Source organism: Pseudorasbora parva, chromosome 1, assembly GCF_024679245.1.
Source record: "Pseudorasbora parva isolate DD20220531a chromosome 1, ASM2467924v1, whole genome shotgun sequence".
Classification (NCBI taxonomy): Eukaryota; Metazoa; Chordata; class Actinopteri; order Cypriniformes; family Gobionidae; genus Pseudorasbora; species Pseudorasbora parva.
Window position 1 is genome coordinate 27,228,658 of NC_090172.1, and position 144,179 is coordinate 27,372,836.

The window sequence follows — 144,179 nt, forward strand, 5'->3', positions numbered from 1 at the left end:
AATTCACCTTTATTTAACATGGTGGCAATGCCTGATACACAGTGAAGTACTGTTTCACTCTGAGGCAGAAAACAAAAGCACAGGAAATATCATCAGCAACAGTTGAAAGCTCAGAGATTTACTGCAGAAAAAATACTAAATGCAATCAAATATTAGTGTCACGCTCTGGTTTAGAGGCTGATGCTGAATGTACTAATGTGCTCTGATGAGGACAGTGATGATGGTATAGTCTACTCATCTGCTCAAACTGAATCCTTAAAAGCTTCAAAAGGTAAAAAAATAGACTTTATTTTATTCTTCTGCAATTGTTAGGCCTACTCTAATACCAGGGAAGTTTCATACTATCGCAACAAGAGATTTGTACTAATATGTGTAATAAATAAACTAGTAGTAAAGCACTACACTGTAAAAAGAAAAAACAGGTCTCCAATTTGAATTGAAAAGTGAAAAGTCACTGATCACGTCTACATTTTTCAGTTGGCTGAATTTAATTTCTGAGTTAAATTGCATCAATTCAACGAATTTCAATTCGGCCAACTGAAAAATTTAAACGTGTCACTTAAAATTTTTCAATTAGAGACTTTTTTTTTTTTTTTTTTTTACAGTGTACTTGTAAAGAATATTATTTTTAAAAAATCACAATGACTCTTAATCTTAAATATGCCTAAACAACTTCATTTTTAAACAACTTCAACAACTACATTTTTATCACTCCCTTTAGATACAAATGTTATTGCATGAATTACATAAATTATCTGCTTAAACTCCAGGGCCATTTTTGGGGATTTCCGCCTGGATTTGGCCTACCCAAATTGAAAATCTTCCCATACACACATACAGTGGTATAAGTTCAAAAATTTGGTGTAATTTTACAGGAAACCCTTTGAAGTTACATAAAACACTGCTAAAAGTGATAAACATGTAAGTATATTTTGTGTAAGTATATTTTGTCTAAGCTGTAATAACCCCCCAAAAACGTAGGCGCTTTTTGAGTTTTATTTTTTATAAATTCATTTTTGAAAGTGTGTAACTCAGGCCCTTTGTGCTCTAGGAACCTGCAGACAGTTTGGGCTGTTTCTACTAAATTCCCAGAAAATTGTGGAAAAAATAAGTTTGTCTGTGTCATGTTTTATGCAAGATTTATTCAAATGTATCTAAAGGGATGACCCCCCCTTGTCCTCCTCGATATCTACTGCGGTTATTGTGGTAGGTATTGTTTACAGAGTACTTTAGGATTATTAAACTATAGTATTGTGTCTGCATTGTTCACTCAGCTGCATATCTCTGTTGCTATGGCTGCCTGCCTCTATAAAGTAATGTGAGCATTGTTACTTGCAATTTGACTGCTCTGAGACACACCTCTCAGAATCAAAATCTCACTGAAATATAGATGACAGGTTTTCCCTCAAGAATTCACTGTGCCTTTTATATTACACACCCCCAATAGCTTATTTGCTAATACACTTTTAAAATAAATAAAAACATGAATCGCAAGAACACAAATAATTTCAGACTTTTAATTTAAACACATGCTCACTTGTCTCACAGCTTTAATCATCAGTGCTCTAGCTTGTGTTTTACTTCAGTGATGGCGAGGGATAAAAGATGTCACTCTTGTAATTATGGGGACATAGCTGGTTGATTCAAGGCTTTGAATCGATGGGGCCTGAATCAATCTGCAAATGAGCATGTGTGCAAAACAAGCAAAGCCTGTGGAAGGGACCTGGGATGATCGATGTCTCTAGAGACGCAGCTCAGCGAGAGCTGAATACTCAGATTTTCCACTGCTAGGCATAGACGAAGCGTAGCTGAAAAAGCATCGTGATTACCCCCTTAATGTATCCCGGCACCATTGCCCACTCAACCAGATTCCTTTCTTTCAGCCAACCAGGAGATGACCACACCTGACCTTCATTACAAACAGAAAAAAATATCTCATATCCTGCTGTATATTCATTACCTACCTTGTGACATGTGTGTCCCATTTCAAAACTTTTCAGTGTGGCTCAGTCTTAAATCTACATAACAACATGGTAGACCAATGACATTTCTCCAAATGTCTAAGCAAACAGTTGTTCGGGGAGCTCCCAGCATGCATTGAATTAATTATTTGGTTACTGTTAATATTGTTTTGCTGTTCGCTGACTTAATTTATACTGTTGTTGTCACTGTTAGTTATTTGTGATGTGTTGATGTTGAGCTCATCTTTTTACTTAATGATGTTTTTGGTTGCCACAGTGATTGATGTATGTGTGTTAAGTTCAGCTCATGTGCTCATCTAAAGAAACGATTGAAAATTATGTCTTTGCTTTGCAAGATTTTCTCTTAAGAGTTAAAAAAAATAAGTTCACTTCATATTAAGAGTCATTTAAAGGTGTCATGGACTGGCTTTTTTTAATGCTGTTGTCTGAGGTAAATTTATGATGTTTGTGTGGTTTTTGCAGTCAGAAACATCATAATTAATAGGCTATTTTCTACACTGGTTTTGAGGCTCTCTGATCACTGGGTTTTGATGGGCTTGATGCACTGGAGACTTGGAAGTAAACGCCCACAGCTAAGATTGGGTAAAATATATAATGCTATAATGCTTCAGCTCCCCTGTCAGCACCAAGCGACAACCTTCCCCTAGTTTCTGTTGAAGCCAATACGGAAGTAACTTAAACTGCAATTCACTGACTGGCCACTAGGCTCAGAATCAGAATCTCATGGAGCCCCATGTTAAAATTCCCAACTTTACAGCAAAAAAAAAAAAAAAACAATCAAAAAGAAACTTATTTACAGCCTGGTACAAATTGTGGTTTGGGCCTATATGGCTAATTTTGCCCTTCGTGACAACTGTGAGGGGTTTAATTTTTTTATAACTCATTCTTTTACATTATTTATAGTCTTTAAGTTCTGCATAATTAAGGACATGGTTACTTTGAGTGACAGATGGATAGCCATTTATCTGCTGTCTGTTAGTCATTGCGTCACATAAGCTCCGCCCACATCCCGACTATTTGCCCATTTTCTGTTATCCGGGCGTGACGCGGATAACAATAGCACATGACTATTAACATATTCAAAATTAATTCAAAACCCATAACCACAATTACATATTACTTAATCAATTGGTTAATAGTCATGTGCCTCAACAAGTAAAGTCTTAACATAATGATACCTTTATAAATCATTAGCTAATGATGAATTAAAGCAGACAACTGGAAGTTGAAATGCATGGCTTTGACCCCTTATGGTAGTTAACACATTAATTTACATTATTAGTTAATATAATATGTTATTAAGGAATTAATACATTTTGACACATTGAACTAATAACAATTTAATTATTACTTAATCTATTAATCATGTAGAATCTTCATTAGTTGCTGATGCAGTAATTATTAATAAATGAGTTACTTCACCATTAGTAATACATTAACTCATGATAATCTGTGCATTAATTAAGCATGAATTAATGCATATTAGTGCACCCCTATTGTAAAGTGATACCGGATATTCTTATATTACCCTTACCTTTTATATATATAAAAAACCCAGGGGAAAGTTGATTTCTCAATTCATGTCCCTTTTAAAAACATGCATTAAAATGATATTTAGGCTGAACAAGACAAACTCAAATTATTAATTGGTTAAATAATTACTTATATTACTATAGGGACGACCATGTATTATATTGTATGCTAAAACCTTGCTACATATACTGTGCTAGAATAACTGGGACATTCATATTATTTCTCTTTTTTGGTTTGACTGCTTCTATTGTTCTCCTCATTTTAAGACCCTTTAGATAAAAGCACCTGCTAAATGATTAAATGTAAAATTCATATTTAGAGTGGGCGCACATGAAGAGTTAGGTAACAATGTCACAGACACGACCTGGTGTTCTGTAGTGTGTTATTTTTTATGTTTAATCGTTATGACTGAAGAGTAACATCACCGTCTGAAATATAACTTATTGCCAGTTGCGTGTTACTTGGCTTCTTTTATTTTCATGCTTTTGATTATTAATGAATGTAAATATAACATATTTTTAGTTCAACAAGTATAGAATCAGTCGACAATCAGATATTAATGTGAATGAAAATATGACTTATTATTTTGTTGTAACTGGATTAATGTTATTTGACTAAAAAGTGGAATTAAAAGTTAAAAGAAATCAAGCCAACATAATATATATATCTTCAGTTACTCTTCAGTCATAACGATTGAACATAAAAAATAACACACACTACAGGACACTGGGCCGTGTCTGTGACATTGTTACCTCACTCTTCATATGCGCCCACTCTAAATCCTCTGTAATCAGCCAGAGAATGTTATGTGCTTGAAATCAATAAGAGCAACTTATGTTCAGAGTACCTGCATACACATGTAGTCAATTTAGGTGGGTTTGGCTCACTGCACTCCTGCTCACCACTAACAGATTCCCCTGATTCATTTGCAGCCTTTTGATAAACAGATTTGGTTGTCTTATCCAGGTGTAACGGTCACTTATAAGCATTTACAGTTATTTGAGGTAGAATGCGAACTGCGCATGTGCATACAGTGCGCGCGTCTGTGAGGGAATGCAAACAGTGGAGGCGAGGAGATAACCGCTCTATCGACTTTTCCCTTTTATTTTCCTTTTTCTATTTGTGACCTAAGTTGAATGTTTATATCAGGGGTCCCCAATTTCGGTCCTGGAGGGCCACTGTCCTACAGAGTTTAGCTCCAACCCCAATCAAACACACCTGAAACAGCAAATCAATGTCTTTATAGGACATAGGCATAGACATAATATACGTAGACGCCTCATGACGTGCGGGAGCATGATCCACTGTCGCGGCCATATCGTTTGGGTCTCTCCACTCAACGCTAGCATTCAGAGTCAATCAGAGTCAACGGAGAGCGAGCAATTATGCCCGTATTTTGTGCAGCTTACGGTTGCAATAACGCAATATTGATACCAGATCCAGGGCCGGTACAAACTCAAATGCCGCTCTAGGCAGAGCACGATCGTGCCGCCCCACTCACAATTAGGTATCCTTAAGATGCATGTACATACAAATTAATATTTTCTTTATCTATAAAATTAAACTAAAATAAAAACGTGCAAGCATGTTTTCAGATTTTATTTTTCATTCTGCAACGTGAAAAAAGTACACAGTTCTCTACAGCTGCAATTTCTGTTTTATAATAGACAGTGTACAGAATAAAACTAAACATATGCACGCAACTTTTTAGCTCATTGGAGGTTTAGATTTTTTCTTGACTGATACACACAAACAGACATTCACATAATAGCCTACATTTCAGAAGCGTGCGCGTCGGGCTTTCGCAGCGGCAAACGCTTTGATTGCGTCCTCGAGTTTAACTTTTTCTACAAGTTCGTGCTCAATTGCAATTGTTGCTAGTCCATTGAGTCTGTCTTTTGTCATTGTACGTCGGACTCGGAGATCATTTTTAATCAGTTTAAGCTTTGAGAAACTGCGTTCTCCAGAGCTCAGTGACGGGGAGAGTGAGAAGCACTCTCAATGCTATAAAAACATTTGGAAAAATCAACACAATCTCATGGTCATGCGTATAAATAGATACGCACTTTTTGCGTATAATACGCCATAACCCTAATAATACGGTTCGTATGTATAATACGCCATAAAGTGCGTATCATATGCACGCGAAAAACCGCGTACCATATGCACCACAAGATTGCAAACTCGAGAGCGCATTATTGTAGCGCGAAAGTACCTTAATATAGTGCGCGAGCGCAAATCTCTCTGCTCGCGCGCGGAATATAATGCGCGAGCGCAAATCTCTCTCTGCTCGCACGCGGAATGTAATGTGCAAGCGCGAATCTCCAGTTCTCCCTGAAGAACTCTGCGTGCGCTCTCAGATACGCTGCTCTTGTTAGAATTTTTTGTCTGGGCTCACTCAGAGAATATGCCTGCACTTAAAACGTGTCCAGTGCAATCGCGAATTCAGATTCCAAAAGGCAAAAATAATTAAAATCTGAACAAAATGCCCCCTAATAGATATAATATAAGCATATATAATGTAATAATAGATAAGGGGGCAAAATGCCCCAGTAAAATTATGCTATATCTAACTGCATCAAACACAAATGCAACAGAATAAAACTAATTAAAAATACTGACTACTAAATTAATGAAATCCATTTTATTGGGAAAATGTTACTGCAATTTGTGAATTAAGTTACTTTCACCGCAAAAGTTGGCATACATTTCTAAATAATCCACGGGCAGTGGCAGAACTAGACTTTTATACATGGGGTGGCCAAGGCTGCTTTAGGGGGTCCAGAGACCATGAATATCATGTGTTATACTTATTTGTTTTCATTGTTTTGACCAATGTAACCTTAAATATGTAACAATAAATAAGCACCCACAACTGTAGATATCAGTGAAATTTCACAATTCTCAGCCTAATAATATAAATGTAAAACATTATTGAATACAAGTGAACAGTTGAAGCTGCAGGACACAGTGATTCAGGTACAGAAATTAAATAATCAAACATAATAACATTGCATAATCGTTTTAAGTGCAGGCATATTCTCTGAGTGAGCCCAGACCCAGACAAAAATTTCTAACAAGAGCAGCGTATCTGAGGGAGAGCGCACGCAGAGTTCTCGCGCGCGAGCAGAGAGATTTGCGCTCTCGACATTTGACAGGGAAATAACGCCATACTTTTCCAGTCTTAAGCAATCCTGAAGAACTATTGTAGGCTGTTCTCCTATTTCTCTGAGAGATGCGATGTCATATAAAAATCCAAATAAGCGCCCATGGTCTCGAAGCAGCGGAAAGCGCTCTTCCACGGAACGGATGGCACAGTCGAGCGTATTTTGCACGCATATACTAATCGATGCTGCTCTAAGTGAGGTGGGGGCGCGATCGGGCGGGAATTTTTATTCTAAATTTAAAGTTAATTTAAATTCATACTAATGGAGTGGGAAAAAATGTTGTTGATATAAGTGCGATAATTGTAACCTACCTAATGTAAAACTAACAAATACATTTATAAAAAAAATTCTCTCTCTCGCTTTCGCTCTCTCGCCTTCTCTCTCTCTTGCCGCCCTGGCTGAGCTGCCGCCCTAGGCGGCTGCCTAGTTCGCCTATAGGCACGCGCCGGCCCTGGGTACATTATATATGGGAGCTTGTATGTATATGTGTTACAGAAGGTGAGTGTGTGAGTGTGTGCGTGTTTGTGAGTGAGTGTGTGAGAGAGAAATAAATTCAAGTGAAAAATCAAACTTGTTTCTTTATTAAAATATAAAATTAATTCATTTATACATTTATCAATATGCCATTGTGTGTGTATGTGTGTGTGTGAGAGAGAGATAGAGAGAGATAGAGAGAGAGAGAGAGAGAGAGAGAGAGAGAAATAAATTCAAATGAACAATCAAACTTGTTTCCTTATTAAAATATAAAATTCATTAATTTATACATTTATCAATATGTCATAGTCTACCATATGTCTTAGTTAAAGCTCGTAATACAAAGTCTTTCTACATGAAAGCAGAATTTTTCAATTTGTGACAGCATCCTGTATCATAACTAAGTCTCTGCAGTTTGTAACAAACCAAACCGTGTGAAAATCACATAAAAACTCAGGGAGTTATGATCATTGTAGTTGAGAATACATATTCCTCAATAGAAATGAATGCGGGGGGCGGCGCATTGGGGACATCCAAGATGGCGCCGCGCTCATACGTCCGCTCCAATAGGCAGCGTCAGTCTATAAGGCGTATACGTATATCTATGATAGTAAGGCCTTGATTAGCTGTTTCAGGTGTGTTTGATTGGGGTTGGAGCTAAACTCTGCAGGACAGTGGCCCTTCAGGACCGAGATTGGGGACCCTTGGTTTATATGTACACTCTAAAAAATGCTGGGTTAAAAACAACCAAAGTTGGGTTGAAAATGCACCGACCCAACAATTGAGTTGTTTTAACCCAGTGGTTGAGTTGTTTTAACCCAGTGGTTCGGTTAAATGTTGCTTAAGACAACCCAATTGCTGGGTAAGAACAACTCAACCATTGGGTTAAAACAACCCAATTGTTGGGTCGGTGCATTTTCAACCCAACTTGGGTTGTTTTTAACCCAGCATTTTTTAGAGTGTATCATTTTTCTCTCACTCATCCTTATGTATGCGGACGAGTGTTGTTGGTCTATAAGTCATTTTATTAAACTCGGGGAAAATACGCCAGCTCTCACCTCACGTGCATCATTTCCTCGAGCTCTACACATTTGTTTTTCTTGGCAACAACATTTCAACTCTGCGTTACAAAGTGGCGCCCGAACAGTTTGGATCTACCAGCGTTGTCTCATTCTCCCCTGCCGGTTGCGGATTATCAACAGACGTGTTCATGGTTCGATGGGTTTTCCAGGCAGGACAACTTATCTAACCGCGGTGAGCATGTGGAATTCAGTTGATGGACGTGCGATCGCCTTTCGCAGGTTTTCTACTAATCTTTAAAGACTCGTACAAGATCGACTGGAGCTGCAAGTATTAAAGGGTTAGTTCACCCAAAATTTTTATTTATGTCACTAATGATTCACCCTAATTTTGTTCCACACCCGTGAAACCTCCGTTCATCTTCAGAAAACAGTTTAAGATATTTTATATTTAGTCCGAGAGCGTATGAGGAAGGAAGAGACTGTGCAACTGGTTATGCCAGTCATGCTTTGCACAAATCGGAACGCCCTTACTCTACCCCCAAGAAGGAGTGCCTAGCAGTAATTTGGCCGCTTGTGTATTTCAGACCATACATTAAGGGACTGCACGTCACAGTTTTTTCTGACCACAGCAGTCTGAAGTGGTTGATGTCTAGACCAAACCCCACTGGAAGGTTAGCTCGGTGGTCACTTCATTTACAGAATTTTGATTTCGAAATTATCCATAAACCTTGAGTGTCCAACACTGCCCTACAAAGCAAAAAGGCAGTAACTACGCAGAGTGCAGAACTGAGAAAAATGACTTTAAAGTTATCCTGTCATCCAGCCTAAGTAGTTGTAGGTAGATTATTGGACATGTGGCTTTTTTGTTACTTTATATTAGTTTTATTTTTGTACATATCAATCCTCATTTTTAATTTGGTATTTTACCCCTATTTTGCAGTTACTGTATTCTTGCTTTGTATTACTTACCAAAAACGTGGCACCATGCCAAGGAAAAAGGCAGTAACTACAGATTCTCCAAGAACTATTTTGCCACAACTTGGGCTCTGGGTGTGTTAGATATATTACTGTATTTTACTGTATTTGAAATAATTGGAACCATTTGTTTTTCTGAACATGGATATACCAAACCCAAATTAATTTGACCATTTTAGGTCAATATTTTCCACCCGGAAGCTGTTCTGGTGCTGAAACGGCTGCTTAAAGTCTCACATTGCTAAGCTGTATCAAGGCCCAAATGGGGACAATTTATTTTGAATAGGACCACATTATTATGTGTGAGTATTAGATTAATGTGTCTCTGGGGGTGTTTCTCAATCTGTAATGTAGTATCTGCTATACCTACAAATCACATTCATGTTAAAGCATTGCAAAACAACTTTTCTTTGGAGCAATATAGGCAAGTTAAACTCCAATTCAACAGAGCAAAACAAAATCATGTTGCCTAAGTGTTTCTAACGCTTTTTGTACTCTTATGATGATAACTAAGATAAACAAGTTGATGATTTTATATGGTGCAGTATCTGTTTCAGTAGGTTTATAAACATAAAGTACTGAATGATATGAATACATGGGACAGATATTTCAAATTAGTAAACATACATTTAATAATAGATTGTGTGTGTGTATATATATATATAAATAAATAAATAAATAAATAAATAAATAAATAAATAAATGAATGAATGAATGAATGAATAAATAAATAAATAATGATGATAATAATAATACAAATAATTGATGAACACCACATTTCATATGGTTATTACTCCTCATCCTCCAAAACATTGCTCACAGGCAGGGAATACCAGAACACCCTCCTGTTTGGTGGCATGAGGTGACAAAGATTACAGAGGATGTCTCTCTTCTTGACCTCCTCAACCCCTCTATTCTGTGGTCGCAAAAGAGTGGGCACCTTCAGCGAGAATTTCTTCATGAGGAAGTCCAATTCCATAAATTCATTCTCCGTATGGGACAGCTTGTAAAAGAGGCTCTTGGAGCCACGCCGCACCTGTATCTCCGCCATCTCCCCAAGCTTTGGTGCTTGCGCTTTCTTGACCTTGACGGTGGAGTGGCCATCCCTCCAATCTAGCACATTGGCATTCTCCAATTTGATAACATCCACCTTCCTGGAGTTGGAGCTTGCCACAACACTCACAAAGTCCTCAAAGTCGTAGACCACACCACCTGGACGGCTCCTCATTTGCTGCTCGACACCATGGTGGAAACTGTCTGCGCTCATGAACGTGTGTCCCCTCTCAAAAAACTTTAGTGTGATGTCCTCCTGTGAAATGGTGTCACTGTTCACAAGAGTGACAAGTGAGGATAGAAGGCACCAGTTCTTATTCTGTGCACTGCAGTTGTCCACCCAGAATATGGTGTGGCGTACATCCCGCTCCTTCTCCAATGCAGTTGTATATGCTGATGTAATTTCCGCGGCACTTCGCCCAGCCATTCCCTCGTGCCACAATACAGAGATGGTGTTTTTTTTGTTTGTTTTTTTCCCCACTGAGGCAAATGTTTCGTGGTATGCCACGATGCGACGAGTAAATACTGCTGACTTGACTCCTGGCATCCGTGGCAGCATTATCACCTTCTGGAGGTCCACACTCCGAACTGATGTCATGTCCGGCCAGTCCCTCTCTGCATCTGCCTGGTAGCTTTGGCGGCTCTCTAGGGCAGACTGCTTATGTTTGTTCCACCTTAGGCACTCTGGGCAATCTGAGCTTTCAGTCTCCCCTGTGTGGCAGTTCACATGTTCTGCATGTTCCAAACAGTCCTCACATTGCTCCTCCCCAAGTTTGGCAAAGCTGATTTTTTTGTCTTTTACCATCTTCCTGTATGCTTCATAGGAGCAGGCGTTTCCTTTATCCAGGTAGTCTGAATGCATCATCTTAATTGTGATGTCACTTGGCAGGTACCGTCGATTTGGGGCATGCTCCCGTCTGTAATGGCTCACACAAGGATGGAAGGACTCAATGTGGTCATCAAGGGTCTTCACGTCTATCTTGTTGACTGCAGCCTGCCTTCCTCTCTGGTCCTTGGATGGAACCAGTGGCCTGGTGTTCGACTTCCCCATCATGGAAATAACGAGACTGTCATTTTTAGGGTGGTAGCCCAATGATGACAGGAAAAACATTTTGCAGACCTGTCTTGGCTCTCCTTTCTGGTTTTGCAGGCGGTAGATAAATGAGCGGCCACGGCGACTTTCTGGGCCGGTTGTTATTCTTTTGGTTGGCATTGGGGTAACTGAGTAAAACATCCATGATCGTCTTTCTGTGTAGGTCATCTCCCAGTACTGACTCCATATCTCCCTCCGTCTTTCCTCTGAAATATGGTCTGTACACCTTCTTCGACATTTGGCACCACATGGCTCTCTCATTGGTGGTCGACGTGATTCAACATCAGGCTGTGGCCCTGGCTGTGGCTCTGGCTGGGGCTCTGGCTGGGGCTCTGGCTGGGGCTCTTGCACTTGTTCTCCTGGGTCTCCAAGTTCCACTTCAGTCTGTGCCATCGTAGGGGTTGGGACATAATCTAGGTCTGTAATGTCATCATATAAGCTGTCCACGCTGGTGGTATCCAGGAAAGTGTCCAGGATGGTCCACTCCATTGTTTCAGCGGGGGGCAGGACTTGCTGCCTCTTTGATGGAATACCTACATGTGTATCTTAAATGAAAAAGAGAGAAAATTAGTGGCATGAATGTAAATCCACATCTGTCTGTGTCTGTCTGTCTGTCTGTGTAGGCTACTGCAACAAATTATTATTATTATTATTATTAGTATTATTAGTATTTATTATTAATTATTATTATATGGACCTACAGGACAACATCTTCACTCTGATCAACATATGTAGGCTATATATCGATGTCTGTATATCATAATATTTAATTGTACAGGGAATAATTTTAATAAAGTTTAATTAATTAATAAATGCCTAAATAATGACTAACACAATAATAAATTAATAATTTTTAACCCTTAATGAAAATGAAGAAAGAAAAGCCAACATACAAAAAACGCAGCCTGGCTTTATAAGTTACATTAGGTTGTAAGTTGTATTATCCTACAATAATAGGATAAAACAGAAGCTTGCAGTAATGCAGAGGGAAACATTTTCATAGGTTAATATAATTAAGGGGAATCCAAATTAAATATATAATTTTATATTTAGAAGAACAAACCGTGCAATAAATAAATGCTTAGGAACAGGAACCAATGTGTTGAGCCTGAGCGCTAAGGGGGGTCGTAAATAACTGCCGACTCGCTCTGCAGAAGTTTGTTTTTGTTGAAAGCATGATGCTTACAGTAAAGAGAAAGGTGTCAGTTTTGCTCACAACTCACTAATTTCTTTAAACAGCGGACATAGTCTTTAAACAGCGGACATAGTCTTCAAACAGCGGACGCGAAGAGAGTGCGTTTTAAGTTGAACAGACACCTGTTGCCGTTTCTCTGTCTGTTCGTTAGTAAGATAATTCGAAAAGTACTGTACGGATTTGGATGACATTTTCGGACAACATGGGTATTAGGACAAGGAACAGATGACTACATTTTGGTGGTGATCCGGAACACGGGACATTTGGAATTTGTAATGCTACATTGACCGCGGTTATTATGCTCTCCGAGTGCTTTTCTAGTTATTGAATATTTTTCCACCGCTGATTGGATTATAACTTTGTGTCATGAACAACAAAATGATGACATGGCATCGGCGATGATGTGAAGTTACAGAGGATAAAGTTACAGCTAGGAGCAGGGAGGATCAGGGGGAGGTAAGCAAAGCTATTTGAAACATCGCCTGTTAATTAGCATAATGCTTTCTGAATGGACCTCTGAGAGGAAGTCCCGCCCTGGCGGCTGACAGGTGTTTATATTGTGATAGCCTAGCCTCTAAATGTTTAATCTGTCACTGTTACTTACCATTCTCCGGGTATTTTCTTTTCAACGCCAGTTCGACCATCTTCTTTCCCCTGCTTTGTGCCATCTCAAACAAAATTTGTGGGAAGTTAGAAGGGTGAAATCGCAAATGTTAAAACCGTCTCGTGAGGATGCCGCTAAATCAGCTGTGTGTGTTCACCATGGAAACAGTAACTGCGCTGCGTAGCAACACGGTTATTTTTTGTTGGGTAAAACAAAACAAGAATACAGTAATGGATGTTACTGTACTCATGCTTTGTTTCACTAGGCCTTTTTGCAGTTACTGTACAAACGACTACCATTTTTCACCAAAACGACACACATTTGAGATAATATTTTTTGTCACATAACAAAGGATGCCTTGAATGTCATGAAAATGATAATAACTCATTTTTGACCAAAAATGCAGTTACTGCCTTTTTGTTTTGTAGGGCAGAACAGTGTTCCCGACAGTTTATCCAGGAACCCCTTACCCTCTTGTTGTCAGCCGCTTTACATTCTTGCTGATTGTGCTGTTCTTGGGAGTCTGGACCTGCGTTCCTTGCCGTCTGTGTTGTTTACAGACCGGGATTATTTGAGAAGTTTACAGCTGAACGAGCTGGACATTGGAAAGCTGGTCAGGGTGTTGAAGGATGGTGAGAGTGTGTCTCTGGACGAAGATCCTCTGTATGTTGTTCTTGATGGTCGTCTGTATCACAAAGATCCAAAATCATCTTTATACCTTGCACCCTTTGAAACAGTTTAAGCTGAACACTCCTCAGACTATCAGGAGGTCTCTTTTGGAGTATTTTCATGATCATCCTACTGCAGGTCACTTGGGTGTGACTAAAACGGTGGCAAGGCTTAAACAGAGTTTTTCTGGCCTAACATGCTGTCAGAGGTGAAGAAGTATGGGTTCATGTGCCATCTGCCAGTTCACTAAGCCTTCCCAGAAAAAACCTGGTGGTTTCATGGTTCCAATCCGCCCTCAATATCCCTGGGAGTATATAGGGGTGGACTTGGTTGGCCCTTTGCCCTGGACGCCAAGTGGTAATGCGTATATCCTTGTGTTCGTCGATTACGTCTCGAAGTGGATCGAAGTTTGTGCTGTGAGGGAAGCTACAGCTCATGTTGCTGCTAGGAAGCTGCTCAGTGTTTTTTCCCGGCAGGGTTCCCCAAAGTACTTGATATCAGACACACAGTTTCTGCTTTGGGTACTGAGCACAGGTTTACAACAGCTTACCATCCTCAGACCAATGCCACTGAGCGAGTGAATCGAACACTGAAAACGGCCATCAAAGCGTATGTTGGGACCAAGCATACTTCTTGGGATCGGTTTCTTCCTCACATTTGTTTTGCCTTAGGGACAGTTTAACACGAGAGTACTGGACTAAGTCCGTCAATGGTGTTGTATGGCCGAGAACTGGACATGCCCCCGGATTTGATTTCTCAACCTGATTTTCTGGGAGAGGACGATCCAGATGTGACTTCTTTGGATGCCCTGAAGCATTCGCTCCAGGAGGCTTCTGATCATGTTAGGTCTTTTCTGGAAGCAAGTCACTCTAAGAAAAAGCTTTCTCCGTTAATGATCTGGAGCAGGTTAAGACTCATCCACGTTCGGATGCCTCAACAAACTTTGCTGCCAAACTTGCACCCTTATACAGGTCCTTATTTGGTCACAAGAAAGTTGTCTGATGTAAATTATAGACTTACTGACTTGGCTACAGGGAAGGATGCTGGGATTTTTCATATGGTAAACATGAAAACTTTCCGCATGGAGGATTCTGGTAATATGTCAGAGGTTGTGCTTGGGAAGCCGCCTTCGGAAGTTCCAGAGGACACTACATTGTTGGGTGACAGGGGCTCCTGTCATGACGGGCCAGGTGTGTCATCATGTGAATTTCCTATTAACGATGTTGGCGATCTCTTGGAGTCTGATGTGAGAGTTTCTCTATCTGATTTATTTGATGATGTCAGTGAAGAGGGAGTAAGCGAGTGTGTTGATCCTGCCATTTCCTGTGATTTGACTGACGGTGGTGTTGATTGTGTCATCTAAACGTATAATCTACGACCTAGACTTGCCCCCAGGGTTACCTTGGGTTAGGCAAACAATAGATGGACCAATCCATTTCACACAGACCTGTTAGACTTAAAGTGAGCAGGCAATTGTGGTGTGTATTTTATTTCTACACCACTCCCTTACGAAACAAAAATATATTGCAGTATATTGGAAAATATCATGCAATACATTAGGCAATATATTCACATATATGGGATTTAATATTTATATTTTTCAAAATATATTGAAAGCGGCAATCATTTGTATATTTTGCAATATATTACATGAATATATAATATATTTTATGATACCATAAAATATATACCATCAATGTATTATTCCATATATTTACAATATATTAAAATATATTTCAAGTAATATATTTGTAAATATATTTTCCTTTCGTAAGGGCTGTAATACAAGGACACCATACCATATTGTTAATTCTTGTTCAGTTTTAGTTCGGTGTTTCTAGGTTATTTGAAGTTATGTTTTGTTCTTGTTAACATAATATAAGAAGTTATCCTGTATAATGTATTTTTCCATGGGTTTATGAAGTGCCTATATGTTTTTTTCCTCTCTCTGCTTGTGACCTTTTCTTTTTGTGTCCTTGGTCAAAAGGGTTTCAGTGAGTTAAACAGTCATATGTAAGGGATAATGTAAGGGATAATGTATCGCAGAATAATCCCCTTCAGAGTGATGCAAGATCCTGATCACTCTGTCGGGGTTTATTCTGCGATAACAACCGGCTGGGTGTACATTATCCCGCTTATTACATGGCTACTAGTCTCAAATAAATTAAAGACACAAAATATTGTCTTGAGATTAAATATTTTATTAGCTCTTACGCAAAGCTTCCGCAAAGAAAAACAGTTCCAACTGCTTTAAGCCTTTATCTATTAATGCTAAATGTTGAACATGAATGCTGAAAGGGTTAGTTCATCCAAAAATGAAACCAAGCCTATGATTTACTCACCCTCAAGTCATTCTAGGTGTATATAACATTCTTCTTTCAGACAAATACAATCAGAGTTATATTTAAAAAGTCCAGGCTAACGTTAATCCAAGCAGTAGTTGTAACGTTAGCTGTTTTTGAAGTCCATAAAGAAATGTAGCTGTCCGCCAAATAACGTGCTCCACACGGCTCCGATGGGTTAATAGAGCCTTCTGATTCGAATCAATGCGTTTGTGTAAGAAAAATATCCATATTTAAAACTTTATAAAGGAACCCCGCCTTGAAGTCTTCCATTGTAGCCATGGCTGTTTAAGTATTTAACAGCCACAAGATGGCGCTAGCGTTAAGCATAGAAGTAGTACCGGTCAAGATAACTCGTATTACCCGGATGAGCGGTTGTTATCTGGAAATAACATACCGCTGGAATGCGAATCATACTTGGCCAATCAGAATCAAGTATTTCACAGAGCCGTGTAATAAATGTCAGTAATTCTCATAATTTAACCTTACTTTTCTGTGAGGTTGTATTTACAACTATTCATGTATGAAGTTGTTTATTTACTTATCTTACAGTGTTGTTGGCTGAGGACAGCCCATTTTTCCAGGGGGGGCTTTGTAACGGTCACTTATAAGCATTTACAGTAATTTGAGGTAGAATGCGAACTGTGCATGTGCATAGAGTGCGCGCGTCTGTGAGGGAATGCAAACAGTGGAGAGGAGATAACCACTCTATCGACTTTGTACACTTTTCCTTTTTATTTTCCTTTTTCTATTTGTGACCCTAGTTGAATGTTTATATGTATCATTTTTCTCTCACTCATCCTCATGTATGCGGATGAGTGTTGTTGGTCTATAAGTCATTTTATTAAACTCTGGGAAAATACGCCAGCTCTCACCTCACGTGCATCATTTCCTCGAGCTCTACACATTTGTTTTTCTGGGCAACAACATTTCAACTCTGCGTTACAAAGGATATTCAGGTCATTAGCCACATTCCACTCTCTTGGATTCATTCAACACTGCAATTTTCCCTTAGAAAGAGAGAGAGAGAGAATTAGCTGTCCATCTTGATAGAATGTGCTCAGTAGGAGCTACGCACAAAGACAGAAAAGTATGCTTTATCCCTGATTGCCTACAATAAAATAATTAAAAAAAAATTTCATCTGGAACATCTGGAATAGATGTTTGTCTCAAATAGAAGAACAAATATGAAAAGTATAATAGGGCTGAGTAACGTTACTGATGTGACATTTCACAATTTGATTTGATTCACAAGCTATGAATAATATATGATTCCAGAAAGAAAGGATAATCTACCGCCATATTTTTGAACTCTTGGTTGATACTTTGCTTACTTGAGGTATGCATGCTGTTTCCAAAAAACGCATCTGGGATTCACCATGGAAAACATAGATTTCCAAAACAAGAAAAAGCGCGCCATTCTACTTCCTCTTCTTCTTTTGTTTAATGTCAATTTACATAACTCACTTAGTGCACATCGCCACCTATTTGTGGTTGTGCAATCTTTTTTTTTTTTTTTACATCTCTTTGTGTAATAAGCAATCTTAATTCACTGAGAATTAGGATTATACTGTTTGTTTGATGCTAATTTGTTGACGCAGCCATTTACGTGGATAATAACCGGTAACTTTATTAAACTATACAGAGGAAAAACGCACACACATTCTCTGTGGAACCGGAACTCACTTTATTTTGCATATATACATTTATGTAAAGCAGGTCACATTCACGTGAGACATGAACTTTATGAGGACATATCTATTACAAACGTTAACATAATTAATTGCATGCAGATCCATGTGTGAGGTGACGATAAAATAAGTTAATTTGATTAACATTTGAACAGCACATTATTACAGTACTTTGTTTATATATATATATATATATATATATATATATATATATATATATATATATATATATATATATATATAGTATATTATAATTGTAACTATGTAACAAATTTAGTAATATTAATTTAACTATATTAATTATATATATTAATTATATACACACTTCTGAATACCTAAGTAAACTAAACCTGGAACAGAAGCTGCTCCAGAGCAGGTTATGTTCAGAGTGAGTTGCCATGGTTACTTACATAACCTGAAAGTTACCTTCATTTTTGGAACCGAAAGTTGAGGTTATCCGATTATTTACTCTTAAACATACCCGGTATGTAACATATTCTGCTTTCTGGAATATGTTTCCAGATCTGCTTTCAAGATCTCCACTTGAGGAACAGCACAGCTCAGGCATAACATACTTTTTTCATAGTGTTTTACCCAGTCAAATACATCCAGATTCCAATAAAAATGGGGTATATTTGCTTAAACTGTATTATGAGTTTATTACATTATATATTTAATGATCTGGTGTCCATTTTTAAAGGATATCAAATAAGTCATACCAAACTAACTGTCATATTGTATTCTTTGGGAAACAAAAAGGTTTACAGGAATGCAGGCCTGAATGCAAATAAACATTTATGATTAAGTGGAACTAAAACAACATTATGATAAATTACAATATGTATAAATAGAGAAAAAAAGAGAACCATTTGATTGGAACAAATAATTAATTCAGTCTTGCACCTCTATATAACAAACTTGATATATCAATCTGTTAACTGAACAATATGAATATTCTTTCAAAGCATCAGTTGTATCTATATAGCTTTGCCAGTGATGGTCTAAAGCAGTTTTGAAAGAAGGATGCATCAGATTTGATAACGTTTTCATCGCACTGAATATGCTCATACAGTATATGACTGATGAAACCTGCTCTACAAGAGGCATTCCCTCAGAGATGAACTGCAGCAGCATATGGAGGAATGATGAAACCAGTCACTGAGGGGGTTTGAATCGCCCAGCTCAGTTCAGACCAGCCCTGTAGCTTCTAGCAGGCAAGGGTAGCTTGCGAATTACAGGGCCTTTGAGAATAATGTTCATTTAAATGGATGGGCAGGCAGTAGCTGTACAAATGGATGGCAGTAAAACATGGCTACATGGATTCCCTCAAATGACATTTGATATAGCGTTTTTCTTTTTTTGAGTCTCGACTCTGGCACAACACACTTGTTATCATATTCTACTGACACTCAAGCTGTTAAATGCAGACTTACTAAAAATGGCTAAATACAAACATGTTTGAAGTTGCAGAGGGTGCTTCCACAATAATTCTTAAAAATACTAAAAGGCCAGAGACAACACTGCCATCTCCTGGCTATATTACCAGACTGCTGAACATAATGCTATTATATATATATATATATATATATATATATATATATATATATATATATATATATATATATATATATATATATATATATATATATATATATATATATATATATTCAAACTTTTGTGGTCAGCAAGAATTTTAAAATAAATACTTCTAGTAAGGACGCATTAAATTATGAGAATAAGGACAATTATAAGGTTAAAAACTATATATATTTCAAATAAATGTTGTTCTTTTGAACATTCAATCCTGAAATGTGACAAAGCGACAGAAAAGTTTTTGTTTTGTAAAAAGTTTCAGCATCAAAATGAATTGTTTCTTGAGCAGGATATCAGACTATTAGAATGATTTTTGAAGTTTAATGTGACACTCAAGACTGGAGTCATAATCCTCAAAATTCAGCTTTGCCATTACTGATATGTATTACATTTTAAAATATATTAAAATAGAAAATTGTTATTTTAAATAGTAATAATTTTAACAATATTGTTCAACTGTACTTCTGATCAAATAAATGAAGGCTGGATTAAGAATAAAAAAAAAAAAAAAAAAGAATCTTACCACAAACATTAAATGGCAGTGTAAATTATTATTATCTACATTTTTTTCAGGAATTAAAAAAACAAACACCTGTTTTAACTATGTATATATAACTAGCATATCAATGTATATTATAAAACAAACAGCAGCCAAATTGGCCAATAAATGCTAATTATGACATTATGATGCCATTGTTGCTAAGCACCAAAATATCCAAACAAAAAGAATGACACTCATTAGCTTCAGAATGTTAGCCATTCTAATTTGCATTTTTCCATTTCATTCAGTTTACAGGACATGTCATTTAACTAAATGATTGAATATCATTTATTTCTGAAAGTCATTCAGTTTCATCATTTTGAAAATGTTTCATCTTAAATGGAAAATGCTGAACTGCAGTTTTTCAGTGCAATAAGGATTTGTCATTTCAAAATAAATGATGGTAACTGCAGTCAATTGTGCACACTAAATTGTGTCAAACAAAGCCTTTTTCTTCAGTTGGAAGTGCAGCAGGGTCCAGGCCACATTGTTTCATCTGAACAGCTATGTCAAACAAGTAATCGTAACATTCACACCTGAAACATAATACAGATTTAAAAGATAAATACATATTGTTTTCATACACAGCGTATAGCCATGAGGTGTGCATTTGATTTCGTAGCTCACATTGTCTTTGTCTTCTCCCAGGTCTCTCCCCAGACGTAGACACCGTGTCTGCGGACGAGAACTGCGCAGGAGTCGGGGTACATGTCCATGGCTCGGGCCATGCACTCTTTCAAGTCTTTCTCCTCTGGGGTGTTCTCAATAATTGGAACAACTAGAGTTTCGTCATACCTGGGGCCAAAACACATACAAACAGTAAAGTAAAAGCAGGATTTCAACATCACAACTGTTCTTTTTTGAGATGAAGTATTATTTGACAAGAAAACATCACATATTGCTAATGTAAAAATGGCATGAGTGGGATCACTGACAGGTGAAGCATCTTTGCCAGATACAACCTGTAGTTTGTGCCGGAGTTTCCTTTTCGAATCCCCTTGATCATCTCTTGATGCGTGATGCGGAATTCCTTGCCAGGAAACATGAGAGTTGCCATGACAGCAGACTTGGAGTGTGTATGGATAACTGCCTGAGCTCCTGTGAAAGAAAATAACAATGTATTGCAAATACAGTACAGAACTGTAACAAAACACTGTGTGAGGTAGTGCACATACCTCTCATAGTGTAGGCGTTCATGAAGAGGGGTGTGCATTGACTTTTCTTCAGCTTCTTCTCTGTAGGTGGACAACTAATGTCCTTCTCATCAGTGTCACACACAAACAAGTCCTCTGGCTACAAACAGGAGTGGAATGATAGTTTCTAGGCGTTATTTGATTATACACATCAAGATTCTAGTAATGTGTGGTACATATGACTCATGAACGGAAATTAAAAAAAAGGCTTACTTGTATTCTCTCCTTCTGAACACCTGAGGGAGCTATATAAATGTGCTCACTGGAAGAAAAAAATATTATACACTGTGCAATGAATTACATATATATTTAAAGGGTTAGTTGACCTAAAAATGAACATTCTGTCATTAAATAATTTATTACTTTTCAGTCATTATTTACCCTCATGTTGTTCGACACAAGTAAACCTTTGTTAAACTTCGGAACACAAAGGAAGATATTTTTGTTGAAATCTGATTGCTTAGAAAGGCCTCCATTGTCACCAATGTCATTTCCTCTCTGAAGACCGATAAAAGGCACTAAATATATCGTTACAAATCCTCGAAATCTCACTACAGTGGTTCTACAGCGTTTTTTGTGCGCAAACATTTTTTTTCTTCTAAATAACGACTTTATTCATCAAGTTTTTGTCTTCCGTTCTGGCCGACGTGAACTCACGAAGCACCAAGATACATGCATGAGAATATTGCGTTGAGCCCTTCATTTTGTCGCTTTGATAAGGCACTTTTACGTACACGTATTCATTTCTCACGATTAGGGCATCCAGGAAATGCACACTTTAGCCCCATTTTGAGCAATACGGCAAGACCTAAAGCACAATAAATGTAGAATTAGACAGCTAAGATACAACGCATCTTCCTCTGCAGGTAAACAAAGTTCCTCGCTTCTGGGACATATTCTCACACGTGTTGTGGTGCTTCTTGAGTTTATGTCAGAGGCCCATACGGAAGAAAAGAACTTGTCAATAAAGTTGTTATTTTGTTTGGGTTTTTTCGCACAAAAACTATTCTCGTCACTTCATAAAATTATTGTAGAACCACTGCAGTGAGAGGGACTTTGTAACAACGTCTTTAGTGCCTATTATAGGTCTTGAGAGAGGAAATGACATAGCAACCAATGGAGGACTTTCTGAGCCATCAGATTTCCACAAAAATATCTTCATTTGTGTTCCAAAGATGAGCGGAGGTGTTATGGGTGTCAGATGACATGAGGGTCAGTAATTAATAACTTTAATGTATTTAATGATTTTTGGGTGAACTAACCCTTTAATTACATTGGTACGTTAATCAATTCCAAAACATTACAGTGATACAACAAACACTGAATGATGGATGGAAAGAATGAAATACTTTATTTATATATATATATATATATATATATATATATATATATATATATATATATATATATATATATATATATATTAGTTATCTAAAAATAGTTATGATCTATTATGATTATTTTGTAAATGGATTGTTGTAAACTAGCAGTTGTTTAACGTTTCATTTGTGTGAATTTGCTAGCTAGTTACCAATTGCAAAAAGCTCCAAGCAATCTACTTCCACTCAAATATTAGTGTTAACTATTAGCTAAAATTTGCTTTTTTATTTAATGAATCTGTTCATCACTTGATTTGTTTGAGTTGTCATCAGGTTGTGGCTATGGTGTCTGTATAGCCAATTAAATGCTCATACAGACCTAAAGTTTATATGTACATAAAGTTTTCTGAGTCATATCAGGTTAACAAATTGTCTGACGGTCAGTAAAATACCCAGTATACCTAGTCAGTAATGCATATAAAGCTCATACTGTACAAATATACTCTGTAATATACGCATAGGAAGTCACATGCTTCTGTAAGTCATGTTTTTGATAGCCTATAAAAAACAATAAACTTACAATAATAAAGATAATTATAAGTTAGCCTACATAAATTATATACCAACTGTAAAGCACTATCTACGTATTGGGTGCACTCTTCTTGTCTGTTGACTAGTGTCACTTTAATAGCTTTTATGATGAAGGTTTACACTAAGAAAAGAAAATTTGGCATGCTGCAAGATATTTTAAAATACATACTCCTCCCTCTCTCTCTCTATCTCTCTCTCTCTCAATGCCATTGGCTGTGTAGTGTGCTTTTCACATATTTTAGAGACTATAAGATCATCAATTATTATGTCTTGTTGCTTATAGCATGTGAAGGGGAAATATGGTTTATGCCCATGTATGCCTATAACTTTAAGAAACGTTTTGAGTGATGATAATTCTTGTAGCCCAGTCAAACTAAAATTAGTAATGTTGGCAGCAGTTACAGTTTAGTTCGGAAGAACAATGACGAAATGTGTAGAGAAATGGTCAAAAGTAGAAAGTAGACCATGTAGTTTATATAAAAACAGTAAATTTTAATATAGAAATATTTAAAAAATCACATTCCTCACACAATTCCTTGAGCTATAAGCTACAAGTTGTATAGGGATTATATATTATACAAGACATAATTTATGCTCTTTAAAACTTTAATATTTTGTTATACACGTATACAAAAGAAAATTACTAACACGGGAAAACATGAGAAAAAAAGATGGCTCATGCTTTTGTACAAAAAAAAAAAAACATACTGAAAACACCCCAAAATTATGAAACGCTGCCTTTTTGATGACCCGTGTCAAATGTTTATTGGTCGTTATAAAAAAGTAAAAACCTTGCTCTTTTTTATATAACCACATGAACATATAAGGAGCCCATTTCTAAGATTTTTATTTTATTTTTATCAAATACATTCCTATTCTTTATCGTGAAAACATTTTTTTACGTCACTGACCCAAAAACTATATTGCAGAACGCAGTGGATTACTAACCCATGCCGAAGGCTTATTCCTCCCCCGGTTCCTGTCACCCAGCCCAATTTATAGAAGAGTCTGCAGAGCTCTGGGATGAGCACACAAGGATGTTCTTGATCCTTAAACAATAATAATGTCGTCACGTTAAGAAATAACATTATAAGACACAAACAATATCAGCTAACTTACTGTACCAAAACAAGCAAAGAACATGAAGTTATACCCATCTCTTCCCGTTGCACTCCGCGTGTGCAGAGTTCAGTTTAGATGACATTCTTACTGCACTGAAAGAATACTGTATAATAATTCTGAACGAAGGTTAAGATGTTATGAGAACATTTATGTTAGTTACGAAGCGCAAAAGTACCCAAACTGACAGCGTGATCATACTCTTACGCAAGAGCGGAAAACGGAAGTGCAATCTTTATAAGATAAAAGACTTCCATACAGAATTTTGGCAAATGTCTAAAAACACAGATATTGTAATAGTTATTTTATCGGAAAATCTGAAATCATATATAATTATTAAACACAGTTATTCAAATACCACCATGTGAAATTAAAGTAAGTTTTTTTTTGTTTGAGTGGCATGAAAATGTTTTTTTATTTTCTTCTTTTTTTGGGTGGCTGGCTATTTTGTGTGTCTAATAAATATAAATCACTTTCAAAAAGTTGAAGCATTAATTTGCTTTTCAAAGCTCGGATGCTAACATTGTTGGATGACATTTTCTAGGTAGCATATAAGCTGTAATTTCTGTGTAACATGAGTGTAAATATGTAGATACAACTATCTTTGTGAGGACCAGTTTGAGTTTTAAACCAATGGAGTGAGGAATAAAGTTGCTGGAACACAGATTAATACAATAACATACAAACATTTACAAGGAAAGCTCTTTAAATAAAAACATTTTCTTTAAATATTTCTTCATAATATTTAAGGAATCTTATGGTTTTCTTATTCTTTATGTGATAAAGAGATTTGAGAAGTAAGTTTAATTCAATTTCAAAGTGGGTGAAGGATGGTATACTGTTTGCAAATTTATGCTTATGAATGAAGAATTGTCCATATAAAATAAAAAAATTAACAACATGCTCCAGGGGTCTATTAATTATATTGTTATAATAAAAAAGTATGTCTTTTAAGTTGAAAGAGTGTGTAACATTGGGTGATTTTACATGCACATTCTTAAGCCGAGTATGCATAAGCCGACAATGAACATGGTCAAATGCAGTAACCCGTTTTCTTTAATCGGAGTAATGTCATAAACGGCGTAAGCATAAACCGGTCGCAACAGGTAGTTTTTTGCCTCACCTTGATTTCGCGCTGCATGTAAAACACATTAACCTGCTTTCTGTCGGCTGAAGTGCGCATGTGCGATAGATAGGTGACAAAAAACGCAATCTTAGAGCAGATTTAAATGCATCCAGACAGAGCGAGCTAGCGTTTGCATGAAATAAGGACATATATCACAAATGCAGACTCGTTTAAGACCCAGAAATTTGTAAAGAGGTGTTCTCTTTTCTCATGCAGCAGAAGTAGCCTAGAAGAGGTTCAGTCAAAATGCTGCATAACTGCATAACCGTGCATTCACACCGCCGCCGGCGAGAGAGTCAAAATTCGCTCTTGCCGTTCTGCCAACGACGCTGTAGAAAGCTTCGTGGACGCGCTGCCGCTATGACGTAGATCAAATGATTTTTCTTTTTTTAAACTGTATTTAAAGAGGCCGCAAATCAAACAAGCATGTTGATTGATAGATTGTTCACAAGTAGGGACAAAATTAACCTCATGAAATCGTTTAAATGTGAAAGTAAGAATGAATTGCATACCTGATGAACAACGAGCATTCTAGCGCCTATAAAATAGTGTTGCGCGACTTCTTAACAAATTACACATCACTATGAATGATCTCGTCATAAATGATCGGGAAACCCACACAGCAATGATCAACTTTCATATTTAAATGATCATATTTTGCTTGGGAACTAATGTGGTCGGAACCAAAGTTTACAGGCCTGCGTTCTTTGGATTTCTCTCAAGCGGAGCACTTCTACATTCTGACTGGTTGCCGCCGAACCGCGTCATAGCTCATTACTAGGGCTGTCCTCGACTAAGGATTTAGACATTCGAATCAGAATTGTCGAATTTCTCTATGGTTGACCGATAGTCGAATCATCTTTTGTGTGTGTGAATGGGTTGGGAGGGGCACAACACTTGTCAGCAGAAGGGTAAAACTAGTTTATTTTCCTTTACACACTGCACACAGCAAACACTTTTAATGAAGCGACTAAAACTGTCTGCCAACTGACAATGGCTTTCTTATTTAGGTTTAAATAGCCTAAAAGGTAATGTGGTGGATAAACATTAATAAACCGTTTTCTTATAACATGTTAAAGCCGTGATCAAAATACAGAACATCACACAAATATATAAAACCTAAAAAAAATACCTGCCTAGAGAGGAAAAGACACTTTGAGTGCGTTTACATGCACGTTCTTAAGTCGCTTGTGCCTAAAGGGGGTGAAGGACGCGAAGCTCAGCCCCACGCCTCAGAATCTCACACTGCCACCTGACGCGCACATTATATACACGCAAGCTCAATTTTGAATAGACTGACAGATGAGCTCCACGAAAGCGCTCTGTGGTGCGGCAGGATTTTAAACAACTTCCTGAGTGGCCGCGGACAGGCGCTGAATGCTGCCGCCGGTGTGTGTACACTCATTGAACGTGTTCTAATTTTAAAAGCGCGATGCGAAGCTCAGCGGCCTTAAAGGGGTCGCACACCGATGCTCAGCTCAGCTCAGCTCAGCGCCGTGACACATCTTTAAAATATTGAGCACCCCCATATTGCCAAAATGGTATGATCCTCGTTTCATAACATCCACGAAGATTCGACTGTGAGATCGGTGGTCGAATCAGGCTCCGCATATCGATGCATCGAATCTTCGACTTTTCGGGGTCACCCTTACTCATTACCATAAAGTTGAGCTGATTTCAACTCTCCTCGATGCCCAAATCGTCCAAGACGCGCCGCGCCGCGCCGCGCCGCTCTCGCCGGAGCTCGCCGCCCGGCTCCCATTGAAAATGAATGACTTCCGGCCACCTTGCTGCTCTCGCCGCCAGCGGTGTGAACGCACAGTAAGGGATAATATGAGCCGTAAATCTCCCGCTGACACGATGCACGCTTTATTTAACATCACAACTGACGTAACATTTGAAAAACTCAGAGTCAGATATAGGCCTACGGAAATTATTATTTTTGACGGCACTACAAGGAAATAACCCGGTTTATAAATAGTCATGTAAACGCGGTTTACTTGCATTGTCCGTTTACTGGTTTGCATGTAAACGGGGAAAACTGGTTCCCTTATCGAGTCGCTTCCTCGACATTACGTATGGGGAAAACCCTTTTCCTCCAAATGCTGAAGTCAGATTGAATCAATCTATTGCTTTGCTATTGCCAATGGCGTCCTGGCAATCGCCTTATTTGCTGGCCCAGCCACTATATAAGCGATGTCAGGCGCCAAAAAAACCTCAGAATCTTTCTTCTTCACCTGGAGCCTGGTTTCGTCGTTGATTTATGCTACGAGAGTGGACCACGCAGATTGCGAATCCCCTCTCGCGTTCCGGTGGATTACTGAAAAGTCTCTTTGCCGCGAGTGTGGCAGGCCCGTCGACTTTCCGGACGCACACGAGGATTGTGTGCTGTGTCTGGGCCTAGCCCATGCTGAGGTGGCATTGGAAGGATCAGATTGCCGAGCCTGTGAGGAATTGCCAATCAGGATCCTTCGTGCGTGGCTAGCCGTCGTTCGCGCCGACGACCCGCTGCCTCCTGCATCTCCTCAGCCCGCCGCCGTCAAGCCGCGGGATGGCAGATCGCAGGTAACCCCTTCAAGGGGCTCTGCGGGGGGTTTGACATCGGCCACACACCCACGTTGCCCTCACGTGCCAGAACCCCCACTCACCTATGTTAAGGATAGTTCCCGCCCTCCGGCCGAAGCGCAGGAAATGGTCTCATTCGGATACGGAGAGGACGACGCCATGACCACGAGCCGCCTCACTGCCTTCTAAGCCATGCCGAGCCACAGCTCACATCGCTGAAAAGGCATATGTTTCAGCAGGACACGCAGCATCTGCCCTCCACACGATGGCAATCCTGCAGGTCTTTCAAACGCGACTCCTGCGGTCCCTGGACGAGGAAGGCCCGGACCCAGAGTCAGTCTGTAAACTGCGTATAGCAGCGGACCTCGGATTGGCCGCTTCTAAGAAGGTGGCCCAGGGAATCGGCCGCAACATGGGCAGCCTCGTTGTCCTGCTTCGACATCTGTGGCTGACACTTACTGAGATGCGGGACGCGGAGAAGAAGCAACTCCTTGACACGCCGGTAAGCCTGCAGGGCCTCTTTGGTGTCGCGGTGGAGGCGTTTTCAGAGAAGTACACGGAGGCGTTGAAGCAATCTAAGATGCTGCCGCATCTTCTCCCCAAATGATCGAATGCACCTCTCAGGGCGAGGTCCAGATCGTGATCAGCTCAACGTCAGACAGGTTACGCTGGGCGCGCGCCTGTCCCGAGCGGGAATCCGCGCCGCGAGCCAGAACCGCCACTCCGTCAGAGGCAGTTCAGGAAACCCTGTTCGGGGCGAAGTCGGCTCCTCATCATCAGGGTCGGCAGTCGGAGAAAAAGGAGCAGCGCTCCTGATGTTCGTGTGAGGAGGAAGAGAGTGCGGCCCGCGCACGGCAGCGGACCGGCGGCCAAAAGAGCGCGTTCCAACAGAGAATCCCGACAATGTGCATTCAAATGTTGTGTCAAATACAATGTGTTATGTTGCAATAAAATTTTACATGCCTCACCAAAAGAGCTCTTTTCCTCCACTAACTACTACATAAGCGAAACCTCTCCCTCGGGAGATGTTTGGCGGAGCGGAAGCTCGGCCCAACCCGAGCGTTCAAATATCTCCGTGGGTCAAACCACAGACACATCACCTGCGGTCATTGTAAGCAGCAATGTTTTGCCGGCGACTGGCACGACGCCCTCGCCGCAGCGAACACCGCCGTCACTATTATCGAACCACCTAAGCGCGTGGGCAGAGCTACCGGCGGCGTCAGAGTGGGTGATCAACACTGTAAAGCGCGGCTACACGCTACAGTTCGCTCGCAGACCACCCCGCTTCAACGCCGTGATTATGACAGAAGTGTCGGAAGAGAGCGCCCCACTGTTACAGGCAGAAATCTCCTCCCTCATAGCGAAGCAAGTGATAGAGATGGTACCCGAGGAACAGAGGGAGTGCGTCGCGTACAGGCGCTGCTTCCTTGTTCCGAAAAAGGACGGGGGCATGCGCCCCATTTTAGATCTAAGACCGCTAAACAAAGCGCTCGCGAAACGATCGTTCAAAATGATTACAGTGAAGCAGATCACAACAAGGCGGTGATCGCGTACATCTATTGCCAGAGAGGAATGCACTTCCGTGCCCTACACGGCTTGGCGAGACGCCTGCTGTTGTGGACGGATCGGGTACTTCTCTCGATCCAGGCAGTACATATACCGGTCAGCTTGAACCGCAGAGCCGACATGCTGTCCAGGGAGGGCATTGTTCATGGGGAGTGGAGATTGCATCCCCAAACAGTAAAGATGATCTGGAGCATCTTTGGCGAAGCAGAAATAGTTTGCACCACACGTTCTGTCAGTGCAGGTGGAGAAGGCTGAACAGGCATTGGACGACTGAGTCACCTGAAGACACGCCCCACCCCAGCGCGTGTTTCAGCCATGGTTTCAACTAGGTCGTCTAAGCAGCACGGGACGATACAGAGTCAAGTTAACTCTATAGCGCCTTTTAAGTCTTAATCACACTTTCAGTGTTATCCCCATTATCTATGCCCGCTTATTCACGGCGGCTATATATTCGAGCACCAACATCTTGTTGCCTTTATTCACCCCCTATAATTCACTAGTCCAACGACGTTCGACTGTATACAAGGGAGACGCTGACAGTGTCAACGCCGAGTTGGCTCTCTGCCAAGGTTTTCAACCAGGTCCGATACCTGACCTGAAGGGGGAGGGGCGAACGCGCTGATACCAGTGGTTACAGCCGAAAGCGCCATTGGCTCTGTTGTACCGGGCCGACTCTATTTTCTTTTCACACGGCGGGGTTTTATAAATTCCCCATACGTAATGTCGAGGAACCGACTCGATAAGGGAACGTCTCTGGTTACTTAACGTAACCTTAGTTCCCTGAGAGGAGGGAACGAGACATTACTTAAACTGCCGTGTGAAACGCCTCCTCATAGCCTCAATAGCTCTCGTTCAGTCGAAAGTTTCTGAGGTTTTTTTGGCGCCTGACATCGCTTATATAGTGGCTGGGCCAGCCAATCAGGCGATTGCCAGAACGCCATTGGCTATTGCAAAGCAATAGAGTGATTCAATCAGGCTTCAGCATTTCGAGGAAAAGGGTTTTCCCCATACGTAATGTCTCGTTCCCTCCTCTCAGGGAACTAAGGTTAAGTTGAGTAACCAGAGACGTTATTTCAATAAGCTGATTTTTTTGGAGTTATCAGCTTACTGGTGTGCATGTAAACGCACCCATTGGCAGGATCAAATATGTGAGAACCTAGATCAAACCAAAATTGTTTGGAAATAGGACACTCAAAAAACAAGTGTTCAAATGTCTCCTCTGCTTGTTTGCAAAAAGAACAACAGCTGTCAATGTCCATATATTTAGAGATGTTAGAGTTGACAGGGTAAATTCTATGTAAAATTTTGAAATGTACATCTTTGGCTTTATTGGAAATACAGAATTTCCCAGGTAAAAGCCAGGCCTTTTTCCAGTCAATATTTTCTACCAGGGACCTCCAATAGAATTTTTCTCTTGGTGAAATTTTCTTTTTAAACTGAAATATTTTCCGTACATGTCTATTGGTACATTTCTTATCTAATAGATCGATTCCATCCAAGAGTAAGTTTCGTAAAGTTTTTTTTCGAGTATTGGTATGCTTGACGTCAACGGGTCGGAATGTCCTTGTATGGGCCGTACGGGCTCTTCTCTCAGATGGGTGCACGACCAGATCAGAGAGAGCAAATGCACGCAGCTCATAGACACTGCAGTCTCAGGACTTCACCAAATCAACAATGTAACCAAAGAAGTGTGTTTTTGATGGAGCAGTGACAAAAAAAGTTCACAATCGTGCTTTGGAAGCAGGCGGTGGGTAAAACTGCTTTAAATGTCTATGTTGTTGGCTTTCATGTAAGTAAACATCAGTAAACAACATGATCGTATAGTTAATTTATCAATGAAGCATGCGATGTATGGCGTGTGTTTAAATACATTTGTTTAGCTGACCACTATAGGTGTCTGTTTGTTTATTGTAAAACCACCCAAACATATAAACCTAGGGGACATTCACACAAAGCACATTCAAATGCGCTAACGTACTCCATTGTTTTTCTATTGTTTACACTAGTCTGACGTGCAAAACCTTTTTGCTTGCGATTGCTAAGGTTTAGTCGCATACAATAGTCCATAAACCAAATCATGTCCTCATAATCCACAAGTAAATGCACACAAATGTTGACAAGCCACTGAATACAGTAACATCCCAGCTAACAATTTTAGGTTATAAGAACGTTTCCCTAACGTTCCCATTAAGTTCTAAAAACGTTTTTGAATGTTCTAGGAACGTTGAAATGTCAAGTTTGTGGAACGTTGTATTAACGTTCTCATTAGGTTCTAAGAACGTTAAATAACGTTCTCATAAGGGTGTGGAGTATGATCAAATAAAATATTCCTGTTTTCTTCTTTAATGTACTTGCTTTTGTTTATTGACATCTTATTCTTTCTTAAAAAAAAGCTAAAACCACTTTTATAATTGACTTTTATATTTATATTACATTTATATGTAATACATAATTATTTTACTAGATTTCTCTTCTGATTGTAAAAATAAATAAATATATAAACGAAAATAGCATTTAAGTGTCATTAAGTTGTCTCTGGATATACAAATTATGTATCTGAAGTTTGAGCAAAAAGCTGTATGACTAATTTGTAATGACTAATACTTTTTTTAATGTTGTAACTTTATTAAAACGTTGCACTAACAATGTAAGAATAACGTTTTATAGCTAACGTTTTTAGAACGTTTCTCAATAGCCAATAACGTTGGCACAACGTTCTAATAACGTTACTGCAAGAATTATTTTTGATAACTTTGAGAGAACTTTCACAGAACGGTAGCCAACGTTCTAAGAACGTTCCCTGTTACATACCACAGAGACGGACGTCTTGCTGTTGCTGTTTCTCCTGTTCAATTTATTTTAGCCTCCGGATCTGATTCTGGATCATATGTATTAGTTGAATCTGATTGATAGCCATGGTTTATTTGGGGTAACGTTTTCTTTTCTACTCTTGAGGATGTCAGCTTTCAGACACTCTCATGCAATAGCTGTGCTCCTGATTCTTTAGCTCCGCCCACACTATACGCCTCCATCCGCTTGTTTTTTTTCCGGAAAGACTCGGTACAGCCTATCTTTCTTTTAAAATTTAAAAAAACTAAAGACTTTTCGGAGATATGAAGGATGCAATACTACTCAAGATTGACATGAGATTGACTGAAACTGACTGTTTCACCCCCCCCCCCCCCCCCCATTAACTTTTCCAAGGATAACTCAGTCAGTTACAGAAAAACAAATATCCGTTGTGTCCTGTTATCAACAAATTTCTTCAGAATTTTCACTGATTTTGCAACTCACGCTGCTTGTTTTTAAAAGATTAGTTCACTTTAAAATAAAATTACCCCATGAATTGCTCAATGAATTATTCAATGATACCCAAGCCGTCCGAGGTGTATATGACTTTCTCATTTCTGATCAGGAGCGTTTTTAGGATTTTCATTTTAGGGGGGCTTAGCCCCCATTGAGGGTAACCATATGGAAAAAAAATTCACACTTTAGTTTGGAGTCCAAATTGCGCTATCAACATGCATACCCATAGAATATTGGCTGTTAATTATTACGTATAAAGCTAATATTAATACCTTATTGCATGGCCATATAGCATACCTGCATTAATCATACCCAACAATGATGGCAGGTTTAATCACCAAGATCCCAAATGTAAGGGGGTTCAGGGCATGGGCGTCGCTAGGCCCTTTTTAGGGGGGCTTTAGGGACAACGTAAAGTGAGAGAAATGTAAGCAGTTGAAATAAACATTTATGTTTGACAACTGCTGCTTTAAGTTAGAAATGTTAAACAATAGACAAAAATATTCAGGCAAATTAATAATCATTTGTCTAATTTCGTCATTTTGAGTTGAAAATATGCCTATATGATTCATAATGTAGCCTAGGCCTAATTAACAAACAAGAAATATTAACAAAGCCATTTTCATCAGTTTAGGCATATTGATAATGAATGTGTTTATATTGTAGATTAAACGTGCAGTATGCAACTTTTGGCCACTAGGGGTCACTCATTCAAAATAATAACAACAGACGTACTTTGATGACGTCGGGAAAGTGCGTGGGCTCATGGGAGTTGTTGTCATTATTGCCACTGTCAACCAGCGAATCTGGCATCTACAGCAGAAAACATGTTCACTGACAAGGTAATTGTTATATTACATCTCTATTATTGTTAAGTTTAGTTACGGCTTTTCACTTTATGTAATGTCAATCTAATGAAATAGCAGCGAGCTACCGTTACTTAACAAACTTATCAGTAACGTTAGATAATGTGCGAGACAGAATGTTGTGCGGGCGGTCGCTATGCCAACATACCTATAAGTTGGTAGGCTATGTTGACATATTAACCGCGCATCATAATTTGAGTTACTCAAATTATAGATATGTTGACATGGCATCCGCGATTGTCGAACATTCTGTATATCAACTGTTCAATAAGGAAATACATTTCAATTTAGTTTATCATTACCAACATAAAACATAGTAAATGAGAGAACCAGCACCAGCAATACGTTGTTCATTGGAACACGCGCTGTGTCGCTCCCCACGTTCATCAATCATTCTAATAAAGATTTATTTTGGAACTCAGAGATATATGAATAAGTAGATCATTATTAAATCAATATTATATGTAGCTAGTATTAACATATGATAAAAGTGACGATCACCTTATATTAATTGACCAAGATAGTGGCATATTACCTTATGAAGCTAACGTTACCTTCTCCAGCTACATATAAAACCAATAATAGCTAGTCCATCTGCGTTTTACACGACATCATCATGTCACCAAATATACGGATAGAAATATACTTTTGAATCAGTTTTTAAAAAAATAGCTCTTTCAGTCTCCAAAAACAGAGAATCCGCCTGTTTGAAAAGCCGATACAAAATGTATAACATTACGTATTCAGCTAAACGCGTCTCAATGTGGTCAAGATCGCTATGCAATATGCAAACATACAGCATGTTATGATTATATGATTATTATGTTAGCTGAATGGTTACTTAAATGACCTGTTTATTAAAACGCAAGCGAGATCAGCATCTCTCTGCAGTCCGAGCTTGTCACGAAGATTTCGCCATCTCTCAAAGGCTTCTCCAAGGTTTACACGTCTCTTGCTTCTTCTACTGTCCCAAAATCTTCTCGGGTCATTTTTTTCACCCGTACGTTTGCGCTTTGTTGAGCTGGCAAAACGTACAGACAAAGAGTAGTCATGATCCATTATCATACAGACTTTTTTATACGGGTGTTCCCCTTATACTGTCAGTCAGTGTTCCTCTTTGAGTTTGGCGGTTCCGCCGAAGTTCCGCAGGAAGCAAGACGCAAACGTGGATATGACGTGAAAGACGGGCGACATAACGGAAATAAAGACACGGTCCGTGTCTTCGAATTAAAATATTAATTTCTCTGGATTTAGAAGTTAATTGGAACTGTCGGGATAATGTAAACACACAACTTTAAAAAATATATAACATAGATATAGTGATCTTTTATATTTTTAATGCTGAAACATTACATATTGTGCCTTTAATATAATTCCATTTGTAACCTTCAGTTGCCTAAAAAAATAAAAAAAATAATCTCAGTTTTTTTCAGTATTGGGGATATTAGTAATGAAGGTGTTTATATAGTGAATGAATTCAATAAACTTAAACTTTAATAAACAGTACCTAAATTAACATGTCTAAGAAAATTATTCATAAAACATATAAATATCAGTATGTTAATATGTAAACCATATTTTTCCTTTCTTCACTGACCAAAATGGAAAAACTAGTCTATATCAGTCAAAGCTCAGCGTTATGAGGGGAAGAGACAGGGCAAGATAAAAACAGAGAAAAAGAGAGATGTGGAGATAAGAAAGACAAATAATCTACTGCCTTCAGAACATCTTGAAATACACATACAGCCAATATTCTATGGGAATGCATGTAAGTAAGCTAGTTAATAGCACAATATGGACCCCAAACTAAAGTGTGAATTTTTTTTCCATAGGCTACCCTCAATGGGGGCTAAGCCCCCCTAAAATGAAAATCCTAAAAACGCCCCTGGTTCGGGGGCATGGTCCCCCTAGAAAATTTGAATTCTATGATCTACATATGTGCATTTTTAGATGTTCTGAAGGCCAAAAAAATAGATAACAATAGCTTGAAAACCATGTCACTGAGCAGTAGATTATTTGTCTTTCTTATCTCCACATCTCTCTTTTTCTCTGTTTTTATCTTCCCCTGTCTCTTCCCCTCATAACGCTGAGCTTTGCCTGATATAGACTAGTTTTTCCATTTTCTTCAGGGAAGAAAGTAAAAATATGGTTTACATATTAACATACTGATATTTATGTTTTATGAATAATTTTCTTAGACATATTAATTTAGGTACTGTTTATTAAAGTTTAAGTTTATTAAATTAATTCACTAGCCACACATTCATACTAATATGCCCAATAGGCTACTGAAATTATTATTTTTTTATTTACTGAAGGTTACAAATGGAATTATATTAATCTACAATATAAACACATTCATTATCAATATGCCTAATCTGATGAAAATGGCTTTGTTAATATTTCTTGTTTGTTAATTAGGCCTAGGCTACATTATGAATCATATAGGCATATTTTCAACTCAAAATGACGAAATTAGACAAATGATTATTAATTTGTCTGAATATTTTTGTCTATTGTTTAACATTTCTAACTTAAAGCAGCAGCTGTCAAACATAAATGTTTATTTCAACTGCTTACATTTGTCTCACTTTACGTTGTCGAGTTGCACTGCTAAAATTCGCGCTCATGGCCTCAGCAGTTTCTGTGTGAACATAAAGCCCGCCTACGATCGATTTGATTGGTTTTCTCAAATATTTTGAGAAGGTTAATCACATATTTTTTAGAGGGGGTGAGGCATAAGTTTAGGGGCTGAAGCCCCCCTAAAAAGGGCCTAGCGACGCCCATGTTTCTGATGAACACAATCAGAGTTATATTAATATCCTGGATCTTTATAATGGCAGTGAAAGGGCCATTATATGAGTGAACGGTGAACGGGCCCACGAGTTTGAAGCTCAAAGTGCATCTATCCATCATAAACATACTCCACACATGGCACTCCGGTGGGTTAATAAAGGTCATCTTAGGCTGTTTGTAAGAAGAAAAAAAAAAAAAAAAAAAAAATATATATATATATATATATATATATATATATATATATATATATATATTAAAGTTTATAAAGTAAAATATCTGGTTTAACCCTTCCATAACTTCTGAAGAAAGTATAACACCTCTCACAGTTAAAAAAGCTTAATCTACATTCCTGACAGTCAAGTCGGTTGCGCTTTTTCCTTAAGTTAAATGAAAGGCGGTCTGGTGATAGCTAGACATTTTGCTTTGTAAAGTTTTAAATATAGATGTTTTTTTTTTTTTTTGATCAGCTTCAGAAGGCCCTTTTTAATTCCTAGACCCATGAATCCTAAATATTTAACTTATGACGTTAAGCATTAACAATTATTTAGTTATTTGTGTACTGAATTGTGTTCAATGTTACAATATTACTGTTTTTTAGCATGAAAAAATAGTACACTGCCAAAAATGCTCTTCTTAGGATTTTTGTCTTGTTTAGTCTAAATATCTAAATTCTTACATCAAGATGCAAAATTAAGTGAGTTTTTGCTTAAAACAAACAACATTATCTGTCAATGGGGTGAAAACAAGAACAAACATCTTGTTGTTTTACTTATCTAGTAAATTAATCTTGATTTAAGAATTTTTTGAAATTTGGACTGAAAAAAAAAAAACTAAATAAAAAGAGCATTTTTGCAGTGTAGTCAACTCTTTTGATAATTTAAAATGTGATAGGCCTTTGTAATGCATCTTTGTTGACTATATGCTAAATAAACTAAAATAAAACAAAATATATTTTTATATAGCTCCATCTCAGTCGCATACCTGAAACTCATTCATTATGCAAATCATTATGCATGTATTTTGTTCTCTCAGGTGTGATACCCAGCAATCTTCATGATCGTTCACGCATCTTCGCATATGGGCTTTGTAAAGAAAAAGTCTTTCAAAATTGAAATCAATGTATTGTTTTATGCAGTGTTCGAACTATACCGTGGCCTTTGGGGGAGCCCACTTTTCGGGGTGTGTGTGTGGGGGGGGGGGATGCGCGTGGAAGAGAGGACGTGTATATTCCTTCACACACAGACAAACGGGTCAATCTATTGCTTAATGCATTGCGGAGACTCTTAATATACAATTTACAATTATTGAAGAACATCTTTGATTTTAATGAAGGAAGAAAAAAACCAAGAATTGATAGGTCAAAAAGCCCACAAATAGTCTATAAACAAAGCATCCGGCTGTCTTTGAGTTCACATGAACGGTTGAAGTTACTCGTCAGGCTACAGAAGAAAACCATAATTCCTCCATTTAACTAACGCTAGTCTTACTAGGACATTGATAGTCGCGCAGACCTATATCAACCCAGCCGCTACACATAATTGGGGATAACATGCCTTATCGCAGAATCGACCACAGAGGCTTGGGGTCAGCTTCATTTGCTGTTCTTCCAGAAATCCAAGATCAAGAAGTGGATGTTCGTTTTTGTTTTTTCTACGAATCTTTGCGTTGACATGTACTAAACATGAGTGGAATTAGCACCGCAGTGCCACCACACCTTGATGGTCATGACATGAACAGCATGCATAGTTATCTTTATTGAAGTCAATTAGATTTAAATTGCCGTCATGCATGAATTAATTATATATTTTTAGAAATTTTACATATAATAATCCACGATGATCACATTACAGAAAACTGAAATTGCACCTCAAAATAACACAGTGTCAATATTTTTGAGACCCCCCAAAATTTCACAAATCACGTTTTCAGGGGAGCCCATGTCTTATTTAGGGGAGCCGAGCTCCCCCTAGCTCCCCCGTAGTTCGCACCCTGGTTTTATGTGAATTAGCACAATAATATTAATGATTCTCACATCAGTTTGAAGCAAAAACTATAGGCAACAACACCCATTAGTTAAAAGCCGTGTGGACGCATATTACGGTAGCCCAAAATTTGTGCTGAATCCAGTGTAATTACACGTTTGCCATTAAAGTGTTTATAAGCAACTGAAAAAGGAAATTTGTCAGAGCATGTCAAAACTTCTAAAGGGCACCCTAACAGCTCAGATTCCAGTGGGTTAGAGTGAACTAATTCTTTAACATAATAGATCAAATGTTTAGGAAATATTGCCAAATTATTCAGTAGTTGCTTAAATTCCATTTAAGATCCACAAGTTCCAACATGAAAACCAATATTGCAGTGGCCTGGCCTGTGATAACCTCCTATGAGCCACCTACCTGTACAGTTCCTTTTACTTTTTTCCCGCACTTGAAGGAGGAAGTGAACGTGTATCAGCACACATGGGGTGAGGTGATTTTTCACACACCTGAGTCAGCTACACCACTGCAATGTTTGCAGTGATTCATCATAGTACATGGCTATCTTATTTACTCCCACTGCTCAGCCTTTTCATTTTGAGAACATAATACAGACATATATACATTTAAGTGTTTTAGTCCCAATGTATATAGGTGTGTATAAGTGATTACATTTTAAATCATTTTAAAATCACAATTTTTATGCTTTTTATTTGGTATACAGGCAAGGTTAGGGACAGGGATTGTGGTACATGGACAACCTAACGTCATGTAGGGTCAACGGTGAAATTATAGACGTAATTACATGAATGAAGACACAATTTGAACACTTTCATTGTCTTAGATCAGTGCGAATAGTGCAGTCCATAATTGCCACATACATAAACCAACTGATCTCAATAACTTCCGTGAGTTTCAAGGTGTCTGGCATGTTAATGCTGGCTGCACAGACGCTGAGAGAGTGAGGAAATGTGAGAGACAATGGTGAGGGTGTGTTCTTTATAGCACCACCCATTATTGCTCACCAAGTACTTTAGTCTGAGCACATAAAAGAGCTGAGGTACATCTCTGGAGGGTTCAGAAAATTACAAAGGAGAATCAAAGCGTTGTAAGGACCAAACAGGTTCAGGGCCAACAAAGAGGTATACTTTCCTTCACCATGTGGACTTTGTTACTTGTATTACTTGCTGCTGGATCACCAGCTCTACTTCAAGCAGCCCCGGTTCAGGGTGAGTGATGTTGAATGTGTTACTTATTGATATCAGATGTACTTTTGTTGGCGGGCATCTTTGTAGAGTCTTTGTCAAGATGCAATATAAGGATACATTTATGACATTGATATGAATGTATAGCAATACTGTGACGCTTTTTGCTTTTCACACACAAAAAATGATATGGTTTTAAACTCCAATTGTTGGATGTAGATAACGTTTTTTTCTTTCCTCGTTTACTTTTAGTGCAGTGACGATATTCTTTGTAGATATTTCAGATTTCAGGCCTGGGGTACTACAGAAACTTCATAACTTAGGAATAAAATTAAGATCTGAGAGATTTTAACTGATAACGCTATGGTTACAGATAAGATAGGATTCCAGAGTAATGCTGTTTCTGTAATCTAGCCCCTGGCTTGTTAAGTTTATTGTACATATCATACAATATAATAATATAATCACCATTCCTCGGGCGTTTAATCTCTTCCTCTGTCATTTCAGTGTATTTTTTTTCTTACTCAGTATATTTGTCTCATTTTCCAGTAAAAATATCTAAACATTCTTACATCAAGAAACAAAATGACACAATTCTAATTCTTGTATTCTGTGAAAAAAAATACTATCCAGATTTAAGAGTAGTATACCTGGTGTCTACTTATTCCCTCTATAATATTATTTACTTTATCAGTTATTCTGCTAATTGATTAATTGATGTCTTTAAAATCGTCTGCTAGTCTAAACGTGTTATTTTGAGACAAAAGCAAGAGGACATTTGGAAAGTCGGAGGCTTACAGATGGGCTTGATGTGCTCACGTCTGCACATGCAGTGAATCATTATGAGATTCATCTAATGATACCTAATGCTAAATTGCTCATCCGTCACACACACAGCCTACATTTGGCCCTCATTTTAATATTAATACATAAATAAAGATTTCTGACTAATTATTCACATTTGTTTCTCGGTTTGACAGATCACAGCGGCAGATGCAGCTTTGCTGGTGTTCTCCATGTTGAGGGGACCAGCCATTACGCTCTTACATTCCAACAGGCTTTGGAATTGTGTCGGAGTTTAGATTACAAACTCGCAACACAGGAACAGATCATTGAAGCTTACAAAAAAGGCTTGAGAACATGCAGGTAAAGAAAACAGGCTGTGTACAATAGCCTTAGCTTAGAGCTAAATAACATGTTCAGACATAAATGCACTTCTTTTGATATTGCCTAATGGCGGTACTTATTTTTTTTTTTAATGAACCCCGCACCTTTCTTTAGATACGGCTGGATTGATGGTCAAATTGTCACGTTCCTCCCAGACGTTAATGGTCCAAACTGTGACTCCAGTTCCACTGAGGTCACCTTCCACCCTAAAGCAACAGAACATCTTTCTGATGTTTACTGTTTTAACCCATCAGGTGAGTGTAAAAAGAGAACAGGGAAACAATAGAGACAAACTAAGCAGGTTTTATATCTTGTTGACTTTTCATTTTCCTTCCATCAAAGATTCATCACTAAACTGTGAAGATACTGTTAAAAGTAACTCTGAGAGTGTAACCAATGGAAACACAGCCACAGAAAGTAAGTTCCCTTTCTTATTCCCTGCGGTATCTGGAATTAGATTTTGATATACGGTATTTTATTGCTCTCTTTGTCTTAGATTGCTTAGACTCTTGGTGTTTAAGCTTTACATTTTGAATTGAGGGGTGTGTATTGTAAAGAAGCAAGACATGCAGCAGACATACACTTCATTGTTCATGATCCAACCACGCCTAATCCAGAACATTAGTCATATCTGTGACCTCACACATTTTTTTATGCACCTACAATACCACAATGAAGAGAAGCAAAAAAAGTTGCTGATTTGAATACTTAGGATGTGATTCCTTATTCCTTATCGTAGTAACATAGCAAAGTATCTGCATAGTTTAACATTACAACCCAACCTACCAATCTTTGATTTTGTTTAACAAAACACTGATATATCACTTACATTTCCAAGCGTTTTGACAGTAATCTTTTATGTGATTTCTCATGAAGATGGAAAGCCACATGAAGACATTCTTAAGGAGGTCAAGACGGAGGGCTTTCTAATAGATTTGGAAGAGATAATGGGTAGAGTAAGAAGAGAAACTTCCCCTTTGAATGACATGGAGGTTCCCAGAACAGTTCTCCCTGATGTGGACATGATACCTTCGACTGTGCCTACCTTGGACACTAAAAGCCCAACAAACAAGCCCCATTTTTGGAAGAGCTCATCCTCTGTTACCTCAAGTATTCTGTTCTCTGACACAGAGGGGTCAGCGTCAGGTTCTGAGCCTAGTCAATCCACAATGAGGTCAACTACCACAAACGTTTCTGTGATTAAAGGCATAAGGAGGATTGAGCTTCCAAAGAAGGATTCAGAATTGAAGAAAATTAAAGAGAGTGTTAGAGGTGAATGTCCCCACAAAATCCACACCACATAGCCTCTTATTTATTGGGCCAACATGTTTTCGCCAGTTTCCTATCAATCAATAAATCAGTCAATCAATCAGTCAATCAATCAGTCAATCAATCAATCAATCAATCAATCAATTTTATTTCTTGTAATTCTAATGTTATATATATATATATATCATAGTGTGACCGTATTTCACAATATTATTTATTATTTTAAACTTACCTTTTTTATAAACTGGATACAGGCTTCCAACAGATTTAGATCCATCTTTGCACACTTAGTTTTCCCATTGGTGATAATTATATAAATAAGCTACATTTTAATTGACTGAATTTATGTTGCTTTTGTAATACAAATATGTTGAGTCATCATGTCTCATTGCAAATGTATCTTCAATGCAGATCGAGTTGAATCTCCATTTGATTCCAATTTACCTCCAAATCAGTCCAGGCAAGGGGAAGGGCCATCTAGTAAGTTCATGTGACAGCACCGCAGATGCCATCAGTTTCTTCACTTTTTATTCAACTGACATAATGTAAATCTTGCAATTCATCATATTTCTCTCCTCTGCAGCTTGGTTGATAATCTTTGCATTCTGTGTGGTTATTGGAGCCATAGTATGCATACTTGCTGCCATTGCCACTAAAGACAAGTAAGTTGACTTATTTTTTTCTTCTTCTTCAGCAAATTCATCAGAATTATCACTCATTGTATCCTGGCTTTAGTTTACTGAATGTAACTCTGTACTTAGGTGGTACGGACCGAGACAGAGCAGAAACATCACGACTGAGGAGAACAGCAAAGACTACAGCAAAACAGAAACACTGCCACTGTCAGAGAAGGAGCAGGAGATAGTGGCACTGATGAGTATTACCAACCTGAATGGTAAAACAGAGGACATTACAGCTACCCGCCTGGATGAGCATGAGAAAGAGTATTTAATGTAACACAGGTGAAGCTGATGGAGGGAAATGGCTAATGTTGCCAGAGCTTTGAATAAAGCTCTCAAAATAGATCAGAATAATAATAATAATAATAATAATACACAGAATGCCAGATAGTGTCTTTACTTTGTTATGGATACTGTGTAGGTTTGAAAACTCTGCTGTCTTTATTTGCACTGATGATGTTTATTTTAATTTAAGAATATGTTTTTCAGTTCTGAGTGCAATTTGCTTCCATTTTGTTGCTTCAGTTTTTCTTTACATTTCATATTTCTTTTCCTTTCTAAAGTATTATTTCAATAATCTAAACTGCTTATTATCTTTTATTGACTGATGATCAAGAATGATATGGTGAGAAAACATTTTATACTGGTTTTCATCTGTTCGTAAGTACTATGTACTGTGTGAGAAATGATGCATTTTTGACATTTAGGCATTGCCCTGTCTTTTATAAATAGAAAAAAAAGTATCCAGTTTGTATTGCAATGAGGCAATTGTAAATATTTGCATTTATTGAATAAAGACATTTTTGCCAGCTCTTAATTAATGCACATTTCTGGTGGAGTTTTTCAATAAAAGAAGAGATGTCAAATCTACAGATAGTTAAAAACATATTTGTGTATTTTAATAAAATAGATTTATTAAAAGTCACAGACTTGGGGAAAATGGATAAAAATAAGAAACACTGAGACAAGAAGCATTGCCTTTATTTACAATTTGTTATAGGTATTTCATAGAAAAATAGAGGAAAAAGACAAATTTAAAAAGTGGACAGTTTGGTGGACAAAGTTATACAATGTCTTTGAAACCAAACAGGGTTGCACAAATAAAAAGAGCAGGATGGTCACATTTATAACATACATCACAGTACCTCTAGATTTTTCAGGCCCTGCCTGAACAGATATTCCAACAGTGCAAACATTTATATTACAGATACTGTATCTACTGTAGGCTGCACTTTAGTTTCTCTGCACTCTACAGGGCTGTCAAATCTGCAGCAATCCTGGTTTATGATTATTAGTAATTTGACTTTTTCCCCTAATGTCATTATCCCTAGCAAAATGTTTAACAATACACAATATTTGAGACAAAATAACAGTGAAAAATATGCTTACATTCACATACATGCATTTGTACTCATCAGTCAGTGTTTCACAGCCACCTGTTCCCGGTGGTGACATCCTAAGACAAGACACCCTGATACACTCTAATCTACCTACTAAAATAAAGTGAATACATGAATTGCCGTTGTTTTATAAAACAACAGACAAAACGTGATCAAATGAATACCACACATAAGTTTGCATGAAAAATATATCTAAAATATGACAGCATATATATGTGTATTTATTTATTTACAGAAAGTGCAAGGAGGCACTTTAATGAGAACATTTTAAGATTCTGGTGCAAAAGATGAATGTTTATCGTGTTGCTATAATAGTAATTAGAGACTACTAAATGAAATGGTGCAGATTTAATGATAGATCTCAATTCTGTCTTGTTTCTGTTAGTATAACATGCTAACAACCTGAGCACCAACCAACGCGAGAGCCTCTATTGTCAGTGCGGATATACAATCCATTCAACTGGACTTAATATCTGAGTATCCAAGGAGGCTCCTCAGAGAATCGAACACTATAATTGATCTACGGAAATGGGATTGCATTTGATATTAATATCATAAAGTATTCTATCTGCACCGTTTGCAGTTGATGTCTTCAAGGCAAGATTGCAACTTAGCAAATAAATACATAAATAAATCGACAACTTAACAAAGCACACAGATACGTACAAAACCTACAAACATGCAAGTCCCTTCCCTTAAACAACAAAAAAAAAACACGCATGAACACTCATAATACATCCGAATGAAAACGTATTTCTTCTTATGTAGGATATTAAAGCCAACATTCCTGTCAGATAACGCCAATCAGCTCAATGTCATACTTTCTGTCTAATCGCTCCGTAATTGCTGACGTGGCATTTACGTCGGGTGGCATCTAAAAATAAGTGGCAGCATTTGGAGGCAAACCACTATTTCAGAACCTCTAAGTACATTGGTAAGCTCTTGTAAGAGGCTGATCTGGAGTGCCGCCACCAAGGGTTAATCCATCTAAGCCAAGCCAGTCAAAGGTATCTTCAGCAAACAAACTGCACTTCTCTCCTCCTGCCACTAATAGTGCTCTAGGGTCAAATGCTGGACAAGCCATTGTGATCCTTCTATGCGGTAGCCTTAAGGCAGCAGGTTTCAGATCGATCGTCAAACCCAAGACCTAGAATTACAACTATCATAATTCTCGAGTGTGAACAATCATGTATGAGGCTGAACCAGCTGAACCACTACGAGCACCAGCTACTTGCGAGCTACATTCTTTTCCCTTTGTGTATCAAGTCAACTCAGATTGTCATACAAAAGTCAGTGCTTGTGCATGTGAAAAGTTTTGTGGTAACTTCTGACTGTTTATATGTATAAAAATTAGCATTTGGTTTTCACCAGAAAGGATAAGCTTGCGTGACTCAGGATAAGGCGGAGCTGGATCTGTGTGCTGTGTTACTCGCGTATCCATGGTTCCTCCTCAACAAGTGAGAACTCCGCAGGGGAACCATTTGAGGCCAAGGTTACCTGAAAGCAATTATCAGGGACAACTAACTGTTGGACCAAGGCACAGTCAAAATGCATTAACCGGTGCTAACTAAACTGTTTATGGTTTGGAGCAGAGAGTCTGATATTTTAACAGTATAATTTATATCCAAATTTACAGAAATGTACCCACCACAAGACAGATAATAATTAGCTGCAGCGGGATTCCTTACAGAATGCTGAAAGACTGAATACAGATAGAGAAAATCATTTGAATCATTATATTTTGTACGTATAAACTTTGCATTTTTTTTCCTAATTGCAGTGAATCTCTGCCCAAAGCTAATCTTCTAAAAAGGGGTTGTGAAAAATGTCACGCGTGCTACAGTACCACACAGACCTATGCATTTTTGAAACACAGGGTCAAAATGTCTACTCAAGTGCAGTGAAAAAGAGGCAAACACTGCAGTTTTCTCACTGATGGAAAGCAATTTTCTGTCAAGCTTAAAAACATTGAGCTTGAAAGAATGAAATAGCAGCCTTTGTCGTCTCAAAATGTAGATGGTAAAAAGGAATTGTGCATTAGTGCACTGCTTTGTATCGCTTTCATTTTTAGTTGAGAACAGCCAAAGGCAACTTGGCATTAGGACAATAGAAACATTTTGCCAAAATTGATCATTCAAATACTGATATGGATTTACAAAGCCTGCTCAAAAACTGCTATTTCACCAAGTACAGAACAAATAAATAAACCATATTTATTTATTCCATTATTTTGTTTCATTTCTTATGAAATTCACATCAGGAATGATCAAAGAAATACAAAAGTAATTTAAAAAAAAATCACAATGATACATACAATGTCGGGGATATAAACAAAAGCAACTACATACAGGTTTCTATGTCTGTGAGAGTGAAATGTACCTTGCAGTCATCTATTTGGACCGGCTGATAGGAGTTGTGAGATGCATATACACCATGGTTAGTGTTATTCTCATAAAAGGATTGAGTCTTGGCCATCTCAAAGTCATCTGGCCTTTGCTGCGCATCAAATAGGTCAAGCTCGTCTTTGGAGAGGTGGTACACGATTCCCGCCCCGTATGAGTCACCAACGACATTGACTGAAGTTCGAAAGCGGTCCCTGTTTGATAAAGCGGGAGGAAACAAAGAAAGGTACCACATCTCTCAAGGCTAAACGATTCCAGATACCATTAGGGCTTGTTTTAACACGCAAAGCAAGTGGTTAGACAAAAGAGATTTAAAACGAAATCTAAAACTGGAGATCACTTTTGATTGACGGCTTAAATGTGTTTACCACTAAATCAGCAGAGAGAGATTGATGTAACTTACAGTAACCAGTCGACTGCTACCAGTAAACTGATGTCTTGAGTCGGTAGTCCCACAGCTGTCAAGATCAGAAGCATCGTCACCAGACCAGCACTGGGAATACTGGCTGCTCCTACGCTAGCGAGAGTCGCTGTAAGGCTACAGACAAAGCATACATTTTTCATTTGATTAGTTGCAAGCTTTAAAAATATTACATCAATTGGCTCCGTTTCTCTCTTTGAAAAACAGTATAATGGGATTTTATCAAAAGTAGTATTATTAAGTATTATTAAGTAGTTAGTTATTAAGTGATTATTAAGTAGTAGTGCTGAATCATTAAATGACAATTTATTTCCCTTCATGTCAACCCAAACTCATGCTCGATTTTTCGAGAGAACTTTCAAAGAATCTTCAAACAGCCATTGTTCATAGCAACAGGTCATAATGACCACATCTACAGTATAAAGCTATAAAATATACTACAGTATTTCCAAGCCTTCTGAAACCATATGGCAGCTTTATATGACAAACACGATGAAGTTTAAGTCTTCATTTACCAATAATCATTCCCACTAATGGGTTGTTAAAAGAAGATATTTGAAGAATGTCGCAGACCAAACAGTTGATGGATCCCATTGACTGGCATATAAAAAATACCATGGTAGTCATTATCTTATTTTGTGTTCAGCATAAGAGAGAAATTCATACCGGTTTGGAACAACAGCAGGGTGAGTAAATTATGACAGAATTTTAATTTTCAGTAGAACTATCCCTTAAGGGCAATTACAAGATCCACTGAGGAACCGGATCTGTCCATAAAAGGAATCACTATTTTGAGCTGATTCATTTCAGTGAGTAAGTTGCTTGGATTCACAAATCAGATTTCCGACTCAATGATCTAAATGTAACTAGGAATATATAAGTGACATAGCGCACAATATGGACTACCTTCATAATGCTTTTTTGCATGATCACTATGAAGTTGTATGGCAAGAATATTCTGTTTTTGTTCCACGGACAAAAGTCAGTAAACAGGTCTTGAACAACGTGAGGATGAGAAAATGTAGCCACCAGTGAATCGCTAGGTGCTATCCGAATTACAGTGATTAAATCACATTTACATGCATTTCTGTGTCTAGACATTTTGGTCTTACCTGACTGTCACGATCTGACCAGGATCAAGTTCTATTCCATTCATCTGGGCGATAAAGATGGCCGCCACAGCCTCGTAAAGTGCTGTACCGTCCATGTTGATCGTTGCTCCAACAGGTAATACAAATCGAGTGACTCTCTTGTCAATGCCCAGATTTTCTTCAAGACAGCGGAAAGTGACAGGTAATGTTCCAGCACTACAAAAGAGGCATATCGAGATTTCAGTTATCTTCTGAACTTTCCTCTCTTTAATTTGTTGTGTCTAAAGGTTCTCAAATGTAAAAAAATTGTTTAATTAGAGTAAAAGTTATATCCTTTACCTAGAAGCAGTTCCTAAAGCGGTGACCCAAGCCTGGAAAATTCCCATGAAGAATGTATATGGGTTTTTCCGAACAATAACAAAATATATTAAGGGAAGAAATATGGCTCCGTGAATGATAAGTCCAACGACGACAGTGACCATGTACATTCCAAGTTGCCTGGCCACCATCTCCAGGTCATTAATTGAAATAATCTTCCCACAGATCAGACATGCAATACCAACGGGGGAATACCTGTTACAGGACAGAGACGCGCAGCAAAGTCAAGAGCCAAACTCTCAGATTAATCAGGTATTGAATGACAGGAAATAAGCAGACAGAAAGTCAGTTCAACACAGGTAAAGGCTAAAATCAGAACTGTTCAAACTTTAATGGTCAGTAAGATTTCTTAAAAATAAATGAATACTTTTATTCAGCAAGGACGCATTAAATTACTATTAAATTACCAGCACTATTGAACAAAAGTGACGGTAAAGGCATTTGCAATGTTATAATTTTTTTTTGTGTCAAATGAATTCTCTTCTTTTGAACGCTCCATTCATAATTTTTTTTTTAATACTGAAAAAAATGTATCACAGTTTCCACAAAAACATTGAGCAGCACAACTGTTTTTTGACATTGATAAATAATAAGAAATGTTTCTTGAGCCGCAAATAAGATTAGAGTGGTTTGGATCATGTGGCACTGAAGACTGGAGTAATGATGCTAAAAATGTGCTTTGCTATCACTATAATTAAAATGTAATCAATACATAACATTTTAAAATATATTTAAATAGAAAACAGTTATTTTAAAATATGATAATATTTCACAATATTACATTTTTTTTACCGTACTTTTGATCAAACATTAATACATCTCATTAACCCCAAACTTTCAAATAGTACTCGTGTACATACTTTATACATTATGTCACAGTTAATAAATAGACTACTATAGGTAGAAAATGGACATCATGTAAACTTGAAATAATCATAAAAGCTGACCACATGATCATGCCGACAAGCTTCATAACGATCTCGTTGAGAACGTTGAAGAACTCGAGCATCAGCTTGGCCCTTTCGCCCATCTTTCCCATACAAATGCCGAATGCCACAAAGAACCCTATGAGACCTAAAAAAAATACATAATGCCACAATGTTAATGAGAAGCACATATGTAACTATATATATATATATATATATATATATATATATTACATTTTCATTCATATATGATGGATTCAAAGCCATCTAATACCTAACACATTCATGCCGCTCTTGAATTGAAGAGTCTTCTTGATCACATATTTTGCTGCCCCCTTGGTAGCATTTCGTCCAAACCGATTTGGGACTGGAGGAGGAGCTACTTCTACTTTGTTAGTAACAGTCTGGATCTACATGAAGAAATTGAAGAACTGTTTAATATTAATAATTCAGTCACTGAATTACAGTATTACATGAATGAAAGTATATGATATCAAAAGCACACTGGACACACACACCTGCTGGAAACAAGCCTGGACGAGATTTTCCGGAAACAGATTTCTGATGAGATCAAAGAGGGCATCTAAACTGGACACTTCATCATTCTTTTTCCCCTCGCCAAGGTTTGCCTTCAGTTTGGGGTTACCGGGGTGGATGAGGAGCACCAAGATCACCCCCAGCACGGCTGCGATGACGGTGGTAGACATGTAGTACACCATGGCCCTTGTGCCCAAACGACCACTGGACTTGGCATCCAACCCTGCTAATCCTAAAAAAAGAACAAAAAACTGCTACTCACACTATTTGCATTTTCACACGGCAGCATTACTAAAAGTTACACGCAAAAGTTTCTCTGATTAAGTTTAATAATTATGGCTGTGATTAGTGGATGAGTAATACATTTTGAATGTTCTGAATTTTGAATGACATTTTTTATGGGGTTTTTTTGCAAACATGTTTAAACATGTTCTGCTCATGCACCAGTGAAACTGATCCACCCTTCATTTAATAGGCATGCTTTTAAATCGTATACTGCATTACAAAGAAATAGTTGAAAGGACAAATAAATTACATAGCCATTATCAAATCACTATTTCTCTAGCTATTCCACATTTCAAATAATAAAAGCTATTATAAAAGCTCTAACATCGTGGTTATAACTTTGATTTCAAAGTAATTGCATGCAGGTTATTTCTGTGACAGTTTTTCGAGATTACATATATAAAAGGTCAATATATAAATATTATATTTCTGATGCAGCTATCTTTATACTTGTTTACCATCATACAAATAACTTTTGTTGTTGTTGATAGCATTGTTGGAGGCATTTGGCAAAGTATATAACAGTACCTGTGATCAAACTGGAGATGATCAGAGGCAAAATCACCATTTTTAACATCCTCATGAGAATGTCGCCCGGGAAGGCAATGACCATAATGACATCCGCGGGGAGCGGTGATGCGTACCGTAGTAGCATACCAGCTACTGAACCTATGATCACACCTGAGATAGACACAGAGAATCACGGAGAACATCAGGGTACAGAAATTCAAGGCTGAGAAATAATAGGCTTACTGAACATTTTGTGAAGGCTGATTAAAGTACCAGTGAATAGGACATTTCTCTAAGCCACTCAGCAATTTTAACTATATTAGGGTGTGTATGTTGATACATGCATGTAAACGCTTTTAAAGCTCAGAAAATAAATGTGTATGGACCCCTGTTGTTTAAAAGTGGGATTAAACAGCATGCATTTCCTCCTCTAGACATATATTAACCACTGCAAACACATATAACCAAAGTAAACACAAATCAAGGGAAAGTTCTACTTAATAAGCATGACAGATTTTCTTGGGTCAGAAAGTCACTGCAAAATAAACTAACTATGTATTATATTAGGTCATACATATATTGAATAGCTGTATTACAGTTTAAAACAATGGTGTCTGATCCTTAATTAACACACTTTGGTCTATTTATTCTGGTGCAGATGCTACAAACCACATAGTGAGTGATAAAATAATGTCTGGCCCTAAACAAGGACACAAGTGGAACAAAGGCCTCAAATCAATAGACCTTATTTAGAGTAGCGCCATAACAGGTATGAAAGTGAGGCTGTGAGGGATAGACTTCAGTGGCATCCGCTGTAAAAAGCTGTATAATGCTTCTAGATCACTTTAAATTTTCCACAGCTCATACGTCAGTTTTTTTTAATCTACTACAATTTCTTGGAAAGTTATTTTTGTAGCGTTTCGTCAGCAGAACAATTCAAAAACTCAATGAATTACAAATAAGGTCCTACTCTGAATAACGAGGCCTGCATGTAAAAAAAAGGATCTTATTTTAAGGATGTCTACGGTAATCAAGCAAAACTACTGATTGACAATTATCTGCTACATATACGTACATGTGTTAGTTTAAATCTATGAAACATATTACAATTATATTAAAATTAAGTCTAATAAATGGATGGCTGCTATACTCTTGTATGATCAACACACCATCCTAAATGAACCCGTCTCTTGCGTGATACCCAGAAATTTTGAATATTCCGATCTAATATGATTTATGGACTGTATGGTTGCCAGAATAATAATCATACACTGATTGTTAATAGGCCAGAGGAGAACTGGCACCCCGACTGAGTCTGGTTTCTCCCAAGGTTTATTTTTCTCCATCATGCCCTGATGGAGTTTTGGTTCTCTTGTTCCTTGCCACTGTCGCCTTTGGCTTGGCTTGCTCAGTTGGGGACACTAAAATTATGATCCAACACTGTAAAAAATTATTTAGAAAAAAAGTTACCTGGTTGCCTTAAAATTTTGAGTTCATTGAAATTACAATTTTGAGTTAATACAATAAATATTTTTTGAGATTCGACAACCTTAATTCAAATATTATTAAAATATTTTGTAAGCATATTGAGTAATTGTGTGTTTTATTTCTGATGATACAGTGAAACATGCCAAATAATGCTATTTTCATGATTTACCACATTTTTTATGTGGTTCAGACAATAATATTTTGAAATGTTTTATTAAACAAATTTCCTTCATTGTATCAACTCAAATTTTTAACTTTAATAAACTCAATTTTAAGGCAACCAGGTTACTTACTTTTTTAAGTTAAACCAACAAAAACCAACAATTTTTTTACAGTGAAGTTATTCAACTAAATATAGAAATAAAATGAATTAATTAGGTCTTATTTAATTCTATAAACTATAATACTGATCTGCCAACATTTTCGCTATATGATAAATTAAAATAAGCTGATAACATCACTTGTTTCTCCAGAACGACTGTAAAGCCAAATCACATTTTGTTGCAATATTTTCCTGTTTAACACTGTGAAAATGCTTTAAAACAATCGTCATTGTAAAAATCGCTATATAAATAAAGTTGATTGATTGATTTATTGGTTGATTGATTATTCATTCATTTTTCAAATGTGAAGAAAAAAAAAACTTTGGGAAGTAACTTGCCAAGGATTGTGAGCATAAGTAGCATGTTCTTCATGAGTTTGCCACAGAAGCCTCCACACATGGACTCTTCAGGTGTTGTAGGAGGGTCCAAATGATTCTCATGCATTCTGATCTCCACTTGCTTCTGCATTTTGTTGGCACTGGTAGAAGGAAGAAGTGGAGCAGAAAGTGAAGTATGTCAATATAAATGATATAATCGAGGAGCTCTAGATTACAGTTTGAGCTATGCATGTGAAATCACGTCCTTCACAAAATGGTCACTTTAAGTTTATTTGCTATATTTATTCATTAGATACAAATTGTTGTTGGAGTCAGTTTGTGGGACCACCATGTATGTGTGTATGACGTGCTACAGACTCAGTGGCACAGAATGGCAATGCTGTGTAATCCATCTTGTGTTCATATCTTACATCTAATTTTGTACATTTCATATATGCACGTATTGTACAGATGTAATCAATGTCCATGAACAACAGGGTGGAATGCAGATTCAAATATAATGTTATCTATTTAGGTAACTTTTGACATAAAACCTTAACCACTCTAATTTTATTTTTGTGGATTTCTAAGTACTGCACTATAATATTGTGTTAGTTTAATTGTAATGGCATTTTTCTCTGATTTTGGACGTTTGAGAAATGTGACGGTATCACATATTACTTTATACTTATACTTATATTTACTTATACTTATATATATATATATATATATATATATATATATATATATATATATATATATATATATATATATTAATCTGTTTGTTTAAATTGCTTAGTTAAAATAAGCTAAAGCAACACAATTGCTATACATGTTGTCCAAACTTAATTTGATTGTGTTCAATCCACTTAAATACACTGAAAATAATGACTTTGTGGTATTGTAAAATCTATTACATTAATTCATGTAATTTATACATTGTAAAATCAAGATTAAGTTGGAATTATATATCGCATGCAGAATTTACACAACTTATTAATGTGATAATTTAACTGAGAAGGAAGAGTAAATTTTACCATATATTTACAAATACTATTTAATGGTTTCACCTAAAAATACTAAGTAAATTTTAATCTGAAAAGCAAAGTGCGTTTGAATCCACCCGCACGTTTTTCTGTTTGTTTGTTTTTTTTTCAAAAAGATCCCGCTTGTTCAGTGGTGGCAGAGGCGGTCGGTTTGGGATGTCGCTTTTACATGGCTGGCTTATTCTCGGTGAGTTTTGATTTTTCAATTTTAGATTTGTGAAAACAACTATGTGTTCATTTTGATGGTTTGATTATTGCATAGATGTTACGTATCATTATTAACTGAATGTGAGTTTTAATCACAACAATGTTAGCTAAATTGCCGGCGATATCCACTTCTACAAAGTTGAGACTGGTGGTTAGTCAAAAATAGAGGGCATTAATGTAGTTAGCCGCGTTGTTATAGAAAAAAAAAATCACCCAGTCTGGTTAACTTCAAAATAATGTAATGTTAGCTGGCCGTGATTAAGTGCTGACGGCCTGCTAACATTACATTACGCCCTGTGTGTGTGTGTGTTGTTAGCCTTATTTAAAAGCATCTAGTCGTTTTTATATCCACTGAAAATTTTGCAGCAATTCATTTATCAAAGTTAATCACCAAAGAATGTCTAAGGGTGTTTTGGTGTTGGGTTCATGTTTCATGTTTTTAGGCGTTCATATTCTATGCTAAATTTCGAAGGCTGCATCCTCCGGAGGACACGTCCTGTGTAGGATGCAGTATACGGAGTGTCCTCAATCAGAATGAAACGAGACGTCCTTCGTAGGACACACAGGCAGGAAGTATCACGTTGCTATGTCAACACATTCAGCCTCGTTGCGCTCTCACGCCAGTTATATGAATGAAAATTATTTATAACTTGAAAATTACTATGAAATGTTTCTTATATTAACAGCAATGTACTGTTCTAAACGTTTTAAAAAGCACTAAAGCGTTGTAATCCTGTTAAACACAACTATCTGTTTGAGGTAATAAAGCTTAAAAATAAAAACAAGCTTGAACTTACATTTTAAACACCACACCTACGCTCGCATGTATATCTGGCAGTGGTGCAGTTTTTTTCATATAATATAAAAGTATATATGACGGTTGTTAACGGAGACGCAAAGAATTATGGGTTATCTCCAGCCGCGAAGGCTACACCTCATGCACACTCCGAAATCCTGTGAAAGAAGGACGCATTCGAATGTCGAATTTGAAGTGTCCTACTCACTTTTTTTAAATGAGATGGCCTTATGACGTATGCACCCTTCAAATGCGACCTCTGAAGGACGCAACCTTCTGAAATGAGACACAGCTACTGTCATGTCCTGTCATGCACTTCCTGGTTTGTCATGTGATCCTGCCATGTGCTCCCTTGTCTTGTGTTCTGATGTGTCATTGGTTTATTGGTTGATCATTGTTCACAGGTGTGTCTTGTCTAGTCCTCAGTCTTTCCCTGCGTCTACTTCGCATATTACCATCCTAAATAGTATTCGAAAATAGAATTAGTATGTCCCAAATCGTAGTATGTTGAAAAGAGTATTCCAAAGATTCCCGGATGGTTTACTATTTCCGGTCCTTATTCGAAGTATGGATCGATGGGCACTCTAACGGCTGATATTGCCCACAACCCATTGCGAGTTGGACGAGGATTCGATTAGAACTACAAACGGGGATAAAAAGCGTTAAAAAACTACAAACATGACGGATGTGCGAGTTCGACGTTTAATGGGTCCTGCACACTGTGCGATTTTTCAAAATCCTTTGCGAATGTCCCTTGTCAGACTGTACGAACATGATCGCCATGTCACACTGTAAGATCTCAGTTGTCATTAATGTCAGACTGCACGATAGTGAAGGCGCGCTAAAAACGGACGCGCGCAAGAAAACTCACCCGGAGTTTTATATCATCAATGAATGACGCGTTCAGTGACAGTGAGCTGCATTGCACGCGAGACTGAAATGCTGGCTACAAAGAAATCTCTAGTACTCGTTTTGGTCATAGTTTGTCTTGAAAAACGGAGATATTTGACTGTCGTCGTAGGAGAAGTCACACTGCAGGATTGTGTGCCAAATCTTCTGACACTGCCAGAATTTCGTCTGAGGTAAAATTTGATCGCAGCGCTCATTAATCGGCTGCCGGTGAACATGTCAAACTAACGACCAAAGACATCAGATTTTAGCCTAGGATCTGAGGAATCTTTTAGGATTTGCTAAATTTGTCCCAGACGGCCAAATCGTGGCCAAAATCGCACAGTGTGCACCCGGCTTAAGTAGAGAAGTTTAGATAAAGGGGTTTGAGTGACCAACTATCAATATTTAACCTAACAAAAATATATTTATTCAGTGTTGTCCACATTTTTTTTCACCTGCAGCAGCATTGTGAACTTTTTTAATGACACGTTTGGCCATTAACTTTTAAATGCATCATTATATTTAAACTGCAAACACATGAGGAGAGTCTCTGACCCACAAAGACCCACACATGGCAGATCAACGAGCGGCTACATTTCTCGCCGATACGGTAGGAGATTAATCTGAATGTGGAGGATTTGAACTGTGACGAATCTGACGATGATTGACAGGGCAGTTTTAAACGCTGATGGGATGCTCGTAACTAAGTGTCAGAGTCCGTTAAAGATGGCGAAGTAGTATGTCCCGAAGCTTGCATACTTTTCTGCTACACACTCAAAAGTATATATCTTTTCTTCACAAAAAGAGTTTACATACTTTTAGGACCTAGTGTAAGTAGGCGAATTGGGATGCAGCACCAGTGTATTTCAGCCCTCATGTTTGCCATGTGTCTTTGTCTGTTATTGTGAATTAATATGTATCTGCTTGTTAGTGAAGGTTTAAGTTCAAGGTTTAAGTTTATGTTTAGATTCATGCCAAGTCTTTTGTTTCGATTTAAGTTTGGATAAATAAAGAAACTGCACTTGGTTTTACTACAACTCACCTCTCAGTGGATTGTGTTACAAATGTATGGTTTTGAACATTTATTTTATGGGTACAATCTGTGAATTGCAGCTGTCTTCTACTCATTTCTTTTACTTTTGTTGCCTCACTTTAAAACACATTACACTGAATTTGACATAATGTGAGTTAGTTTTAGTCATTTTTAGCAAGCCTGTTTGTTCTGCACTGATAATTAATCTATTTTTTTTCTTTCTCAATATAATTGTGTTCTTACTTTATTATAAACTGTATGCAGGAGGACAGTCGCAGTGATGCCGCTGAACAGATGGAGAGGATCCAGTCGTTGTGTGAATGAGCATGAAGAAGAAGTGACCATTCTGTTTCAGCTGGACTATGCATGTGCTCGTCATTTATGTTAGCTATGCCGCGGTTGGCTGCTGAGGTTTAGTTGAACCATACAAGGTTCATTCTTCAGTTATTGTAAATTATACTGAATGTACCTTAACTACGAATCAGTTGATGTGAAGATTACTGATTTGATGGTTCATTATGAATGTTGACATAATAAACTGTTCAACTTTATTGTATTAATGTGTGATTTGTGATTGAAGTATTTGATGCAGATAAAATTATTACATTTATTTGGCAACACTTTAAAAAAGCAACATTTACATAATAATAGTGAGTAATATAAATTAATTAAACTAAGTAATTCAAAATGTGAAATGGAATTATTAGAACAATTTAAATTATTACATTTCTATTAAATTATTAAATTCAGTGTAAGTTTTCTGGATTCTCAAAGCAGCACTAGGTAACTTTTGCTCTCGGGGTCCCCCTTCAGTTGGGAAACAGTATTGTCCTCTACTACTGTCGTAAACTCTGTCATCCGACATCAGGAGATGCGCACGTGCATTTGTTGACATGACAACCATGAAGCCCTGAACACATGATAGCCCTGAACTAGTGATGAGCGTCCGTTTAATAACCCGCAAACCCCGTATGTCTATTTAATGGTTGCGGTTACGGTGCGGGTTGTAAAAATATATACAGTGTTGCAAGGCGGGCCAAATAATTTCACAAAAGCGGGACCCGCGGGTTGGGAAAAACAACAACCCGCGCATCACTAACAGTTACCCTGAACACTGTTCACATGCAGGAGTTCTGCTTGCGTAGTGTGTAATGTCTTCATCCCAGGTACAGTGGTATGTTTCATGGTATGTCATATGAATATAATTTCATGGGGTTCCTTTTTTTTTTCAAACGCCAAATGATCGCAATGCTCACGTTTACAAGACAGTGTCACTATAGTAGTCTAGTCTACAGTATTGGTTACCGTTTTACAGAATCTGTGATACTTCAATTCAATGTTTGTGTGGTAGGTAATAACCATAGTAAGCAGGACAGCCAAGTCAGCATCGGTCGGGCACGCCTCCTTCAGCTCACGCCAACGAGCAAACGCTGGTCCAATGTTGATCCTCGTCCTGCCTTTAATCCAATCACTTTTTCGTTTCCTCTTATTGCTTTCCTCCAACAAAACCTTTGCTTTCTTATTTGTCTGTGCTTCTTCGGACATGACTATAACATCTGACAAACAAACGATAGTTGGGCTCGCACGTCCGAATGTAAGGAAGTGTGGGTGTTGGTGGAAGTGACATATATGCCGTAAAGCAGTCGAATTTTGTAGTTCTTTTTGTTCTTGGGTTACTACCCGAAACCCGAAGTTTACAAGTATGACCAGACCCCGTCAGGTTACGGCAGACGTGTCATTCAACCTATTGTAAGTCGATTTATCATCACAAGAGTCTTGAAAATATATTATGAAGGTTGAAAAGTTATCTAGTGCTGCTTTAACATGCCTGTCAGTGCACCCTTAAAAAATGGTACAAAAGCAGTCACTGGGAGGATTGATATGTACTGTTTAGGTACTGTTTTTGGTACCAATATGTGCCATTGAGGTAAGTTGTACTTTTGAAAGGGCCGCCCCAGTGACAGCTTTTGCACCTTTTTTTTTCCTGAGAGTGTGTTTCATCACCTTTACTTTCATCCACCAGCTGTCTACCAACTACTACAGGTGGTCATGTCATGTCACATGACACGGGAGTTGTTTAGCTTTACTCTGGTCTGGATTAAAAGGTTCTTAGAAGTCAGCCTTCTTCTCCAACAGAGATAAACTTGTTTGGTTACATAACCATATAGGCTTGCAGCAATTAAGCACATGCATGCAACATTGCAACAGCCTGTGTGTTATGATGGCCAAGTTGGATGTTTTGCTTTTGCAATGATGCAACAGGATGACCATTGATAGGCCTATATGTATCTCAGAGGCCATCTCTGGACCAGTACTATTCAATTATCATTACCTGCATGGAAAGATTTAAAGAACCAGCCGGATCTCAAAAAAATGTGTATAAGTAGTACGCGTGTGCAATGTCGTGGAATGTATACGCCAAAACAAATTTTGGCATTCATATGCACACAAAAAACAGCGTATCATATGCACGCCAAAATGAGTTTTGCCGTATACATTCCACGACATTGCACACGAGTACTATTTATACGCATTTACATGTGATCGCGTTGAAAGAACACATATAGAAACATTGATGACATAAAATGTCTTCTACTGTTTGTGTTCATTGTGAACTCTTAAAGTGGCTGGACGCCGGCTCTTCTGAACAAGATTAAAAAGCCGAATGATGCCAAGGAAATAAAAGGCTGTCTGATACACACAGCTTCAGTCCTAATGAGATAAAAGCCTGGCAATTGGTTAATTTTAGCCATCTGAGCACAGCAGTAATTGGGTTGCACAACAGTTGAGAGTATGTGGCAAAAGTCAAGGTGGGAATGAGTGTTTTGGTTTCACACTGTAAATAATAGCATTTGACTCCTTTCAATTATTCAAAACAATTCCCTGAAAGATTTGACTAATAATTATAAGCTCTGAGAATAGCATTCTGACAATGTAACAGTAATATTTAATACTCATCCTATTGCATAAAAAAAAAATATATATATATATATATATATCTTATATAATCTATATATATATATCTATATATATAAAAAGTAAAACATAAAAAACATTGGTTCTATCTCACTGACTCACATTTGAGCGACAAAAAAGTTTGTCTGCAGGTTATTCACCGATGGAGTGCCTGTCATTTGGATCTTTTTAGAAATCAGTTCATTTAAGGCAATCGATTAGGTGAAGCAACAATATCAAAGGCTTATATTGTACATGCATTTCGTACAGACTTTGTAAACTTGAACATGTCATTTTAATTAGCTGGAAACACCAACTCTTGCAGACCAACTCAAGCTCAACATCATTCATCAGCTTAACGCTATTCAAAAGGTGCAAAATAAAAATAACAACATTGCAAGGACAAGCAAGATGATCCCGAGAGGCTTTTCATCATCCATCTTACCTGTTGTAGTGCAGTTACTAAAAGGGAAGAGTTTCACAGCAGTTTTCTAGACAGCCATGGGCTATACAAATGGCTTTGAATAAAACACTGTCAATCTACAGTTTATCCATCAGGGAATCCGGTCCAGGTCATTAGAAATGCCAATCAAAAACTCCAAGCACCGGGTGGACAGGAGTACAACAAGCAATTTCTCTGATGCAATCAGCAGCTCTTCTTTGCAAGATCAATCAAATTGACAGATAGGAGATTCCACGCACAATCCTCTGTCTTTGAATTGATCTTATCCCACCATTAGTATTAGTGAAATGGGCGAAGAGGTGCTGCTCTGGGCTCCGTGGGGCAACGCGAAGGAGGAGTCTAGCACCAAGATTATGTGTAAGTAGCAGCTAATATGCTTGATACTCCTCGTCCTCTCTCTTATTGTTTCAACCCCTCCATCTCACTCCCAAGGTCTGATCTTCTCTAATGAGCTCTGAAATGAATGAACGGAATCAAAGAGTGATGCATGGCAGAAATACGGATTCAGCTGTCAAGCAATACCATTTGCTTAATAGATTCATGCAAAATTTGCAAACAAGATCCTAACTCTGATATTGAAAAGTGAATTGGTTGTATGTATGATTATTCAAACATATGACCAGGGTAAAAAAAACGTGTTATGCATGCATACAGACTCTTTGGTTCTTTGAGACATAATGAACTAAATGTGCATTCTTTTGGGGAAACACAGTCTTGACCTGCGATGACCTCTCACTTGTGTGCAGACTCTGTCCTACCATGACAGAAATAAGCAGGGGATTCTCAGATTCATCGAATCAAATCAAACTATTAGGAGTGCATGAGAACAGAGGCCTTCTCAGTGATGTTTGAGGTTTAAAATCGCTAAGAGTTTTATGTAATTACATAAAAAACTCAACCTTCTGATTGAAATCTTCCTATAAATACCGTACTCAAAAACTGGCCTGCCTTTTGGTGAGTGGCAAAAGGATGGCAAAAGCAAAAGGAGGCAAAACACAGAAGACATCAAAAAGTTGTCCTTGGTAAACGTATACTGCTTTACTGTATGTTTTAAATCTGCAGGTTAGCTACTGTCCCACTCGTGCTTCTTTGTAAAATGTGGAGAGGCTGGAGTGTGGCCACATGCAAGGAGTGTGCACAGGCACATGGTCTCACATCTGCTGTCTGCCCCCCACCTGTGCTACACCACGCTGAATGCTGTCCAGCACACTCTTCAAGCTCATCCACCTGACTCCAGTCTCCATGCTTAGCAGACAAGTGTCTATAATTAACTAATCTGTTCCAAACCGCTCTAATCCCTCATACATAGACACGGTTCACACACACACACATTCTCAGGTGAAAGTACTGCATGTACACAAACTATCTCTTTAAAGCCTCTCGTGCATGTATTATTTTATAGACAGATTTTACATTCAGGTACATGTCTGCATTGGACATCTAAGGCTTTAAAATGACCTTGATTGTGTGGTCTTGTGCTGGCATGTGAGCTGGGAACTTGAAATTGATATTGGACACGATTAATAAATGATTTATTGCTGAAAGCAGATTTTCCCTGCATTTGTTCTTTGAAGGGACAAAATGGCACTGCCCATCAGTAAAGGTTAACTGCAATTACTACGGTTCCCAAGGGTCATGTAGCTTGATTAAGTAAGCATGTGGTGCATCACGTGTGACGTCTGTCCACCTGATGTGGATATTTGACCTAAGGTACACTGCCCGGGTCAAAAAAAAGTAGCTGTTTGGATTTAAATAGGCAAATGCTTAAGAGACTAGATGATTACAGTGATTATTTTGTTTCTAGCATGCTATATGTTTGGCAACAGTTCTTCTAACCATAATTGATGGGGTGTTAAGCTTTTAATTTCTTAAACCAGGGTAGGAAGAAACATCATTGCCATATTCCAGGATGACAATGTCAAGATTCATCAGACTCACATTGTGAAAGAATGGTTGGGAGGGTAGAGTCCAGACCGTAAATTCATTGAACGTCTTTGGGATGTGCTGAAGTAGATGATACAGAGTGCTGGACTCTTACAGTTGAAAGAAAACATTTTTTAGCCTGATGAATCTTGACATTGTCATCCTGGAAAATGGCCATAATTCAATTCATGGCCAGAATGTGTCTTCCGTTTTTGAAATATAAAATGTCACACTCCTATTAGGGTTAGAAGAATGGTTGCCAAACATATAAGAACAGAACATCTCAGAAGAGTGTGAAAAACAGAGAACAACTCCCAGGGCTGCCCAGCATCATCCCAATAAGAATAAACTTTATTCTTTTAAATCTTTTAACAGATTTCCACTGCAATAATGATCCAATCAGAGACTCTTAAGAAAAACTTATTTTTTTTGGCTGGGCAGTGGATAACAAAACATACAATCGATCGTAAAATAAAGGTTCAGGGTATTTTATATAAAGCTTTCCAGATCGGATGCACCTTCTTTTCTCACTCACCGACAGGTGAGCAAATGGCGGATCATGTAAGAATGGGTGGGAGGTAGCATGACTAATTATTTTCACACATAAATTGACACCTCTAAGTCCAGACCGTGAATTGATTGAAAGTCTTCTGGATGTGCTGGAGTAGACTTTACAGTGTGCTCAAACACAGACAGGCCTGAACCAGCCTTGACAGCGCACTGAGGTCAGTGGTCTGTGTTGCTGCATCATGCATCAGTGAGAATGAATCACAAAGTAAATAATTACACATCATTGAACAAACCAAACATGTTATTGTTAAAAAAAAGAAAAGAAAAAAAAAACCAGGAGCACAAAGCTAAACAAGTGCTACAGGAGTATATGGGTGTGTGCAGGAGTAGCTGACATTATGGCTTCATCCGAAAACCTAGGCAGCTGACAGCTGACCTATCAGGCAATGACTTTGCAGGCAGTGTTTGCATATAAAGGTGTCTTACGAAACTGATTATATGCTTTCAGACCTCTGAGGCAGCGTGAGAGTTTAATGATCTACAGCAAAATAGAAAGAGCTTTGGTGAGAACTAAGCAAATATTGAATTAGTAAAATAGAAATGTCTCTCTAAAAGTGACAAAAAATGGAAAACGTTGGTCAATTTACACACAAACTGACCAGCAAATGCAACTTTTGGGTGCCATCTTTATTTTTTTTAGCTTAACACTTGATGGAAAGCACAGGATTGTGGGATATCAAAGGCAGCGAAGGATACCTTTATGCTGTCTTCAAAAATTGGTCAGATGAAGGTCTCTCAGGAGACAGGAAGTGAAGCTAACAATGGACTCGGACATGCCTTGATGCTTTACCTTGGAATGCTTCCACCGAAGCTTTCAGACACGGCCTATGTGTCAGGCAGTGATATGCCCAGGGGCACAGCTGAGTTTCTGGGTCGTCTGACATAGAGTCTGGTGTTTTTCTCTTTTGGGGCCATTGGTGAGGAATGGGCCTGTCTGACGAGGGCCCTTAGAATCGTTATAATCTCCCCTCCCCAAATTATGGCACCCCTGGATACGCTATGCTTCTCAGAATACTATACTTTCAACATTTTTGTGGACTATTTTGAAACGGACGCAGTGACAGATAATTTCTTCCATATTGTTGTATGTATTTTTGTGTAAATGATAATCAAAGAATAAAAACTTTTTGGGTGGGGGCTTGCATTTAATCCATTGGTTGTTAAATGACTTTTGAGATGTGGGTGAAAAGGGAGATGAATGAACACAACTCACGGGCTTGCAGAGGCAGGGTATAACCAGACCAAAAAAAAAAAAAAAAGGGTGAAACAAATTCATGAATTAATAAATAACAATAATATAATCATCCATAATTGGAGAAATTTTAATCATTGCCTAAAGTGCCTTATGCAAAAACTGTTCTTTGTAAATGACTTTATTACTATGAATTGTTATTAATAATCTTACACTCTTAGAAGAAAAGGTTCGATAGGCGCTATGTATTTGGAACCCCTAAAAGGTTATAGAACCCTTTTTAAGTGCCAAAAGTGTTCTTTCTTGTCATCATAGAACCTTTTTAGCATAAAAGGTTCTTTATAGTTGAGTATACTCCAAAGAACCTTTTATGCTAAAAAGGTTCTATGATGACAAGAAAGAACACCTTTGGCACTTAAAAAGGGTTCTATAACACTGCGCAAAAAAAAAAAAAAAAAAAAAAAAAAAAAAATCTTATTTAGTATTTTTGTCTTGTTAGTCTATATATCTAAAAATTCTTACATTAAGAAACAATTACTAGACAAGTAAAATGATTGTCTTGTTTTGGGAAAAATAACTAAACCTTAAGAGAGTTTTTTTTTCTTAAAATAAGCAAAATAATCTGCCAGTGGGGTAAGTAAAAACAACATTATTTTATTTACCACATTGGCAGATTATTTTGCTTATTTTAAGAAAAAAAACTCTCTTAATTTTGAGTTATTTTTCCCAAAACTGATAATTAATTCAGCTTGTCTAGTAAATTCTTCTTGTTTTAAATTTTTTTAGATGTTTGGACTAGAAACAAGTTAAAATATTAAGTAAGAAAAGCATTTTTTGGCTGTGAACCATTAGGGTTTCCAAATACATAGTGCCGATATAACCTTTTCTTCACATGAGTGTACTTTGAGACCATATTTAATTTATTTACACTTGCAGCTTAAACACATTTGACCACTCCCACAATGCAATAGTTTCACATGTGATGCTTAGTCAGTGTCAATAATTTCTGCAATGTTTGCCATTACTGAGAGGAAGACTTTAACACACTTTTCACAATTCTTAGCAAATGCATACAGACTATTTGCTAAGTATGAGTCAACTGAAGCGCACTTTTCAAAGGAGATAGACTTTCAAGCTGAATCTTTGTATGAAGCAGAACATCACTCTTACTTTTCCTCAGATTATCTTAAGAAATGTTACATAAACAGACAAACCTAGAAACCATTGACATAAACATACAACACTGCCTAAACTTGCCCAACATTATAACACACACACTCTTTCTCATTCTCTCTCTCTCTCTCTCTCTCTCTCTCTCTCTCTCTCTCTCTCTCTCTCTCTCTCTCTCTCTCTCTCTCTCTCTCTCTCTCTCTCTCTCTCTCTCTCTCTCTCTCTCTCTCTCTCTCTCGCACGCACGCACGCACACACGCACACACACGTGCAAAATCTGTACAACAGAGATCCTAACTCTGATAACGAAGCAAGTTATTTTGTTGTATGTGTGATTATTTGCATATATAACCAGAGTAAAAAGCATATGTGAGCCCCAAACACCTCTGATACTTCAGAAAAGGCCAATGAGAATTGGTGAGTGGAATTTCAGTGTGTATAGTTCAGTGTTGTGGCAAGAGGGAAACAACGTCTGATTCCCTCTATCAGGGAATGGAGGTTACAATATTAGCCAAGATGTTCCCTATCCATGTCACTAACTTCAATGTAGTGTCAAATATTGATGTAGGGACACTAAAGGTCCAAAACGCCACAACTTGCTGAAATGCGTTACAATGGCGGTGCAGATGTCTGCAAGCTACATACCAGGTAGTCTCAGCCTCAGATGTCACAGTTGGCTGAATATCTGATGCATATAGCACACTTATCTAGGAACACTTAAGGCCTTTTAAAGTCGTCCTCTGATTGGTTGAATTCTACAGGATGTCCACAAAACGTGTGTGTTGCGTTCATTAACGGACCGTCTGGAAACAAATGCCTGATGCCAAACTCCCTCTGGAAGAAGAACGCTGTTGTTTATAACTGACAATGAGCGCTTACCAGGATCAACTAAATGCTGGGTTTTCAAAAGTATGTGAAGTTTGCAGCTCCATTGTTGCCGTAAACTTGCAAAACGAGCTTCAAAGTTGGATGTGTTGTGTGTTCAAAGATGCTCTACTGCACTCTGGTTGTAACGAGTGTTTATTAGAGTTACTGTTGCATTTCTATCAGCTTGTGCAAGTCTGGCCATTCTCCTCTGACCTCTGGAATCAAAGCATTTTCACCCACAGAACTGCCGCTCAATGGATATTTTCTCTGTTTGGACGGTATTGACAGAAATATCTATTTCGATCTTGATTCAGTATCAATTCATATATTTATATAGCCTACTGTACACAAGGCTGTCTTAAATGAATCAAAACTTTCTATTAACCAAAGAATCGTGAAAAAAATGTTATCATGGTTTCTAAAAAATAAGCAGCACAACAGTTTTCAGCATTGATAATATAATTCTTGAGCACCAAATCATCATATCAGAATGATTTCTGAAGGTGCATGTGACATTGAAGACTGGAGTAATGACTGCAATCACAGAAATACATTACATTTTAAAATATAATCAAATTTAAATCTAAAAATTTGGAACAGTAATGTACATATACTGTATATATAAACTAAGGATTTTGATAGATTTGAGAAACCCGTATTTGTCATCATAATAGCACCATATATCATTAGTGTGGTGTAGTGGACATCACTAGAAAGGTTGCTGTTTTGATCCCTGTAGGAATGAGACATGAGCCAGAACCAGTGCCATTAAAGAAGGCACATAACCTCAGGTTGCCCCAGGGGGTTGTCCCTATCTTTGGACAAAACTGTCTGCTAAAATGACTAAAAACAGAAAATGCCACATTGTGATCCACAAAATTCATTTAATTAAAAACATTTTGAATAATAAATACACTGTCCCAATTTTACTAGACAAGGGCTGCAGAAAAGGCAAGTGTAAATACATGTATATTGATTGTGTAAAAAGTAGGAGTAAATTGTGTTGTGAAAAGTCTTGAAGAGAGACCAGAGACAAGCTAAGGCCTGCAAAACCAGTGACTGAATTCAGTTGGAACGCTTCCTCTTCATTTTACCATGCAAAAACATATCCTCACCCACACGCAAGGCCATAAAATAGTTGTGAAATCCCAAGTGTCGCACTTTCTCTCTTCAATGAACACTTGATTTTTGAATTCACTTATGTAAAAAAGACCAAAGACACAACTAAGGAAAAAGAAACGTCAAAGGGCAAATGTATCATTAATGCTGTACAGACAATCGCTTATTTGACCTAGAGCTCTAAGCAATATTCTTTTCAATCCAGTTCTTAAAGTTAGCTACCCGCGTGTAGACGGTGTACAGATCTGGATTACAGTCCTGCAGATCATATCCGAAGCTCACCAGCCCCAACAGTTCCCAAGAATGATGAGAATCAGTGTCTTCTGCTCTACTGGGATGAAAAGTCTCGGGCCCTAAAGTGAGTTGGGAGTCAGCAGAGGGTGAAAGGATGATCCCTCCAGTTTCAGAAGGGCAGATCATAGATGGGCTGAGTGGATGTTGTCGTCCACATAGCATGTTGTCAGTCATACTGATCGGGACACCTTGTTTACCATATTGTTTTTCGCACTTCATCACATCAGCTATTTCTATCAGACCGGTCCGGGCAGCCTCGGAGTCTGTGTGTGCCTTGTGTGGGCCTGTCACGGGCCAACCAGTGAGGATGGCCTGCTTTGTAGTGACCTCGCCACCCTGTAGACGCGGAAGGCAAACAGGGGACACATACTCACTGATTCGAGCTTTGTCCACCAGCTTCAGAATGGCCAGGTCAGTGTCTAAGACATGTGGATCGTAGTTTGGATGGATAAAGATCTGAGCAATCTGTGTGGGAACAGACATGGTGAAATACTTGCACAGAAAGAAGATGGTCGGTTACATTTAATCATTTAGCAGATCGGTTTGAGAAGTAAATAATCCTACAGACTAGCAAAGACTAATCATAGATTATCGATAAGAATGTGCCTTGAGTTTTAATACGTATATTAAAGGGATAGTTGACCCAAAAATGAACATTCTTTCATCATTTACTCACCTCATGTTGTTCCAAACCTGTATGAGATTCTTTCTTCTGCTCAGCACAATAGAAGATATTTGGAAGAATATTTGTAACAAAGCATATAGAACAACCATTCACTACCATAGTATTTTTTTTCCCTACTATGGTAGTGAATGGTTGTTCTATCTGCTTGGTTACAAACATTCTTCCAAATATCTTCTTTTGTGTTCAGCAGAAGAAAGAATCTCATACAGGTTTGGAACAACATGAGGTGAGTAAATGATGAAAGAATGTTCATTTTTGGGTCAACTATCCCTTTAATATACGTATTAAAACTCAAGGCACATTCTTATAATCTATGATTAAGCTTTGCTATAGTCTGTAGGATTATTTACTTCTATTATTTAGTCTACAGTATCCTCTGTATGGCTTTGGGCTTTCAAAGAACTTTCAAGACACAAAATATGGAAATGCTGTCTGATTTATGGAAAGGTTTCAGTCTAGTAATGTCAGGAGTTATTTATTGTTGTAAACTATTACAATTAGCCCACAAATAAATAGATAAACTAAATTGGGTATGTTTGATTTGCATAGGTAATATAAAACAGTGGTTTTCAATCCTAGTCCGGGGGACCACCACTTTGCGCATTTTGTGTTTCTCTTATCTGACACACTTAGTTTGGTTGATAAAGCTCTTTCCTAATGAGCTGATGATCTGAATCAGGCGTGTTAAGGGGTCATGAACTGAGAAATCAACTTTCCCTTGAGTAATATAAGGTCATGGTAATATAAGAATATCCTGTAAGTTTCAGAGCTGAAAACGATCAATTTCAGAATGTGCCCCATCCTGACGTCATCCTGTGTAAAAACACCGCCTCTACTGAATAATAAGCAGGCCTAATTCAGTAGCCCTGCCCAATGATTCATGGAGCTGTTCAGATCACACTATCCAGCAGCAATAAACATGGAAGAACGCAGTTGCTGCATAAGCTTCCTTCGGACCATAATATTAGGAATGTGTGGATGAACTTTTTTAATGAAGTTCCAGCTCATGTGGGGAAGACATTGCATGAGTGTTCACTTCATTTCACAGCGGAATCGTTTGTAAACAAGTTTCAGTTCGATACTGGATTTTCAGACATATTGACATTAACACACAATGCTATTTCTTCTATATTGGATCCAGCAGGAATGATGCAACACACTTATGTGAGTAAAACATGTTTTTTTATATGTGATAGTATTGAATTGTTACAGATCATTTTGATTATGTGTACGTGTCTAACAGAACATTCCTTAGCATGCTGTCACAGGCTGGAGAATACTTTATGTATTGGTTTATTGCGATTTGGGATCAGACTCGGACATGTAACATTATGAGCCAGGACTTACAAAGCTCAACGTCCCGGGGCTATGTGTTTTCTAATTCTATGTTTTTCACTCTCTTGACTTGATATTTGAAGGGCGTGCGCGCATGTTTGTGTGTGCAGTTCACGCTTATATCAACCAGTTGGGCAGGCCAAGTAATACAAAAATAATATTTTAATCAGTTGCGGGTGCATGAGAGATAAATCATTGTGTTTGTTAGATAAAGACGTTTACGTGCCCTGTGAGAGAATCATTCCGGTTGCCGCTTTTAAAACAATCCCTCCCTCAGGTGAACTGACAGGGGAGCTGAAGCTCAAATAAGCAGATCTTATCCAATCCTAACCGTGGCCCGCCCATCAAAACCCAGCATTCAGGAGAGAGCCTAAAAACCAGTGTAGAATATAGCCTATTACTTATTCATTATGATGTTTCTGAATGTAAAAAGCACACAAACTTCATTAGTTGACCTCAGACAACAGTATAAAAAAATTAAAAAGCTAGTTCATGACACCTTTAAATAAGGGAGACATACAACATGTGCAGAGTGGTGGGTCTACAGGTCCAGGATTGAAAACCACTGATATAGAGCAGTGGATCTCAAACCTGTCATGGGGTGTATTTCAGAAAGCAAGGTTACCTTACCGTCACATATACACTGAACTCTCAGTTGATTGACCAAATCTTACTTACTCGAGGTATGTTGGTTCCAAAAACGAGTCCCGGAGTTAGTTCAGACAACTCAGAGTATGTTAACCGTGAACAGCAAGACATTCTCAACAGAGCAACGAATCAATGATTCAAAATGTAAACAGATGCTAAGGCCCTGTCCCAAATGGCACACTTCATGTGCACTTTCGGTCTTGTGGACTTACAATGCCCATTGCGTGCGCGTGTCTGTTAAGTACACAATACCGTAGAGTATCCCATTCGTCATTTAAGCTTTAGGAAGGGTGCTCGCGAGTGCCCCCTTTGCAGCTGCTATACGCCCTCGATGCACACTTCAGCTGAGCCCGCAAGTTTGAGAGCTACGCTGAGGACTTCTACCCGGCAGTCAAAGCGGCATTACGTTGTGAAAGTGTGGACACAGAGGAAGACCGTGAGGGTTTAGGGTGCCATTTGGGACAGTGCCTAAGAAGAAGCACAACATTCTACTTCCTCTTCTTCTTTTGTTTAATAGCGAGTTACATAACCTATTTAGTGCACATCGCCACCTATGGTGGTTATGCAATAATTTTTTCAATGTCTTTGTTTAGTAATTTCTAATAAGTCATTTTTATTCACTGAGAATCAGGATTAAATTGTTTGTTTGATGCTAATGAATTGAATGCAGATCCATGTGTGAGATGACAATTAAATTAATATATTTGAATTGCATTAACATTTAAATGTCTTTTTATTATAATTCTTCTATATTAATTATATAAAACGCATCTAAATACCTCGCAAACTAACCCTGGAACATAACCTGCTCTGGAGGAGGTTATGTTCAGAGAGTGAGTTGCCATGGTTACTTCCATAACCTGAAAGTTGAGATTATCTGCTAACTTACTCTTTAACATAACCGGGCATGTCACATAACCTGCTTTCTGGAATATCCCCCTGGAGTACCACCAGCCCTGCATGTTTTGTATGTCTCCCTATATCTGACACACCCATTCAGGTTTCACAGTCTCTACTAATGATCTCAGTTGAATCAGGAGTGATATATGAGGGAGACACACAAAATATGCAGGGCTGGTGGTACCCCAGGGCAGGTTTGAGAACCACTGATATAGAGCATGTGAGGAGCTTCTGCAAGACATTACAGACCTAACTGTTTTAGTGTAGTCTGAAAGCTCTTACTTGTATGTGCTGTAGTCTCTTGTTTACTCTGGGGTCACTGAGGTAACGTTTTCCCATCACTACATTTAGATCATCTGCACTGAGCGCTTCAGTTCGCCCAGGCTCCGCCACACAATGAGCAGCCACCACGACCCAGTGCTGGTTCACCAGAGCCCCGCTGCAGACAAGCTGCCATCTCTGGTCCTTCTTAACCCAATCGTTCTCCTCCTCCTCCCCCTCCTCTTCCTCATCTATGGCAAATGTGTCCCCTCGTCTTTTGGTCCTTGCCATAAGAGGACTGGCATTGTACAGACGGGTGTATATGGCAGCATGCCATGGCCAGTGAATCTCTGTTAAATTTTGGGGACTGGCAGGTGGCAGTTTACCACATACTGGAAGAGAATGAGTTCCTGATTGAGTTCTGGCACTCATTTCCAATTATATCAGATTATTTAGTGTTTGTTTAATATATTTAAAATTAATATATATATATATATATTTAAAATTAATATATATATATATATTTAAAATTTATATATATATATATATATATATATATATATATATATATATATATATATATATATATATATATATATATATATATATATATATATATATATATAAACAATAGATATTATGAAATAGATGTTAATATATATTTTTTTTTAATCTGTTCTGTCAGGGTTATTAGTAGCCAACATAGAAAATATTTATAAACAAGAAATCTGGTGCCAAAATATGCTGTAAGTGTGTTAGTGCTTCCCCCACCTGGTGAACAGGAGAAATGACGACCACTCCACTTGCCAGTCTTTAGGCATGTGCGGCGTGCACTACCGGAAGGCTTGTAAAGTGCTGAAACACACTCATATTCTATGCTGGTATACACATGATGGAAAGTTGGTGGCAAATCTCCGAAAACAGGAAAAACTTTCCCCGGCATGTCTGCGTCAGTTTCTCCCTGACTGGATGCAGAGTACAGCTTGTGGACTGGACTTTTCCTACCATTAAAAGGAATACAATTAGAATCCAGAATTAAATAAAACAACATTACGAGTTTAATATCACACCATCACAAAGGAATGAAAAATGTCTACCTGGAAGGAGGTTGGTATTTTAAAACCTTCTGTCGCACAAGTTTTGAAACTTTAGGTTCTCTACAGGCTGTAAAACAGTTTAACTGCTCTAGTACAGTGTGAGCAAAACATATTTTATAATTGATATTTTGTTACTGAAGTAGAGACGGTACCTCTGACACAGAGGGGCTGACTGCCGCTCCAGGACCCATTGTTCTGGCATGTTCTTTTCGAGTCTCCACTGAGAATGTACGTATTGTTGCAGAAATATTCCACATATTTTGTTCTGCCATCAGAGCCTGAAACCTCTGAGTATCCATTGTGGACTTGTGGTGGAGTGGGACATTCTTTTATAATCACTTCTGTAAATCAAATGGCAGTAGAACAAGTCACTGAATTTTACAAAGATCCGGCAGCCTTTTCCACTAGCAAAACATATTTTTAGAGCATTGTATATATTTAAATACATCTATTTTTCATAGATTTTAAAATGCTGAAAGATCTCAATAAGAAATTCTGACGTTCTGTGATCTCAAGATCAAAGAAGCCTGTCTCCCAGGCATACAGGCACACCTGACTCTGATTGTAAGAATCTTTGTCAGTCTCAAAGGGTGTAATACCAAAAGCACTTGTCAAAACTACATAAGAGTCAGTGTACCCTTTATGCATACAGGAGCGCTTCCACTCCAAGTGCCGTTGGGAAGACATGCCCGCTGAGATGCTCCCTTGAGCTTGTACGGTTTATAGCAAAGGTACTGAACCGAGCTGAGGATGTCGCCTTCCTTGTACTGCAGGAAGCGATCTCCGTGCGCAGGTCTCGGGGGGGTTGCGCAGAGAGGTGGTGCTTGACCTTGTGAAAAGCAATAACATGTTATGATGCAATATGTAAGCATTAAAAATTAAACCATGACTTTTAATCTCTCTTTAAGTGTGGGTTTATGGCTCAGCAAAACCAATAAAAAAGCCTCTGCAAGTTATTTACAATTAGAGAAAACATATGCCTGCGTTTAGGAAATGAGCTGTATTGTTGAGGATCTGATAAACAAATTATTGTAAATGAATGAACTGCAAATAAAATACACTCCAATATAAACAAACAAACAAAGTGTATGGATAGCTATATATTTTGTACCTGAGACTTCTTGGAATGTGGCAAAAAATCCATCATAGTTATTGTAGCCATCTGACACAAAAAGAATATGCAGAGAGTTTCCAGAGCTTCTGATTAGTGAAGGGCTTTCATCCCCACAGTATCTGCCAATCACAGGCGACTTTCGACTGTCCCCATCCCGCACCTCTACATAGTCATATTGACAACTATGGTCGGATTCCAGGCTAATCATTGAGAACCTGGACACATGTGAACATTGAAAACATGTATTGAGAAAACATACTGTTTACACCAATCAGGCATACAATTATGACCACCTTCCTAATATTGTGTTGGTGCCCCTTTTGCTGCCAAAACTGCCCTAACACGTCGAGGCATGGACTCCACTAGACTCCTGAAGGTGTGCTGTGGTATTTGACACCTAGGTGTTAGCAGCAGATCCTTTAAGTCCTGTAAGTTGCGAGGTGGTGCCTCCATGGATCAGATTAGTTTGTTCAGCACATCCCACAGATGCTCGATAGGATTGAGATCTGAGGAATTTGGAGGTCAATTAAACACCTCAAACTCATTGTTGTGCTACTCAAATTATTCCTGAACCATTTTTGCTTTGAGGCAGGGCACATTATCCTGTTGAAAGACGCCACAGCCAGCAGGAAATACTGTTTCAATGAAAGGGTGTACATAGTCTGCAACAATGCTTAGGTAGGTGGTACGTGTCAAAGTAACTTCCACATGGATGGCAGGACCCAAGGTTTCCCAGCAGTACATTGCCCAAAGCATCACACTGACTCTGCCGGCTTGCCTTCTTTCCACAGTGCATCCTGGTGCCATGTGTTCCCCAGGCAAGTGGCACACGTGCACCCTGCCATCCACATGATGTAAAAGGAAATTATGATTAATCAGACCAGTCCACCTACTTCCATTGCTCTTTGGTCCAGTTATGATGCTCAAGTGCCCACTGTTGGCGCCTAAGGTGGTGGACAGGGGTCAGCATGGGCACCCTGACTGTTCTGCGGCTATGTAGCCCCATAAGCAACAATCTGCGATGCACTGATTCTGCCTTTCTATCAGAATCAGCATTAACTTCTTGAGCAGTTTGAGCTTGAGTAGCTCATCTGTTTGATCAGATCACACGTGCCAGCCTTCTCTCCCCACATGCATTAATGAGCCTTGGTCACCCATAACCCTGTCGCCAGTTTACCACTGTTCCCTTCTTGAACCACTTTTGACAGATACTCACCACTGCAGACCGTGCTCTGACCCAGTCATCTAGCAATCACAATTTGGCTCTTGTCAAACTCACTCAAATCCTTACGCTTGCCCATTTTTCCTGCTTCTAACAGATCAACTTTGAGGCCGTGATGCCGTGATGAAGAGATAATCAGTGTTATTCAACTCACCAGGTCATAATGTTATGCCTGATCAGTGTATATCTGCATTATAACAGGTTATTCAAACTGAATTAATTGGGAAATGTTTAAATGACAATTTATTATTCATCAGCTTTGTAGCGTTTATAGTAGTTACCTGAGCTCCACCGTTGCTCCTCTGTCAACTTGTAGTGTCCATTCACATTTGGCGTTGATCGGATAACTCTCTAAAGTCACATGACCATGTGGTCTCTGTATAACTTCTCCACATGCTAAAGTTGGCAGGTAGAGTGTGTGTCTAAATGTATTCATTTATTTGTGGCAATAAAAAGCAATAGTTACACTTCATGTATTAAATGGATTCTGGAAAGAACCGAAAGACTCACTGAGACAGTCTCCACCAGACCACCCTTGACGACACGCTGAGCAGTACCTGCCTCTGATGTAGAAATTATCTTTGGCCTGCCAGGTGCCATTGTTGCAAGTCTTGCAGTTGTCAAAAATGCTGCAACCTGGATGGATGGACAGACAGACAGACATAAAGTTACACAGATGTAGGCTATATAAATCAAATAATTTGAACTGCTCAAGTTGAAAACATACACTTACAGGTTATCTAAAGTTCGAGTTGTGTTCTATCTTACCCTGGTGTAGGATGCAGGGGTCACACTCATCCAGAACATTTCGACAGCAGGGTACAGCGTAGCCCACTTTTGTTCCCTGTGATGGGCACTTACATGCAATCTGCTCATACTCACAGCAGGTACGGCACATGGCGTTCCACTGTGGGCCGGGACACGTATCCTCCTGCGACCTAAAAACTACATCAAGCAGACTAAAAGTCATAAACAGTATGTCTTCCATGCTTTTCTAGAATTCATGTGACTGACACTATGTGAATGGTGCCTTGTTCTTCAAATGAAGTATTCACTGTGATGCACATGTTAGAGTCCCCAATTCAGGCAGGGGAAAGTCATTAATATTACCCATCAGCTAGCAAAAAGCTGATGTGAAGGTTTGTCTGCGCCAGACAAAAATGTAAATGTTTATGATGCTGTGTAGACAACCAAGCTATCTTTATGTCCTCAACCATGTCTTGGCAGGTTCAAGTCATGCTTCTGTCACAGATCTGACTACCAGTCTTGTAATTATAGTCTGTGATCTTTCATCACCTATCAAGGGTTTTGCTGGGACCACAACTGAGATGAGTAACTGTGATAATTGTGCAACAGTGCCAAAATTATAACCCTAATCTACTAATTCCGTTTTTGTGGGAGCAAGATTCCTGTCTGTGTCTAGCCATCTGTGAGTTTAAAGACAGGTTCCTTTAGTCATGTCCTGGTGCATTTATCTCATGTCTGTTTTTCTCATTTGTGAGAAAATGTCCAAAGAGATTTATGCATGTTAACTTAAGCACATGTATTCAGGTTTACCAAACACTAAATATAACTGACCATGAAGTAAACCTCTATATATATATATATATATAAAATTTGCAAGCAACACAAAGACAAGGTGTCATTAATATTTAAACAGATTAGCAATTTTCAGCAAGTTTCATGAAAAAGTCAACTGAGACTTAAGGAACGCTTCTCTAAAGCTGATCTTTAAAGCACACTTTAACTGAAGGTAACCTGCAGAATAACATTAAGAGCTGTTAAAAAAACACGTTGTCATATACTTTCAGTGGCTGTGGCATTCAAATTACACAGCACATTGCAATAGCAGTGATTGTGTCAGATAAACACAGTCATTACTCTTTAAAGTAATGTTACAGTCTTTGCAAAACTCTTACCATTTGGCCAAGATGCCCCAGTGCTTAAAAGCTGAAGAAGATAAAGAAGGATAGGGAGCGAAGCAGGGAGGTATCCACACTTAGGGTACATCCATATCCCTGTGCTCACAGCCAGCTGGCCTGCGGGAAAGAGCATTCTTCTGCCAAGACTTCTGTTGTGTCAAATGAGCTCCTGCAACATGAGGCCAGTGATTAGATACCCCTCAGTCTCTCTGTCTTTCCTCTTCTACTCTCTCTCTCTCTCTCTCTCTTTCTCTCAGACTGTTTCTACTGCTTCTTTCTGTTATACTATTCTTTCAGTCTCTCCCTCAATTTACAGTCACTTTCACTGCTCAACTGTTTCTGTGACGTAAGAAGTTTGATACAGAGTAAGGGGAAACCTTTAACCCATTCTCCTACCAATTTCATGTTTGTCTATTTGTTAGATACAGTTACTAAGTTACTCCTAAATATTGCTCTCGATACTGATCTGTAAACAAACCAAACTGTTGTGGCAGCTTGGAAAATATGTTGGAATTTCAACTGTAAATAGTTGCTAAAGGTGTTCAGAGGAGTTTTCAATCATAATAATTTAGGTAATCATTTATGTGCATTTATGTAATCATTCTTTTGAAAGAAATTAAAATGGCACCTTTACTATACACATCTATATATGTGCAATGGCACATATTCCTGATTATAAAGGCGTTATTTCACTGGTCAAGCATATAATAGGATGTGGAAAAAAAAAGTTGTATTCGAATGACTGAATCTCATTTGCTCTCTCTCTCTCTCTCTCTCTCTCTCTCTCTCTCTCTCTCTCTCTCTCTCTCTCTCTCTCTCTCTCTCCACCCCCCTCTAGATCTTTAGTTTACCCCTCCCCCATCTGTTTCTCAATTTTGATTATTTTCTTAGACTTCGTTTCAGCCTTTTGCTGCAGCTTTCACTTTTAATATGATAAAAGTTTATTTTCTTTCTTTTTTATTAAGGTTGATTCCAAAAGATACAGATGTGAGTAATTGTATTTGGTAGAACGTTTGAGCAGGACAGTTTAAAGAGGAAAACATTTTCCCCGTTTGTTTTGAGTTCCCGTGGAAACCAAGTTTCCATGTTCTTAACTTTTCCCAAATACACTCATTGAGTTTACAGACTCACTGTCTGAATGAAGAAAACCCCTGCTCTTATAACTGTGATGATTAACGTGCCACAAGACACACAGCGCAAACACATTATAATAATGGGGGAAAAGATTTTAAATATTCTACTAGTAAACAAAAGTTGATCTCACCTATCAATATATTAGATGTAAAACATATCTCCCATCCCTGTTTTCTTTTCTTTTTTTCTCTATTTATCACTGCCTGTTTCCACTCTTCACTATACCATACACAGATATGTACAGTAGTGAAGTAAATGTACTTTATCTTTGTTTTTCTTTGGAAAGCTTTTACTACATCCCAAAGCATGTACTTTTTACTGCACTGCATTTCATAAATAAAAGTTTTTTTTCCTTTAATACCTAATTAGATTAAAAATGTAGTACTTTCTTGTACTCAAGTAAAATTTGGAATAACTTTTAAGGGATACATTTTTTATGTAATTAATTATTAAAGGATATTCAATATGAAATGTAGTGCGGTAAAGCTTTTCACTGCAGTATGCTTTGGAAGGTAGAAGTAACATTTTCTAAAGAAAAACATTCTGATATAGTACAGACACTTTAAAAAAGAGAAAAAATACTTCAGTACTATCTGCTTCTGACCAAACATTATCAATTTTCTATGCATGTAAAACGTTCCTAAAATTCTTACATAAATCCAGCTTTGCATGTTTTGTGATTGTGTGCATACTGAAAACAAGTTCTAAGATGTTAATGTCCTCAGAATGTGTATCAGTTGTACGACTGTATGTTATATTTAATTAACAATGAAACTGTGTTCACAATAAATTTCAAACTTACTAAAAGTATCTATATAGTTTTGTTTTGTTGTGTTTTTGAGGGGTTGTCATGGAGATTTTTCATGCAACCCTGACATTTAATTTGCCTCAGCTGTGGCAACTAAATACTAATTCCACAAAAAGGGCAGAATCCAAAACATATTTTCAGATAAATATTTCCTCATAAAACTAAAATATTTTATGAAACTTGTTGGCAGTTTTGAAGTGATATTTGAACGATTGTTTCGATTATAACAAACTTCCTATTTCTTTTCAGGGGCAATCTGTCAATGTCTAGCAAAATTGGATTATATTCTTGTGCAGCTGTATAACTTAGGATATGTAGACTGTAATTATTGAAAACCTAAACTTGCCTCAGGATGTTTTGAGTTATAGTCAACAAACAAACAAGAAACATTCAAGAACTGTTTCTGATGATGTGTTCTACTTAGCATCTCTTGCTCCAGGCCAGTCTGAAGGGAAAAGGGGCCTCTTTCTAAAATATTCATGGCCATTCTGGACAAAGTTCTCTAAGACGTACATTTCCAATGAGAAGGAACATCGAGGGAACAGGCACTTTGGTAACTTGCCACTTTGGCACTCACACTGTGCAGCTCTGCAAAATTTAGTGTTGCTCCTTTTTATACCACCTGCATCCCTTTTCTTAGTTGCATTCACAAAGTAAAAGATTAATGGACCATAAGTCCCATTTGAATAGAGTAGAAAACAGTATGGAGTGAACTGCCTACATAATGTAATAGTTTTAATGTGTGACAAATTGTTTGTGCATGTCCCTCTTTTGTAAACAACTTTGGACAAAAGCCTCTGCTAAATAAATGTACATTTATAGTTTTTCAGATTAATTGCCAAAATCACCTATAGCGGCTTCCTCTTATTATTTGCTTTGTTAAATCACAATTATAATACCTGTCTAAGTGATTAATATGGTCCTGCTTGTTATGACAGGCCTGTTGTCAGCCTGGAGCAAACAGTCTAAAACATATTTTATTAAGGTTTTATTTTTGAGCATTGTTGCCCTGGTTTCTTGTCAGTCAGTGCTTTCTTCTGCCCAGGGCTTTCTTCTGTAGTCTAGCTTCAAAAGTGGACATTCCAGAGAGGCTTCACTGTTCTCCATGAAATCCTGCAGTGCGCCGAACTTGCCTCCAAATCAACCATCTTCCTTCTGCTGGACCTGCCTGGTGCCTTTCAATCTAATGACACACAACTCAAACTGGTTCTCAAAGACCACTCACTGTCTCTGAATAAATCTCCTTTCAGACTTATTGGCCAGGATAGAAAAATAACACCTGCAACTCTACCTAGCAAAGACAGACCTTCTTGTCAACACTGCCAGCCATAACACAACAGATCTCCGTACAGCTAGGCTTGATTGGTTTTCATTGACCATACACCAAAGCTAGGGTTTTACAGAATAATTACTTTTTGATTGAATTACATGCATTTCAATTTTTTATTTAACGCAGAGCATTACCCAGTCTAGCTATGTTCCACTATACCAACATCCCATTCTGGGGACCAACACACCACTATCACAAAATATCCTAGCCCTCCCAGCAGGTGCAAAGCTCCAAAATCAGTGTGTGCTGCTTTCATCTGAAGAGTGACAGAATGGTGGCAGGGGGAGGATTTAAGCACAACACCTGCAGCTTTTCATGCTCCATGCCAGACATTTTGAGAACATGAGCTGACCAGCTGTATGTCTGGCATTGCATTCAAGCAACAAGTCAAAACAGTCAAAACAAACCAGTTTCAATGACACCAGCATTGGTCTTTAAATGCTAGAAATACCTTACACATATAATCATGTGCGTTATTTAAAGGTGCATTCAGTAAGAGTTTATGTTCAGCTGGCTCTATATCTGTGTCAATACTATTGTTCGTGGATTTTATACTGACACCTGCTGGCATGGATGCATGGCATTTGTTAAAGGAACACGCCAACTTTTAGCTTATGTTGATGGAAGTTAGCCTATTTTATTTCCGCAGTGCATAATATCATTGTGAATGCTGAACCCATAGTACAGCAGCCAAGTTCCTTGATTATTACACAGGAATGAGAGTATAGTTCCTAGCCGTATCAGTCTAGAAAATTGCAACTTTTAATTTTCCGTCAGTCTAAGTAATGTAACTATACACTTTACAACATTTAAATAGGAAAATGTTGGTGTTCTTTTGTCACTTATTGAGCAGTAGGCTAGATGGAGCCATTTACCTCCAGTCTTTGTGCTAAGCTAGGCTAGCAGTGGGTGCATCAGACAGAGTTATGGCACGCACGGAGTTAAGAATAGTATGTATGGACTTATCTGACTCTGGGGGATACAATTATTTATTTATTTATTTTCGAACATTTAAAAGAAAAAAGTAAAGATGAATAAAAAAAAATAGGATAATAGAAAAGTAAAGTAAAAAACACAGCAAAAGTATCTTACTTTCCTGTAAAGAACATGCTTCTATCTCATGAACGAAAAAGGAGTAGGAAGAAGTGAAACGTATATACTCCTACCCCTTTAATTCTTATTTATCTTTAAATAACATACATATGCCTACGCCTACTCATACACATATACACATTTACATATATCTATACCCCTATATCCACATACACATACACATACCCCCACATACCATATACATACATACATACATACATAAATTCAAAAGTAACCACTAACAAATATTATAAATCATAAAGGAGCACTCCCATTTTCCGACAGTACTTCTTGATACTTCTTAAGAATATTTTCTCTATACATTTTTTTAAAGAGGAATATGTTAGAGCATTGCTTTACATTTTCATCTATTTTATTCCACAATGTAACTCCACATATTGATAAAGTATTTTCCTTGTTGTTCTAAATCTATTAATCTTTTAAGTTTCCACCTCCCCTTAAGTTTTACAAAAAAACATATTTTGTATATTCCCAGGCAATAGCCTATTTCTTACTTTGAACATGAATACAGCAATTTGATATTCGATTTGATCATAGTATTTTAATAATCTAGACTGCCAAAATAATGAATTTTTATGTTCACAGAATCCAACATTATGAATGATTCTCATAGCTCGTTTTTGCATTATTACTAACGGCTGTAGTGAATAATGCACAATGAATAAGCTAAAGTCATAAAAAAGGTTGCCGTGTTCTTTTAACTTACTGCTGCTTCTTCACAACCTTAAAGGGGGGGTGAAATGCTGTTTCATGCATACTGAGCTTTTTACACTGTTAAAGACTTGGATTCCCATCCTAAACATAGACAAAGTTTCAAAAACTAATGTTGGACGTTTGATGGAGTATTTCTGTGTTAAAAATACTCCTTCCGGTTTCTCACAAGTTTCGGAGAGTTTTTTTCGAGTATGGGTCCGCTTGACGTTAATAAAACGGAAGGTCCTTGTATGGGCCGTACGGGCTCTTCTCCCGTCACTAGAGCGAGAGAGAGGATATGCACGCCGTAAACACTGCTCTCGCGCCGCGCTCCACTTTATTCCTATGGGTGACGTCGAGCGACTTCAGCACTTCAGCACAGCATTCCGGGAAGGCAGCGCTACATTTGAACCGATTTGAACGCAGAAATTACGGGAAGCTTCAAAGCATCGCTTCAGTTGCGTCGCAAAAGTGGATCTCCACGGTCACTGCTGTCACAGGACTTCAACCAATCATACCAAAGAAGTGTGTTTTTGATGGAGCGGTCCCAGCGATAAAGGTTCGGTCCTGCTTTGGAAGCAGCCGGTGAGTAAATCAGCTTCAAATGTCTCTGCTATTGGCTCGTCGCGTGAGTTAACATCAGTAAACGACACGATCGCGTGCTTCGTCATTCAAAAGCGCTAACGGTTACTCCATTGTTGTTCTGTATAACGTTACACTAGTCTGACTCTGACGTGCAAAACCGTTTTGCTTGCTACTTCTAAGGTCTAGTCGCATACAATAGTCCATAAACTGAATCATGTCATCATAAACTGCTTGTAAAGACACAGAAATGTTGACAGGCCCCTAAATACAGTAACGTTACATACCACAGAGACGGATGTCCTGAAGTTGCCGTTTCTCCTGTTCAATTTATTTCTGCCTCAGATTTGATTCTGGATCATTATCTGTATTAGCTGAGATAGCGATGGGTTTCTCCACGCTTGAGGACGTCACGCTTTGTTTGCGATCGTCATTCTTTAGCTCTGCCCACACGATACGCCTCCAGGCGCTCGTTTTTTTCCGGAAAGACTCGGTACAGCCTATATTTCTTTTATAAATATGATAAAACTAAAGACTTTTCGGAGATATGAAGGATACAATACTACTCTATAGGTACTCAAGATTGACATGAGATTGACTGAAACTGAGTGTTTCCCCCCCCCTTTAAAACGTGTTTTACCTTCTGTTACATTTCAACATACAACACATCTATATAATTATCATTCTTGGAGTCAATCTCAGCCATTCTGTACATGTTGTTGAAAGTGTGTGCTGGCACATGAATGCCTGTCGCAATTCACTGGTCTGTGTGTGAGTTCTCTCAATGCAGTGGCTGAGTTGGACGCATTTTGCAGTATGGCAGCTGTGACCATCATGTGTTTATGCTTGGCGCTTGATGTCCAGCCAGTTATTCCCAATCTGTGGTGTAAGAGCTGCAGATTATTGCAGTTTGTCTTTTGAATCTAGCAAGGAATGCTTGTATGGACATTTTATGTTTCCTTTCAAACTGTTTGGACTGTCTGGTGGATTGCACACATACATACCATCATTTTGGATTATCTTGTTGACTCATACACAGTTGTGATGTTGTGTTTGTTGTATGAACACTAAATTGTATACATTTGTTGTTACATCTGATTTGTTTCACTGTAAGAAAAAAAAACAATTTGTATTGTTCAGATACTGGTAATTTTCTGCTATGGACATTATCCATGAAGTTAACCGGACATTTCCTTTAACCCTAAACACAACACTTTAATATTTTAAAATACAGGTAAAACACGCTATATGGAAAATTTCATATGAAAACATTAATATTAACACATACATGGTGCCCTATTTTTATGGACTTTTATAATGTTGTTTTGTTTATATGCATTTATGCCTTGAGAACTGCAGCTGAGAGCACTATATAAATGAATCATTATTATTTAGTAGTAATGCTGCCTTCAAGTGCACCAGGTGTTCATTGCTACAACATGACTTGCATTCAAATTGGAAATAGCCTAAAGAAAAATACAATTGTGAACAATAAACTCAAACAACTGCAGTATACAAATATAGCTGCAAGCAGCCATTATCGGGGCCAAGCGCAAAGAAGAAGACAAGACATGCCAGCATGGCTGGAAGTCTCAAGCCAACTGCAACAATGAGCCATTAAGGACCTATTAAGTTGATTTTAGGCAAAATAGCAGTCAAATTTTAAATACAGTCAATAATAATGGTTTAATGGTTTATCACTTTCGACCAATAGGTGTCACTGTTACGAAACTGATGTGGTTTAGTCAGATTGAGATGACAATGACACATGCAAAGTTTGGTGTCAATATGTCAAAGCATTGCAGAGATACAGCCTCAAGAGTAATTTTTGCATCATGGCTCAACTCTGTTGCAGTGGTATATGAAAACTGTTTTGTCTATCAATCCGAAATCCATAAGTATTTGTCAGCATGGTCTGAAGACGATACGGATCAATTTTGGTGAAAATCGGACAAACGGTCTAGGATGAGTTTGAAAAAGTAGATTTTTAACAAATAACAAGATGGAGCACAGATATGTTTGCAAAATATGGCAAAATTGGTATCTATCTTCTCGGCATGAGCCAATGAATGTATTATGACCAGTCTCATTACAATAGGCTAATTTAATCAAAAGTTATTAGCATTTTTGTACATTTTATTACAACTTTTGACCACAAGGTGGCGCTGCCCCGAAACTTTTTGAATATCTTCGGGACATAGAGCGGAAGACACATACCGAGTTTTGTAATGATACACTAGTGCATTCTTAAATTATAGCATTAGCATTTTAAACCGTAATACTGCATTGAAGTCAATGGGAATTTCATGTTTTGTTTTATTATAGCGCCACCAAGAGGCACAATCCCACCAATTTTTTTATGTGTCCTCGTAGTGAGCCCATACATATGTGTGTCAAGTTTGGTGAAAATATTTCATTTTGTTTTGGAGTTATAGACATTTATATGAAAAAACACGTAAAAAATGACTGACACCTGACTTTGATTGGATTTTACTACCCCTTACTATCAATATTTTGAGATTTGGGCATTAGCATATAGCTATCGACCTATGTTTCCGAACTTCTGAGGCTGGTTTCGTCTCGATCGGACTAGCGGTTTCGAAGATATCAGCAAATGTTTTTTAAGCACTAAATTACAACTCTGCGCAAACCATATGCCGAAACCTGGCAAGTCTGGTATCGTTGGAGTCGGCAAGGATTCAGGAGACCAAAAAACACACTCCCATCAAAATATGTCAACCACACCCAAAGTTATAAGCGTTTGAAAAAAAAAATTCTCCACTAGGTGGCGCTGTTTCGAAACTTCTCAGGCTACTTCAGGGCATCGTGGTGATGACCCATACCAAGTTTCATAACAATCTGTTCATGCGTTCATAAAATACAGCATTTTTGCACATAATTCAAAATGGCCGACATCCAAAATGGCCGACATGGTAAAATTGGATATCAGTCGACTCGGCATGACGCCCTGAATCTAATGAGACCAATTTTATGATTTTTGGATAAACGGTTCAGAAGTTATAAGCCAAAATAGGCATTTTTCGTATCTCCGGACAGGTAGGTGGCGCTGCGCCGAAACGCTGCATGTTGCTTCAAGTCATGCTTGTGATGACATGTACCAAGGTTGGTTTGAATACGATAAAGCGTTGCGGAGATATAGCCTTTAGTGTGTTTTTGCAACCTCCACGTAAAATTTGTTTGTGCGTTTATTGAAAACGATTGGACGAATCAACTTGAATTCCATAACTTTTTGTCAACATGCTCTGAAGATGATCTGTTTCAATTTTCGTGAAAATCGGAGCAACGGCCTAGGAGGAGTTCGAAAAAGTAGGTTTTTCAGAAAATTCAAAATGGCGGGAAAATTTGCATACCGGAAAATGACATCATAGGGTGAAATCGAATCGGCTTGAGCCAAGGAATCCGATGAAAAAAGAATTTTGTTTCTAGCCCTTAGGGGTCAAAAGTTATAAGCATAAATATGAGTGAAACTTTGGACAGGTGGTGGCGCTAGAGGGATTGAGTTAGAGGCACCAAATTTGCTATAGTGACAGCTCAGACTGGCCTCTATGAGTGTGCCAAATTTCACAACTTTTTACCATACGGTTCTATGGGCTGCCAGAGACTCCTATGGCGGAAGAAGAAGAAGCAGAATAATAAATATAGCTGCAAGCAGCCATTATCGGGGCCAAGCGCAAAGAAGAAGACAAGACATGCCAGCATGGCTGGAAGTCTCAAGCCAACTGCAACAATGAGCCATTAAGGACCTATTAAGTTGATTTTAGGCAAAATAGCAGTCAAATTTTAAATACAGTCAATAATAATGGTTTAATGGTTTATCACTTTCGACCAATAGGTGTCACTGTTACGAAACTGATGTGGTTTAGTCAGATTGAGATGACAATGACACATGCAAAGTTTGGTGTCAATATGTCAAAGCATTGCAGAGATACAGCCTCAAGAGTAATTTTTGCATCATGGCTCAACTCTGTTGCAGTGGTATATGAAAACTGTTTTGTCTATCAATCCGAAATCCATAACTATTTGTCAGCATGGTCTGAAGACGATACGGATCAATTTTGGTGAAAATCGGACAAACGGTCTAGGATGAGTTTGAAAAAGTAGATTTTTAACAAATAACAAGATGGAGCACAGATATGTTTGCAAAATATGGCAAAATTGGTATCTATCTTCTCGGCATGAGCCAATGAATGTATTATGACCAGTCTCATTACAATAGGCTAATTTAATCAAAAGTTATTAGCATTTTTGTACATTTTATTACAACTTTTGACCACAAGGTGGCGCTGCCCCGAAACTTTTTGAATATGTTCGGGACATAGAGCGGAAGACACATACCGAGTTTTGTAATGATACACTAGTGCATTCTTAAATTATAGCATTAGCATTTTAAACCGTAATACTGCATTGAAGTCAATGGGAATTTCATGTTTTGTTTTATTATAGCGCCACCAAGAGGCACAATCCCACCAATTTTTTTATGTGTCCTCGTAGTGAGCCCATACATATGTGTGTCAAGTTTGGTGAAAATATTTCATTTTGTTTTGGAGTTATAGACATTTATATGAAAAAACACGTAAAAAATGACTGACACCTGACTTTGATTGGATTTTACTACCCCTTACTATCAATATTTTGAGATTTGGGCATTAGCGTATAGCTATCGACCTATGTTTCCGAACTTCTGAGGCTGGTTTCGTCTCGATCGGACTAGCGGTTTCGAAGATATCAGCAAATGTTTTTTAAGCACTAAATTACAACTCTGCGCAAACCATATGCCGAAACCTGGCAAGTCTGGTATCGTTGGAGTCGGCAAGGATTCAGGAGACCAAAAAACACACTCCCATCAAAATATGTCAACCACACCCAAAGTTATAAGCGTTTGAAAAAATAAATTCTCCACTAGGTGGCGCTGTTTCGAAACTTCTCAGGCTACTTCAGGGCATCGTGGTGATGACCCATACCAAGTTTCATAACAATCTGTTCATGCGTTCATAAAATACAGCATTTTTGCACATAATTCAAAATGGCCGACATCCAAAATGGCCGACATGGTAAAATTGGATATCAGTCGACTCGGCATGACGCCCTGAATCTAATGAGACCAATTTTATGATTTTTGGATAAACGGTTCAGAAGTTATAAGCCAAAATAGGCATTTTTCGTATCTCCGGACAGGTAGGTGGCGCTGCGCCGAAACGCTGCATGTTGCTTCAAGTCATGCTTGTGATGACATGTACCAAGGTTGGTTTGAATACGATAAAGCGTTGCGGAGATATAGCCTTTAGTGTGTTTTTGCAACCTCCACGTAAAATTTGTTTGTGCGTTTATTGAAAACGATTGGACGAATCAACTTGAATTCCATAACTTTTTGTCAACATGCTCTGAAGATGATCTGTTTCAATTTTCGTGAAAATCGGAGCAACGGCCTAGGAGGAGTTCGAAAAAGTAGGTTTTTCAGAAAATTCAAAATGGCGGGAAAATTTGCATACCGGAAAATGACATCATAGGGTGAAATCGAATCGGCTTGAGCCAAGGAATCCGATGAAAAAAGAATTTTGTTTCTAGCCCTTAGGGGTCAAAAGTTATAAGCATAAATATGAGTGAAACTTTGGACAGGTGGTGGCGCTAGAGGGATTGAGTTAGAGGCACCAAATTTGCTATAGTGACAGCTCAGACTGGCCTCTATGAGTGTGCCAAATTTCACAACTTTTTACCATACGGTTCTATGGGCTGCCAGAGACTCCTATGGCGGAAAAAGAAGAAGAAGCAGAATAATAATAGGAACACTAACGATTTCAATAGGTGCCTCCGCACCTTCGGTGCTTGGCCCCTAAATATAGCTGCAAGCAGCCATTATCGGGGCCAAGCGCAAAGAAGAAGACAAGACATGCCAGCATGGCTGGAAGTCTCAAGCCAACTGCAACAATGAGCCATTAAGGACCTATTAAGTTGATTTTAGGCAAAATAGCAGTCAAATTTTAAATACAGTCAATAATAATGGTTTAATGGTTTATCACTTTCGACCAATAGGTGTCACTGTTACGAAACTGATGTGGTTTAGTCAGATTGAGATGACAATGACACATGCAAAGTTTGGTGTCAATATGTCAAAGCATTGCAGAGATACAGCCTCAAGAGTAATTTTTGCATCATGGCTCAACTCTGTTGCAGTGGTATATGAAAACTGTTTTGTCTATCAATCCGAAATCCATAACTATTTGTCAGCATGGTCTGAAGACGATACGGATCAATTTTGGTGAAAATCGGACAAACGGTCTAGGATGAGTTTGAAAAAGTAGATTTTTAACAAATAACAAGATGGAGCACAGATATGTTTGCAAAATATGGCAAAATTGGTATCTATCTTCTCGGCATGAGCCAATGAATGTATTATGACCAGTCTCATTACAATAGGCTAATTTAATCAAAAGTTATTAGCATTTTTGTACATTTTATTACAACTTTTGACCACAAGGTGGCGCTACCCCGAAACTTTTTGAGTATCTTCAGGACATGGAGCGGAAGACACATACCGAGTTTTGTAACGATACGCTAATGCATTCGTAAATTATAGCATTAGCATTTTAAACCATAATACTGCATTGAAGTCAATGGGAATTTCATGTTTTGTTTTATTATAGCGCCACCAAGAGGCACAATCCCACCAATTTTTTTATGTGTCCTCATAGTGAGCCCATACATATGTGTGTCAAGTTTGGTGAAAATATCTCATTTTGTTTTGGAGTTATAGACATTTATATGAAAAAACACGTAAAAAAGGACTGACACCTGACTTTGATTGGATTTTACTACCCCTTACTATCAATATTTTGAGATTTGGGCATTAGCGTGTAGCTATCGACCTATGTTTCCGAACTTCTGAGGCTGGTTTCGTCTCGATCGGACTAGCGGTTTCGAAGATATCAGCAAATGTTTTTTAAGCACTAAATTACAACTCTGCGCAAACCATATGCCGAAACCTGGCAAGTCTGGTATCGTTGGAGTCGGCAAGGATTCAGGAGACCAAAAAACACACTCCCATCAAAATATGTCAACCACACCCAAAGTTATAAGCGTTTGAAAAAAAAAATTCTCCACTAGGTGGCGCTGTTTCGAAACTTCTCAGGCTACTTCAGGGCATCGTGGTGATGACCCATACCAAGTTTCATAACAATCTGTTCATGCGTTCATAAAATACAGCATTTTTGCACATAATTCAAAATGGCCGACATCCAAAATGGCCGACATGGTAAAATTGGATATCAGTCGACTCGGCATGACGCCCTGAATCTAATGAGACCAATTTTATGATTTTTGGATAAACGGTTCAGAAGTTATAAGCCAAAATAGGCATTTTTCATATCTCCGGACAGGTAGGTGGCGCTGCGCCGAAACGCTGCATGTTGCTTCAAGTCATGCTTGTGATGACATGTACCAAGTTTGGTTTGAATACGATAAAGCGTTGCGGAGATATAGCCTTTAGTGTGTTTTTGCAACCTCCACGTAAAATTTGTTTGTGCGTTTATTGAAAACGATTGGACGAATCAACTTGAATTCCATAACTTTTTGTCAACATGCTCTGAAGATGATCTGTTTCAATTTTCGTGAAAATCGGAGCAACGGCCTAGGAGGAGTTCGAAAAAGTAGGTTTTTCAGAAAATTCAAAATGGCGGGAAAATTTGCATACCGGAAAATGACATCATAGGGTGAAATCGAATCGGCTTGAGCCAAGGAATCCGATGAAAAAAGAATTTTGTTTCTAGCCCTTAGGGGTCAAAAGTTATAAGCATAAATATGAGTGAAACTTTGGACAGGTGGTGGCGCTAGAGGGATTGAGTTAGAGGCACCAAATTTGCTATAGTGACAGCTCAGACTGGCCTCTATGAGTGTGCCAAATTTCACAACTTTTTACCATACGGTTCTATGGGCTGCCAGAGACTCCTATGGCGGAAGAAAAAGAAAAAGAAGAAGAAGAAGAAGCAGAATAATAACAAGCAGCCATTATCGGGGCCAAGCGCAAAGAAGAAGACAAGACATGCCAGCATGGCTGGAAGTCTCAAGCCAACTGCAACAATGAGCCATTAAGGACCTATTAAGTTGATTTTAGGCAAAATAGCAGTCAAATTTTAAATACAGTCAATAATAATGGTTTAATGGTTTATCACTTTCGACCAATAGGTGTCACTGTTACGAAACTGATGTGGTTTAGTCAGATTGAGATGACAATGACACATGCAAAGTTTGGTGTCAATATGTCAAAGCATTGCAGAGATACAGCCTCAAGAGTAATTTTTGCATCATGGCTCAACTCTGTTGCAGTGGTATATGAAAACTGTTTTGTCTATCAATCCGAAATCCATAACTATTTGTCAGCATGGTCTGAAGACGATACGGATCAATTTTGGTGAAAATCGGACAAACGGTCTAGGATGAGTTTGAAAAAGTAGATTTTTAACAAATAACAAGATGGAGCACAGATATGTTTGCAAAATATGGCAAAATTGGTATCTATCTTCTCGGCATGAGCCAATGAATGTATTATGACCAGTCTCATTACAATAGGCTAATTTAATCAAAAGTTATTAGCATTTTTGTACATTTTATTACAACTTTTGACCACAAGGTGGCGCTGCCCCGAAACTTTTTGAATATCTTCGGGACATAGAGCGGAAGACACATACCGAGTTTTGTAATGATACACTAGTGCATTCTTAAATTATAGCATTAGCATTTTAAACCGTAATACTGCATTGAAGTCAATGGGAATTTCATGTTTTGTTTTATTATAGCGCCACCAAGAGGCACAATCCCACCAATTTTTTTATGTGTCCTCGTAGTGAGCCCATACATATGTGTGTCAAGTTTGGTGAAAATATTTCATTTTGTTTTGGAGTTATAGACATTTATATGAAAAAACACGTAAAAAAGGACTGACACCTGACTTTGATTGGATTTTACTACCCCTTACTATCAATATTTTGAGATTTGGGCATTAGCGTATAGCTATCGACCTATGTTTCCGAACTTCTGAGGCTGGTTTCGTCTCAATCGGACTAGCGGTTTCGAAGATATCAGCAAATGTTTTTTAAGCACTAAATTACAACTCTGCGCAAACCATATGCCGAAACCTGGCAAGTCTGGTATCGTTGGAGTCGGCAAGGATTCAGGAGACCAAAAAACACACTCCCATCAAAATATGTCAACCACACCCAAAGTTATAAGCGTTTGAAAAAAAAAATTCTCCACTAGGTGGCGCTGTTTCGAAACTTCTCAGGCTACTTCAGGGCATCGTGGTGATGACCCATACCAAGTTTCATAACAATCTGTTCATGCGTTCATAAAATACAGCATTTTTGCACATAATTCAAAATGGCCGACATCCAAAATGGCCGACATGGTAAAATTGGATATCAGTCGACTCGGCATGACGCCCTGAATCTAATGAGACCAATTTTATGATTTTTGGATAAACGGTTCAGAAGTTATAAGCCAAAATAGGCATTTTTCGTATCTCCGGACAGGTAGGTGGCGCTGCGCCGAAACGCTGCATGTTGCTTCAAGTCATGCTTGTGATGACATGTACCAAGGTTGGTTTGAATACGATAAAGCGTTGCGGAGATATAGCCTTTAGTGTGTTTTTGCAACCTCCACGTAAAATTTGTTTGTGCGTTTATTGAAAACGATTGGACGAATCAACTTGAATTCCATAACTTTTTGTCAACATGCTCTGAAGATGATCTGTTTCAATTTTCGTGAAAATCGGAGCAACGGCCTAGGAGGAGTTCGAAAAAGTAGGTTTTTCAGAAAATTCAAAATGGCGGGAAAATTTGCATACCGGAAAATGACATCATAGGGTGAAATCGAATCGGCTTGAGCCAAGGAATCCGATGAAAAAAGAATTTTGTTTCTAGCCCTTAGGGGTCAAAAGTTATAAGCATAAATATGAGTGAAACTTTGGACAGGTGGTGGCGCTAGAGGGATTGAGTTAGAGGCACCAAATTTGCTATAGTGACAGCTCAGACTGGCCTCTATGAGTGTGCCAAATTTCACAACTTTTTACCATACGGTTCTATGGGCTGCCAGAGACTCCTATGGCGGAAGAAGAAGAAGAAGAAGAAGAAGCAGAATAATAATAATAGGAACACTAACGATTTCAATAGGTGCCTCCGCACCTTCGGTGCTTGGCCCCTAATAATAGGAACACTAACGATTTCAATAGGTGCCTCCGCACCTTCGGTGCTTGGCCCCTAATAATAGGAACACTAACGATTTCAATAGGTGCCTCCGCACCTTCGGTGCTTGGCCCCTAATAATAGGAACACTAACGATTTCAATAGGTGCCTCCGCACCTTCGGTGCTTGGCCCCTAATAATAGGAACACTAACGATTTCAATAGGTGCCTCCGCACCTTCGGTGCTTGGCCCCTAACAAGCAGCCATTATCGGGGCCAAGCGCAAAGAAGAAGACAAGACATGCCAGCATGGCTGGAAGTCTCAAGCCAACTGCAACAATGAGCCATTAAGGACCTATTAAGTTGATTTTAGGCAAAATAGCAGTCAAATTTTAAATACAGTCAATAATAATGGTTTAATGGTTTATCACTTTCGACCAATAGGTGTCACTGTTACGAAACTGATGTGGTTTAGTCAGATTGAGATGACAATGACACATGCAAAGTTTGGTGTCAATATGTCAAAGCACTGCAGAGATACAGCCTCAAGAGTAATTTTTGCATCATGGCTCAACTCTGTTGCAGTGGTATATGAAAACTGTTTTGTCTATCAATCCGAAATCCATAAGTATTTGTCAGCATGGTCTGAAGACGATACGGATCAATTTTGGTGAAAATCGGACAAACGGTCTAGGATGAGTTTGAAAAAGTAGATTTTTAACAAATAACAAGATGGAGCACAGATATGTTTGCAAAATATGGCAAAATTGGTATCTATCTTCTCGGCATGAGCCAATGAATGTATTATGACCAGTCTCATTACAATAGGCTAATTTAATCAAAAGTTATTAGCATTTTTGTACATTTTATTACAACTTTTGACCACAAGGTGGCGCTGCCCCGAAACTTTTTGAATATCTTCGGGACATAGAGCGGAAGACACATACCGAGTTTTGTAATGATACACTAGTGCATTCTTAAATTATAGCATTAGCATTTTAAACCGTAATACTGCATTGAAGTCAATGGGAATTTCATGTTTTGTTTTATTATAGCGCCACCAAGAGGCACAATCCCACCAATTTTTTTATGTGTCCTCGTAGTGAGCCCATACATATGTGTGTCAAGTTTGGTGAAAATATTTCATTTTGTTTTGGAGTTATAGACATTTATATGAAAAAACACGTAAAAAATGACTGACACCTGACTTTGATTGGATTTTACTACCCCTTACTATCAATATTTTGAGATTTGGGCATTAGCGTATAGCTATCGACCTATGTTTCCGAACTTCTGAGGCTGGTTTCGTCTCGATCGGACTAGCGGTTTCGAAGATATCAGCAAATGTTTTTTAAGCACTAAATTACAACTCTGCGCAAACCATATGCCGAAACCTGGCAAGTCTGGTATCGTTGGAGTCGGCAAGGATTCAGGAGACCAAAAAACACACTCCCATCAAAATATGTCAACCACACCCAAAGTTATAAGCGTTTGAAAAAAAAAATTCTCCACTAGGTGGCGCTGTTTCGAAACTTCTCAGGCTACTTCAGGGCATCGTGGTGATGACCCATACCAAGTTTCATAACAATCTGTTCATGCGTTCATAAAATACAGCATTTTTGCACATAATTCAAAATGGCCGACATCCAAAATGGCCGACATGGTAAAATTGGATATCAGTCGACTCGGCATGACGCCCTGAATCTAATGAGACCAATTTTATGATTTTTGGATAAACGGTTCAGAAGTTATAAGCCAAAATAGGCATTTTTCGTATCTCCGGACAGGTAGGTGGCGCTGCGCCGAAACGCTGCATGTTGCTTCAAGTCATGCTTGTGATGACATGTACCAAGGTTGGTTTGAATACGATAAAGCGTTGCGGAGATATAGCCTTTAGTGTGTTTTTGCAACCTCCACGTAAAATTTGTTTGTGCGTTTATTGGAAACGATTGGACGAATCAACTTGAATTCCATAACTTTTTGTCAACATGCTCTGAAGATGATCTGTTTCAATTTTCGTGAAAATCGGAGCAACGGCCTAGGAGGAGTTCGAAAAAGTAGGTTTTTCAGAAAATTCAAAATGGCGGGAAAATTTGCATACCGGAAAATGACATCATAGGGTGAAATCGAATCGGCTTGAGCCAAGGAATCCGATGAAAAAAGAATTTTGTTTCTAGCCCTTAGGGGTCAAAAGTTATAAGCATAAATATGAGTGAAACTTTGGACAGGTGGTGGCGCTAGAGGGATTGAGTTAGAGGCACCAAATTTGCTATAGTGACAGCTCAGACTGGCCTCTATGAGTGTGCCAAATTTCACAACTTTTTACCATACGGTTCTATGGGCTGCCAGAGACTCCTATGGCGGAAAAAGAAGAAGAATAATAAATATAGCTGCAAGCAGCCATTATCGGGGCCAAGCGCAAAGAAGAAGACAAGACATGCCAGCATGGCTGGAAGTCTCAAGCCAACTGCAACAATGAGCCATTAAGGACCTATTAAGTTGATTTTAGGCAAAATAGCAGTCAAATTTTAAATACAGTCAATAATAATGGTTTAATGGTTTATCACTTTCGACCAATAGGTGTCACTGTTACGAAACTGATGTGGTTTAGTCAGATTGAGATGACAATGACACATGCAAAGTTTGGTGTCAATATGTCAAAGCATTGCAGAGATACAGCCTCAAGAGTAATTTTTGCATCATGGCTCAACTCTGTTGCAGTGGTATATGAAAACTGTTTTGTCTATCAATCCGAAATCCATAAGTATTTGTCAGCATGGTCTGAAGACGATACGGATCAATTTTGGTGAAAATCGGACAAACGGTCTAGGATGAGTTTGAAAAAGTAGATTTTTAACAAATAACAAGATGGAGCACAGATATGTTTGCAAAATATGGCAAAATTGGTATCTATCTTCTCGGCATGAGCCATTGACTGTATTATGACCAGTTTCATTACAATGGGTTAATTTAATCAAAAGTTATTCGCATTTCTGTACATTTTATTACAACTTTTGACCACAAGGTGGCGCTACCCCGAAACTTTTTGAGTATCTTCAGGACATGGAGCGGAAGACACATACCGAGTTTTGTAACGATACGCTAATGCATTCGTAAATTATAGCATTAGCATTTTAAACCATAATACTGCATTGAAGTCAATGGGAATTTCATGTTTTGTTTTATTATAGCGCCACCAAGAGGCACAATCCCACCAATTTTTTTATGTGTCCTCGTAGTGAGCCCATACATATGTGTGTCAAGTTTGGTGAAAATATCTCATTTTGTTTTGGACTTATAGACATTTATATGAAAAAACACGTAAAAAAGGACTGACACCTGACTTTGATTGGATTTTACTACCCCTTACTATCAATATTTTGAGATTTGGGCATTAGCGTATAGCTATCGACCTATGTTTCCGAACTTCTGAGGCTGGTTTCGTCTCGATCGGACTAGCGGTTTCGAAGATATCAGCAAATGTTTTTTAAGCACTAAATTACAACTCTGCGCAAACCATATGCCGAAACCTGGCAAGTCTGGTATCGTTGGAGTCGGCAAGGATTCAGGAGACCAAAAAACACACTCCCATCAAAATATGTCAACCACACCCAAAGTTATAAGCGTTTGAAAAAAAAAATTCTCCACTAGGTGGCGCTGTTTCGAAACTTCTCAGGCTACTTCAGGGCATCGTGGTGATGACCCATACCAAGTTTCGTAACAATCCGTTCATGCGTTCATAAAATACAGCATTTTTGCACATAATTCAAAATGGCCGACATCCAAAATGGCCGACATGGTAAAATTGGATATCAGTCGACTCAGCATGACGCCCTGAATCTAATGAGACCAATTTTATGATTTTTGGATAAACGGTTCAGAAGTTATAAGCCAAAATATGCATTTTTCGTATCTCCGGACCAGTAGGTGGCGCTGCGCCGAAACGCTGCATGTTGCTTCAGGTCATGCTTGTGATGACATGTACCAAGTTTGGTTTGAATACGATAAAGCGTTGTGGAGATATAGCCTTTAGTGTGTTTTTGCAACCTCCACGTAAAATTTGTTTGTGCGTTTATTGAAAACGATTGGACGAATCAACTTGAATTCCATAACTTTTTGTCAACATGCTCTGAAGATGATCTGTTTCAATTTTCGTGAAAATCGGAGCAACGGCCTAGGAGGAGTTCGAAAAAGTAGGTTTTTCAGAAAATTCAAAATGGCGGGAAAATTTGCATACCGGAAAATGACATCATAGGGTGAAATCGAATCGGCTTGAGCCAAGGAATCCGATGAAAAAAGAATTTTGTTTCTAGCCCTTAGGGGTCAAAAGTTATAAGCATAAATATGAGTGAAACTTTGGACAGGTGGTGGCGCTAGAGGGATTGAGTTAGAGGCACCAAATTTGCTATAGTGACAGCTCAGACTGGCCTCTATGAGTGTGCCAAATTTCACAACTTTTTACCATACGGTTCTATGGGCTGCCAGAGACTCCTATGGCGGAAGAAAAAGAAGAAGAAGAAGCAGAATAATAACAAGCAGCCATTATCGGGGCCAAGCGCAAAGAAGAAGACAAGACATGCCAGCATGGCTGGAAGTCTCAAGCCAACTGCAACAATGAGCCATTAAGGACCTATTAAGTTGATTTTAGGCAAAATAGCAGTCAAATTTTAAATACAGTCAATAATAATGGTTTAATGGTTTATCACTTTCGACCAATAGGTGTCACTGTTACGAAACTGATGTGGTTTAGTCAGATTGAGATGACAATGACACATGCAAAGTTTGGTGTCAATATGTCAAAGCATTGCAGAGATACAGCCTCAAGAGTAATTTTTGCATCATGGCTCAACTCTGTTGCAGTGGTATATGAAAACTGTTTTGTCTATCAATCCGAAATCCATAAGTATTTGTCAGCATGGTCTGAAGACGATACGGATCAATTTTGGTGAAAATCGGACAAACGGTCTAGGATGAGTTTGAAAAAGTAGATTTTTAACAAATAACAAGATGGAGCACAGATATGTTTGCAAAATATGGCAAAATTGGTATCTATCTTCTCGGCATGAGCCAATGAATGTATTATGACCAGTCTCATTACAATAGGCTAATTTAATCAAAAGTTATTAGCATTTTTGTACATTTTATTACAACTTTTGACCACAAGGTGGCGCTGCCCCGAAACTTTTTGAATATCTTCGGGACATAGAGCGGAAGACACATACCGAGTTTTGTAATGATACACTAGTGCATTCTTAAATTATAGCATTAGCATTTTAAACCGTAATACTGCATTGAAGTCAATGGGAATTTCATGTTTTGTTTTATTATAGCGCCACCAAGAGGCACAATCCCACCAATTTTTTTATGTGTCCTCGTAGTGAGCCCATACATATGTGTGTCAAGTTTGGTGAAAATATTTCATTTTGTTTTGGAGTTATAGACATTTATATGAAAAAACACGTAAAAAATGACTGACACCTGACTTTGATTGGATTTTACTACCCCTTACTATCAATATTTTGAGATTTGGGCATTAGCGTATAGCTATCGACCTATGTTTCCGAACTTCTGAGGCTGGTTTCGTCTCGATCGGACTAGCGGTTTCGAAGATATCAGCAAATGTTTTTTAAGCACTAAATTACAACTCTGCGCAAACCATATGCCGAAACCTGGCAAGTCTGGTATCGTTGGAGTCGGCAAGGATTCAGGAGACCAAAAAACACACTCCCATCAAAATATGTCAACCACACCCAAAGTTATAAGCGTTTGAAAAAAAAAATTCTCCACTAGGTGGCGCTGTTTCGAAACTTCTCAGGCTACTTCAGGGCATCGTGGTGATGACCCATACCAAGTTTCATAACAATCTGTTCATGCGTTCATAAAATACAGCATTTTTGCACATAATTCAAAATGGCCGACATCCAAAATGGCCGACATGGTAAAATTGGATATCAGTCGACTCGGCATGACGCCCTGAATCTAATGAGACCAATTTTATGATTTTTGGATAAACGGTTCAGAAGTTATAAGCCAAAATAGGCATTTTTCGTATCTCCGGACAGGTAGGTGGCGCTGCGCCGAAACGCTGCATGTTGCTTCAAGTCATGCTTGTGATGACATGTACCAAGGTTGGTTTGAATACGATAAAGCGTTGCGGAGATATAGCCTTTAGTGTGTTTTTGCAACCTCCACGTAAAATTTGTTTGTGCGTTTATTGAAAACGATTGGACGAATCAACTTGAATTCCATAACTTTTTGTCAACATGCTCTGAAGATGATCTGTTTCAATTTTCGTGAAAATCGGAGCAACGGCCTAGGAGGAGTTCGAAAAAGTAGGTTTTTCAGAAAATTCAAAATGGCGGGAAAATTTGCATACCGGAAAATGACATCATAGGGTGAAATCGAATCGGCTTGAGCCAAGGAATCCGATGAAAAAAGAATTTTGTTTCTAGCCCTTAGGGGTCAAAAGTTATAAGCATAAATATGAGTGAAACTTTGGACAGGTGGTGGCGCTAGAGGGATTGAGTTAGAGGCACCAAATTTGCTATAGTGACAGCTCAGACTGGCCTCTATGAGTGTGCCAAATTTCACAACTTTTTACCATACGGTTCTATGGGCTGCCAGAGACTCCTATGGCGGAAGAAGAAGAAGAAGAAGAAGCAGAATAATAATAGGAACACTAACGATTTCAATAGGTGCCTCCGCACCTTCGGTGCTTGGCCCCTAAATATAGCTGCAAGCAGCCATTATCGGGGCCAAGCGCAAAGAAGAAGACAAGACATGCCAGCATGGCTGGAAGTCTCAAGCCAACTGCAACAATGAGCCATTAAGGACCTATTAAGTTGATTTTAGGCAAAATAGCAGTCAAATTTTAAATACAGTCAATAATAATGGTTTAATGGTTTATCACTTTCGACCAATAGGTGTCACTGTTACGAAACTGATGTGGTTTAGTCAGATTGAGATGACAATGACACATGCAAAGTTTGGTGTCAATATGTCAAAGCATTGCAGAGATACAGCCTCAAGAGTAATTTTTGCATCATGGCTCAACTCTGTTGCAGTGGTATATGAAAACTGTTTTGTCTATCAATCCGAAATCCATAACTATTTGTCAGCATGGTCTGAAGACGATACGGATCAATTTTGGTGAAAATCGGACAAACGGTCTAGGATGAGTTTGAAAAAGTAGATTTTTAACAAATAACAAGATGGAGCACAGATATGTTTGCAAAATATGGCAAAATTGGTATCTATCTTCTCGGCATGAGCCAATGAATGTATTATGACCAGTCTCATTACAATAGGCTAATTTAATCAAAAGTTATTAGCATTTTTGTACATTTTATTACAACTTTTGACCACAAGGTGGCGCTGCCCCGAAACTTTTTGAATATCTTCGGGACATAGAGCGGAAGACACATACCGAGTTTTGTAATGATACACTAGTGCATTCTTAAATTATAGCATTAGCATTTTAAACCGTAATACTGCATTGAAGTCAATGGGAATTTCATGTTTTGTTTTATTATAGCGCCACCAAGAGGCACAATCCCACCAATTTTTTTATGTGTCCTCGTAGTGAGCCCATACATATGTGTGTCAAGTTTGGTGAAAATATTTCATTTTGTTTTGGAGTTATAGACATTTATATGAAAAAACACGTAAAAAATGACTGACACCTGACTTTGATTGGATTTTACTACCCCTTACTATCAATATTTTGACATTTGGGCATTAGCGTATAGCTATCGACCTATGTTTCCGAACTTCTGAGGCTGGTTTCGTCTCGATCGGACTAGCGGTTTTGAAGATATTAGCAAATGTTTTTTAAGCGCTAAATTACAACGCTGCGCAAACCATATGCCGAAACTGGGCATGTCTTGTATCGTTGGACTCGGCAAGGATTCAGGAGCCCAAAAAAGCTACTCCCATCAAAATTTTTCACTCACACCCAAAGTTATAAGCGTTTGAAAAAAAAGAATTATCCACTAGGTGGCGCTGTTTCGAAACTTCTCAGGCTACTTCAGGGCATCGTGGTGATGACCCATACCAAGTTTCGTAACAATCCGTTCATGCGTTCATAAAATACAGCATTTTTGCACATAATTCAAAATGGCCGACATCCAAAATGGCCGACATGGTAAAATTGGATATCAGTCGACTCGGCATGACGCCCTGAATCTAATGAGACCAATTTTATGATTTTTGGATAAACGGTTCAGAAGTTATAAGCCAAAATATGCATTTTTCGTATCTCCGGACCAGTAGGTGGCGCTGCGCCGAAACGCTGCATGTTGCTTCAGGTCATGCTTGTGATGACATGTACCAAGTTTGGTTTGAATACGATAAAGCGTTGTGGAGATATAGCCTTTAGTGTGTTTTTGCAACCTCTACGTAAAATTTGTTTGTGCGTTTATTGAAAACGATTGGACGAATCAACTTAAATTCCATAACTTTTTGTCAGCATGCTATGAAGATGATCTGTTTCAATTTTCATGAAAATCGGAGCAACGGCCTAGGAGGAGTTAGAAAAAGTAGGTTTTTCAGAAAATTCAAAATGGCGGGAAAATTTGCATAACGGAAAATGACATCATAGGGTGAAATCGAATCGGCTTGAGCCAAGGAATCCGATGAAAAAAGAATTTTGTTTCTAGCCCTTAGGGGTCAAAAGTTATAAGCATAAATATGAGTGAAACTTTGGACAGGTGGTGGCGCTAGAGAGATTGAGTTAGAGGCACCAAATTTGCTATAGTGACAGCTCAGACTGGCCTCTATGAGTGTGCCAAATTTCACAACTTTTTACCATACGGTTCTATGGGCTGCCAGAGACTCCTATGGCGGAAAAAGAAGAAGAAGAAGAAGAAGCAGAATAATAATAATAGGAACACTAACGATTTCAATAGGTGCCTCCGCACCTTCGGTGCTTGGCCCCTAAATATAGCTGCAAGCAGCCATTATCGGGGCCAAGCGCAAAGAAGAAGACAAGACATGCCAGCATGGCTGGAAGTCTCAAGCCAACTGCAACAATGAGCCATTAAGGACCTATTAAGTTGATTTTAGGCAAAATAGCAGTCAAATTTTAAATACAGTCAATAATAATGGTTTAATGGTTTATCACTTTCGACCAATAGGTGTCACTGTTACGAAACTGATGTGGTTTAGTCAGATTGAGATGACAATGACACATGCAAAGTTTGGTGTCAATATGTCAAAGCATTGCAGAGATACAGCCTCAAGAGTAATTTTTGCATCATGGCTCAACTCTGTTGCAGTGGTATATGAAAACTGTTTTGTCTATCAATCCGAAATCCATAAGTATTTGTCAGCATGGTCTGAAGACGATACGGATCAATTTTGGTGAAAATCGGACAAACGGTCTAGGATGAGTTTGAAAAAGTAGATTTTTAACAAATAACAAGATGGAGCACAGATATGTTTGCAAAATATGGCAAAATTGGTATCTATCTTCTCGGCATGAGCCAATGAATGTATTATGACCAGTCTCATTACAATAGGCTAATTTAATCAAAAGTTATTAGCATTTTTGTACATTTTATTACAACTTTTGACCACAAGGTGGCGCTGCCCCGAAACTTTTTGAATATCTTCGGGACATAGAGCGGAAGACACATACCGAGTTTTGTAATGATACACTAGTGCATTCTTAAATTATAGCATTAGCATTTTAAACCGTAATACTGCATTGAAGTCAATGGGAATTTCATGTTTTGTTTTATTATAGCGCCACCAAGAGGCACAATCCCACCAATTTTTTTATGTGTCCTCGTAGTGAGCCCATACATATGTGTGTCAAGTTTGGTGAAAATATTTCATTTTGTTTTGGAGTTATAGACATTTATATGAAAAAACACGTAAAAAATGACTGACACCTGACTTTGATTGGATTTTACTACCCCTTACTATCAATATTTTGAGATTTGGGCATTAGCGTATAGCTATCGACCTATGTTTCCGAACTTCTGAGGCTGGTTTCGTCTCGATCGGACTAGCGGTTTCGAAGATATCAGCAAATGTTTTTTAAGCACTAAATTACAACTCTGCGCAAACCATATGCCGAAACCTGGCAAGTCTGGTATCGTTGGAGTCGGCAAGGATTCAGGAGACCAAAAAACACACTCCCATCAAAATATGTCAACCACACCCAAAGTTATAAGCGTTTGAAAAAAAAAATTCTCCACTAGGTGGCGCTGTTTCGAAACTTCTCAGGCTACTTCAGGGCATCGTGGTGATGACCCATACCAAGTTTCATAACAATCTGTTCATGCGTTCATAAAATACAGCATTTTTGCACATAATTCAAAATGGCCGACATCCAAAATGGCCGACATGGTAAAATTGGATATCAGTCGACTCGGCATGACGCCCTGAATCTAATGAGACCAATTTTATGATTTTTGGATAAACGGTTCAGAAGTTATAAGCCAAAATAGGCATTTTTCGTATCTCCGGACAGGTAGGTGGCGCTGCGCCGAAACGCTGCATGTTGCTTCAAGTCATGCTTGTGATGACATGTACCAAGGTTGGTTTGAATACGATAAAGCGTTGCGGAGATATAGCCTTTAGTGTGTTTTTGCAACCTCCACGTAAAATTTGTTTGTGCGTTTATTGAAAACGATTGGACGAATCAACTTGAATTCCATAACTTTTTGTCAACATGCTCTGAAGATGATCTGTTTCAATTTTCGTGAAAATCGGAGCAACGGCCTAGGAGGAGTTCGAAAAAGTAGGTTTTTCAGAAAATTCAAAATGGCGGGAAAATTTGCATACCGGAAAATGACATCATAGGGTGAAATCGAATCGGCTTGAGCCAAGGAATCCGATGAAAAAAGAATTTTGTTTCTAGCCCTTAGGGGTCAAAAGTTATAAGCATAAATATGAGTGAAACTTTGGACAGGTGGTGGCGCTAGAGGGATTGAGTTAGAGGCACCAAATTTGCTATAGTGACAGCTCAGACTGGCCTCTATGAGTGTGCCAAATTTCACAACTTTTTACCATACGGTTCTATGGGCTGCCAGAGACTCCTATGGCGGAAGAAGCAGAATAATAATAATAGGAACACTAACGATTTCAATAGGTGCCTCCGCACCTTCGGTGCTTGGCCCCTAATAATAGGAACACTAACGATTTCAATAGGTGCCTCCGCACCTTCGGTGCTTGGCCCCTAATAATAGGAACACTAACGATTTCAATAGGTGCCTCCGCACCTTCGGTGCTTGGCCCCTAATAATAGGAACACTAACAATTTCAATAGGTGCCTCCGCACCTTCGGTGCTTGGCCCCTAATAATAGGAACACTAACGATTTCAATAGGTGCCTCCGCACCTTCGGTGCTTGGCCCCTAATAAATATAGCTGCAAGCAGCAATTGTCGGGGCCAAGCGCAAAGAAGAAGACAAGACATGCCAGCATGGCTGGAAGTGTCAAACCAACTGAAACAATGAGCCATTAAAGAATTATTAAGTTGATTTTAGGCAAAAAAGCAGTACAATTTTAAATACAGTCAATAATAATGATTTAATGGTTTATCATTTTCGACCAATAGGTGGCACTGTTACTAAACTGATGTGGTGTAGTCAGATTGAGGAGACAATGACACATGCAAAGTTTGGTGTCAATATGTCAAAGCATTGCAGAGATACAGCCTCAAGAGTAATTTTTGCATCAGAGCTCAACTGCGTTGCTGTGGTATATGACAACTGTTTTGTCTATCAACACGAAATCCATAATTATTTGTTCACATGGTCTGAAGATGATACGATTTAATTTTGGTGAAAATTGGACAAACGGTGTAGGACGAGTTTGAAAAAGTAGGTTTTTAACCAATAACAAGATAGAGGGGAGAGAGGTTTGCCAAATATGGGAAAAAATTGGTATCTATGTTCTCGGCATGAGCCATAGAATGATTTATAACCAGTCTCATTGCAATAGGCTAATTTAATCAAAAGTTATTAGCATTTTTGTACACTTTATTACAACTTTTGACCACAAGGTGGCGTTGCCCGAAAACTTTTTGAGTACCTTCAGGACATAGAGCGGAAGACACATACTGAGTTTTGTAATTATACACTAATGCATTCGTAAAGTATAGCATATGCATTTTATACCCTAATACTGCATTGAAGTCAATGGGAATTTCATGTTTGGTTCTATTATAGCGCCACCAAGAGGCACAATCCCACCATTTTTTATATGTCCTCAGAGTGAGCCCATACATATGTGTGTCGAGTTTGGTGAAAATATCTCATTTTGTTTTGGAGTTATAAACAGTTGTATGAAAAAAACACGTAAAAAATGACTGACACCTGACTTTGATTGGATTTTACTAATCCCTTACTATCAATATTTTGACATTTGGGAATTAGTGTATAGCTATCGACCTATGTTTCCGAACTTCCGGCGCTGGTTTCGTCTCGATCGGAATGAAAATATAGAATGAACTTTATTTTATTTTATTTACTTTACTTTATTTATAAAAGGACAATGTACAATTTTTAACATAAATGTTTCCATTTCATGTATTGTACCGGATTTAGCTCAAAGCTAATTTTCACCCGCAGTCCTTTGGCAGGTCAACAATAAAATAACATACCCAATACATATATACACAAATACACAATACAAAAAAATAAATAAAAATAAATAAATAAAACATTGTCAATACAAACAATTAAACAACAACCATGTTTAAACTACTATTAGATATTACATATTTTAAGAAGTAAAATGAATTTTAAAAGGAAGGGACATTTAATGGGATTTGTATGTTTCATTTTATTGTTGTGGATTTAATTAGAGCCCGAGCACTGATGGTCTACATGTCAATATTTAGTCAGTTATATTGTCACCTGTGGGCAAGAGTAAATTATGATTAACTACTTATTAAGATTGAACCAAAACAACATCATATTTGGTCAGTCTAATAGTTAATAGACTTAATGATGTTAAATTTCAAAGATCTTGAGTTTTGTTGAACATGTCCGTGGTATCCTGACAAAGTCTGATGTTTCGGCAAAATTTTAGTTATTCATAGTGCCACTAGCTGGTCAAGTCGCCTTTATTTATATAGCACTTTTAACAAGTCCAGTTTCAAAGCAGCTTCACAGTTTTAACAGGAAAATAATGCAACAGATTTTGTACAACTGCTCTGTTGAAACTGGTGATGTTATCCAGCTAATTTCAATTATCATGTAGTGTCAATGCGGGCAGATCAGTAATATAGTTGAAATTTAGGTGTCCCCAACTGAGCAAGCCAACCCAAATGCAACGGTGGCAAGGAACCAAAACTCCTTCAGGGCCAGGATGGAGATAAAAAAATCTTGGGAGAAACCAGGCTAAGTCGGGGTGCCAGTTCTCCTCTGGCCGACGAACAAACAGTGTATGATTATTATTTTGCGTATAACAGTGTATGATTATTTTTTACCTTTTAAACTGGCAACATTACAGTTCAGAAGTCATATTAGATAAAAAGATATTCGTAAGATCATTTGATGGATTACAGTTGTCGTGCCGGAGACAGGTTTATAAGGATGTCTTTTCGAGTCTGCATTTACAGGGCAGAGTTTAATTGACACACTCTCTTCAGACATTTCAGGGATGCATTGGTCATGTCCTGGCACAGGTCCACCCTCTGATCAGAGTACAGCCCAGTAGCAGGAAGTGTGGTAAATACAAATGATTGATATAGTCCTCCTATTTTTATATACTTAAATGCATATTGCCCACCGTGCTCTGTGTTCCTACAACCACAAGGTAGTGGTTGCACAGTTGCGAGGACCCTTTTATTCCTCTTGCAGCTTCAATGTAGTTTTGTATTTTTTACTTTTTGGGACCTCAGGAAGAGTAGTCACTGCCTAGGTATTGGCTAATGGGAATCCAAATAAACAAATAAACTTAGATCATAGATGGGAAAGAGCATTCATGGGTAAATTAACTAAGGAAAAATATAATATCATAGCTTTTTTAGGTGTCCTCAAAGGGGTCCATAAATATATGTCAAATTTGTTGTAAATATCTAACTTTCTTTTAAAGTTATAGCAAAATATATTTGAGAGCATGGGCTGCATTGATTGGATTTTTTTTTTCTTCCAAAATTTTGGCTTTGTTTTGGTCATTATTGTTTAGCTATTGACCTATGTAAGTATTCAGAATTTCCTATTGTGGTTTTGTTTTAATTGGACTAACTGTTTCCTACATTCGCAAAGGTTTTTTAGGTGCTAAAGTACACCTTTTTACAAACCATAAGGTGAAACCAGGAATGTTTGGTATTATTGGACTCGGCAAGGATTCAGGAGTCTAATGAGGTGAATACTGTGAAAAACACTGGCTTGAAAATTCTCAGGCTCCTTCAGGGCATTGCGCCAATGAAGTATGCTTTGTTTGTGATACGCCATTGTCCTCATAGACTATCATGGCACCAAGGATAAAGACAATGAATGCCCATTTTCATCTGACTAATGTTTGGGTGCGTATATTGCCAGTTTCATGAGTTTTTCCCCTGTTATAGCGCCACCAAGTGATCAATCGTTGCGATTTTTTTCATGTGATCTCAGACTGATCTCACTCACACGTGACCTTAATTTGGTGGAAATATCTCGTTCTGTTCACAAGTTATAGCCATTTTATTAAATAAGGTCCCTGTCACATCAAACATTTTGGCTCCCCTTAGCAACCATAAATCAAAATGTTTTTTTTTTTTTATAATTATTGATAGTCTCTCTCCAGAGAACATTTCTGCAGTGGTTTGGTTCCGATCAGTCAAATAAGCTGGGAGTAATTTGCAAAAGTAGGTTTTACAAAAAACCTAAAATATCTCGAAATTGGCGCCTGAAGGGCGAGCAAATCCGAGATATGCATTTTGTCCGTCTCGAGCCAAGGATTCCAGCAATATAAGACACTCGAGGCTAAGCCTTACGGCTGAGGAGTTATGAGCCGTTTCGTACTTTTGGTCGCCGTTTCGTACTTTTGATCGCTGTAGCGCCCCCGTCAGGCCGATCGGGGCGGGCTTCGGTGACGTCTGCAGTGGTTGTGAGTACTACCAGCCCTGAAAGTTTCAAGTCTCTACGACTTACGGTTTGGTCTGCCCGAGCAGTTTTAGCTGGAAAATGATGCATCATGGGGAAATGAACAGTTCCAATAGGGTTTCAGCCTGACGCCTGACTTTGATTGGATTTTACTACCCCTTACTATCAAAATTTTGAGATTTGGCCTCACGACTGTGCCTAGCGACCTATGTTTCCGAACTTCTGACGCTGGTTTCGTCTCGATCGGACCAGTGGTTTCGAAGATATCGGCTAATTTTCTTAAAGCGCTAAATTACAACGGTGCACAAACCATACGCAGAAACCTGGCAAGTGTGGTATCGTTGGACTCGGCAACGATTCAGGAGTCTAAGGAGATGAGTCCCGTGAAAATAAGTCAACCACACCCAAAGTTATAAGCACTTTTTAAAAAAAATCTCAACTAGGTGGCGCTGTTTCGAAACTTCTCAGGCTACTTCAGGGCATCGTGGTGATGACCCATGCCGAGTTTCGTAACAATCCGTTCATGCGTTCATAAAATACAGCATTTTGGCACATAATTCAAGATGGCCGACAGCCAAAATGGCCGACATGGTAAAATTGGACATCAGTCGACTCGGCATGACGTCTCGAATCTGACGAGACCACTTTTGTGATTTTTGGGCAAACGGTTCAGCAAAAAAAAGCAAAAATAGCCATTTTTCCTATCTCCGGGCCAGTAGGTGGCGCTGCGCCGAAACGCAGCAGGTTGCCTCAAGACATGCTTGTGCCGACATGTACCAAGTTTGGTCTGAATACGATAAAGCGTTGCGGAGATACAGCCATACGTCTGTTTTCGCAAGCGCTACGTAAAATTTGTTTGCGCGTTTAACGGAAAAGATTTGACGAATCAACTTGAATTCCATAACTTTTTGTCGACACTGGCTGAAGATGATCTGGTTCAATTTTCATGCAAATCGGACGAACAGTCTAGGACGAGTTCGCAAAAGTAGGATTTTGGGGAAATTCAAAATGGCGGGAAACATATAATGTCGGAAATGACGTCATAGGGTGCTTTCGGATTGGCAGGAGCTCAGAAATCTGAGGAAACAAGAATTTTGTTTCTAGCCCTTAAGGTTCAAAAGTTATTAGCATAAACATGAGTGCAACTTTGGACAGGTGGTGGCGCTAGAGGGATTGAGTTGGAGACACCAAAATTGGTGTATTTAATGTTGGGACTGCCCTCTATCAGAATGTCAAATCGTTACAACTTTCCCGCAATCGGTTCTATGGGCTGCCATAGACCTCCATGGCGGAAGAAGAAAGTGCGACAACGGTTTCAATAGGTGCCTCCGCACCTTCGGTGCTTGGCCCCTAATAAAAAGGCAATAAAAAGGGTATAAAAAGGCCTATAAAAAATAGACCATAGGGTTTGAGCACTTGAGTTTTGAGCTGCTGGTTGCTAAAACTTTATCAAGCCTGGTGACATGTGCATCGCAGAGGTCAAAGGTCAATTTTTGCATTTTCAGCTCATTTATCATGAAAATGGGGTGTTTTTATTTATTTATTTTTTTACCTTTTAAACTGGTATGCCTCTACTGATGGCCCGATCTCCGCCAAAGTTTGCACGCGTCTTTACAATAATGCGGCGCACATGCTCAGCCGATTTGGTGAAGTTCTGCACAAAGCAGGCAATTTTTAGTCATTTAAATGTCATTTTGCATAGGATAATATAGGGCATTTGTTTTTCACCAGTTTAACAGTTGGAGGGCCCGATCTCCGCCAAAGTTTGCACGCGTCTTTACAATAATGCGGCGCACATGCCCAGCCGATTTGGTGAAGTTCTGCGCAGAGCAGGCAATTTTTAGTCATTTTAAATGTCAATTTGCATAGGATAATAATAGGGCATTTGTTTTCACCAATTTAACAGTTAAAGCGCCCCGGCGGCCATAAAAGTCTGCAAGCCTCTTTAGGGTCACGTGACGCATGCGCACGCGTGATTTCGTAAAGCTGTATGCCAATCAGGCAGGAAGAGGGCCGCTTTCAGGCCTTTAATGGGATTTTCCATAGAAATACATCATTTTGACCCCTTTTTAACCATTATAGCGCCACCAAGTGGCCGGTCCCCACGTCCTTTTTCACTTGGCCACAGAATGAGCTCTTACATAGGCGTGCTGAGTTTGGTGAAAATACCTCATTCCGTTCACGAGTTTTAGCCAATTTAGTAAAAGGGGCTACTCCCCCTTCCAACGTTTTGGCTGCCTTTAGGGTCCAGGAACCCAAATTTCCGGTTTTTTTAAATGACTTTTGACAATTAGACTCCAGAGAATCTCGCTGTGCTGGTTTGGTTCCGGTTGGGCCAAAAACCTAGGACTAGTTGGCAAAAGTAGGTTTTGCAAAAAACCCGAAATACCCAAATTTTTTCCCACTATTCCGAGCCAATCCGGGGCATGCATTTTGTCCGTCTCGAGCCAAGGATTCCAGCAATATAAGACACTCGAGGCTAAGCCTTACGGCTGAGGAGTTATGAGCCGTTTCGTACTTTTGGTCGCCGTTTCGTACTTTTGATCGCTGTAGCGCCCCCGTCAGGCCGATCGGGGCGGGCTTCGGTGACGTCTGCAGTGGTTGTGAGTACTACCAGCCCTGAAAGTTTCAAGTCTCTACGACTTACGGTTTGGTCTGCCCGAGCAGTTTTAGCTGGAAAATGATGCATCATGGGGAAATGAACAGTTCCAATAGGGTTTCAGCCTGACGCCTGACTTTGATTGGATTTTACTACCCCTTACTATCAAAATTTTGAGATTTGGCCTCACGACTGTGCCTAGCGACCTATGTTTCCGAACTTCTGACGCTGGTTTCGTCTCGATCGGACCAGTGGTTTCGAAGATATCGGCTAATTTTCTTAAAGCGCTAAATTACAACGGTGCACAAACCATACGCAGAAACCTGGCAAGTGTGGTATCGTTGGACTCGGCAACGATTCAGGAGTCTAAGGAGATGAGTCCCGTGAAAATAAGTCAACCACACCCAAAGTTATAAGCACTTTTTAAAAAAAATCTCAACTAGGTGGCGCTGTTTCGAAACTTCTCAGGCTACTTCAGGGCATCGTGGTGATGACCCATGCCGAGTTTCGTAACAATCCGTTCATGCGTTCATAAAATACAGCATTTTGGCACATAATTCAAGATGGCCGACAGCCAAAATGGCCGACATGGTAAAATTGGACATCAGTCGACTCGGCATGACGTCTCGAATCTGACGAGACCACTTTTGTGATTTTTGGGCAAACGGTTCAGCAAAAAAAAGCAAAAATAGCCATTTTTCCTATCTCCGGGCCAGTAGGTGGCGCTGCGCCGAAACGCAGCAGGTTGCCTCAAGACATGCTTGTGCCGACATGTACCAAGTTTGGTCTGAATACGATAAAGCGTTGCGGAGATACAGCCATACGTCTGTTTTCGCAAGCGCTACGTAAAATTTGTTTGCGCGTTTAACGGAAAAGATTTGACGAATCAACTTGAATTCCATAACTTTTTGTCGACACTGGCTGAAGATGATCTGGTTCAATTTTCATGCAAATCGGACGAACAGTCTAGGACGAGTTCGCAAAAGTAGGATTTTGGGGAAATTCAAAATGGCGGGAAACATATAATGTCGGAAATGACGTCATAGGGTGCTTTCGGATTGGCAGGAGCTCAGAAATCTGAGGAAACAAGAATTTTGTTTCTAGCCCTTAAGGTTCAAAAGTTATTAGCATAAACATGAGTGCAACTTTGGACAGGTGGTGGCGCTAGAGGGATTGAGTTGGAGACACCAAAATTGGTGTATTTAATGTTGGGACTGCCCTCTATCAGAATGTCAAATCGTTACAACTTTCCCGCAATCGGTTCTATGGGCTGCCATAGACCTCCATGGCGGAAGAAGAAAGTGCGACAACGGTTTCAATAGGTGCCTCCGCACCTTCGGTGCTTGGCCCCTAATAATAGGAACACTAACGATTTCAATAGGTGCCTCCGCACCTTCGGTGCTTGGCCCCTAATAATAGGAACACTAACAATTTCAATAGGTGCCTCCGCACCTTCGGTGCTTGGCCCCTAATAAACACATTCTATAAAAAGCTATACATATTTTTAGTGGCCATTAAAGGTGTCATGAACTGGCTTTTAAAAAAATGTATACTGTTGTCTGAGGTCTACTTATGACATCCCCATGTTTTTTTTTTTTTTTGTTTTTTTTTTTTTCATTCAGAAACATAATGAATAAGTAATAGGCTATTTTCTACACTGGTTTTGAAGCTCTCTCCAGAAGGCTTGGTTTTGATGGGTGTGCTGTACTGTGGACATGGAAGTAAACGTCCACTGCTAGGATTGGATAAGATTTGCAGATTTAATGAGCTTCTGCTCCCCTGTCAGTTCATGTGAGGAATTGTTTTGATAACAACAACCAGAATGATTCTCTCACAGGGCTCCCAAAACGTCCTTATCAAACAAACACAATGATTTATTTCTCATCCACCCGCGATTGATTGGAATATATTTTTTTTCATTGCTTGGCCCGCCCGATCGGTGGATATAAGCGACACTTCAAACCAAGAGAGTGAACAACACAGATCAAGAAAGGAATGTTATTTCACATTTTAAGATTCAGCGGCCTGCCGATGGGCTTACGTTTTGGTAGCCCATCTGGAAAACACATAGCCTCAGGACTTTGAGATTTTGCTAGCCCTGACCCATAATATTACATGTCCGTGTCTGATCCCGATTCGCAATGAACCAACAAATAAAGGTTTCTCTAGCCTGTGGCAACGTGCTAAGGTATGTTCTGTACACAAAATCGAAACAATCTGTAACAATGTAAAACTATCAGATTTAAAAAAAAACACATTTTACTCACATTGTATTGCATCATTCCTGTCGGATCCAATATAGAAGGCACAGCATTGTTTTAATCTCAATGTCTGCAAATCCAGCTCCACATGTGTCTTGTTTGCAAATGATTCCACATTGAAATGAAGTGAACAAACATATAATATCTTTCCCACATGAGCTGGATCTTCATTAAAAATAAAATTAAACCACATTCCTAATATTAAAATCGGAAGGAAGCTTATAAAGCAACCAGTAATAGTGCAATATCTTGCTATCTTCGGCATGTTTATTGCTGCTGGCTGCGATCTGAAAAGCTCCATGAATGTGTGGGTGGGGATACTGAATTAGGCCTGCTTATTATTCTGTAGAGGCGGTGTTTTGCCACAGGATGACGTCAAGGTGAGGCATATTCTGAAATCGAGCGTTTGCTGGGCCTGGTTAGACTGGGTAAACCCAGCCTGATCTGCCAGCGATTTGATTTCGCCATGCAACTCAGTCTGTAAACCTGTACATTCATTTCTACTGCTTCTGTTACACTTTTGCAGGAACCAATCACAGACTGGCTTATCCACTTGGCACGTTATTGGCGGGTTTAACATGATGACGGATAGGACAGCGATGGATCGTTACCTGTTTATCACACCTCTTGTGGTCTGAATTGTATCCAATTGTCAGAGCCATAGAGATAGAGAGTCGCGACAACTCCCTAGACTCCAATGGAATGTTTTTTTTTTACAGCAATAGCGGCTCGTGGAGACTCTCAATAGTTCCCGGAAGTAGCAGCCGCGCTATAGAGTTACAGCAGAACAGACCGTTTGTACGAAGCGAAGCTGTGCGAAACTCCTTTTCGCTTCTTTTTGCGCCTGAATATTTAAATAGCCACTTCTTAAACTTTTGTGATGATACAGCGCTGGCCTGTTAACTGTCCCGGACATCATTTTCGTTTGTTCACATTCATGTTCTCACTTTTATTGATAGAATTGATCAAAATATTACCGGCCAACTGGTGATTGACAGTTTCATAGTTGCCAATGCCAAATTTTACTTGCATTTGATGCTTGGGGAGTGTTCTTTTTAGGCCCTGGATATGACTTGAAATTTGTATCATGTGGAGTTCTGAGTTTCCCACTTGTAAACATGACTTTGCTTAGTCATTCATGTACTTAATTATTAAGATATTTCTAACTCCACTTTTTTCAGTTTACTTTTACTGTTTCAGTTTACTTTTAAAGGTCCCGTTCTTCGCGATTCCATCTTTCAAACTTTAGTTAGTGTGAAATGTTGCTGTTAGAGCATAAATAATACCTGTAAAATTATAAAGCTCAAAGTTCAATGCCAAGCTAGATATTTTATTTAACAGAAGTTCCCTTTCAAAGCCTACAGCGAACGGCCGGTTTGGACTACAGCAGGAAGTGCAGGGATGTAATGACGTCACTAGAACCGCTTGTTGACTAACCCTCCGCCCACAAGTACACGCAAAATAGGGGGCGTGGTCTTGTTGCTCTCCCACGTGGAGAAGAGCACACATTGAGCATGTGCATCTCCCCGTTAAGGTAAGAGGCGGGACCTTTCCGGCAAAGTGCGTTAAGCTGCTGTCCAATCACAACATGGGAAGCGCTGGCCCAATCAAAACTCGTTACATATTTCTGAAGGAGGGACTTCATAGAACAAGGAAATCATCAGGCCGTTTTTAGCATAGACATAATATACGTAGACACCCCATAGACTAACGCTGCCTATTGAAGCGGACGTATCAGCGCGGCGCCATCTTGGATGGGTCCCCAATGCACCGCCCCCCGCATTTATTTCTACTGAGGAAGATGAATTCTCAACTAAAATGATCATAACTTTTTTAACTCACACGGTTCTCACACCGAATTTCACATGGTTTGGTTTGTTACAAACTGCAAAGACTTTTATGATACAGGACGCTGTCACACATTGAAAAATTCTGCAGACACCACAAATGACAAAAGCATGAAATGATAATGTATAAATTGTAAAATAACCTAAATTATTGTTCAATCTTACTTGTGAAATGTAATCCCATGTGATCTGGTATCAATATTGCGTTATTGCAACCGTAAGCTGCACAAAATATGGGTATAATTGCTCGCTCTCCGTTGACTCCGATTGACTCTGAATGCTAACGTTGAGTGGAGAGACCCAACCAATATGGTGGTGATGCTGGATCACACTGCAGCACGTCATGAGGCGTCTACGTATATTATGTCTATGGTTTTTAGGACAGAGAAAACAGCGGTGTACAGATAAGTAAATTGTGTGAAAAATACTGTGGTTTTTTTACACGCGAAACATGAACTCCTGTTATATTGCACACTGTAAACATAATCAAAGCTTCGAAAACACGTGAAGAACGGGACCTTTAAAACTGCATGACACTGGTCATGTCTGTGAAGTCAATGGTGGTACATTTGAGGGCAGCAACCCAGTTTGTCAAATAAAAAAAGATTTTTTGATGGTCTATGACAGGAATCTTTAGCTCATGTGAGTGTGAATTCAAATCATATTTCTAAAAAGTGCTGTTCATTTCTTTATATGTAAAACTTTTTAATTAGCAAAAATTACAGCGTGCACCTTTAAGTAAGAATAACTATTCACGCCATGTAACGCATGTTTGCTAGAGACCTCAGTGACAGTCTGAGGCGTTTACTCTCTGTGTAAATAAATACTGCAGCTATAAAGATACGTCTGTAAATATATCAGATCCAAATAGTTATTTGTGCAATTACCAGAAAAGTTTCAAAGTTCTCATCTAGCATTCAGTTTTCTTCATTCTCAATGCCCCCTAGAGAAATATGAAACGGCGTTTGTCAAGTCTCATGATCTGGTCACATGGTTAGCGTCTATGCGATTGTAGCTGTAGCTGAACACAGAAAGAGTTTGGGAGGAGAGACAGGGAACACCGCACAAGAGATGAGAATTCATAATGATTATATTTCAACCATAGGAGACTCGTGTAAGGAGATGTAAATGTAAAGCGAAATGGACTAAACTGCCTTTTGAAATCATGAAAGCCGGCAAGGTGAAATTATGCGCGTCACTTTGTATGTGGCTTGGAATAGTTACCTGGATAGGAAATGTTAAGTTGCATATTTGGTCAGTGTTTGTCCAGCAAACAACTGAACGAGGCTCTGGCGGTCTGTTTTCTTTCGCAAACGAGCAGGTAAATGTTTCGAAAAGACACGCGCCAGGGAACGCAGGGTTGCGTGATGGGAAAAGTTTTCACATTCGCTCCCCGTTCATTCTGGATAACGTGATTGAGCACCGGGTCTTCTGGAGCGCGTGGCTGGAAGGACTCGCCACTCCTGTTTTTGGCGTGGAGCACGAGAGGAAGTGGAGAAATCGGGTTCGGGACGCTCGTGTGATTATGCTGGAAGCGGGCTGCGGCAGACCCACAAACCGTCTCGCGACCTTCGCCGACGGCACGAGAGCGTGCGTTCGGTACGGCATCGACGCGGATCAAGTGCTGGGCGAAACGCTCTCGTATCATCTGGCGGAACTGCTTGGGATTTCCAACCTTCCGCCCTTGGCGCTTTCCAAACTGAACTTGTCCAGTGAGCAGTGGGCAAGTGTGCGGGGAAACATCGAGGCGTTAGAATGGTCGCCGAATGCCATTGTGTCTCTCACCGAGTTCATCCCAAATGTCACTGAAGTGTTTATTCCGTTACATTTACGAAAACAACAAGGAGGATGTCTGCAACTCTCTGCTGAGACTATATCGAACATGACTGTATCATATCTGGTTGAATTAATGCAGTGGAGTGATCTGATATTATTTGATTATTTAACAGCCAACTTTGATCGAATTGTCAGTCACATTTTCAGTCTCCAATGGGACGCGCGCGTAATGGAGAGGACCACTAATAACCTTCTGAAAACAATCAATGGACATTTGCTTTTTATTGATAATGAGGCGGGACTTATTCACGGATACAGAGTGCTTGGCCTATGGGAACCATATCACACAATACTGCTAAGTTCGTCGTGCATATTTCGTAGAAGTACAGTCCGGCGTATATCTGAGATGAAACACTCCGGGAACAGCGCAAAGCTGCTGTGTGAACTGTACCGCGCGAGGGAGCCGCTGGCGCGCGAGCTGGGCTCTTTGTCTGAAGAGCACGCGCTTACATTGCAGAACAGGATTGATGTCGTTTACAAACATATTAAGCAGTGCACAGAAATCATGTAGACATTTGGGGGCTCAGCCCTGTGTTTCCATTTTGTAGCTGCTACACATTGATCTGTGAATAGTCGTTGCTGTCTGTACTTTTAACTTTATCATACGTGTCATTCCAATACTGCTTTGTAGATTTAATGTTGTCTATGACTTGACAGAATAGGGGTATTAAGCTAGTTGTTTAGTCTATGCATTCTCCCTCTTGATGAAAAAAAAACCGCCTTATACAAGCTTTTTTCCCCAGGCTGCTCTTTTGGTTGGTTTTAGAAGGGAGCATTTTTTTCAGCCTGGTAACACTTGGAGACCAGCTTTTAAACACTGAATACTATAGTTTGGCCAGGAAGAAAGCTAACCTTGCATTAAAAAAACAAAAAAAACATTTTATTTAAACATATAGGCCTATTCATCATTTGACCATTAATTAAAACATAATTATTTCTCTTCATTTTCCTTTTAGCCTGTGTGATATATCAGGTGTGTTGTGTTGATGGGGTTTTGATGATTAGGGGAAACTGGGGATGAGTAGCAAAAAAAAAAAGCAGGCACTTGCAAGCACTGTCCCAAACATTGTGTGAAAAAACGTTCCCTAAGTTGTAAAGGAATGTCAGACAAACCACTCTAGTGTGGTGAGTTGTAACACCTACAAAGTGCACACAATATCAAATGTTTAATTTCATTTATCCCAGCGTCAGCACGGCATCTCGTTCCTTTCTCATGGAACCATGGATACAGTCGTAACCTAGACGTTTTCCAGAAATGTCAGTCTTCCCTCGTCCCATTGTGTGCCATATTTGTAGTTCCAGTAGAGAACGTTTCAGTGTTACAACCCTCCCCATCTGGCCAGCCAGACAGAATGATGAATGACTATCCACTGCTGCTGTTTATGAGTGCTGAGACAGTAATGCTTTCTTATGATATGCTAATGCTCATTTAGATCATATTGATCTGCAGGATTGATAAACTTTATGAACCTCTCCCTGTAAAACAATAACATGCACTATTTTCAGGAAGAAAAAAAACATTGCCTGCAGCTAATATTTTATTAATCATATTATTAAACCTGTCAATTGTGTTCAGTTTCATCCCATAAATCAGATGATAGAGGCAGGGTGAACTGTCACTAAATGTTAAAGTCAAATTTTAGAGCGCACTTTCGCGAGAGCATGGCTTAGGATTCTTGTTAAAAGGTGCATTTTAACGCTATTTTAAAATGTAATAAACAGCTTTAGTCACATAGAAAAAAAGACAGTTTTGTGGGAATTGAGAGAGGGGATTGAATGAAGCAAAGATGGTATCTGACAGAGCAGAGGGCACCATTCCTGCATTTCCCCATTGACTCAGTCCTTTCATGGCTTGTGTTGAGAGGGATTTGGTTTCAAAAGCATTTGCAGCTTTCATCAGCATCACTCATAGCCTCTTTAGGCTAGTCTAACTTGACTTCTTTGGGATTAGAAACACTAACAACAAAGCGATCCTTTTAAATAATTTTCTGTGCCACATATCTTCTAAATATTTCATGTTGGTATGACTTGGAGTCATATACCGTAGTTTATATACAGTAGAAGGATCACAGAAGTGAATAAGTGGAGGTTAGAGATCAACTAGCGGGGAATGTTTATACCAAATCAGCCACCTGCCCAATCAGTCAGTTTCCATGTCAAACACACCGCGCCGCCTCGGATACATATGTTTACACTTAGAGTTTACAGATCATAAACTAAATCAGTGAGTCTATACTGAAACTCTTTAGAGTTAGTCTATGTGATTAACTAAATATATATACAATGATATTGCAAAGGTACATTATCATTCAAAAGTTTTTTATTATAAAAATAAATAAAAATCCATCATGGGATGAATTAAGTTGATCAAAAGTGACAGTAAAGACATTTACGCTGTTACAAAATATTTCAATTTCAGATGGATGTTCTTCTGAACTTTATATTAATCTAAGAACCCTGAAAAAAAGGTTCCACACAAATATTTACCCGAACAACATTAATGATAATAAGAAATATTTCTTGAGCACCCTCACCCTTGAGCCCTTGAGCACCCAACCCTTTTCACAGACTGTGATGACGCGTAACGGTGTATCGTAAAGTTTTTTCTATTTTCTTTTTTTTAATGTGTGTACCTTTATTACACTAATAATTTGTATTATATTACTTTTGCATCACATTACAACAAAAAAACAACTTAACGCTGCTGTGAGAGTGTTTCTAATACAGCGTCTATGGGAGTGATGGTAAAATTAACATATTTCTCTCTTTTCTCTGTTTCACTCTTTTGCTGTTTGAGCAAATGGGGACACAAAAATATATATTTAATGTATACTCTCATTCGCCGACATTAAAAATGAACTTTTAATGTTAGTGTTTCCTATAGCTCAAACAGTAGAGCATGGCGGTAGCAACGCCAAGGTCATGGGTTTGATTCCCAGGGAGAGCAGGAATTGACAAAATGTAAAATGTGTACCTTGAATGCAATGTAAGTCGCTTTGGATAAAAGCGTCTGTCAAATGCATAAATGGGAATGTATATGTAAACCCATGATGTCTTCTGCTTCTGAGAAACCTGGAAATGTGAAAAGGGTCTATCAGCATATTAGAATGATGAATGCTCATGTGACACTGAAGACTGGAGTAATGATGCTGAAAATGCAGTGTTGCATCACAGGAATAAATTACATTTCAAATGTATTCAAATGCAAAGCCGTTATTTAAAATTGAAATATATTTTACAATATCACTTTTGTAACTGTATTTTTGATCGAATTAATGCAGGCTTGGTGAGCATAAACGACCTCTTTCAAAATCGTCAAAAATCTTCTACCACTCTAAACCTGAAGCTGCAAAAGTAGTGCCAAAAGTATGTTCTTTTGTATTTGAAGCAAGGCCATATAGGCATTATGTAATGGCCTCAGAGACAAGGCCTTATTCTCATTTCCAAAGGTCTGTGGCTTTGTTTAATGCTGTAGCTTTTTATTTTACAGGGATATACGAAGCACTTTGCTGACTATATGTTGTTGTTTTTTTTAGTGTTTTTTATTTATTTATTTTTTACATTTTCATAACTTCAACAAAATCGAGAGCAATTCCCTGTTGTGAGGGTGTCGAGTATGATTAAAATATTAACCCATTTTCCCCCTCAATGGAACACAAATAATTTACTCAGCTTCCACGCAAAAAGCTTCCCCCTCTCTGAGCGCCACCAGCACTGATGGAACCAAAATAGACCCCATCCATAATAATGACAAGTACATGGAGCCGAGTGGAAGTGTGAGAAGTTTGAGTTGGATCACCATCTATCAGAACAGACGTGGGAGTTGCAGAATGGCAAGGTGGGCGTAAATGTGAACTTTGAGAATTTAATGACTCTGTTTTTCAGACTTTTGACAAGCGCAAAAATGTATATGCTTTAGTGGAAACCTGTCCATTTTCATTTATTTACTTTTATTTTTCCAGTAAAAAGTATATTTTTGCGTGCCTACTCTGGAATTCGACAGAAATATTTGCTCATGAATGCGCTGTTTGTTGTAGTAAATTTGCAGTTGGAGAGACTCATGCACACAAACACATGTACACACATGCAATTCACGAGTTGCTATGGAAGAACAGAGGCAAGGCCAAAGCACTCCATAGCAGACCGGCAGTAATTGGCATTTCTCCCTCTCTCTCCCCAGGCTCTATTTTGCTACCACACTGAGGAAAACGGAAGAGCCATAAAAGTAAATAGGAGAATAGCACACAGCACATTCAGACCCCCCTTCCCGTGTTTCTCTCCGCTGATCTCAAAGCACATTCAGCACAGAGGAAAAATGGCTCTTTCACGAATCCTAATGCTACAGAAAAGATGAAGTCATTCCTTTTGTCAAAAGTAAAGTAATGGCCTCACATCCACATAGTCTCACTCACAAAGCTCGACACATAAGCCCTGTACTCTTTCATATGTTCTTACTATAAAGAGATGTTTTTATACCAAGCCTTAAAGATTTGCACATTTCAATTAATAGTACAATTCCATCAAATTGAATTAAACAATCCTTACATATTTTATTTCAATAATTGATTTACGATTTTTCAGTTATTAAGTTAAAATATGTAAGGATTATTCAATTCAATATGATGGAATTTTACTATTAATTGAAATGTGTAAGTCTTAAAAAAAAGCCCGTGTAGTCTCTGTAGAAAGTAAAAAAAAAAAAAAAAACAAGAAATAAAACATTATAATTGCCTTTACTGTCAGTTTATTAATATCTGCTGGCTGAATAAAATAATTTCTTGACTGACCCCAAACATTTTATTGGGAGTGTATCTTACACGTGAACACACTTTACATAGATATATATCTGTAATTAATCGCAAAATAAAAATTGAGCATTTTTTAAAATGTGTTTTTATATTTTAATAATTTGACAGATACTTTTCATATTAATGTAGAAACAACTTAAAGAGAGTATATTTTTAAATATTTGTTGTAATGGCATCTTTTTATGAATGATGGCCAGTATCACTTATACTAATACTGCTACAAATGTATCTATGAAACTGATGTTTTGTTTTAGTTTTGTTACATTAATGATAGACATTCATCATTATAGTTTAATTAAAAACTAAATAAATGTCAACATTTATAAGGCTTTAAAAGTTAACTTTCATTTTAAGTGAACTTAAAAAAAATCTTCTTTTCAAAACATTTTTTTTTATCTGTTTCATAGGCACTTCATTTATTTTATATAAAAGTTTATTAAAAAAAGCTGAGCATATTCAGCCACCAGGTGGCAGTCTTATATAACAAAGTCAATCGTGCTGCCCAGTGTTGATGTTCCACTCTGCCATAAAGTAAAGGAGGAAACAATAAGGGAGGTGTAAATCTTTGTGTATATTAAGGAATAGATTAAATATAAGAATTAATAATGGATATGATTCTATCACAGTCATTTTCTGATTTACATTCCGGCTGTACCTCGATTTGAAGAGCTTGTTTGTAGATAGGCCTATTGGTACATTTGTTGGTTCAAATAAGAAAATTCAGTAATCCTTAAACCACTTCAGTTCTTCAGCATATTTTGAATGATTATGATGGATGCAATATTGGACCCATGGGTGGGGCGCAGGGTTAAATTGGTTAAAGGGTGTTACTTTTTCTAAACTTTTATTCAATAAAAAAAAAACTCCTTAATTGATTCTAACTGTTTAAAACGAAAAGTATTTTCCTCTTTCTTGCCCTCTCTTTCTCCATATTTTCACTATTTCTCTCATCTTGTCTCCTTCATCTCTTCCCTTCCATCTTTCAGTTCTATGATCATTCATCTGTCATATGCTCTTTATTGTATTGTTTGTCAAATGATGGGTGTTTGTTCACTGCCTTGAGTTTAATACATTCTTCAAAATGCAAGTTTTTAATTGGGTCTCTATTTTAGAATTTAAATACAGCAGAAAATGGATGGTTTCATGCAGTTTAAAGTAAAAAAAATAAAGGTGTTTACATTCTTTATTGAATTTGTATTGAATTATTCTAGCAGCCTTTTCTGTAAAAACAGGATTTTATTTGTATAAACACACTTAAAATGTCTTACAGTAAAACCCTGTTAGAAAAAAAGGCAATGAATGTAATTTATGCAAAAATCTGGCAACTACAAGCTGGCTATTTTTTTTACAGCACACATAATAGTGAGAATGTTCCTCCCATATTATTATGTATTATTTTGTGTCTCCTTCATCCCCCTCCTCTCCCAATCCCCTCTTGCACCTTGCTTTTAGGAATCTCCAGACAAGAGAATGCCTCAGTAATTCCCTCAGGAGTGCTGATACTTCCTCCTGCATCAAATGCCTTAGAGCACCAGGTGATGCAAATATTTTGTTGTCCCTGTGCCAAGAGTGGTCAGCGCAGTCTATATGCTCAGTTGGGGCTTATTGTAATGGGTAAGACCCCCCACTGAGGGACAGTCAGTATTGACAACATTTTTACTCTCTCAAACAGCAAACATCATTTCCCTTTACACAAAAGAGAACAAGGAAGAAATCATCTGCCTGTCAAACTACCCCTTTCAGTGGGCTGTCAAGGCCTAAAATGGGGACGCATGAGACACATTTTTGACCATGTCAGATGAGCAGGATATGACATTTTTGAGATTGCAGTAATTTGACTGTAAAATACAGTCAAATGTATGATTCTGGGAAGTAAAAACTATGTGAATTACCCTATGGGCCTACATTATGATTAAAATCACCAAAAGGACACCCCTGCTTGACACATTTCATATGATTATATTTTATGGAAATAATGTTTCTTCTCATTTTTGAGTCACTTATGAGTTAAGGAATTATAATTTATAGACGGTCACTTATGAACTGTACCACCTGTTTTATTATGGGGGTCACATAACACAGCTGATTTCTGTATAGTAACCTTATATATGGTTATGAGTTGTAAAATATGCAACAATATGCCATCTTGTAAAACACTGTCACCTTATGTGACCCTGGACCACCAAACCAGTTTTTGAAATTGAGATTTTTACATCATCTGAAAGCTTCCCATTGATAGGACAATATTTGGCCGAGATACAACTATTTGAAAAAATCTGGAATCTGAGGCTTTATGCATATTCAAATCGCCTTTAAAGTTGTCCAAGTGAAGTCCTTAGCAATGCATATGATATGATAAATAATTGTGTATATAATTACAATAGGAAATGTACTAAATATCTTCACGGAACATACATTCTTTACTTAATATCCTATTTTTTTGCCATTAAATAAAAATGTTGTGACCCCCACATGTATTGTTGGCTATTTCCACAAACAGACCTTTGCTACTTATGACACATTTGGTTTACATATTTTTTGGTGAATTTCTGGCAACCGCAGCTCCGAGATATTACAGGATACATTTTTTACTGTGAATATTCATATAGTCAAAAGCTTTGTCCTGCAGAACTGTAGGCCTGGTGTTTCTCCAATGCTTCCTTGACTCTGTCACTAATCCGTGCTCTTAAGTGGAATGCTCTGAGGGTCACTTTTACTCAGTCAACGTTTATTCACTTTAAAATCAGACTTCACTTCTTCTCATCAAACATGTATAGCTCCATTCCAGGCTCAGTGCGGTCTTCGAGCTCATTTAAAGATCCCCCACAGAGGAAAAGTGAGTGAGTGCCACACTTTCACTTGGCAAAACAGCAAACATACCTTCCCTTCAATGCCACACAAAAGATTACAAGCAGGAAATGCTAATCATCCGCCCATCAAACTATCACAAGTCTGAGGTGAGCTGCTCTGTTAACTGTCATCCCTGCAGAGCTGCTGGGCTTCTGATGGTTTCATCTGCCCTCAGAAAGAGACATCCACGAAGGCTCAAACAGTGGCTCAGGCTCCCAGAACAAAAACAGTCCCAGGCTCCAGGGATGTGGGCTCATTATTAGTATGCATGCCGTTGTGTTCTCCCATTGACTTTTGCACTAAGGACAAGGCCGGAGAAGCACTCTTTTATTAAGCAATGGGGAGCTTATCTTATTCATCTGTGAACTGCTCCATTACGTATGCAGGCAGGCGAATGTTATCTCATTACTGCTGTCTGTCCACGCATCGAACGTGTAGAATGAGATACGGTTGTTGAGATGGAAATTTTGATTACGTCATTGTGTATATTCAAAATATCCAAATATAGGTGAGTCTGAAAGGGAAAGTTCACCCAAAAGTGAAAATCCTGGCATCATTTACTCAACCTCATGTTGTACGCATGACTCTTTTCCTTCTGTGGAACACATACTTCTGAAGAATGCTTTTGTCCGCACAATGAAAGTAATTTGGGTCCAAAACAACACTTTCACTCTCTGGACAAAAAAAAAAAAAAATTGTTTATATATATATATATATATATATATATATATATATAAACTTGTTTATATTATGTAAAGTGTGTTTACGTGTAAGATATACACGGCCAATAAAATGATGTTATTATAATTTATTTTTTACAGAAGAAAGTCAGTAATACAGGTTTAAAACGACATGAGAAGGAGTAAAGGATGACATCATTTTTATGTGAACCATCCCTTTACATTTTGCTGTTTAGGCCAGTGTTGTTTTGATATTATTTTAGTTTTTATTCATATTTTGAATTAACTTTAGTTGATTTTTTTTTTATTCTATTATATGCTTTTGTCATTTTTATTAGACTTTTTACATGAGTTTTAATTTATTTAAGTTCTTCAATTTTAAAAATGTAACAAAAGTGTTTCTTTTTTAATCATTTTAGTTTACCTATAATGATAACAACATTGATCATCAAGAATGCATCAAGAAATAAGATATAGACTGAAATAGAATGTATTTTCAAAGCTCCTGCATTTGATTCTGAGGTGTACATCTTGTTTTTCTTGTTAGATATTAAATATTAGTGGATGCTTCAGTTGTAGTCTGAAAGCAGTGTCTTTATATTCCCATCACAGCAGGCTGTTAATGTGGTGCCTCACGCTAATATTAGGCAGGCATGCTCACTCAGTCTCACTTATTGTGTTCTCGTCTCCATCCAAAAGCCTGAAAGTTTTTTTTTTTGCCTTTCTATTCCTTAATCAAATCCCCCGTTACACCCGCCACACACCCAGCCTCAGGCTCCAGAAACTCACAGAGCGGGAGGCAGCACGTCCCTATTCACACACACACCGCCATCCACAAAAGCGCCAACAACCCGCAACCCATCCGTCACACTGACACCCCCCACCCCAATCCCCAGTCCTCAGCCACCCTCTCACCAAAACAAGAGAGGGTTTTGGGGTAGCACACACTCCAAACACCTTCACATGGAATCCGAACCGCCCGACCCGCGGCTCCCTTTTGTCCTGCCCCTGCCGGGCCCCCTACACAATGTAACCGGGCAGGAACAGAGAAAAAAGGGAGTGTCTGGGCTGAGGCACTGGACCCGCCCTCACCAGCCCTCTTCTCTCCGGTCACCAGCAGCATCTCTTGTGTGATGCTCTCAGAGGGGTTGGTAAGGCCTGCCCCCCATTGCGCTGATACCACAACAATAAACTGGTGTCCATTCACAGTCAGAGTGGCTGTCCTTTGCTGCATCCAAAATGTCCACAGCAGTGATGCATTGATGTTGAAGAGTCTTAGCTTGGGCTTCTTTTGACAGTGTCTTAGTCTTAGATGAAAAGTACTTTTCTTACCACAGTGTGAAAGTTATTGTGCTGCTGTCCCACTTGAGTCAGTGCTTTTTTGTGTCTCTCTATCAAATTCATGATTACTACTGAAATTTAAGACAGACAAAATAAGATGACTATTCAACAGGATACATCATTTAGGTCTTTTCTTTGCAGTTCAAGCACACAAAAATTGTCACACAAAAATAGTTTTCAGTATACTTACAGTTTTTTAAGTCTACTAGTGAACCCATGCTGATTCAGTCATATTAAAAGCATAATATTTTTATATACATAATTGTTAAAAAGTTTGGGGTCTGTGAACTTTTAATGTTTTTGAAATAAGTCTCTTATGCTCACAAAGCCTGCATTTTAAGAATTGTTTTCTATTTTAATGCATTTTAATATTTTACTTATTCCTGTGGTCAACACTGAATTTTCAGCATTATAACTTCAGTCTTCAAAGTCTCATGATTCTTCAGAAATACTAATGCTCAAGAAACATTTATTATTATCAATGTTGAACTCATGTGTGCTGGTTCAAATTTTTATGGAAACCGTAATACATTTTTTAAGGATGCTTTGATAAATAGATAATTCAAAAGATCATAATTTATTTGAAATAGAAATTGTTTGTAACAAAACCCATTCAACTTTTGATCACTTTAATGTGTCCTTGCTGAATATTTTTTTTTTTAGTGTATAATAGATGTGGTTAACATAAAATAATATTTTTTATATAGTAAGCTAGCAGCGTCTATCAGCCTCACTGATATAAATATACAATTAAGCTGTTATTTTATCACTCCAGTCTCTGGAACCGGCTGCCTTCTTGTAGACTTTTTTTTGTGTCCCTCCTATTTCGTAACACAGAACTCCCTGTTGCTTAAGTGCTATTCAAAGTGAGCAGTGTGGAATGCAGGGATTCCGCCAGCCTCGTACCCTTTCCTGAGCGGGCATGTGCCACTCAGACAGCAGGGGCCACAACCTCAAATTACGCTGCATCCCAATACAAGAGCCCCGCTGTGCAGGGAGGAGTGCAGATAGAATAGTGGCACACACTCGCATTAGCGGGACTGTTTGTAATTCAGTGTTTGTGTGAGGGTAAAAACTGAAAGGCCGTATGATTGGCTGGTAGGCAAATCTAGTTTGGCCTCTTTCATGACCACTCTGATAAAGCTTTCTTCAGGATTTGCCATGGTTGTCTTGTCCTGCTGCAGCTGTCCTTTAGGAGACAGCGAGCGCAGTGAAAAGAACTGGCCTTGAGGGACCAGAGGTAAAGCAGGGTTGATGGGCTTATATTATTCACTATTGTAAAGCATGACGCCTCTCATTAACTAATATTATTTAGTGGAGCGAGCGCAAAAGATAAAGTGATTGCAGTTGTGATAAATGCATAAAGAAGAAAAGAGAGAGTGAAAGGAGGAGAGGGAGTAAATAATTTTTTTTCTTTTCTCGCTTTCTCGCTTTTTATTGTCAATTTATTTATGAATAAAAGTGATTGAGTGAGAAAGTGTGGCATTTAACTGAAGTACATATTAAAACTGATGTCCACCTATACGCTTAGAATATATATATATATATATATATATATATATATATATATATATATATATATATATATATATATAGTTTTTTTAATATATTTAATAAATATATTGCATTGTTATTATGGATAACAGTTACTGCATAAATATATTACAAATTGTTAATGTTTTATTAAGAGTCCCTGATATGTAAACATTAGCATAAGTTCAGTTTATGAGCACTGAAGTGAATCAGTGTTTTGCATCATAACTGTTACTGTTTTGCTATACTTAATCACGTCTTGTACATTGAATTGACCGAATCAGATTCTAGGACCGGAACTATTCATTTTAAAATGCATGCTTAGATGGGGATATCTTTTTGGTTGTATTGTTCAGACCGGTTCTGTACGTTTTGTAGCTAAAATGAATAGCATTTGTAGTGCATGTTGAGAAACGACATTTGTTTGCGGTGTCTCTGTGCATATGTGTGTGTGATGGAGGTCATAGTCCAGGGCAGGCATTGAACTGGAATGGCCTGCAGGGATACATGTTGCTAGGCAAAGTGCACTGGCTCAGTTGGAGTTGAACGCACAATGCAGCAAGGCCCATTGGTCCTGATGATAATAAATGAGGTGCCAGTGCATCTGTGGTGCTCCAGAGCTCAGAGAGCTTAATGCCGTCCACGCCGTCTGCCATTATGAATTTTATTCATTAGAAGTCAGTCTTTTATTTCTTCAGGGAGTTACAAACAATTGAATGACATTTGAAATGGCAGATCTATCTTTATTTAGTGAGATCACTTGTTTTGAATGCTCTTTATTCTAGTTCAATTAAAGGAAACTTTTTTGCCATGATATATTTGGCAACATGTTCCAAAGTAACAAGTGTGACTGGATTGTGTTGATGCTGAGAGTGTATAGTTATGCATATGTTCACACCAAGAACGATAACTATATTAGCATCCACACTAATGCACAATAAACTTCTGTTTTTTGTAAGTGATGACTAGTTATTTTGACTGTTGCTTTAAACGCTCACATTCTTTAAAGCAGGATAGATTATGATTGGCTGCCGATGTTTTTATCATTCTTCAGCTGAAAAAAAAAAAAAATTCTGAGAGTGATTCCATTGATATAATTGTCCCGGTCTCATTATAACTGTGGTGTGGACTTTACTATTCGCATAGACTTTTAAAAACTTTATAGTTGTTGTTATTGCTATAGTTATCGTTATTGAACATTATTTTTTAAAAGTTACAATATTGCGTTACTCCCTAAAAAAGTACCTAATTTCATTACTTAGTTACTTTTTTTATGGAAAGTAATGTTACATTACTTTTGTGTTACTTTTCTCTCTTGGGCTGCTTGCTTGTTTGTTTTTTTAAATAACAAAACCAAAAAAAATGTAATTAATAAGTTTTAAAGGAAATGCAAATTCAAATGCAAGCTTTTTTAATTTTTCATCTGTGCTGCCACAAGAAGTTGATCAATAAAAGTCCAAATGTGATGTTTAACTAAAGTAATTTTTGCTTATTAGCATGGTTAAATTGGATCATCGAAGGTCAGCTGCAAAGACATTGGATAATGCAGTGATATTAAAAACATAAGTACATTTGTGATATTATTACAGATGTAATAACTGTACATTTGTGCAATATTCTGATTTTGAATTTCACCGTTTTATTTTTTTGAGTAATGCATGCCTACATTTAGTCTAGAACTACAATAACCATCATGTTTGCAGACATAGCCTCAGCACTTACGATTTCACAACGACTGGACAGGAGAAGGGTCAGTCAATAAATGGGAACACAAAGTAACTTTCATTACTTATCTGAAAAAGTAACTATTTTTGTACATTTAAAAGTAATGTGTTACTTTACTACGGTAGTTACTTGAGAAAAGTAATCTGATTACGTAACTTGTGTTACTTGCAATGTGTTACTTCTAACACTGGTTGTCATTCTTGGTGTTAACAGGCCTCAAGTCTCAGAACAGTAAGTAAGCATGCGATTCGATTTCTCTGCATGTATAATAAAGAGTGCAAGCCCCACTCACAATCTAGCTCAGTTATTGGTTATTACGCTTGAAACAGTTTCATCATCAGGTCAAAACAGGAAAAGCCTAGACTCCAGAAGTGTGAACTGACTCTGGAACAGTTGACATGGTCAGCTCTTTCAGGGCCGAGTTTGTAGCCCCTGGCGCAGTTGTTTTTAATGGTATCTGCGGCATGCCGTCCTCAGGGGAAAAGTCGGCCCTCCCGAGTGCTGTAAACCATAGACTAATCTCTGCGGCCTACTGTCAGGGGTCACACTGGCCGCACGCTAGGGTCAGCCTGTGACCTCCTTCCCTCCGGCCGAGCCTAAGGTGCCTTTCTCTCCAAACAGTGGTGTAATTATCTCCTTATTGCAGGAGCGCTGAGGCCTGATGAGAGAGAGTTTCAAGAGGGCTTGTCAAAGATGAGAGGCTTTAGACGCGTAATTCTCATCTCTCATTAGTTTTGGCCCCTCTCTCTCCAGCCCATGGGCACACAAAGAGCCTCCGCTCCCCCAGCTGAGAAGGGCTTCATCAGGGACAAAAGGGAGTCCCTTAGTCTCTGACTGGAGGACAGACCAGGCCAGGAGGTGGAACAGCAGGGCCTATTCCTGCTTAATCCCAGGACTACGGTATAGGGACATGACTTGTGGACTGAAATCCTCCTCTCAGGGACTTAGAGCGGTGGCTACTCTCAGTGGTGTTTGGAATCCTCTTACTGGAGTCACAGTGGACTTTAGGGATAATGTACTACCCAATAGCCACTACTGACTGAGCACTTGCTGGGCGGCCGCTTCGAGACCACAGGATGTATTGAGTGTGGTATGAAAAACGTGTTAGGCCTCGCTGGGACACTTCCTTTCAACCTCTGGGACACAAAATAACGGCTTGAGTTTTTGGCTGGCAGGTCAAGAGACTAAACAACTAAATGACTGATGGAAGGAGTAAAGCTTGATGTGTTATTTTAAATAAGTGTAAACTGATAAGCGTAAACATAGTTCAAACATTTAAGAATGGCGCTAGCAATGCCAAGGTCAAGGGTTCAATTCCCAGGGAAATTGAATGTAGATGTATGCCTTGAATGCAATGGAAGTCGCTTTGGATAATAGCGTCCACCAATTGCATAAATGTAAGCCAAAAATGATGTACAGCAATATACTTTAAAAAACTTTAACAAAAGTGAAAAGACTGTTGCTTGTCTTTCAGCACAATGAACATTGTGGTTATATTTATATGAACAGACTTAACTAACCTGTGTTCTTCATCATGAATGTCAGTTTTGTTGTAAACCATAACAGTGACAATCAACATCCTGTTCAGAAATTTTATTTGAAGTCGGTGACAGATTCTGAGGAAAGTAAAATAGGTTTGTTTGCAATCTAGATGAAATCCCTGATAGTTGGACACAATTTTGTCTGTCACTGTAGAACGCTTAGACACTGTTGACACTTAATGTGTTATTGTCCTCAGTGAAGAAATGTTTTTTTTCAGAATGTTTTATAACACACATTTCCTAAAAGATTTTAAGTGTTAAACAGGACTTTCTGAAATGGCGTTTTCTTAAGAGAGTAGGAAAACATTCTGGAATTTTGAAGTTCCATTGCATGATGCCATCCCGCAAGAACTGCCGAAAACCACAGTCCTTCATCATCCCGTGCCTAGCTATGGTTCCTCAACTGAACGTTTTCTCATGTTAATCAGGTTCTTTGTAGTTGAAGGGATTTGCTCTGTGGAAGCTTTGTCCCCAGTCCAACAAAGAGTCGCCCCCCCCCCCCCCCCCCCCCCCCCCCCAAAGTCAAGCCCACTGCCATGCTGACACAAAGATTCGTGGTTTTGGGGAGCACATCCCCAGCTCTATTCATACTGAGCGCGCACCCCTCAAAACTCCTAGAGATCACTAATGAACTTTCACAAAATTTATCAAATGTGCATCTCCTTTATTTCACACAGATGTTATACCAAAGAGATTTCTATATCATCAATATTTGAATTTCTTTCCTCAAAGCCTATTTGCATTCTCCCAATGAAACTTTCACTTTTTCATAAAAAAAAAGGAAGGGGGTGAAAAAAACAGTCCAAACACAGTTGGAGGAGGGGAAGATATGTAACAAACTATACAACACAAAGTTTTTTTCCTAAACAGACAATGAAAAGGAACTACTAAAAGACAATAACAGGTGCATTAACAAGATTTTTCAGGTCTTGCAGTGTCAAAGACTATATTACTTTTCTAAACAGAGGACATTCAGTAGGCTTTTTGCCTGCTTCTCTCTTTGTGCAGTAATTGGGTTATTGGTTTATGAGCATTATAAAGATGCATAGACAAAGTGTGAAGGAGGAGTTAGGTAGGGGGACAACTACACAAAGAAACCTTTCCCTTTACCATTTCTAATTGGCCACCCATGGCCTTTTTCTATTCACCTTTCACATTTTTATCCAAAGGCCACAAGGGAAAAAAAGGCCGAAATCTCATTTACAAACTTGTCTGACTTTTTCACGTTATCCATTTTATATCTATTTATAAAACAGATATCCAATGTATTTATTTTTTTACAGTATCTTATATGTTATAGCCCATAAATTACAGGCTTGATACAGAAGTCGCTGCATTATTTTCAGTGTTTCAATGGAATCGAAGACTTCTGAGACTATACACAAAGTTTCTGAATAATGCAGAGAAATGATTGGATTATTCTTTTCTCTTGAAAATGCCCCTGTAACCCTTATACATACCATCACTCTTTGCCTTCAAGCTTCCTCTGAACAACGTGTGAAAGACGTGAGAAACATGATCTAATTATTTCATTTACTAATTAGCACCCATGGAATCTCACCCCAGCGCTGGCCTGGCCGACCCCTTCAAAGTCAGTCTGTGTTAAAGGCCATTTTTAATTCTTTACCCAAAGAAGACAAAGGTAATTTGATTGCCAGACCCATCCCATATGCTTGCAGACCTGTGCGGTCAACCAGAGCCCCAAGAGACCCAGTCAGGTTGTTTCACTCAACCCTTGCAAAGTGTCAGCCCCCTGGCCCCAAACAAAAAAAAAGTAAAAGCAAACACATTGAATCTAGTTAAAGAGAGAATGAGGCAAACAAACACAAAGAGGGGAATCAAGTGACCCGCAAAAAATGCTCTCAAACACAACCAGCCTTGAAATGGTCAGGGAAAGGCTGAATCTGTTCTGCTCTAGAGGGCTGGTGAAGGGAGATAAGAAATGGAATTGATACAAGAAAAAAGAAAAAAGATTTTGGACTAAAGCTTGACTTTTGTCTTATCGCCACCCGTAATAGTCAGGCTTTGAATTAACACAGGCAGATGGTGAGGAGATTACAGCCATTTGAATTCATCTATAAAGAAATGCATCTTAAAAACGGTAATGAATTATAAATGTGATTCGCAGAGGGAAAGCCTCCCTCGCTTTAGGTTGACGGACTGTGGGCTGTTTCTAACAGCAATCTGCATTTTGTACTGAAATGCTGCCCAGCGCAGCTCAGTAAGAGTACAGTTTTAAATGAACCACTAGAAGGGGCGCACGTGTGGTTATGTGACACCAGCGCATAAATGAACCTGCATTGTTCCAGCAGATCGTTGCCTCAGACTCATTAAACCTCCCCACCACCTCTGACTACAAGGAAGCACAGCATCCTCTTTACCAAAGAGCCACAGAGCCTGGGGTACAGGTTTAAACCAAACAAGGACGCCATTACTCTTCACAATACTCTGAATGGGCCAGCGGGGAGAAGGGCAGTCTGGCTGAAACTGGGGAATGTTTAATTAAACTTTGGAAAGGCTTGGAAGTGCATCTGCACCAAATGACCCTCCAGCTGAAAAGGGGGATTAGGCCGGTAGAGAGACAGAAAGTTCATTAGAAGAGTGCAGGCACTGGGATAGCACTTACAAGAGAAGGACGCTGGTGTAATTGTATTTCACAACTAGGTGTTCACACTATGTTCGATTGGAGTATATATATATATATATATATATATATATATATATATATATATATATATATATATATATATATATATATATATATATATATATATATATATATATATATATATATATATATATATATATATATATATATATATATATATATATATATATATATATATATATATATAATTTTTTTTTTATTATTATTATTATTATTTTTTTACTGTGTATGAGTAGACGTAACAAACATTGAGAAATGACTACTAAGTTAAATTATTCATCCGTTCATCATTTTCAAGTGCTTTTCACAAGAGTGCTTTTCTTCCCCAAAGGCAGAATTTCATTTACAACTGATCAAAAGTTTGGGGGTGGTAAGATTTTTAAACATTTTTGAAAGTCATTTATACTCCCAATGTTGCATTTATATGATCAAAAATATATGCTTGAGATAATATTGTAAAATACTAAATTTAAAATAATATTTTTTCATTTTAATATATTAAAATGTAAATTTTCTTGTGATGGCAAAGCTGAATTTTCAGCATCATTACTCCAGTCTTGACTGTCACATGACCTTTATGAAAGCATTTTAATATGCTGATTTAGTGCATTTTTGAACAAGCATATTTTGTAAAAACAAACAAACAGACAAACTATAGATATATTTACTTTCAATTTTGATTGATTTAATGCATCCTTTCTTGAAGGTGCACTATGCAACTTTCCGTCCACTGGAGGGCGCCTATTCAAAACAAATGTGTAGTTTGATGAGGACAAGTGTGAGCGCAGCATCTTGGGACATGTGGTCTTCACCTCACAGCCGGTGGAAAATAGGACACGGGCAGAAACCATGTTTATGGATGCGGTTATTAATGCTATGAAGCAGAGCAAGACCGAGTGTTTTGGAGCTGAGCACGGCCGCTGGAGCGATTCTTACACACACGGCTCACAAGCACCGGGACTTTTATTATGAAGGGACGGGACACAGTCGCCAGGCGCCTGCAGTATGATTATAAGGTAAAGCAGCTCTGTTTATCATATTAGATACATTCAAGCTTGTTTAAAATTGTTATGACGTTACTCTGTGTGTTTGCTCGGCGCTGCTGTGACTTGTTTACACTGCTAAGAGAAAAGCGCTTCTGCAGAATAAAACCGAGGGTAACGCAGATATGACGTGATTGACGACTCGCTCAACGCTATGCTGAAACGTCCCAGTCCTTAGTTAAAAAAGCAATTTTCTCACAATTCACAAATAGTTTGAAACATTTGGGATATTGTAGGTACTCAACTGAACAAAATATATAACACTGGCCTAGTGGTTTTTGGATATTTGACTGAAAAAATACTACATAGTGCACCTTTAATAATCTTTCCCAAACTTTTGAATTGTGGTGTAGAACCTAGAAAAAAACTTGTATTATTCGCCCATGTTTTATGGTAATTTTGGTATGTCTTGGTACTTGACAGTTGCATGTTCATGAAGTTGCGGCTTCATTTTGTAGCAGGTAAATGTAATGGAATTGTAGAAGTTTCAGATGCACAAATTGTGCAAAAAGTTTACAATTTGAAAATGGGTTGTAAGACATAGTCAGAAGACTGGGGGAATCTCCACACATTTTCCTCTGAATATGTCGTAATACAGAAGGAGGTCAAACATCTGTGCACCTCTAGGGATTCTATCGTCATTGTAGAAATTAGCAGGGAGTAAAGCAACTGCTGAAGAGCTGTATTGGTGTATTAATAATTAACCATTCCCCCCTTGCTTCCTCCCCCATAGACCCTCTCTCTGCTGACATTTCCAGGGACTGTTCTCTGTAGGAGGACGGACTTCTTCATTTAGAAGACAGGACAATGCAGTACACTGCTTTTGTCCCTTTGAAATCCTGCTGGGCCTCAATATGGCCGGTCAGGGATCAATAGGGAAGCACAATAGGCATTACTCTGCAGATTCACTGGGCCTTTAAAGAAGGTGCAAAGCAGACAGCATCCAGACCGCATGTTGTCTGGCCACTGGGCAAAAATGGAGTGATGCAAAGTGTAGAAAGAAGAAAAGTGTCAATGGAAAAGAGGAAGAGAGCGAGTGTCAGGCTGGTCGGGGGAAGGGGGTTTTGACACATGAGTCTCTTTCGAATTGAACTTGGATGGAAGATCAAAGAACAAACCTATATTTATATTCTCATCAGATTCATAACTATAAGCTTCAGTTTCCGTGAATGTGGCATGCAAATCTTCCAATGCATTACAAACATTAGACACTGCTTCAGTAATCTCTTCCGATTCAGGTATTTTTGCCTCTCTGTGATGGACAGATGGTCCTTCGTTCTCCACATACTATCACAGATTGAGCTGGTCTTTGGTTTACATTTGACAGGATGTGATTTCTAAGCTCAATCAAAGACGGCAAGAGGCCTAGCCCAAGTCCATTGTCCGAGCGATTAGAGCATGAATGGAGTCTCAAAATGGAGAACCAGTGCAGGGAAACAGCACGAAGAAGGCGGAGGTGAAGGAATTCATTTTAAAGGTGAAGAAGAATAACTGGCCCCTGCCAGGATCTGCTCCTGGTACGCTCCGCCCTGTGCCAGGACGTGGGTCTTTTTAGGCAGCATGCTTTCTGCAACCCCACAACTCAACTGTGAGAAAGGATACGCAGCAGGAAGCCCTTTTCCTCACTGTCTGTCCCCATCTGCCACTGCTGAGTGTGGAGGGGCCCGGCAATAAAAGTGCGCTTGACTGATGTGATAAATGGCCCATCAGAAACTGCACGCTCACATGCAAGACTGTGAGTCTAACAGAGCACAAATACATCATTTGGCAGAGTTGTAAACATAAGTTTGTGGGCTATTGAATGGGATGTATTTTTTAAGGTTGTGTGTTAAGTTTGGTCTTATAGCATATGTCTAGTAAGATAATAGCAAGAAATCTGCTTGCACAAACAACATACAGTGCGGCCAATGTAGTCCGATTCGCCAAAACATCACTTTTACAACACTTCCGTGAATCAAAAACATACAGCAGGACCAGTGCAGTCTGATTCACGAACACATGACCCTTTTGAGTCGGTGCTTTATAGTAAATCCAGTCAAACACTGTGGGATTAGTGAAGTCTGATTCATGATCAAATTACTTTGGGGGGTGCACTCAGTTTCAGTCATTCTCAGGTCAATCTTGAGTACCTATAGAGTTGTATTGCATCCTTCATATCTCCGAAAAGTCTTTCGTTTTATTATATTTATTAATGAAAGATACGCTGTACTGAGTCATTCCGAATAAAACCAAGCAGCTAGAGGCATGTCATTTGGGCGGAGCAAAAGAATCACGAGCGCCCGAGGGCCTCTGAAAGCTGTGACATCCTTAAACCATAGACTGTGAAAAAATATGCATGTAGTGTCCGTGACTTCACCCATAGGATTCTGAAGAGCAGTTTTGAAGCGTAAAGTAGAGACGAGCTGGCCGTTGCCATCTTGGCAGCATTTCGTCACGCCTGGATGACAAAAAAATTGGCAAAGAGGCGGGACGTGGGTGGAGCTGAGGTGACGCGATGACTAACAGAAAGCGGATAAATGGCTATCCACCTGTCACTCAAAGTAACCACACCCTTAATTATGCAGAAATGGAAGGCTTTATATAACGTAAACAAATGTGTTATAAAAACAATTCATCCCCCTCCCATTGGTCATGAAGGGCAAAATTAGTAGCCTGACAAGCCAGACACACATCAAGATGTTTGGTCTGGAAACTCAACATTGACAGGGCTCAACCCGTGGGGCGGGATAAACGGTTGTCTTTCAAACTCCCTCTGCACGCGATAGGATAGCACTACAACCAACCAGAGCAAAGTGAAGCGGAGCTAGTTGACAGATTAAACTTTGACCGTATCCGCTCGGCAAAACTCCGAACACATCTTCCCATTTTAAGAATGACTTCAGCACCTTTCTTCGTTCTTTTCTCAGAGAAAAGCTTAACTCCAAGTCTTCCAGAGTCGCAGCCAAAGCCGATTCGAAAGGCCGCTTTTCGCCAGCTACTTTGTTTACAGGTAGCACACAACTCTGCCGTCATTATGTTACGGTTTCTTGAAGTCCTGTGACTACAATTCAGAGATTTATAGTGAAGTATACAACTCAAATCACGAGCAAACAGCTCTTATGAGTTGATTCTTTTCAGTGAATAAACCACATATAGCCTATAACCTGATTTCTGCAGCAAATTCATGACACTTATGAGTTGGTTGGTTCTTTTAATGAATAGTACAAAACTACAAGTTACTAGTTGGAATCTGATTATTCCTTCACGGAACTGAATCCATCAGAGTGGTTACTAAATCTGTTTCAGTTTGCAATTTCAGTTTTATATGGTATACAGTTGTGGTTGAGAAATAGACTATTCGACACAGAGAACAAGTGCAGACATCTACCTCAACTGCTATGCCTAACTGCTACTGCCTTAACCTTAATGCCTTGCTGGCATGTTTGTTTGAGATCAATATCTGTATAAACAGTGAAAAAAAAATGGTGCTGCTAAATGAAGCTTTATATTCTTGTTCTGGGTCAAAATACAGTTATATGTCAGTTAGTGGATTGCCCCAACTGCAGAGGGGTTACATAAGGGGTTATAATACAGACAGTGTGACTCTTGATGTTGATCTTGATCTCGAAGAACAAGCAAGAAGTTATTCCATTGCCATGCTCTAACTTTCATGCAATGTCATTCTTCTGACAGGACATCATTCAGGAAAAAAAAAAAAACATGTACATGGACACATGGGGGAAAAATTAGGAGAAGAACAAGTTGGGTCATGCTTACGTGACTATAGTCATGTGATTTTGTAAAAACGAAACAAACAAAATAGCATGGATGCTGATGAGTTCACAAGATTCATTCACCAACAGTTGCAAGTTTAATCATCATCTTTTTTTACTTTTAGTCTGTATGAAATTCTTAGAAATACAAAAAAAAATGCAAAAGATAAATCACACATGCTCTCATTGGACATAATTTCGTCATGCCAATCTTTTCTCTTTATTTTTCTTTATTTATTTCTGTGAGTGTGAGACGAGGTTGGTACAGCTGTGCCCGGCAGGCTTAGGATTCATCTTGAATCAAGCGCGCTTTCGAGACACACACAGAAGACTGCCTCGGGTTCTGTCACTTTGCATTTCATTCTCACCAGAAGAATGATGGTATGCTGAATGGCACACACTCTCTGGCAATTCATACTCAACCTGAGTCTGAAGGGAGTTTGAAGAAGAGAGTCCAAAACTCTTCCCTTCACCTATTCACATTTACACTACCATTGAACTTGATTTATTTACACACACATTCCATAGGTGTAATGTTTTTTATACTGCACAAACCATATTTGTTATCCCCCTATTTGAAAAGTATTTTGAAAAATGGGGACATGGCCAATGTCCTCATATTTCACCCTCTCCTTGTAATACCTGTGTCATACCCATGTTATTATATACATTTGTGTCCTGATATTTCACAAAAACATGCCCAGATACACATAGTTTTTATACCGTAGAAACCGTATTTTCTATCCCCTTACACTGGCCCAACCCCTAAACCTACCCATCACAGGAAACATTCTGCATTTTTACTTTCTCAGAATAAAAATAAAAATAAAAAACTCATCCTGTATGATGTATAAGCCTTTTGAAAAGTGGGGACCCACAATCTTGGTGATCTCAGGTTTTAATATCCTTATAGGGACATTTGACATCCCCACAATGTAATATAAACAAGGACACACACACACACACACACACACACACACGTTTGTTTTTATGACATACGGGGACATTCTATAGGCGTAATGGTTTTTATACCATACAAACCGTATTTTCTATCCCCCTACACTTAATTTTGTGTTCAGTGACACATTTGTGTGTTGATTTTGATGTTGAATATGAATCAACTGAATATGCTGGAGTGTGTTTCTGGATGAGTAAGGAAGATTTTTCTTGAAACCCTCCCAAACAACATGTGGGGTTGTTCAATTATTTTAAAGGCTTTCTCAGCCCAAAGGACAACTAATCTCTGGGATTCTCCATCTGTGATCATTGGAGAGTCTGTGTCCACTTAAACGATCCTCCTCACCGTAAATTAAGACAATATAGACATGCGTCCTTTTTCAGGCAGATTCGTAACATCTTTAGTGGATTGGAACTTCTTAATTATTGCCCTGATGGTGGAAATGGGGATTTTTCAATGCTTTAGCTATTTTCTAACAGCCACTTTCGCATTGGGATGAATGATTAAGGGAATTTGACCGTTGTGATTCCTCATATTTATACTCCTGTGGAACAAGACGTCATAGCTTGACAGTTTCATGTTCCTATATTTACCCTGCTGTGCTTAAAATGTAAATATTAATGGAAATATACTTCAGAGATATTTTACTCAAAAATATTGTAGGGGTTTGAAGAAAAACATTAATTTCATAATGTTTTTCCCATTGACGTTCCATTCTTTTACTTCAATGAGAGGTTTGATTTTTGTGATTTTTTTGAATGATAGCTTAAAATGATAAACAATGAAGATTTATTTTTACTGCCATATTTGATCATATTTACCAGGGGTGCCAACAATTCTGGCCATGACCGTACATGTGTTTGTGTGTGCGTGTGTGCGTGTGTGCGTGTGTGCGTGTGTGCGTGTGTGCGTGTGTGCGTGTGTGTGTGTGTGTGTGTGTGTGTGTGTGTGTGTGTGTGTGTGTGTGTGTGTGTGTGTGTGTGTGTGTGTGTGCATGTGTGCGTGTATGCATGCATGTGTTTACTATATGTATGTATGTATGTATGTATGTATGTATGTATGTATGTATGTATGTATGTATGTATGTATGCATGTACACTGTAAAAAAATATTTAGAAAAAAAGTTACCTGGTTGCCTTAAAATTTTGAGTTCATTGAAATTAACATTTTGAGTTAATACAATGAATTTTTTTTGAGATTCGACAACCTTCAAATATATGCTATCAAAATATTATTAAAATATTTTGTAAGCATATATTGTAAGCACTTCTGATGACGCAGTGGAACATGCCAAATAGCGGTATTTTCATGATTGATCTAGTTTTTTATGTGGTTCAGATACAATAATATTTTGAGTTTCTATTTATTGAACAAATTTCCTTCATTGTATCAACTCAAATTTTTAATTTCAATAAACTCAAAATTTTAAGGCAACCAGGTTACTTACCTTTTTAAGTTAAAACAACAAAAAACAGCATTTTTTTTTACAGTGTATGTATGTATGCATGTACAAACCTGATTCCAAAAAAGTTGGGACACTGTACAAATTGTGAATACAGTTTTTTTTTTTATTTTATTTTTTTTTTTTTTTATTGCTTAGTCACAATTTTGAAAACAGGGCCCAGTTTGTCAAAACACTACACACAATTAACACATCCCTACACCAAAGTAGCACAACACTTCAGATAATTTGCAAAATGGAACCATTTTGTCAAACACAACTTTAAAATATTTTGTTACCATATACAAAACACACACATGACTTTATTCTTTTTGAAACAGTTACAGATTGCTGTTCTCAATCTTAAACACTTAAAACTTGTGGGAACCCTTCAGATTCCCAGCTCTATGTCAGTGCTTCTTCTCTTCAGTTCACTCCAAATTTCTACTTTTCTAATGATATAATCTGGGTTTGATTTTTTTTCTGAATATTGATGAAAATATTTATTTCTCTCCACATTGTAAAATCATTCAATTCATTCATGGATTTTCAAAGGTTTGTGTTTTATCCGTGTTTGAGAGTGAGAGATTGTGTTTTATCACATCTGATAAAATTTGTCTACCTCTTCCTTCCCCTCTCTTCACCTCTCTACCCCTCGCTTCCTCTCTCTACCCCCTTCCCTTCCCCTCTCATCCTCTCTGCCCTCTTCCTCCATGTGCTCCCCCTCTCATCCTCATTTCTCATCCCTCTTACTGTGACATTGCCTTCCATTTTTGTTTAAGGCAGGGTGAACTTACCTTTTGCCTTTTTATAAGTGAGACGCTGACAATGTGCTTACAGTTGTGCAAATCTAGGATGGTGTTTTGCTCCTTGAGTGTAAGGTTTTGCTAATTCTGGGAAAGTTTTAATTTTAGTGTGTAAGTAATTGAAAAACAAAAAAAACTATAAAATGCAATGCAATGATGTGGAATTTTCAATTTCAATATTTTATTCAGAATACAACATAAATGACATATCAAATGTTTAAACTGAGAAAATGTATAACTCTAAGAGAAAATAGGTTGATTTGAAATTTCATGGCATCAACACATCTCAAAAAAATGGGACAAGGCCATGTTTACCACTGTGTGGCATCCCCTCTTCTTTTTATAACAGTCTGTAAACGTCTGGGGACTGAGGAGACAAGTTGCTCAAGTTTAGGAATAGTAATTGTCCCATTCTTGTCTAATACAGGCTTCTAGTTGCTCAGCTGTCTTAGGTCTTCTTTGTTGCATTTCCTCTTTATGATGCGTCAAATGTTTTCTGTGGTTGAAAGATCTGGACTTCAGGCTGGCCATTTCAGTACCCCGATCCTTCTTCTACGCAGCCATGATGTTATAATTGATGCAGTATGTGGTCTGGCATTGTCATGTTGGAAAATGCTAGGTCTTCACTGATATACCTTCAAATTTTGATTTGTCTTACCACAGAACAGTTTTCCACTTTGACACAGTCCATTTTAAATGAGCCTTGGCCCAGGGAAAATGCTGCGCTTCTCTTCTCTTTGCAATTTTTATCTGAGAATCTCCTTTCTGATATTGCTCCCCTATTTTTCGCCACAGCATTGGGGGAATTGGTGATCCTCTGCCCATCTTGACTTCTGACAGGTTCTTTTTATAGCCAATCATATTGCCAATTGACCTAATAAGTTGCAAATTGGTCCTCCAGCTGTTCCTTGTACATTTAACTTTTCGGGCCTCTTATTGCTACTTGTCCCAATTTTGGAATGTGTAGCTCTCATGAAATCCAAAATGAGCCAGTGTTTGTCATGACATTTTAAAATGTCAACATTTGATACGTTATCTATTTTCTATTGTGAATAAAATATACTTTCATGAGATTTGGTTTTTACATATTGTTCCCTTATACCTACATGTACTTACTTTATAGTTACACTATAATTACTGAAAGTTATGCTGTAAATTTGCTTTACTTATGTAGTCCTTTCCAGGCCATAATATAAAGCATTACCACATAATATAAAGCATTACCAAGACTTCTTTCAAAAACATTAAAATATTACAACCCCCTTTTGAGCAGTATTTCATAATCAACAAATGTTTTTCATATGGAAAAACTCCTTAACTTGACCTTTTTTCCAGAGTTAGTGATCCATCACAACATATATTTTTCACCCAAGGCATAATTTATCATCACAGTTGGGTCTGCGGCATTTCCAGCCCTCATGTGATTGTGAGTGACAACAAGTTAAGAGGCAGTTAGTTGACGGTTTACTTTTTGTCTCGAGTATCAACAGAGCCAGGGGCAAATGTCTCAACATGCATTCCATAGAATCACCGTTGCTTATCATATTTATGGTGTTTGTATGTGAAGCCTGCACAGTGTGCTGATATGTAATAACAAATAGTCATTATGTAGACATATTTTTTATCCAATAAATGCAGCTTTAGTGAGCATAAAAGTTCAAAAACAATTTAAACAATTGTACTACCCTCAAGAATGATACAGCTGATAATCCTCAGTGCTGGGTTGTGGCTGAAAGGGCATCCGGAGTAAAACATGTGCAAATCAAATGTGTGTGTGAAGCAGCCCCTGCAATGAGCGGGAATAACACTAGGAAGCTGAATTTAGCCTGTGAGAACGATGGACAAGTGACGTGAAGCTCAGTCACCTGTTTTCTCTCTCCAGCGCATAACATCCTGACCTACAGCCTGGTTCCTCTTGGTCACCCTTCTCTAAACTCATCTAGAATTTCATGAACTCTACAAGACACTATGTAGACCACAAATTTAAGAAACAATACAGATAATGTATTGTGTGAATATGAAACAATGGAAATTTCTATTAGTTAATACTAGAGCACTCAGATATTCTGTTAAGACACCCTCAACCAAATAAACATTCAGCTCAAGTAAAAGGGCATTGGATGTCAGGAACAAACTAACTAATAGTTTTTAAAAAGGAGTATTTGCATAACAGTAGACTTAGATTGCTTAGATTCAGGAGGGCTGGGGCTTTAATCTCCCCAAATTTCACTCCAGACCGAAGGAATCTAATTGAACAAGAGGAATAGGCATCAAAACAGCAAGACAGAGAGAAAGAAAGAGAATGCGGCAGTAAAAGAAGAACAAACCTCGAAAGCTCTATAGAGGAGCTGACCTTGAAAACAGGATGGAGACAAATAGATGTCCCCAGTGATGCATTTAAGCATTCCATCAACCAGCTTAGCTGATGAATAGTGGCCAAAAATAAGTTCTTAATGAAAGTTGAGAAATAATATTTTGTGTAATTATAAAACACAAGCACGGGGGGGTTCGAGAGAACATCCCACACCAGCAGACTTATTCAATGTCTAGGGTAGAAGAGAGCTGTGAATAGAATTAGCGAAAATCTGCATAGTACAAGAGCTCTCCGACAAAGACTTAATGGTACGTTTGGCTCTTTTGAAGGGGCAGCAACAACCCAAAACCTTTAGTCTTCAGACCCCTTCAACAAACCCCAACCCCCCTCCTAAACCCATTCAGACTCCTCTCCACCCTACCCGCACCCTCCGTTCCTGTCCTCCGCTCACAGAGGGCGGCTCGGGACGGCTAGAAGATGAGTATTGATATAATGAGCAGGAGAGAAAGCGTACAAAAACACTGCGGAAAGCGTAGATGTGATTAGCCTGAATTCCATTATGTCTTTCTGCAATGATGGACAAATACGCCCAATGAGAAAAGCATGGGGTGAGGCATTGGGAACACAAAAGCCCCTCGCAGAGATGCAGTTGAATGTTCACAAGAGGAAAGGTCTGGACGGTTAAATATTTAAAAATACACTAAACTGTCTACACAGACAAATACATGTGTATGGCGAGAGGTAAATATTGCTGTTGGTGTGCATGTGATCTCGTTTATGTCTTTACTGAATGGGATGAAATGCAAACCGACAGG

At 38.5% G+C, this 144,179-nt stretch overlaps 6 protein-coding genes across 7 annotated transcripts; 2 read left to right on the top strand and 4 right to left on the bottom strand.

The window, feature by feature from the left end:
* Positions 1–9,814: 9,814 nt before the first annotated feature.
* Positions 9,815–13,498, bottom strand: LOC137069681 (uncharacterized). The gene is made up of 2 exons (XM_067437445.1): positions 13,099–13,498; positions 9,815–11,844 (listed from the first exon to the last, which is right to left on the bottom strand). Exons 1-2 carry the CDS (start codon positions 13,160–13,162, stop codon positions 9,944–9,946), a joined length of 1,965 nt encoding a protein of 654 aa, XP_067293546.1. The 5' UTR covers positions 13,163–13,498; the 3' UTR covers positions 9,815–9,943.
* Positions 13,499–19,545: 6,047 nt separating this feature from the next.
* On the bottom strand, positions 19,546–24,377 carry apip (APAF1 interacting protein). The gene is made up of 7 exons (XM_067437447.1): positions 24,191–24,377; positions 23,986–24,086; positions 21,341–21,389; positions 21,110–21,227; positions 20,897–21,032; positions 20,562–20,729; positions 19,546–20,470 (listed from the first exon to the last, which is right to left on the bottom strand). The coding sequence occupies exons 1-7, from the start codon at positions 24,239–24,241 to the stop codon at positions 20,371–20,373; spliced, it is 723 nt and encodes a 240-aa protein (XP_067293548.1). The 5' UTR covers positions 24,242–24,377; the 3' UTR covers positions 19,546–20,370.
* Positions 24,378–39,411: 15,034 nt separating this feature from the next.
* Positions 39,412–43,480, top strand: cd44a (CD44 molecule (IN blood group) a). The gene is made up of 8 exons (XM_067449787.1): positions 39,412–39,586; positions 40,543–40,708; positions 40,844–40,983; positions 41,072–41,146; positions 41,606–42,001; positions 42,410–42,478; positions 42,582–42,660; positions 42,760–43,480. Exons 1-8 carry the CDS (start codon positions 39,517–39,519, stop codon positions 42,953–42,955), a joined length of 1,191 nt encoding a protein of 396 aa, XP_067305888.1. The 5' UTR covers positions 39,412–39,516; the 3' UTR covers positions 42,956–43,480.
* Positions 43,481–45,450: 1,970 nt separating this feature from the next.
* Positions 45,451–60,251, bottom strand: slc1a2a (solute carrier family 1 member 2a). The gene is made up of 11 exons (XM_067449795.1): positions 60,130–60,251; positions 52,778–52,917; positions 50,647–50,799; positions 49,815–50,065; positions 49,571–49,706; positions 49,318–49,444; positions 48,332–48,565; positions 48,014–48,208; positions 46,884–47,018; positions 46,458–46,674; positions 45,451–45,575 (listed from the first exon to the last, which is right to left on the bottom strand). The coding sequence occupies exons 2-11, from the start codon at positions 52,905–52,907 to the stop codon at positions 45,504–45,506; spliced, it is 1,650 nt and encodes a 549-aa protein (XP_067305896.1). The 5' UTR covers positions 52,908–52,917; positions 60,130–60,251; the 3' UTR covers positions 45,451–45,503.
* Positions 60,252–66,562: 6,311 nt separating this feature from the next.
* On the bottom strand, positions 66,563–112,337 carry pamr1a (peptidase domain containing associated with muscle regeneration 1a). 2 transcript variants are annotated; one of them, XM_067437449.1, is made up of 12 exons: positions 112,228–112,337; positions 76,464–76,635; positions 75,313–75,489; positions 75,055–75,180; positions 74,826–74,940; positions 73,320–73,537; positions 72,846–73,037; positions 72,361–72,549; positions 72,209–72,275; positions 71,883–72,112; positions 71,133–71,503; positions 66,563–67,747 (listed from the first exon to the last, which is right to left on the bottom strand). In XM_067437449.1, the coding sequence occupies exons 2-12, from the start codon at positions 76,597–76,599 to the stop codon at positions 67,169–67,171; spliced, it is 2,400 nt and encodes a 799-aa protein (XP_067293550.1). In that variant the 5' UTR covers positions 76,600–76,635; positions 112,228–112,337; the 3' UTR covers positions 66,563–67,168. The 2 variants fall into 2 exon arrangements, with proteins under 2 accessions (XP_067293550.1, XP_067293549.1); XM_067437448.1 differs by lacking the exon at positions 112,228–112,337 and having other exon boundaries at positions 76,464–76,742.
* A 2,731-nt stretch (positions 112,338–115,068) lies between these two features.
* On the top strand, positions 115,069–116,848 carry fjx1 (four-jointed box kinase 1). Its single transcript, XM_067437450.1, has one exon. The coding sequence runs from the start codon at positions 115,234–115,236 to the stop codon at positions 116,413–116,415; it is 1,182 nt and encodes a 393-aa protein (XP_067293551.1). The 5' UTR covers positions 115,069–115,233; the 3' UTR covers positions 116,416–116,848.
* Positions 116,849–144,179: the final 27,331 nt, after the last annotated feature.

Excerpts from the sequence above, each read along its gene's own strand:
- LOC137069681 (XM_067437445.1), bottom strand. The coding sequence starts at position 13,162 with ATGGCACAAAGCAGGGGAAAGAAGATGGTCGAACTGGCGTTGAAAAGA. Across the intron at positions 11,845-13,098 it reads AAGAAAATACCCGGAGAATG|ATACACATGTAGGTATTCCA; the intron begins GTAAGTAACAGT and ends TTTTCATTTAAG.
- apip (XM_067437447.1), bottom strand. The coding sequence starts at position 24,241 with ATGTCATCTAAACTGAACTCTGCACACGCGGAGTGCAACGGGAAGAGA. Across the intron at positions 24,087-24,190 it reads AGTGCAACGGGAAGAGATGG|GATCAAGAACATCCTTGTGT; the intron begins GTATAACTTCAT and ends TTATTGTTTAAG. Across the intron at positions 21,228-21,340 it reads TTCAGAAGGAGAGAATACAA|CCAGAGGACTTGTTTGTGTG; the intron begins GTAAGCCTTTTT and ends TCCTGTTTGTAG.
- cd44a (XM_067449787.1), top strand. The coding sequence starts at position 39,517 with ATGTGGACTTTGTTACTTGTATTACTTGCTGCTGGATCACCAGCTCTA. Across the intron at positions 41,147-41,605 it reads TGGAAACACAGCCACAGAAA|ATGGAAAGCCACATGAAGAC; the intron begins GTAAGTTCCCTT and ends TTTCTCATGAAG. Across the intron at positions 42,002-42,409 it reads AATTAAAGAGAGTGTTAGAG|ATCGAGTTGAATCTCCATTT; the intron begins GTGAATGTCCCC and ends TCTTCAATGCAG.
- slc1a2a (XM_067449795.1), bottom strand. The coding sequence starts at position 52,907 with ATGCAGAAGCAAGTGGAGATCAGAATGCATGAGAATCATTTGGACCCT. Across the intron at positions 50,800-52,777 it reads ACTTATGCTCACAATCCTTG|GTGTGATCATAGGTTCAGTA; the intron begins GCAAGTTACTTC and ends TGTCTATCTCAG. Across the intron at positions 48,566-49,317 it reads CTTGTCGGCATGATCATGTG|GTATTCCCCCGTTGGTATTG; the intron begins GTCAGCTTTTAT and ends GTCCTGTAACAG.
- pamr1a (XM_067437449.1), bottom strand. The coding sequence starts at position 76,599 with ATGCTCTTTCCCGCAGGCCAGCTGGCTGTGAGCACAGGGATATGGATG. Across the intron at positions 73,038-73,319 it reads CACATTCCAAGAAGTCTCAG|GTCAAGCACCACCTCTCTGC; the intron begins GTACAAAATATA and ends GCTTTTCACAAG. Across the intron at positions 71,504-71,882 it reads TCATTTCTCCTGTTCACCAG|TATGTGGTAAACTGCCACCT; the intron begins GTGGGGGAAGCA and ends ATTCTCTTCCAG.
- fjx1 (XM_067437450.1), top strand. The coding sequence starts at position 115,234 with ATGAAAGCCGGCAAGGTGAAATTATGCGCGTCACTTTGTATGTGGCTT.